At 40.7% G+C, this 144,179-nt stretch overlaps 9 protein-coding genes across 10 annotated transcripts; 1 reads left to right on the top strand and 8 right to left on the bottom strand.

Moving 5' to 3' along the window:
- Nucleotides 1–27,513: 27,513 nt before the first annotated feature.
- LOC308377656 (proteolipid protein 2-like) lies at nucleotides 27,514–28,657 on the bottom strand (the record flags this gene model as incomplete). The annotated part of the gene is made up of 4 exons (XM_080854385.1): nucleotides 27,514–27,636; nucleotides 27,893–27,997; nucleotides 28,181–28,339; nucleotides 28,574–28,657. 4 exons carry the CDS (start codon nucleotides 28,655–28,657, stop codon nucleotides 27,514–27,516), a joined length of 471 nt encoding a protein of 156 aa, XP_080710511.1.
- Nucleotides 28,658–54,322: 25,665 nt separating this feature from the next.
- Nucleotides 54,323–55,467, top strand: pcsk1nl (proprotein convertase subtilisin/kexin type 1 inhibitor, like; the record flags this gene model as incomplete). Its single annotated transcript, XM_080853799.1, has 2 exons — nucleotides 54,323–54,807; nucleotides 55,074–55,467. 2 exons carry the CDS (start codon nucleotides 54,323–54,325, stop codon nucleotides 55,465–55,467), a joined length of 879 nt encoding a protein of 292 aa, XP_080709925.1.
- Nucleotides 55,468–58,414: 2,947 nt separating this feature from the next.
- Nucleotides 58,415–59,898, bottom strand: lhfpl4b (LHFPL tetraspan subfamily member 4b; the record flags this gene model as incomplete). The annotated part of the gene is made up of 3 exons (XM_080854382.1): nucleotides 58,415–58,440; nucleotides 58,891–59,118; nucleotides 59,481–59,898. 3 exons carry the CDS (start codon nucleotides 59,896–59,898, stop codon nucleotides 58,415–58,417), a joined length of 672 nt encoding a protein of 223 aa, XP_080710508.1.
- A 1,975-nt stretch (nucleotides 59,899–61,873) lies between these two features.
- On the bottom strand, nucleotides 61,874–79,811 carry hdac6 (histone deacetylase 6). The gene is made up of 28 exons (XM_080854347.1): nucleotides 79,764–79,811; nucleotides 78,996–79,116; nucleotides 78,065–78,178; nucleotides 77,774–77,859; nucleotides 76,592–76,676; nucleotides 76,446–76,486; nucleotides 75,937–76,033; nucleotides 75,738–75,835; nucleotides 75,409–75,513; nucleotides 75,250–75,318; nucleotides 74,936–75,062; nucleotides 74,593–74,658; nucleotides 74,280–74,339; nucleotides 74,060–74,149; nucleotides 73,534–73,640; nucleotides 73,179–73,246; nucleotides 72,812–72,926; nucleotides 70,737–70,865; nucleotides 70,298–70,466; nucleotides 69,934–70,145; nucleotides 68,945–69,137; nucleotides 68,394–68,543; nucleotides 67,993–68,167; nucleotides 67,456–67,874; nucleotides 65,682–65,804; nucleotides 64,949–65,086; nucleotides 64,596–64,724; nucleotides 61,874–64,139 (listed from the first exon to the last, which is right to left on the bottom strand). The coding sequence occupies exons 2-28, from the start codon at nucleotides 79,077–79,079 to the stop codon at nucleotides 64,041–64,043; spliced, it is 3,348 nt and encodes a 1,115-aa protein (XP_080710473.1). The 5' UTR covers nucleotides 79,080–79,116; nucleotides 79,764–79,811; the 3' UTR covers nucleotides 61,874–64,040.
- A 6,032-nt stretch (nucleotides 79,812–85,843) lies between these two features.
- Nucleotides 85,844–88,393, bottom strand: gata1b (GATA binding protein 1b; the record flags this gene model as incomplete). The annotated part of the gene is made up of 5 exons (XM_080853411.1): nucleotides 85,844–86,155; nucleotides 86,442–86,567; nucleotides 86,944–87,089; nucleotides 87,404–87,916; nucleotides 88,159–88,393. 5 exons carry the CDS (start codon nucleotides 88,391–88,393, stop codon nucleotides 85,844–85,846), a joined length of 1,332 nt encoding a protein of 443 aa, XP_080709537.1.
- A 3,357-nt stretch (nucleotides 88,394–91,750) lies between these two features.
- On the bottom strand, nucleotides 91,751–95,107 carry cdk20 (cyclin dependent kinase 20; the record flags this gene model as incomplete). The annotated part of the gene is made up of 8 exons (XM_080853684.1): nucleotides 94,964–95,107; nucleotides 94,541–94,654; nucleotides 94,252–94,440; nucleotides 93,974–94,095; nucleotides 93,565–93,627; nucleotides 93,258–93,381; nucleotides 92,927–93,082; nucleotides 91,751–91,933 (listed from the first exon to the last, which is right to left on the bottom strand). The coding sequence occupies exons 1-8, from the start codon at nucleotides 95,036–95,038 to the stop codon at nucleotides 91,751–91,753; spliced, it is 1,026 nt and encodes a 341-aa protein (XP_080709810.1). The 5' UTR covers nucleotides 95,039–95,107.
- Nucleotides 95,108–95,535: 428 nt separating this feature from the next.
- hcfc1b (host cell factor C1b) lies at nucleotides 95,536–114,206 on the bottom strand. Of its 2 annotated transcripts, none has more exons than XM_080853430.1 (29): nucleotides 114,095–114,206; nucleotides 112,306–112,500; nucleotides 111,066–111,214; nucleotides 110,760–110,920; nucleotides 110,437–110,645; nucleotides 110,058–110,142; nucleotides 109,087–109,193; nucleotides 108,769–108,948; nucleotides 108,219–108,536; nucleotides 107,701–107,843; nucleotides 107,289–107,477; nucleotides 106,799–107,023; nucleotides 106,386–106,490; nucleotides 105,923–106,133; nucleotides 105,553–105,716; nucleotides 104,785–104,926; nucleotides 104,489–104,685; nucleotides 103,509–104,265; nucleotides 102,987–103,141; nucleotides 102,629–102,853; nucleotides 102,217–102,430; nucleotides 101,759–101,955; nucleotides 101,396–101,543; nucleotides 100,911–101,029; nucleotides 100,658–100,795; nucleotides 100,251–100,436; nucleotides 98,092–98,389; nucleotides 97,710–97,773; nucleotides 95,536–97,448 (listed from the first exon to the last, which is right to left on the bottom strand). In XM_080853430.1, exons 2-29 carry the CDS (start codon nucleotides 112,496–112,498, stop codon nucleotides 97,409–97,411), a joined length of 5,319 nt encoding a protein of 1,772 aa, XP_080709556.1. In that variant the 5' UTR covers nucleotides 112,499–112,500; nucleotides 114,095–114,206; the 3' UTR covers nucleotides 95,536–97,408. The 2 variants fall into 2 exon arrangements, with proteins under 2 accessions (XP_080709556.1, XP_080709557.1); XM_080853431.1 differs by having other exon boundaries at nucleotides 105,553–105,692.
- Nucleotides 114,207–114,728: 522 nt separating this feature from the next.
- Nucleotides 114,729–123,909, bottom strand: irak1 (interleukin-1 receptor-associated kinase 1). The gene is made up of 14 exons (XM_080854320.1): nucleotides 123,696–123,909; nucleotides 122,843–123,010; nucleotides 122,109–122,231; nucleotides 121,898–121,980; nucleotides 121,332–121,535; nucleotides 121,083–121,147; nucleotides 119,751–119,865; nucleotides 117,629–117,741; nucleotides 116,985–117,192; nucleotides 116,742–116,810; nucleotides 116,433–116,657; nucleotides 115,715–116,162; nucleotides 115,570–115,617; nucleotides 114,729–115,203 (listed from the first exon to the last, which is right to left on the bottom strand). Exons 1-14 carry the CDS (start codon nucleotides 123,799–123,801, stop codon nucleotides 115,136–115,138), a joined length of 2,043 nt encoding a protein of 680 aa, XP_080710446.1. The 5' UTR covers nucleotides 123,802–123,909; the 3' UTR covers nucleotides 114,729–115,135.
- A 1,694-nt stretch (nucleotides 123,910–125,603) lies between these two features.
- Nucleotides 125,604–137,675, bottom strand: mecp2 (methyl CpG binding protein 2). Its single transcript, XM_080854358.1, has 3 exons — nucleotides 137,573–137,675; nucleotides 133,695–134,072; nucleotides 125,604–131,794 (listed from the first exon to the last, which is right to left on the bottom strand). Exons 1-3 carry the CDS (start codon nucleotides 137,602–137,604, stop codon nucleotides 130,546–130,548), a joined length of 1,659 nt encoding a protein of 552 aa, XP_080710484.1. The 5' UTR covers nucleotides 137,605–137,675; the 3' UTR covers nucleotides 125,604–130,545.
- Nucleotides 137,676–144,179: the final 6,504 nt, after the last annotated feature.

The following is a 144,179-nucleotide window of genomic DNA, read 5'->3' as shown; positions in this document are numbered from 1 at the left end:
TGGCTGAGGTTATCAACAGTATGACTGACCCAGTCACAGCTCTGAGAAGGTCCTGAAAGGCAAAAAAAAACATTCTGCTACTGAAATAGATACACTTTTCCTTTTGTAGGCATTTGGAGGACCTGACCCAGGAACCTGATTTAAATTAATCTGTATGCATCTGTAAATAAACCTTTAAACCACATCTCTGTGGCTATTTGTTAGTGATAAAGTAATGCTTTTAATACAAAAAAAAACTGAATGCATATCCCATGTGTTAATAGTATTTGTGCTTAAAAGACTTACACAAAAAAGCCAGTGGACCTCAAAGGATGTCTTCTCCAATCCCCTTGTAAAGATGATCAGCATTAAAATGCCCAAAACTCAGCAAGGGGTACGATGATGTAACAACCCACATTGACAGGTCCAGTTTTGTCAATGATGGTATAGATGATATAGAAATACAGCTTACAACGACTGAAGGAAAGGTGGCGAAGAGCAAGAATGGAGGATAGAGAGAGGAAGCAGGAGACGTGGAAGATGTGAAATATGAGGTTCAGACTTCAGGCTAAAATAATCAGCAAATGTTATTTTAAAAAGAATTAAAAAATGTATCTTCAGCACACACATACAGTTCCTGATTTAGCTTAGCTTCAGCCCAAGATATCACATATTCAGTGTCAGAAGCACTAATGCTATTAGTGTGCCATTTCTTTTCTTTCATTTTATTTAGCTTTAAGACTAGTATGAAAGGAATAGTATGGTGAACTGTGAGGAATAGCAAAAATAGTGAGCCTAGTGGGCAGTATAGAATGAGCATTCTAAACTAATTTGTAACCTACTGGTAGTAAAGTCTTGGCTGTGGATGCGACTACGCCACCTGGTGACTTTCATACCAACATATATTGTTAGGTATAATTTGTACCTTTTGATAGAGACAAGCGGTTTCTCACTCACTACGCTCCAGTAAGGACAGAGACGAGGTATTCCAGTATAAAAGTCACAGTGTTTATTAATACACGGCCAAAATATGATAAAATATGGCAAGAGAGTGGGTAATGGCTGCCACCAGGATGGTAGGGGGCATAGGAAGCAGCTGTTGCCGGGGGTTAACTGTCCTGGAAAAGGGAGTGAGACTGACACGCCACCCGTCTCTCTTGATTCTTATGCCTACTCACATGTACACACAAACACCTCTGCACACAACACACATAGGCACAGGCAATGCAAACAGGTATCACAGCAATGGTGAGGTGCACGTTACCACTCAATATGACATGCAGTGCGCGAAGAAAAACAAGGCAGAGTTCAAGCTTAAGAAAAGGCTTACTCCAACTAGGGAACAATACTGGGGCAGCCAATACAACACCTATCGCTCTAGCACCGAGGGGAGGACAGGGGACAAATAATGACAGAATATAGAAAGTAGCACACTAAACCTAGCTCTCACCTAGGTAGGTAGGTCAAACCAAACACAAAAGCAAACAAACCAAAAACTACAAATGGCAAAAGCTGAAATGAAACTACATTTTTAACAAAGCAAAGCAGCCGCAGCAGCCCCCAGAAATATGCCAATAAACAAACCCCATCAAACTCAAGTGTCGCTGGTTCTAAATGTATTGAGCAACTCTAAATCTACCCATGAAAAAAAATAAACTAGACCTCTCTAGGTTTTCAGTGGTCTACCGGGCTCAATGCGACTTTAAACGCTGAAGTAGACAGTAGACCACAGATATAGTCCACTGCCTAACTCCACCCAGGATAACCACCCAAAACAATGAACAAAAACAACCAAGCAAAATAACAAACAAGTGCTCTAAACCTAGCTGAAGCACTCTAGGAGAGTTTGTTTATCACAATGCCTATTAACTTACCCTAAGCTAAACTCTGCAGTCTGGGCTCCACAACAAAAGGTTCAAAAGATTCCGGACAAGCCCCCAATTGTTGGAACCAAAAAGGAACCAACAATCGGTTATGTACATTCATGATTCATTGATTCATAATGAGAACAGTGATTCCGCAAAGGGAAACCCCCTCTGGAATAATGGGTGATGTGTCTGCCAATTCAACCTGCCTGTCAGGTAAATATTACGTCATCAGCACTCTCTCTGCATCAACCTCCCTCATCTCCATTCATTCTCTTCCTTCAGAATTCATAAATATTAGGGATGGTACTGGTATAGACCTACTGATTGCTTTTTTATTTTCTCTTTAACAGCTGATGATGCAGATGACCTGGCAACTTAACTGATTCAGGTGTTCCAAGGGTTCAGCAAAGGGGACTGCAGTAAGTTGAACATTTTTAGATGGCTGAATTTCCGAAAAGAGTTGTAAAGGACACCTGCAGTTTTATGTTGTAAGACTGGCTAATTGGATTAATAATCTTATCTGTCTCCATAGATCCAAACCTGCCATGTGCAGAAAACAGGAGCCCTCAGCTGACCGAGGGGGACAGGAGGAGCCCGTCTCAGCAGCTTGGTGGTGGAGCCAGAGAGAGGTACATGTCTCGTCTCGGTTTGACCGGAGGGAGGGCGCGACCATTTGCCTCACTGCCCCAAATGCAGCCACGAAGGCAGCAGAGAGTTGCCGTAAGAACAACAGCCAAAGAGGAAAGAGGATCCTGCGCCAGTGAGGGCGGAGTCAAAGCACCTCCGGTTAATGGTTCTCCAGTGGCAAGAACAGGGAGAGAATGGTTGCAAAATATGAAGAGCAGTTCTAAAAAAATTAAATCATGAGTAAATACGTGTACGAGAGTGTGGATGGAAATGCAATCTGTGTTGTGAGTGGTCTTTGAACAGGCAGTGAAGCTCTGATTGGAGGTGAAGTGCGGAAATTTACATTTACATTTAGTCATTTAGCAGACGCTTTTGTCCAAAGCGACGTACAAGGGAGAGAACAATCAAGCTAAGAGCAAGAAAACCTGGTGTAACAATAAATACTGCTTCTTTTTTTTTTTTAAATAGAAAAAAACATAGAAAGAAAAGGAAAAGGAAGTGCGGGACTGTCACTGCTTAAGTGCAAGTTAAGACAAGGTGCCAGTTAGGAAGGGAGGTGTTCTCTGAAGAGTTGGGTCTTCAAGAGCTTCTTGAAGGTAGAGAGGGACGCCCCTGCTCTGGAAGTGCTAGGCAGGTCGTTCCACCAACGTGGAACTACAACTGAGAATAGTCTGGATTGCCGTGCTTGCACAGGGGGCAGTGCCAGAAGACGCACACTGGATGAGCGCAGCGTCCTGGGTCTAACATTTGCCCTTACAAGAGCATTTAGGTAGGTGGGAGCAGAACCGGTAAGCACTTTGTAGGCAAGCATAAGTGACTTGAACTTGATCCGAGCAGCTAGTGGAGCCCTCTTTGGTTGGTTGAACACCAGACACGCCGCCACGTTCTGGATCATCTGTAGAGGTTTTACCACGAGAGCCGCCAGGCCTGATAGGAGGGCGTTGCAGTAGTCGAGGCTGGAACTCACCAAGGTTTGCACCAGCAGCTGGGTGGCATACTGGGTTAGGTACGGCCTGATTTTGCGGATGTTGTATAGCGAAAGCAGCATGACCTGGCGACAGAGGCGATGTGGGCTGTGAAGGTTAGTTGGTCATCAATAATGACCCAGAGGTTTCTTGCTGTTTTGGATGGATATGGAGATAAAGAGTCAGTGTTGAAATGTCTCTGCATGTGAGTGGTGTGTCTTCAAAAGGTTTTGTGAGGCTGTCAATGTGATGTGTCTGTAATAGCAGCTTCAGCACGTACAGTACAAGACTGTAACATAGGGAGAAGAAGACAATAGAGTGGCCTCCATACACGTAACATGTTTGACATGTCATTGGATCCTATGGAGCGTGACCATACATCTGTGTAAAATCACACAATACTTTGAGTTCATATGTATCCAATCCAATCCAATCCACTTTATTTATATAGCACAGTTTAAACAAACACATGGGTTTCCAAAGTGCTGCACACAGAAAAAGAGATAAAATAAGTATAAAATAAGTAAAACACATGACCCACCCAACACTTCTACATCACATCAACACGCCATCTAGTGTCCAAAGGCCAAATAAAAAAGGTGCGTTTTTACCAAGGTTTTAAAAAGACACAGGGATGTAGTTTGTCTAATATGGAGTGGCAAAGTGTTCCACAATTTTGGGGCTGCTACCGCAAAGGCACGTTCTCCTCTGTGTTTTTGCCTGGTACGGGGTGTGGCCAGAAACAGCTGGTCAGCTGACCTAAGCGAACGGCTAGGAGTGTAGGGTTTGAGCAGCTCGGAGAGGTATGGTGGGGCAAGGCCATTTAAGGCTTTAAACGCAAATAAAAGTATTTTAAAATGAATCCTAAAACGTACAGGTAGCCAGTGCAATGAAGTCAGAATAGGTGTAATGTGGTCGTACTTTCTAGTGTTAGTCAAGAGACGAGCTGCGGCATTTTGAACTAATTGTAGATGTTTAGGTGTGTATTTCTCATCCTCCAGCCCCCATGCCATTTCCAAAGCAAGTAGTCCTGTCCTTCAACCAGACATCGGTCCAAATGAGCCAGATGACGACATACTCCAGTAAGAGGTATTGCAGTCTCTAGTGTGTAATGAGGACGTCCAGAAACACATCAGGAAAAGGCCTTGCTGGAAGGTTACTTCAATCAGTAATGATTTCAATCCTATGTATGGCTCTCATTTGTTCTATCGTAGCCTAACCATGATCGAATGCATATATTATTACCTAATAAAAAACACCAACGCATTTTACGAGTTGTGGGGAACTCTCTAGTGTATATTCCACCAACCCTGTTGACCCACCTGCACACAGACCTCTATGCCTGACCTTAGATTACACTTGTTCACCACACCACTGTATTACAAACATGGTATTTTTCTACAAAACCTTTGAGACTATGTGATGCATACACTTCATGAACACTTTCTCACCATAAAGGGATTGTTTTCTTGTTAGCAAAGAATTGTCTGTTCTGCCCAAAAGCTCAAGCTGAAATGAGAAGTGAAAATGAATTAGCATACAAGTGAGTATTTAGAGCTTTGTGTTAAACCACAATATAACTGTGATGCTGTGTTTCCTAGGTTTTTTGGTGGGCTATATCTTTGCTCTTCTCTATCTTCTTCAAAAGTGTGAGGCTGAAATCTTTGTGCTGTCTGCATTTTGGGACATTAGTACTAAACTGTACAGTCGTGGCCAAAAGTTTTGAGAATGACACAAATATGCATTTTCACAAAGTTTGCTGCTTCAGTGTCTTTAGATATTTTTGTCAAATGTGACTATGGAAGACTGAAGTATAATTACAAACATTTAATAAGTGGCACTGGTATTGTTGTTGTCAAGTTTTCTTTATTTATTCTCCCCGTTTTTCTTGCAGCTAACTGTCAGGACTTTGGGCGGCGATTGCCGTAATTTGGCACATTCACGGCATCTAGTGGCCAAAAGGACATTTTACTTTATGTTTGTGTTCACATGTGCCTTTGTTTCTCGTTGTGTGCCCTCACCTGTTTCTCGTTGTGTGCCCTCACCTGTGTCCCATTATGTGCCCTGTGTTACATTGTCACAATTAGCCAGGAGTTAAATACCTGGCTAGTTTCCCTGCTCTTTCTCTGGTCGTTGTATTGTCTTTGTTCCCCATGGTTGAGAGAAGTGCTCTCAAGCGCCATAGTTTTGTCGTGCGCTCAAGCGCCATAGTTTTGTCGTGCTCTCAAGCACATTGTTTTGTAGTGCTCTCAAGCACATTAGTAGTATTTAGTTTATGGCCTTTTGCCCTGTTCTTGATTTTCTGCGTTTTTGTAGTTTCTCCTGTCGAGGAATCTTTTTGTGTTTTTGAAAATAAAAAGCTAAGGTCAAAACGACATCCTGCAACTGGGTCCTCTCATTAGCTCACCTGGCTAAGACGCTGGTTCACAAACCTAGCTACTTGGGTTCAATCCCCGAGAAGAGCCCCTGACACTAACTACTCCTCGCCCGATTGAGATAGAGACGCAGTTCAGACACCGACACGTCCGGACCGATCCGATGCAAACTGCTATGACTTTTCGTGGCGGTACTCCTTGCCACTCCTTTTTTATTCCTCTTTTTCCATCACCTTTTTTCTCCATAGACTTGCATGGCAGACCTCTGTGCCATTATGACATCATAATAGGGTCATTAAACTGGCTTGCACCTGTGCTTCACTGACACCTCTCACTGACACCTGCGCCAAGGCTCCTCTTCTCTCTCTGTCCCTCTCCATTCAACTGTATAACTAGGAATATTAAGAGACTCCTTCCATACCAGGGCTCTACTCATGCATACTCACTCATGTTTACTCACTCATGTTTACTCACTCATGCATACTCACTCGTGCATACTCACTCGTGCATACTCACTCATGCATACTCAGTCATGTTTACTCAGTCATGTTTACTCACTCATGCATACTCACTCATGTTTACTCACTCATGTTTACTCACTCATGCATACTCACTCATGCATACTCACTCATGCATACTCACTCATGTTTACTCACTCATGCATACTCACTCATGCATACTCACTCATGCATACTCACTCGTGTTTACTCACTTGTGCATACTCACTCATGCATACTCACTCATGCATACTCACTCATGTTTACTCACTCATGTTTACTCACTCATGCATACTCACTCATGCATACTCACTCATGCATACTCACTCATGCTTACTCACTCATGCATACTCACTCATGCATACTCACTCATGCATACTCACTCGTGCATACTCACTCATGCATACTCACTCATGCATACTCACTCATGTATACTCACTCATGCATACTCCTTTGTGCATGCTCATCCAGCAGGGAGCACTGGAGAGCTGACACCTGCCCCAATTCCAAGGTACTTGTTCTCTCGGTCATGGCCGCAACAGAGCAAGCACACTCTCGCAGTTCGTTCACGAAACGCATTCTAGTTAGTGTGCTTGCCCGAAGGGAAGCACACTATTGTTCTTCGTTTTTTTATTCTCCCCATTTTTCTTGCAGCTAACTACGCCTCGCCCGTTCGAGGTACAGACGCCGTTCAAACACCGAAACGTCCGGCCCGATCCGGTGCAACCTGCTATGACTTTTCGTGGCGGTACTCCTTGCCACTCCTTTTTTATTCCTCTTTTTCCATCACCTTTTTTCTCTATAGACTTCTATGGCAGAACTCTGTGCCATTATGACATCATAATAGGGTCATTAAACTGGCTTGCACCTGTGCTTCACTGACACCTCTCACTGACACCTGCGGCTCTGTCATGAGCGAAAAGTTCCGGGCTAGCCAAAAGTTCCGGGTGACGCAACAGAGACCGATCAGCTGTTTATCCGGCTAGCGAGAAGTTCCGGATGACGCAACAGACGTGATAAAGAATTTTAATATGACACCGAACATTACTAGGGAATTACGGGGATAAATACGATCAAATACCTTAATATCTCCGATTCTGTTCATTTAAAGCTCGCTTTGGACGTCTCAAAACTTAATTTGGATCGCGGACTTCACTGTTAAAGACTAGTTTGGCTGTGAACACAAAGCTATACTTTATGTATTAGGTAATTGGAGGTAACCGGAGGAGCATGCGCGGCGTGAGAGACCGGAGAGGATAGAGCTCTACATGCTGTGGGCACAATTAACTTAAATGTATGAATTGAATTGAAACTCGTCTAAAATTCTTCTAAAACGATTGGAAACATCATCCGACAATTACTCTACTTTGCGCACAAAAAGGAAGTCAATTTCTAGCATATGAACACCAGATCAAGTAAAAACCCAGACATGCCTACAACAGCGGCCAGATTTGACGATCTGGAGTCAAAGATGGATAAACTTTTGGACATGCAAACCGCAGCAAATACACTTATGGCATCATTGGTTAAACGATTAGACTCCAGCGACAAGAAAGTGGAATTAATTACTAGCGAGGTACATCAGCATGGAGTCCAAATAGATGTTCAACAAAATACAATCGAGGCACTGAAGAAAGATCTCGCCCAGGCTGTGGAACATATCGATCTACTCGAAAACAGGCAACGGGAGAAAAATCTTAAAGTTTTGGACGTACCCGAGAAGTCGGAAAATCCACTTGGAATGATCCCCTTTTTGGTGAATCTGTTCAAGGCCGAGTGGGGCCTGACGTTGAACCTGACGGATTTCGAGAAGGCCCACCGCCTGGGGCCAATGCAATCACGTCACCCGCGAGCGATCATCTTCAGACTACAACAATTCCAGACAAAGTTGAAGATTCTCCACGCCATTAAAGAACGCCGATCTAAACAGCAAGATTCCGGAGAAGAGTCCCCGAAGCCTTATCGGATTATTCCCGATAGCTCGGTCCTAGTGAGGAAAAAGAGGGATGCGTTCTGGCCTCTAAGGGAGAAACTTCACAAACTGAACGTAAAAACTAGGATTAAGTTCCCGGCTATGTTGATCGTTGTGGACGGTGAAAGGGAGTGGAAGTTTTCATCGGTAGAGGAAGCTGAAACTGAGATGAACATAATATATCCACTATCGGTGTAACCTGTTGGATATGGACAAGATGCAGTGATAAGATAAGTTGTATCTCATTGCTTCTTCCTAACGGGAGATAACTAAAATAATCCAGCTTGTATTATAGCCATCCTCCGTTTAACGTTTGTATCTCAACCGGAGGATTTTGTTTGTGTTTTCCTTTCTCTTGATTGTGTTTGCAAAGGTCTTGTTGATAAAGACCCAGGATGTCGATGTGTAGGCTGGTGTAAGTTGAGAAAAGTTCGAGGCTATGGATTTATTATTTGGATTACTATTTGGACTCCTTTATTTGACGTTCGACTCTTTGTATGGACTTACTAATATTAGCCTTTGCTGCGCAAATATCAAAATACGTTCCTGACTCTCCCTGAAGCACTGGTGATTGGTACGAGGCTATCGCAAGAACCTATGAACTGAACTTTGTGGACCTTATGCGCCAAGTCTGAGGTTAATTTATCTCAGAGACTATAGCCTAAGGATATTTTTGTTTTAGTTAATATGGTGGTTTGTTTTGTTTTGTCCGCCTGTGAGAGGATGAGTGAGTGACAGAGAGAGACTGCGTGAAGGTGTGCGGGAACACGTGGAACGAGCGAAGCAGAGTGAGACTGCGTGCGTGTGTGTGTGGGAAGACCTGGAATGAGTGAAGCAGAGTGAGACTGCGTGCGCGTGTGTGTGTGTGTGTGTGTGGGAAGACCTGGAATGAGTGAAGCAGAGTGAGACTGCGTGCGTGTGTGTGTGTGGGAAGACCTGGAATGAGTGAAGCAGAGTGAGACTGCGTGCGTGTGTGTGTGTGTGTGTGTGTGTGTGTGTGTGTGTGGGAAGACCTGGAATGAGTGAAGCAGAGTGAGACTGCGTGCGTGTGTGTGTGTGTGTGTGTGTGGGAAGACCTGGAATGAGTGAAGCAGAGTGAGACTGCGTGCGTGTGTGCGTGTGTGTGTGGGAAGACCTGGAATGAGTGAAGCAGAGTGAGACTGCGCGTGTGTGTGTGTGGGAAGACGTGGAATGAGAGAAGCAGAGTGAGACTGCGCGCGCGCGCGCGCGCGCGCGCGCGCGCGCGCGCGTGTGTGTGTGTGTGTGTGTGTGTGTGTGTGTGTCTGTGTGGGGGAGTGAGGGGGCGTGTGTGTGGGAAGACGTGGAATGAGTGAAGCAGTGAGTGAGGCTGGGGGTGTGGGAGAGGAGGGCTCTCTATGTATTACTATTATTTGTATTGTTACTTTATTATGTTTTATTATTAGTTTCCTCCCCCCTTTTCCTCCCATTCTCTCTTTTTCTCTATGTTCTCAGTTTTGTCCCTCTTGGAGGTGTGAGGTTTAATTTATTTAAATTATATAACCAATTGTTAAAAGAAAATATTTGAGTTTGAAATAGATCAGTGCCCTAGCAGCAAAAATGGAGCAACTGACCTTACCAAAAGCATGCTTTACAAACAGGTAGAATTAGGTATGAATGGATGTACAGCGGGTGAAATAAGTATTGAACACGTCGCCATTTTTCTCAGTTAATATATTTCCAAAGGTGCTATTGTCATGAAATTGTCACCACATGTTGGTAACAACCCAAGTAATTCATACATACAAAGAAAAAAAACAAATACATTCAGAAATTAAGTAATGTGTATTAATGTGAAATAACACAGGAAAAAAGTATTGAACACATGAAGAAAGGGAGGTGCAAAAAGGCATGGAAAGCCAAAAAAAACTGCTGGAATCTTTCAGTAATTAGAAGGCAATCTGGCCCCTAGTCAGTGCAAATTAATATCCCAACTGATGGCCTATAAAAAGGTGTCTCATTACCAAGGTGTCACACAAGAAGCAACTCATGATTGGTAAAAGCAAAGAGCTCTCTCAAGACCTTTGCAACCTTATTGTTGCAAGACATACTCATGGCATTGGTTACAGATGCATTTCTAAACTTCTGAATATTCCAGTGAGCACTGTTTCGGGCCATAATCTGGAAGTGGAAAGATCATCATTTCACCATAAACTGGCCACGACCAGGTGCTCCTCGCAAGATTTCTGACAGAGGAGTGAAAAGAATTATCAGAAGAGTTGTCAAAGAGCCAAGGACCACTCGTGGAGAGCTTCAGTAAGACCTGGAATTTGCAGGTACAGTTGTTTAAAAGAAAACAATAAGTAATGAACTCAACCCCCATGGCCTGTATGCACGCTCTCCACATAAGACTCCATTGCTAAAGAAAAAGCATGTTGAAGCTCGTTTAAAGTTCGCAGCACGAAATTTGGACAAGCCTGTGAAATACTGGGAGAATATGGTCTGGTCAGATGAGAGCAAAATGGAACTCTTTGGATGACATAATGCACACCATGTTTGTAGGAGACATGGCACTGCACATCATCCCAACAGTGAAGTTTGAAGGTGGGAACATCATAGTGTGGGACTGCTTTTCAGCATATGGTACTGGCAAATGTCACACAATTGAAGCAAGGATGAATGGAAAAAATGTATCAAGACATTCTTAATTAAAATCTGCTGCCATCTACCAGGATGATGAAGAGGTAACGAGGGTGGTCATTTCAGCAAGACAATGAACAGCCAAGGAAACTCTCAATTGGTTTCAGAGAAAGAAAATAAAGCTGCTAGAATGGCCAAACCAATCACCTGACTTGAATCCAATCGAAAATCTATGGAAAGAACTGAAGATCAGAGTTCATAGAAGAGGCCCAGGGAACTTTCAAGAATTGAAGCCTTTTTGTGTTGAAGAATGGGTCAAACTCACATCTGAGCAATGCATACAAGTAGTTTCTCCATGCAGGAAGCGTCTTGAAGCTGTCAAAGGCTTTTGTACAAAGTATTCAATAAATATCAGTAAGCGTGTTCAATACTTTTTTCCTGTGTCATTTTCCTGTGTCATTATTAGACATAACAATTATTAGACATAACTTAATTTCTGAACTAATTTGTTTTGGTTTCTTTGTATGTTTGGATTACCTGGGTTGTTACAAACATCTGGTGAAAATTTCATGTCAATACCACCTTTGGAAATATATTTACTGAGAAAAATGGTGACGTGTTCAATACTTATTTCACCCGCTGTATGTTTGTCAGGGGTGTATGTATGTTATGGGGTGTGAGTGAGAGTTTGTGTGGCCTGTCTGTCCACCTGTCCTTTACATGTAGAATGAGTGGTGGGAGTGAGTATGGGGTGTGTGTGTTTGGTTCCCTATTGAAGTCATCACACCAGCCTAGAGCTTGGCTAAGATATACCCGCATGTCCATCATGCAAAATGTTGGATAGCAGTCAGATTAAAATTAACCCTAATAAATTCACTGTTACAACGTGGAATGTAAATGGGGTTAAAGACAGAGTAAAGCAACAAAAAGTCCTTCAACACCTCAAGAAATTGTCCTCAGATATAGTTTTTTTGCAAGAGCTGCATCTCAAAGCCGGGGAGATTAAATTCCTGAAAAAACAATGGGTAGGAGAGGCATTTGAATCAACCTATACATCTCAGAGTAGAGGAGTAGGTATTCTAATAAATAAATTCTTACCTTTCCATTTAATCTCAGAACACTCTGACCCTGAGGGTAGATTTCTGATAGTCTCGTGTGAAATCCATGGAGATAAATATACACTAATAAATATCTACGCTCCCCCGTCAGCTAACATGAAGTATCTTAGAAATATTCAAACAATAATCAATAGCATATCAACAGGAATAATTATTTTTGCCGGAGATTTAAATCAAGTCTTTAATGAACATGATAGTTCTAACTTGAAGAGGAAACCTAATGTTCCCAAGGAACTTCTTGAATTCCTTGCATTAAATGACCTTACTGATGTGTGGCGACAAATGCATTTAAGACAGAATGATTATACACATTATTCTCACGCACAAAACAGCTATAGCCGCTTAGATTATATCTTCGTATCTAAAGAAGGAGAAGGTGATGTAATAACTTCTAAGATACATGACATAATTATATCAGATCATGCAGCAGTTACTTGCATTATGTGCCCACCATCAAATAAGTTACTGCATAGAATCTGGAGGATGAATAGAAAATATCTGAAAGATGAGGAGTTTATTAAATACGTAATAAAAAATATTAATGAATTTATAACAATAAATGTTACTGATAGTAAGGAAAAGCCACCTGTTCATATTATATGGGATGCTTTTAAAGCATATATAAGGGGGATAATTATCTCCTTTTCGTCTAGAAAGAACACCGAATTAAATAAAAAAGTTAAACAATTAGAGACCGATATCAGTCGAGCAGAACACCAGCATAAGAAATCCTGTCTAAAATACGATATGGAACACTTGCAAAGCTTGAAGCTAGAATATGACCAGCTGCTTCTAGAAAAAGCTAATAACGTTAGGTACAACATGAATAAATTAAGCTATACATCATCAAATAAGACCGGGAAGCAGTTGTCCGCATTGGTTAAAAAGATGTCTAAAAGAGAGACTATTATTCTAAAGGATCCAGTGAACAATTCTGTGGTTAGGGATAACAAACGTATTAACCAAAATTTTGCTTCTTTCTATGCAAAACTATATTCTACAGAAATTAAAGGTCGAACAGAGGAACAAAAGAATTTCTTAAAATCAGTAAACAGTCGCAAGCTATCAGAGCAAAATAAAGCTCTTCTGGTCAAAGATATTTCCCTTTTGGAAATCAAAAAGGCAATCGACAGCTTCCCAAAAGGCAAGGCTCCAGGGATGGATGGGCTACCAACAGAGTTTTATTCAACGTTCTGGCCCCAAATAAATATTCTCTTCATGGAAGTCATAAAATACCTTACTACAAATGAAACCCTGCCACCCTCAATGTACAATACCATTATCAATGTTATTCCTAAACCAGGTAAAGAGTGCACTTCACCTTCTGATTTCAGACCAATAAGTCTGATTAACGCTGATAATAAAATTATTACAAAAGTTATAAATAATAGAATTACTGAAATACTTCCATCAATTATTCATTTTAATCAAACGGGGTTTATTAAAGATAGGCAGTTAAAAACTAATGTTAGAACTTGTATATCTCTAACACAATTTGCTAAAAAAGAAAAAGTAGATGTGACACTGATGGCGGTAGATGCAGAAAAAGCGTTTGATCGCTTAGAGTGGAGCTACTTGTATGAGGTTTTAGACGCATATGACTTCCCAAAGGAAATAATACAATTGATTAAAACGGTATACAAGTCTCCTAAGGCATACGTCTACTCTAATGGTATTCTTTCAGATGCAATTCAGATAACTAGAGGTACAAGGCAGGGATGTCCCCTATCCCCATCACTATATGCCTTGGCTGTAGAGCCGTTGGCTCAGAAAATACGCCAAACAGACAAGATAAGTGGAATTACCATCGGAGGGGAATGCTATAAACTTGGTTTGTACGCTGATGATTTGATGTTGTATCTGACTAATATAGAAGAATCTATTCCACATCTGATGAAAATTATTGAGCAGTATTCAAAAATATCTGGCTACAAAATGAATATAGAAAAAACTGAACTATTATCAACAACGGGGTTTTTACCCAAAACTGAGAACTTATTAAAATACAATTTTAAATGGCAAAAGGAAAGGATTAAATACCTAGGGTGTCGTATCAGTTTAGATAAAACTAAACTATATAAAGACAATTTCTCTCCATTAATAAAGGATCTTAAGGCCAGTCTAGATAAATGGACAGAATTACCAATTAATTTAATAGGCAGAATCAATTTGCTTAAAATGATATGGCTACCAAAATTTCTGTTCATTTTTCAGACAATACCAATGACCCCACCTAAAAAGTTTTTTCAAACTATTAATAAACTTTTCAGCGCTTTTATCTGGTCACATAAGGCGAATAGACTGAGTAGAAAACTACTTCAAAACAATAGAAAAAGGGGAGGGCTAAATTTCCCAAACCTGGAGCTATATTTCTATTCTGCTCAGGCCTATTACATTAATAAAATTATAAACATATCAGAGGAAGATACTTGGATAAACATAGAGGATCAGCAGCTTAGGGGCAAAAACCTGTTTTTAGCCTTATTTACAAAGGTGAAGATTAAGAATGTTAGTTTTGTCACAAATAGCACATTAAGAGCATGGTCGAGAATAAAACAAATTTTGGATATAAAAATCATGGTCCCAAAGACCACGTACCTGTGGAATAACCCATCCATCACAATCCAAAAGCAGAAGCTAAAGTGGAGATCATGGAGTGACAATGGAATAAAAACTATTGGGGATATTATTTCAGATACAAACGTAAAGCCTTTTAATCAACTGGTAACAGAATTCAATTTAACTAACAAGGAACTCTTCAGATACCTTCAACTGAAGAGCTGGATAACAGATCATTTTGAGATGTTACCCAGCTCCTCGGAACCCCCAGTTATTCAGAGACTATTCTTGAATCCAGATGAAAACAAGAAATTAATTGGAAAAGTGTATAAAGATCTTGTTGAGGCTCAGGAAAGTAATTATTCATTACAGAAAATATATGAGGGTTGGAATAAAGATCTTAACATAACTAACTCTGACAGTATATGGAAGGAATGTCTCAGCAAAACCAATACGATAACCACCAATGAAAATCTGCGGCTCATACAATACAAGCTCATGACTAGAATATATTACACAAGATCAAAAATAAATACATTTGATGCCTCTTTCTCTCCTGTTTGTGTCAAATGTGGCATATACAAGGAAACAATCATACATGCCTTCTGGGAATGTGAGAAGGTCCGCAAGCGATGGTTAGAGATTCAAAAATGGATGACCACTACCTGTAGCATCAAACTTGAATTTACAGCTACGAGATGCATATTCCAAAATACAGACACACTTAAATATCCCATTGGATGGATGGTCATATTTGCCTCTTTGGTGTATAAAAAATTAATTCTGAAGGATTGGAAGGGTTCCGAGGCCCCATCAGTACAGCAATGGAAGGGTCTAATGAAATACTATTTAAATATTGAAAAATCAATGTTCGAAGACCGGAACAGAAGGCAACAATTTAATAAGGTGTGGCAGGATTTGTTTGAAGCCTTGTAAAGCCAAGAAATAGGGAATGGGTGTGGTGACGGAGAGATAGGAACCAAGTGTGTGTGTGTGTGTGTGTGTGTGTGCGTGTGTGTGTGCTCGTGTGTGTGTGCGTGTGTGTGTGCGTGTGTGTGTTGGGGAGGGGGGGTGGGTTTGTCTGTGCGTGTGAGTGGTGGGAGGGTGCCAGGGGGCAGTTGAGTGTCTGTGTTGCACGTATGAATATGAGTGTTGTTGAAATCATAAGGAGGTGTATAAACTGTATAACATTACAAAGTATGCTGATACCTGTATTGCCTCTTGTATGCAATAATAAAAAATAATTATATAAAAAAAAAATGTATTAGGTAATTGGTTAGCTTAAACTACAGTATCTTGACCTAGCTAGCTAGCAATTGTCGTTGTAATCTCACCAGCGGAAAATACACGAAAACGTAAATAACTTGGATGACTGATAAAAGATATATGTTACACATCACAAACACACGTAATCGATGTTTTTTTTGTTTGAGAATAACGTAATTGGTTAGCTTATTTTACGCGAGCTAATTGACCTAGCTGGCTATACAGTGTTTGGTGTTTTGGGTAGCTCAAGCTAGCAATCTCACAGACACACAATTGATGTTTTGGGGGAAATAAGGTAATTGGTTATCTTAAATGAATGCATGCTGTTCACTTGGTCATTGTCATTTATACATTTTATTAACCCGTTGTGTTGCTCAGACGACTACTTAGACATGGTCAATTATGTTAGCTAGGAGTATGGTGTTACTAGTTCTAATGAACTCCGATGAAGAGGGGTGCAGTGCAGGAGTTTGTGTGTCACGGTCCTCATACCATGTGTCAGAGGAGGGAGCCCACCACTTTATTTTCATTAATCCTGGACTTTGGAAAACTCATCTCTGTCGAAGTGTCAACTTTAACAGGAACCCACACGACCTCCGGTCAAGGTAAGTTGATTTACTTGCTTTGCAATTACAGATACAATTTGCATTTAACACGGTTCATTCACGTAAACGCTGGATTTAATTGTGTGTTAACTTCTGTCCACGTTTACCAATCCATCAGGTAGGCCTACTTATGGAACAGATGCACATTTCGCAAAGTGACATGGTCATAGTCAACATCGGAATTTGCCAAGCCACATTCCGAGACTTAAACGGTCAACTGAGTTCATCTGGATGACCGATGATGTAAGTAAAACTTTTTCAACAACCGAATGAAGTCTTTAGAAATGTAATAATGTAACACAGTATCATCGTAACTGGTAATTGAGCATACAAATTGGTCTTGCACCATGAGGATGCAGTTTGCAACTGGCAATTCAACTTTGCATTATTTTGATTCAAGGTCAATACTTGTTTTGACAGTGGTTCTGAGCAACCTAAAACTTGAAACTAGAATTGCTATAATTATGAGGCTGCTTAATCACTACGGACAAGTACACAAATGCTTTGTCAAAGTCAGAATTTCTTATTTCAAGCAACCTTTTCATCTCTACAAAAGGCTTTAAATGATTTTCAATTAGTTACTTCAACCTAGACACAGTTGCTATGGTAAGAGCAGGTGCAAACACTATCTGCACACTCTATTATCTCAATGATCAATTTCACATATGCATTGACTTCCAAACTCTCCAAAACAAATGGCAATATCCTCAACAGGACAAGCATCTGCCCAGATGACTGTTTTAGGTAACCAACACTTGAAGTTAATGTACCAACAGAAATTGGGTATGGCCGATCTCTTACCTCTAGAGGGGAATAAGGGAAACCAGAAATAGCAGAATTCACTGAGTCAAGACCTGTCTGCCTAGACTGAACAAGATGATTCACACGCATTTGATTTTTTAATGCCCTCCAGAATTGCATGCATAATGATTCTATTCATAATTTTATCACACTGTCTGTCTGATGTTTCACCAATGTCCTTTTAGTATATGCATCCTCATTGAAGTGTGACTGCATTTCCTCCATAGCACAATACATTGTTTTTTCTCGGTTAATAGTTTGCATTTTACCACCACTGTACAATGCATCCACGTCTCCCTTGATTCTATTCAATATTACATCTACGACAGATTGACGGAGGTCTGCTGATCTAGCCATGGCAATTAGCCTAATAACAACCAGTTTAGACCTGTATTTTGGATTTAGGGTGTAGTATAATGTTAACAATTTGTTTTCTGATGGAAAGGATCCTAGTGTTTTACAGATCTCTCTTTCATCCGTGTACAAAACTATCTGCAATTTAGCATTGCTGTGTCTAGCCCTAGTCAAGACTTTACATTGCCCACCCCCCTCCTCACACTTTGCTTTACCTCCAATTCATTATCTATGTTGTACGAGCTCCCCTTATGATGTTACCTAAGTACTAGCTTTGAGTCTTTGCTACAGTGCAATATTAAATATGTTTGTGGATAATACAATGGAAAACTTCACCCCATTGCTTAAGAGAGGTGGCCGTTCAACTGTATGGACATCTTGGGGGATGATTAGACACAAACGTTATTTAAGCCCAGCCCCACTAATTGGCATGGGTTGGTCAAAATAATGGAAACACTCGTCAGTACAAGGCAATATTTGTCTTTCATAGGTATATCTTATGTTTAGTACTTATTGTTAAGTTATGTTATGTTATATTATGTGGAGTACTTATATGTTATGTTATGTCTTGTTATGGTAGTGTGGTACGGTGTCCTGTCCTAAGAATTTCAGTGCCCAGACCGACTCTGTTGTTCTGTGCATCTGACAATAAAAGACTTGACAATACAATTAAATTCAATAGCACTACACACTGCAGCCTCTTAAAAAGTTAAATGGTGTTAGGTTTATCATGTGAACCATCTTTTCCATTAAGTAGTAGTTTGGGGTGGCCATTATGTGTGCTAACTTCTGTACGCATGCTTCCAAATCCATCAGGTACTGACGCAACAGATCCACAATGCTGAAGCCAACAAAGACGTGGTCATGTTCAGTATTGGAAGTTGTCCTGCCATGTTTCGCGACTTTCTGGCAGGCCCAGATTTTAACTGGCTGACCGATGATGTAAGTAAAACTTAAAAAATACATTTTTATTTTTACTTTTTTCCAATCATGTTGTCATCAGATTTCTTTTTTCGTTCTTGTACATTGTAAATATGTGCATTGCAGCAATTGTTTCAGATCACAAACTACATTTCACTGTAAGAAGTTTCTATTTTCTCTCTAGTCTGACAAACTACTAGTATCTGTAATTGTTTTGTTATTGTTTTTTTGTCTTCACAGGACAAAGCAGTGTTCCATGCCCTTACCACAGACGCATACACGTTATGATGTCGTGACAGCACATAGTTGTGTTAATAACGTGCTCTATCAATGGCGTGGTGCTACTGCCCCGTCTCGTTGGTCTTGGCTCTCCTGACCGTGGCAACTTTGCTTTTTCATTAACGTTTTCTAGTCACTAACACCCCACCCATAACATGTATTTTTCAACTAAACAGGTCTTGCTTTGAATAGTGTAAGTTAGCAGGTTTTTAAAACAAGTATGCTTTGCAGTTTGTCTTGTATATTTCCACAGGTCTACAGAATTAAACACATTAAGTCTCAATTCATTTTGACTGACCACAGCATACAAGACCCTCCACCTGAAGACTGGCACCTATCTTCCTTTAATCACCAGATACTAAATGACTGACATTGAAATTAAAAATAAATCTTGTACACTGGCATAGTTCTGCAACATTGTCTATTGAACTTTAAGTTAAAATTCGTTCAGATATTGCTTATCATGTGTTTACATGAACATCTGCACCCTATTATAATTACTGCACTTGGTTTGGGACTGTACTGTTAAGGTGCATTCATGGGCTCAGCTACTGTGCTTTATGAACATTGCCTTTAAAAGCAAGCAACCAACCTGTAAATCAATGTGAAACTCAACCCAAGATGAACAGAAATTGTGAGTAAGAATGCTCTTTTTTTCGCAACAATTTGTGAAATAAAGAAACGTCAACATGCTTCAGTGTTCTGCTTCTTGTTTAACAAACAAACACAATTTTCATCTTCAGGAACTCATTTCAATAACATGATGCATACGAGGAGGTGTTCAGGGCTAGTCTAGGCTATTGCATTGATGTGCTACATGGTTTTGTATGTAACGCTAGTGTTACGGACAGTTAGCGTAATCACTTCGTGACATGAGCAACAGACGTTTAACCCGATGTGAAATAAACAGGCAAGCCAAGACGGCAATACGTTTATGTAGGCTAGCTTGTCACTATTAAAAGCTTATTTGACACGGTGTAAAAGTTTGATTAGCATGCTGGCTGTGTGTTGGTCGTATAGCTTCGTAAAAGTTCACTTGTGTGTTTAGTTCTATGACTTCGTAAAAGTCTAATACGTACTGTCTGCCGACATAGGCGAATAGGATAATGAAGATTATAATATAATAAAGAATTGAAATTGAATGCAGTCGCTGTCGCGGTCTCTGTAGCTGTCCGCTTGTGTGTGCCTGCGTATGTCAACCGCGACGTCATAGCAACCAACATAGCAACGACTCAAAGACGATTTGATAAACAGTTGATCGGAACGTCTGTAGCGTCATCCGGAACTTCTCGCTAACCCTAGTAATGTTCGGTGTGACATGAAGATTCGATAATCTTCACGTGAAAAACAAAACAGCTGATAGGAACGTCTCTATTGCGTCACCCGGAACTTTTGGCTAGCCCGGAACTTTTCGCTCATGACAGCTCCTCTTCTCTCTCTGTCCCTCTCCATTCAACTGTATAACTAGGAATATTAAGAGACACCTTCCATACCAGGGCTCTACTCACTCATGCATACTCACTCATGTTTACTCACTCGTGCATACTCACTCACTCATGCAAACTCACTCATGCATACTAACTCATGCATACTCACTCATGTTTACTCACTCATGTTTACTCACTCATGCATACTCACTCATGTTTACTCACTCATGCATACTCACTCATGTTTACTCACTCATGCATACTTACTCATGTTTACTCACTCATGCATACTCACTCATGCATACTCACTCATGTTTACTCACTCATGCATACTCACTCATGTTTACTCACTCGTGCATACTCACTCATGCATACTCACTCATGTTTACTCACTCATGCATACTCACTCATGCATACACACTCATGTTTACTCACTCATGCATACTCACTCATGCATACTCACAGATGCATACTCACTCATGTTTACTCACTCATGCATACTCACTCATGTTTACTCACTCATGCATACTCACTCATGCATACTCACTCATGTTTACTCACTCGTGCATACTCACTCATGCAAACTCACTCATGTTTACTCACTCATGCATACTCACTCATGCATACTCACTCATGTTTACTCACTCATGCATACTCACTCATGTTTACTCACTCATGCATACTTACTCATGCATACTCACTCATGCATACCCACTCATGCATACTCACTCATGTTTACTCACTCATGCATACTCACTCATGCATACTCATTTGTGCATGCTCATCCAGCAGGTTGAGCTGGAGAGCTGACACCTGCCCCAATTCCAAGGCACTTGTTCTCTCGGTCATGGCCGCAACAGAGCAAGCACACTCTCGCAGTTCGTTCACGAAACGCATTCTAGTTAGTGTGCTTGCCCGAAGGGAAGCACAGTATTGTTATCGTCAAGTTTTCTTTATTTATTCTCCCCGTTTTTCTTGCAGCTAACTACTCCTCGCCCGATTGAGATAGAGACGCCATTCAAACACCAAAACGTCCGGCCCGATCCGGTGCAACCTGCTATGACTTTTCGTGGCGGTACTCCTTGCCACTCCTTTTTTATTCCTCTTTTTCATCACCTTTTTCTCTCATTGACTAACATGGTGGAAGGTTGAGCCATTGTGACGTCACCCACTCTGAGATAGGAGAAGGCGAAGCTCTCTTTAATGCCATAAAAATCATGCTAATCGAAAACCACCATTAAGCTTTATATCATGATACAGTAGTAGTAATAGCTAGCGAGTTGTTTACGTTCACAACCCACAGACAGTTCAAAAGGCCCGACAACAGTCACCAAAGAAAACCTAGATATACTATTGATACAATCGTGAATAGAGTGATGATAGCTAGCGAGCTATTTAGCCTTCACCCAGGCTCAGGTTTATTTTGCTAGGTATCTCCAATATCGACGCAGAGACACAGTGTGAAAAAGGATGGAAAACTTAACTAGGAAAAGTGGTTCGGGAACTACGTGTGCAGTAGTTGGCTTTACCAACTCAAGAAAACATCTGAACGAGTGGTTAGATAGAGAGTGCAAAATATTAAAACGAATGTAGTGGCAACAGTTTCAGGTACAGTTTATCGTTAACCATCATATCACTGGCTTTAATTTAAGAATGGCATGTTAGTAGTACATTTAATATCAGTACACTTGATTCATTACTGCTGATGTGTTACTTATATATGTTACTTATTAGCAGCTAGCTACCTAGCGGCCACTATGTGTTCCAGTGTGATAGGAGAAGGCGAAGCTCTCTCTCTTGGCTGTACCAACTCAAGAAAACACCTGAACGAGTGGTTAGATAGAGAGTGCAAAATATTAAAACGAATGTAGTGGCAACAGTTTCAGGTACAGTTTATACACCCACTCTAACAGTGTTAACCAGTATGTGAGTAACGTGGGTTTTATTAAGGCATATCGTGTGTAATGTGTAGCTATTTCATTCCGTTTGTTAACCTTTCCGGCTGTCTGTATACCAGCAGCAGAGCGGAGCATTTTACTCCCATGCCATCTCGGAATGAAATAGCTACACTACACACGCTATGCTTTAATAAAACTCACGTTTTACGAGACACCAACAGAGGCACAACCGACAAGTCTTACCATTGAAGATCTTTGACGTTCGTTCTGAAACTACATACAGCCATCCAGGTTAATCCATGTCGTTGTGGAGAACGAGAGTTGCATCAATCATATTTCATTAAAACCTCACACTTCTTACATTGGACATATCCACCAGCCTAATTAGAATCTGCATTGTCTACTGAGCAGAAATATCTCCATCCAGTAGATTTCCCTTCGTTTAGTATCATTTTAAACTTTCCAGATGACTGTATTGCCCCCGCTCGTCAAGTGATACGTGTCCAAAAACAAGGCTCCTTTGTCTGGATAGCCAGAGCTAGCATAACTGCCATTGAAATCCAATGGTAATGCTACCTAGCTAGGTATGCTAACTGTCGGTATCCATCGTTAACTCGTTAATCGTTAACCATCATATCACTGGCTTTAATTTAAGAATGGCATGTTAGTAGTACATTTAGTAGTACATTTAATATCAGTACACTTGATTCATTACTGCTGATGTGTTACTTATATAATATATATGTTACTTATTAGCAGCTAGCTACCTAGCGGCCACTATGTGTTCCAGTGTGATAGGAGAAGGCGAAGCTCTCTCTCTTGGCTGTACCAACTCAAGAAAACACCTGAACGAGTGGTTAGATAGAGAGTGCAAAATATTAAAACGAATGTAGTGGCAACAGTTTCAGGTACAGTTTATACACCCACTCTAACAGTGTTAACCAGTATGTGAGTAACGTGGGTTTTATTAAGGCATAGCGTGTGTAATGTGTAGCTATTTCATTCCGTTTGTTAACCTTCCCGGCTGTCTGTATACCAGCAGCAGAGCGGAGCATTTTACTCCCCTGCCATCTCGGAATGAAATAGCTACACAATACACACGCTATGCTTTAATAAAACTCACGTTTTACGAGACACCAACAGAGGCACAACCGACGAGTCTTACCATTGAAGATCTTTGACGTTCGTTCTGAAACTACATCCAGACATCCAGGTTAATCCATGTTGTGGAGAACGGCGGTTGCATCAATCATATTTCATTAAAACTTCACACTCCTTACATTGGACATATCCAACAGCCTAATTAGAATCGGAATTGTCTACTAAGCAGAAATATCTCCATACAGTAGATTTCCCCTCGTTTAGTATCATTTTGAACTCTCCAGATGACTGTATTGCCCCCGCTCTTCAAGTGAAAATCCCCCTCTTTCTTGGGGACAGCAATGGCTAGCAAGACCTAGCATAACTGTCATTCACATCCAATGGTAATGCTACCTAGCTAGGTATGCTAACTGTCGGTATCCATTGTTAACTGTGTCACTAGCTAACGTTAGCTAACTGGGCAGTTGTTATTATCATTGACACCACTTTCAACTGTCAAAACTATCCGTCTAGCTAAATCTGTTGGTTATGACATTTCACAGCATTTCATATATATTGTTGCAGAGATGTGTCCTTTTACCAAGATAACAATTTCAACAATTCACTTAGCTCAGTAAGTCAGTATAACGAAACTCTGGAACTATTATGACCATGACACCTGACATTTTTGTGCTTAGTAAATATGCAAGTTTCATAATACATCTCATTTCCACCATAGAGAGACAATAAATATATTTACATTTGAAGCACAGACAAGATTTATTGCATCCGCAACCAATACAAAATCAAAACAAGCCCATGTCTCCCTCACGCGACCTTTGGAGGAATAATTACACCCCATAAGAGATAATGTCACTTGGAGCCTATTTTAAGACTAGACCCTTTCACAATAAACAAGCAAACAAACAAACAAAAACAGAACAACAAAGATACCCTCATATGTCTAAACGTCAGTGGAGCCAAAATATAATGGTTGAGCTTGGTTGCTTGCTAAAATATATTGGTTGAAAACAAAAAGGTGTATTCAGTGTCACTGCAGTGATGGTTACACTGGAAGGCTGGCAGATTCATCCTACAACCTGCATTCAACGTTGTATTGAAACACAGAAAACACAGTAGCCTACTTTACAGATTTTGTTCTCAGATATCAGTCTGTGAGGCCCCTCAACAACATATGCGCTCTTGGCCACTGCAGTTGCTTGTGCTTGAAGGCCGCAACAGAGCAAGCACACTCTTGCAGTTCGTTGCACTTGGTCGAGGACGAATACAATCACAGAGTTTTGGTGTCCCTGCTGCCTTTTTTGCCTACCCTAAAAGACCCTTGACACGGTTACCCTTTGACAATAATTAAACTTATAATTAATTATATTAATTATATAGCTTAGATTTCTACTTTTTCTTTTTTCAAATGGTTGCTACGTAATGGACACTCTAATAATTCATGCGGTGTGAGTCTTTAAATGAAACATTAGGATATCATGCCATTTTTGACCATCTGTCATTACAGAGAGGTCATGGAGCTGTGAGTTGATGGAGTCTCAGCCAATCACAGACAATGTGATTCAGCATTTTAAAGGAGTCTATTTTTATTCAAAAGAGTTTGTTTCCTTGGCAGGCATCATGCAGCAATGTGGTAGGATTTTGTGAAGGTGACTGCTTTTGCTTCTGTTACCTGTATGAAGTGAAAATGTAGCATCTGTTAGAACCACACTGAATACACAGTAAGTGTTATATACATCGTCTACCAAGCACCTTGCTTTATTTCTGCTTAGGTGGCTTATGGCTTTATGTTACTGTACAATATAACCACTATCCCTCTCAGAGCAAAGACTTAAAGGGAATTCAAACTATAGTATTTCCTTGCAGACCACTTTACAGGAAGTAAAGTGTGACATAGAATGCCAAATTAAGCACAATTGGCCATGCTGTAGAGAGCTCATTCTATTCTATTTCCCTCTTACGTAAACATGCTTTATAGATCAGTTTATGGCACATTCCAAGATCCAAGACTCGCAAGAAGGTCAAGGAATAAAGTATTACGAACTGGAACTTTACTGGCAGTGCTCAGTAGTCAGAATAAATGGAACATGCTGTACAACACAGAGAGGAAGTGTTTCTACTCTATTGTTAACTATTACTCAGTATGCCAGCCAGAGGGCACCCTAGTGCACAAGGAACACACAGAAGGCTTACGTGTGCAGAGGACATGATTACACCAGGGCACTGAGAAAGCCACGAAAGATTAAGTACTCTTCTCTCAAACAGTACATCTGACTGCAGCCTTGTAGATCCTCCCAACTGTTTGATGAAGCAGAGTAAGGTAAAACTCTCTCTGCCCTAGTTTGCCTTAGCTAGAATGTGTATCAAATTAATAGACACGAATGAGAAGGAACAGTATGGTTCTGAGGAAAATGATGTGCTTTATATAGTATGTCCTCTTCCCAGTGTTCCTGTTCCTGTTCCCTCCCAGTCACTTTTATGTTCTCCCACAAACCCATGAATCCTGTTTAAGTTCACTGTATACTTCAGTGGCATTTGCCTTTTTCAGTACACTTCAGTACACCAATATAGGTATGGTTGTCATTGTAGCGAGATTTACATATTATATTCTTAACAATAAGCCTACAAATGTTTAAAATGCTAAGAATAATATTTCTGCAATAGGATTTTTCACCAACTCAGGCTGTATTTACATTTGAAATAAAGCATAATATGTGTGGGTGTGAGTGTGAATCAATTATTAAAGAATTAACATGTTAAACTTTAAAAGTGCTTAACTTAATTGGACAGTAGAATGTGGTAGAGTAGTATATATTATCCAGGAAAAACCAATCACCTGACCACATTAAATAATGTTATTACCTGTAATAATACCAAGCATTCAAAGATTTTTGTTTAGATCTTAAATAGGACATGGTGCATAAGTGTGTGTGTGTGAGAGAGAGAGAAAAATTGGACACCACATTGCTGCTAGGAACGAGGGCTCAGTGAGGGTGGCATCCATGCAGAAGTTAGGTGAGATTCTGGTCAATTTACACAACTGTGTGCAGAATGGTGTAACAGACTGAACTAGCAAGCTAGCCAGCTAGTAGGCTATCCAGTCACTTGTCTTTATATCAGAACTGTCATTCAAGTCCAAGATTCAATATCTAACATACAAGGAAGAACAACAACCCCTATACAAGGCCCTTCAAGCTCACATTTAACAACCCATAGAGCATGCATCCATGCCAAGGTGAACCACTTACTTTCACCACTGACCCGGATCAGATTTGAAAACGCTCAAGGTTATTGGCATGGCGGTAGTCAGTAATGGCCTCACTTGGTTGAAGCGCACTCACACTCACTCCTGTTCCTAAATTGCACATTTCCTGCCTTTCATCACCGGCCCGAGCTGGAGATAATATGACTCTTTGTTATTCATAAGTACATGACATTTTAAGTAAAACAATTATATTTTTGCGTCCCTCATGATATATTCAGATTAGTCACATTAAAATGTATTTGGACAATATGTATTTCAACTGCAATTCTTTTGTTACCTTTTTTTTCTACCATTCTGTCATGTCCAAAACAAAGTTGCAACTCCACCTAATCACCTCAAATAACATCATTTTAGAGAGGTTAAACACGTGTGGTATTATATTCCAGATGAATACAGGTATCACTGAGGATGAATGTGGCCCTTACGAAATAGTGACTTCCTAACTGAACTATCTTCAAGGAACCTGACTAATGTAACTTTATGGCACAAGGGGAAGTAAAATGTAATCAAGTAAAAAATGTAGGTGTTTCTCAGCTCTTCCTTTTTATGTTGACTAAAGACTTAAGACATGTTTTGCTGTGGTTCTTTCCTCCTGTCTTGATTGCGCCATACTCTGCATGCCTTATAGAAATTATATAAGAAAGAAAGCTTGAAAAATTACAGAATAGTGTATGGAATAGTGATGAAATGTAACTTTATGGCACAAGGGGAAGTAATATGTAATCAAGAAAAAAAAATAAAAACTGTAGGTGTTTCTCAGCTCTTCCTTTTTAAGAAGACTTAAGACTAATTTAATCCTATGACAGGTTTTGCTGTGGTTTTCTTCTGCATGCCTTGTGGAAATTATATAAGAAAGAAAGCTTGAGAAATTACAGAATAGTGTATGGAATAGTGATGAAAGGTATCTTTAATGTATAAAGATGATCCTTAAAGTGTTTTAGGTTAATATGCCTAGATTAGAATGGTAAGCACCCTTTTAATGAAAACATTTGACATCGAAATGGAAAGCTACGTCTAACACAGCATGACTATCTTAGTTTAGGACAGTTCCTCTTGTCCAGACGGCTCTTCTTCAGTTGTGGACATATTTTTACTCTTTATCAAAGAATAAACTAAAAACGCATCATAACCAAACAAGCATCCTGCACACAATCCAAAAACCTGAAAGACAATGGAATGGGAATGAGTATCATCAATTTCGCACAATTTCGTCATTCAACCATGTCCAAAGTCCTGATGCAGGCACATATTCTGTTTGACTGAGAGGATTAACAGCACATCGCCTACATATGTTCTCCATTACTGCAGATTTTCATGAAAGTTCAACCTCAAAAATAAGACCTCACTTCCCGAGGACACTAGAGCTACCAGAAAAGTCTTCCCATCACCCTCACTTGGACCAGATGACAGCCCTTACCTCTCCTGTTAAGAGTGAGGCCACTGAGATGGCAATCAGGTGGATGAAACAGTTGGCTGAGGTGATCAACAGTATGACTGACCCAGTCACAGCTCTGAGAAGGTCCTGAAAGGCAAACAAACATTCTGACACTGAAATACATACACTTTTCCTTTTGTAGGCTTTTTGAGGACCTGACCCAGGAACCTGACTTAAATGAATCTGTATAAATCTGTAAATAAACCTTTAAACCACATCTCTGTGGCCATTTATAAGTGGTAAAGAGCTAATTGCGCTTAAAAGACTTACACAAAAAAGCCAGTGGACCTCAAAGGATGTCTTCTCCAATCCCCTTGTAAAGATGATCAGCATGAAAATGCCCAAAACTATCTCAGCAAGGGGTACAATGATGTAACAACCCACATTGACAGGCACAGTTTTGCCAATGATGGAAAATAAGCAAAGAACCTGAATATTTAAAGAAAAATAATATCTTGTATTAGCATGCCATGACAGTTCAATGCAATGTCAAGGATCAAAGTTGTATGGCTTCTTCAGAAATGAAACTCACTTTGAGCAATCTGACTGTCAGTGATTAAGTTAATTAGCCAAGTTACAATAGTAAAGTTTTCCATAAAGTACTAATGTTCCCTGTTTGTTTGTTTTTTACCTTTACAGAGTTTGAAGGATTGTTGGACTTACTATTTCGCCTGCCATAGTCATTCCTTTGCGTGTCTTCAAGTAATTAATGGACATATCCACTGTTCCCTCTGGCTCAGCCATCATCAGTCAGTACAACTTTGTAAAGAAAAACCACAAAGAATCTTTAGAGACACATTTCACACAGGAAGAAAATAGTTCAACTGATCCCTGTGTGTATATGTTGCTAAACAGGATTGCTAAAATCCTGTTTCAACACAGGTCTTGAAACATACACACAGGAGGGGCCCCTTGTGATTAGATGGGAAACCCTTTTCATAAGGCATCAATTTCAATCCCGTTGCCTCTTGCCTGGAGCTTACTTTAAGTGACCACTCCTCATTATCTTTCCCCAATGTATGAGAGGAATACAATTGGAAGTCCTCAATTTAATGCTGATATGTTTAATAGCATGACTAAACACAGACACATACACAAAACATGGTGAACTCACACAACTGTTGAAATAAAACTGATACAGACTGCTGATTTTTATGAAGTTTTAATAGTTTCAAAATGAAGATTTTTTTTTTTACTGATTTACATATAAATGTCATGTAATTCAACACTGTAACATTTATTTACAGACTAACAAAGGCGCGTTTACAAATCGCTCGCCATTTGTGAACATCCCTGACACTTTCCTGATGGGGCTTGATTAAAAATGCACTTTTTTTTAGAAGGACATTCTCTGCAGCTTATCAGTCCGCTTATCATGTCTCCTATTATTTCAGCCAATCACATCAACATAAATTTGGGGGTATGATTGAATGTGACCACACTGCATTACATCTGCGCAGTGTCCATTACATTTACATTTGTCCAAAGTGACATCCAATTATGAGAAATACTACACCATAATGGACATTATGCCTTAAAACCAATCGTGTGAAATATAAATGTGAATCAGTGAATACATTTGTGAATCGTTCGTGTGAATTTTGAAACATTTCTAACTCCATAGATTCTTGCAGGCTTTGATCTGATAGGTCAGTGTTTGGCAAAGAATAGATGAGGCAACAAGTTCAAAGCAGACGGAAAAACACAGCCATGTTCCAACTATGGGAGTAAATACATCTCTTGATATCCGTTTTCATCTTTCCTTCGTCTGTGTGGCTTAAACATCAGGTTTCATCACATGATATTTCTCATTTGCTTCAGAATGAGAGTTTTTTACATTTAATTTTCCCCAACTCAGCATCCAGAAGACTCCATCAGATATCAGGTTTCTCATCAAGAACTTTGTCAAGAAAGAGGATCTGAGTTCATATGTACTGTACGTAGATGCGTAGTTGTGTATTTCTCATCTTCAAGCCCCCACGCCCTTCCCAAGGTAAGTAGCCCTGTCCTTCAACCAGACGTTGGGGAACTGACTAGTGTATATTCCACCAACCCCGTTGACCCACCTGAGCTACTAATGTGAGGTTTTATAGCCAAGCTGCTCTTTTCATGAAAAATACAATTTACCTCCAGGATCAACGACTTCCACATGCCTTTATTACAGATACTGCTTACCCCAATGTCGTGAAATGCATGTTCTACATCTGCAAATATACAGTCTTCTGTGTTGGTGATGGATCTGTTAAAAAATGGCCCATGTCTATATTAATGGATTGGTTGGTGAAGATATGGTTTGTTGAAAACTTGACCAAAATGACAAAACCCTTGAGATTATGTGATGCAGGGGCACAAATAGCACTGGGGACGGGGGGGACATGTCCCCCCCAGATTCATAGTGACCCGATCCGTCCCCACCACTCTCCCTACGTAAGGCGACAATCATCAGTTAATAACTCTGCACAGCTGATTAGGCGATGTTAGCGTCCCCCCCAGTTCAAAAATCCCATCTGCACCGCTGATGTGATGCATACACTTTATGAACAATTTCTCACCATAGAGACATGGGGAGGGTATTCTGCAGCCGTGAAAGTCTAACCCCATAAGGGCTTTGCACTAACACAAAAGTCCACCCTTTTACCCGCCTGGTGCATAAACAATACCACTTAACACATACCTCAGAACACTGAGGCAAGGAAACATCACATAGAATTTAGGGAAGATCCTTGTAATAGAAAAGACAAATGTCTTTTAAATATGTAAATGATGAATGGAATCCACTAATATAGGTATATGTATTTATTTATTTATTTAGGTATCTTTAACTGTGTATTTTGCTATATTTATGATCTGTTAATCTCTTTTCTTCTACGATGTGTTTCTACATTCTTTGTTTCACCTCACAGTTTTCTTCTCTACTGATATCCATAGCCCTTCCTTTTCAACCCCACCACCAACAATTAGAATGACTAGAATGTACTATTAAGATTGTCAAATAACATTCCCAATTAAAACAAAGACTAGGACAAAGTTTAAAAAGTAATTTACACAGCTGAATATTCAATATGTCTTGCTAACTGTCTGCTCCTGCTTGATGAAAAGAAAGAAGACTTTTGTGTATTTTACAGTAGAATTATTTTCAGAGCCTCAAGTTCTCCAACCAAAGGTACAAGTATTTTATTGTCAAATGAGAGAGAATGATCAGACAACAATAGCACAATGTCATGTAAATGGCAGAGGTCAAATAAATGTTGATCAAACTACACTAGTCAGTAGTTGGCACATCAGCTGAACATCCATATGCATTCCTAACCATCATGTAAGCAATGCATTTGCTATATGCAGACAGTCCAAAATCTAGACTAAGGTATGCTGTGGTCATGAACAATACACTTGTTGTATTAAGAAGGGGAAGAAGATACTAGAAGAAACATAGGAGTAAGCATTTCTGTGAACATCGAAAACAGAACATTTGCGTATTAAAGATTACACAGTTGCACTTTCCTCATAGATGTTGAATTCTGTGGTCTTGTCTGGCCCTGCTCAAAACAAACACAAACATGAAGGGATTATTATCACAGTGAAATTCCAATTAATAATGTCAAGTATACAGACTTAACGTTCACAAATACACCATTTTACAGTTTCATTCAAGTGATTTGAGATATTGTGTCAAGTGATCACATGTGACCTTTAAAATGGCACTTCCTGAAAACTGTGTAAATAACATGCCAACCAAAATCATTCCAAAACACAATGAATTACCTAGGGATATCAAGTACCAATTTTTTTTGGTCCAAAGTGATATTGTAGTACAAATAAAGTACTACATCCTGTGGTCATTTACCTGCTTGTTTTCCTCTCAAGGTTAGCACGATAACCACCAAGGTCATGGCAATGAGAAAAAGGCCCATGAATCCTGCAAAAAGCTGATATGACAGAGACACTGAAGGCTTTTGTGGCTCTGAATCTGTGAATGGAGAATTCAAATGAATGGAAGTGTGAAATATTAAAGCTGTCAATCAGTGCTGCATCCAAAATCTATAAGGACATAACAATATCTCAACCTTTCCCTGCTATCAGTGCCAAGGCTGAATCCATCACATATACACCCCTCACATGTCTGCCAAAAAGCACTGGTTGTGTTTCACTGTATATATCATAGTATAGCTTGACTCACAGTAATGGGGGAGTGTGTACTTTTCACTAGTCAGGTTTTCCCAATGCAGTTCAAGTACACAGGTGATAGAGACAGGTGGCGTCACAGTAATATCAAAGAAAGATCCTGCCGCTGTGGTGACATCTGGGTGAAATACAGTGATGTTTGTTCCTCCCATAACACTCAAGAAGAACCGGCCTACTAGATGACTCTCATGGAAGCATCCAACCATGAAACTGTCATCACTGTCCATCCATCTGGCCAGTCTGACATGGGGATTTGAAAAGTCTGAAATCCACAAGGAAAGTGCTTTGACATTTTCAGTTTAAACTATATATACAATAAAAAAGCACACAAAAAAACATCACATAGAATTTAGGGAAGATCTTTGCAATAGTGTCATTCAAATATGTAAATGCTATATGGAATAGGATCCACTTATGTAGGTATATTTCAGAAACAAACAAAAAAAAACAATGGGCCTTGAGTCTTGAGTCTAACCATTTGAATATTACTAATTTATGCTGTGAATTGGATACAGGTACTTACTTGGTTCTATCAAGTCATGAAATGGATCGTTGTCACCTAAAAAACAAAAACAACAAAAAGAGTGTTTAATGAAAATTGACATGACAAGAGAAAAAACTCAGAGAAGGCCTTTAATTCACCACAACTTATTAGTTGAAGTAGGCAAAAACAGACTTTGTTTCAAATCAGTTTATACCCTACTGATAACCACAGCCCTTCCTTTTCAACCCTGCCTAGAAAAATGTAAATACCTAGAATTTAACAATAAGATTGCCAAATAATTTTTTTTTTTAAATTACAAAAAACTAAATGTCAGACTGGCCTTGAGCCTTACAATTTGAATAATACAAATGTATGCTGTGAATCAGATACAGGTACTTACTTGGTTCTATCAAGTCATAAAATGGAATTTTTATTAAGTGATCTAAAAAACAAAAACAACAAAAAGAGTGATAAATGAAAAATGTCATGGACTGAAGAAAAAACTCAGAGAAAGCCTTTAATTCACGCTCAACTTATTAGTTGAAGTAGGCAACAACAGACCTGAATGGTCCGGAGTATAGTCTTCATAAAAGGTTGGAGTAGAAGCTGAAATGGAAAGAAGAGATTTTTCCAAACATATTTTTTTGTCTGTCAATGTAACTGTGTATTTTGTTATGTTTATGATCAGTTCCTGTCTTTTCTTCTACAAGTGTTTCTACATTCTTTGATTCATATCAGTTTATTTTCCTTCCCTACTGATAACCACAGCCCTTCCTTTTCAACCCCACCACCAAAAATGTAAACAGCTAGAATTTACCAATAAGATTGGCAAATAAAACATTTTTTTAACACAAAAGGGCCTTGAGCCTTGCCATTTGAAAACTACTAATTTATGCTTTGAATCAGATAAAGATGCTTACTTGATCAAGTCATGAAATGGATTGAAGTTATCTAAAAAACTAAATCAACATATCAGCCTCCTGTCGGGGATTTAACCCGAGTCGCGGGTTTGGCTAACCGACCCAATAAAGGATACACTAGCCAGGTATTTATATCCTGGCAAATTGAGACAAGTGTTGACAAGACTACATTTACTCTGAAGCTACAAAGACTAAACTGGTACTACAGATGTTCTATGTGATATTTGTGATAGTACGGCATGTTGACAGTAGCATTTTAGATAGTGTTTATAGATCATGAAATCAGTACTTACTTGTTGTATACCATATCAAAACAATTGTAAAACTTCTACTTGCAATCATTTTCTGTAATTCCATTGTGTAATTTGATTGTCTGCCCAGACAGAAATAAGGAACAATGAATGTTCTTGAGAATAGGGAACACTTTGAGACAGAAGTTTGGCACAGGAAATTGTGGTAAGGTTTCTTTTCCTATTTCACTTGCTGAAGGGGCAACATGATCAGAGTCAAAGTTTGTTGTGTTTTGACAGATTTCATCTAATAACACTGCTGTTATACTATATTATAACATAACTCTACTTTAGCTTGGAAGCTGGTTGCAATTGCATAATTTTTTTAAGCACTCTATGGAATGCCGGTCTGATGGGTAGGATGTCAGTATATTATATATAACATTATCTTGGATCTCATGCACACACACACACACACACGTTTTTACACAAAATGACAAAAACCTTTGAGATTATGTGATGCATACACTTTATCAGAATCAGAATCAGATTTTATTGGCCAAGTAAGTTTGCACAAACAAGGAATTTGACTTGGTGAACTGGCTCTCAATGTGCTTACACAAAATGTACATTACAACACAATACAAAAACAAACACAATTCAAAAACAAACCAGTGCAATGGTCTATGAAGTTTAAGAAAGTATATACAGGAGCTTTGAATTGTTACAACAATAGTGCAAAGAAGAAGTGGAGAGTGCAAGAAGTGCAGGGATAAATATACTATATGCTACAGTGGATAAATATATATGTTACTATGGGTTAGTTGTTCAGTAGTGTGACGGCGAGGGAGAAGAAACAGTTTTTGTGTCTGGAGGTTTTTGTGAACAGTGATCTGTAGCGCCTACCAGAGGGGAGGCGTTTGAATAGTTTGTGTGCGGGGTGTGAGGGGTCTGCAGTGATTTTTCCTGCCCGTTTCCTGACTCTGGAGGTGTACAGGTCTTGGATGGTGGGCAGGTTGGCACCAATGCTCTTTTCAGCAAACCTGACTGTCCGTTGGAGTCTGTTCTTTGTTAGTTTGGTGGCTGATCTAAACCAGACAGTTATTGAAGTGCACAGAACAGACTCTATGACTGCGTTGTAGAACATGATCAGCAGCTCCTGGGGCAGGTTGTACTTCCTAAGCTGGGCCTTCTTGATGATGGTGTTGATGTTGGGTTCCCACTTCAGGTTCCTGGGGATAGTGGATCCCAGAAGCCTGAAGGATTCTACAGCCAACACAGTACTGTTGAGTATGGTGAGGGGGGGGGGGGGGGGGCAGTGCTGGGGGGCTCCTCCTGAAGTCCACTGTCATCCTCACGGTTTTAAGCGTGTTCAGGTTTAGGTTGTTGCAACCGCACCACGGGGCCAGCTGTTCAACCTCCTGTCTATATGCAGACTCATCATCATCACGGATGAGGCCGATAAATGATGTGTCGTCTGCAAATTTTAGGAGTTTAACAGATGGGCCCCTGAGGTGCAGTCGTTAGTGTAGAGTGAGAAGAGCAGTGGGGAGAGCACGCATCCCTGAGGTGCACCAGTGCTGACTGACCGGGTGCTGGATGTTGTTTCACCCAGCTTCATGAACAATTTCTCACCATAAAGGCATGGGGATGTTTTTCGTATAAGCACAGAAAGTGTCTGTATTGCCTGAAAGCTGAAATGAGAAGTGAAAATAGCAGACAAGTAAGCATTTAGGGCACTGTGTTAAACCACAATATAACACTACCTTGTTCAGCAGTGGTTTGGGATGAAGTCACATGCCATGTGAAACTAAAGCCAAGTAGATTTTTTTTAAAGAAACAGACTACACAGCTATCTCAGTGCTATTTAACACTATCCGCTTGATGCCGGTTTAAAGACTATGTACAACTAGTCAACATTTGCACAACACAGCTCAATAGGGAGTCTTCAGTTGAACCTACTCACAAAAGCAGAACTAAAGGCATAGCTATCATAACTGTACCTCAGATAACACTGAGAAAAGAGTCAAAGAGCAAAAAGTATTACATTATTATAGCTGGTAAATAAAAACATTAAAATAAATAAACAAGCAAGACAAAGCAAAAGGCAACAAAGCAAAAGGCTCATTCGACTTGAATTCATAAAATAATATCAAATGGTTAAGGACATCACAAGCAAAATAATAGGCAAGGCTGTCCTTTTGAGTGGCTGACATCTTGGGCATACTTGCTCCTACAGTGTATGGGGAAGCTAGTTTACCCAATCTAACCCAATAAGGACTTTGCACTAACACAAACACATACCCCATTCGGTATTCGCACAGGCAGCATGGACGGATTAAGAAACAAAGGGCCCCTGGACATGTTAAAGACCCTCCCCCCCTACGCGAAAAAAATAATTGTGCGCTCGCAAAACATGCACGCAAGTACAGTCACCATTAGGCCTACATATAGTGTATATATTTGTATATTTATATATTTAACGGTCGAATTAGATACTTTGGCTATTGTTTTGGGAAAGTAAACAGGTTAAAGTTTACTTGCACTGCCCTGTTGCTGACATTACATGTGACAGGGCAACAGCCGAGTGATTATTTTCCAAATTCAAACTGATTAAGACCTACCTGAGAAGCATGGGGCAGGAGAGACTGAATGGGCTGGCTATCCTGTCCATTGAAAGAGCAAATCATGCATCACCATTTTTAAGTCTGGAAGTTGAAAGGCTGTGCTCAGTCAGCTTGTAGGTCTTGACGTTCAGATTCTGCACCTAAACTATATCGTATCGTCTCGTCTCATGACCAAATAGAGACTTGACATTGGCGAACAAGATACATATTACCCAGCAATCATCATTGCATATCTGTATATGACAAAAATAACAAATTAAATACGAAATTATTCATTTAATTGAATCAGCTTTTTAATAGTTTCTATAGTGTATGTAAGATAAACATATAATTGTGTTATAGATTGCTACTGATGATTTCCCCCTAAAAATTATGAAAACCATGACAGAGACAGGACATAGATTGTTCAAAGAAAATCATCCTTGATCACTGTTGCATTAAACAAGCGGCACTGTGGCATCCATATGTTCGAAAACAATTAGAAAGCATGGTCTGCTTTGACTACAACCTTTCCACGCTCGCTATATTGTTTATAGTTATGCCCCTGGCGCACATGCACATTTTCTAACACAGAACAGGTACACTCAATTAAAGCCATTAGCAAATTAACAAAATACACCTTTTCTACAAATATAACAATAAAGAAATATCATACTGATTGACAAGATAAAAAAAAAAAACACACAAAAAGTACAAGAGAGAAATGAAAGAGGAAGTAGTACTCTGAACATATGTGAGAGAAAGAGGATCAAGCATTTTGATATTTTCCCACAGAGATGATGCAGACTCTTTCTGTCTGTTTACTGTTGCTGCTTTGGGCAGAATCAGGTGAATACTAATTTAAATCAGTTGCTGAGTTATGTGGCAATTGAGAGTTAAGAGTTGAAAGGTAGATTATTTACATTCAGTAGTATGACCATGAAATTTAGAGAGATTTGCTATACTTAACTTTTCTTTCTGTTCATTCCCTGTCCAGACTGCAAGCATTTTCCTAAAGGTAAGCCTTTATCTTAATTTGTGTTATAGGTCATGACCATTTTTACATCAAAGTGACATTATGCAGATACATATAGTTTTTAAGATTTGTAAACTGGTAGTTGCTAAATCTATTTGGATGATACATTAAACCTGGTATTTCCCCTGTCTGTCCGGCTGTTCACTACATAGATCGACATTCTGTGGACGTGTAAGAACAGCATTTTCTGCATTACATCCGCGATTATAACGGCAAAAGATTAGTTAGAGATTAACTCTACCTGTGCACTTGTTGGTTATGGGGCGCCGTTTGTAAAATGTTGCACGTTCTAAAATCCTGCTCAGTTTTGGCACATTTAGCATTATAATACGGGGGGAAAAGCAAGACAATATTCACATGTCACCTTTTCAAACATTTAGAGAGAAATTGTTGTTTAAGTTGTTGTAAATAAATGTTAATGTTAAAGTTAAATGTTATATGTAAATGTTATATATATATATATGTAAATGATAAATGTAAACGTAAATATTAAATATAAACTTAAATGTTTAATGTTATATATAAATGTTAAATATAAGTGTTAAATGTAAATGTAAAATATAAATACTTAAATGTAAACGTAAATGTTAAATGTATATCTAAATGTTAAATGTCCGAATTATGTTCAGTCTACATTTAAGATTTGGCGCCAGAACATTACAATATTTACGGTAATTCGCTCGTGGAGCGGGATGTGGTGTTGGTTGCAGCACTTGTTCCCAATGTAGGTCGGTTTTGGAGAGCCGCCCTAACGCCAGCTGCAACAGCTTTCTCTATAATTAAAGCTAAATCTAATTCATTTGGACTTGCCATCTTGTTGTCTTGTCGTTATCTCGTGAATAAAAGACCGCGCTTTTCTCCATTCAAAAAACCCGTTGCTTCACGAGCGAATTACCGTAAATATTGTAATGTTCTGGCGCCAAATCTTAAATGTAGACTGAACATAATTCGGACATTTAACATTTAGATATAGGATACATTTAACATTTACGTTTACATTTAAGTATTTATATTTTACATTTACATTTAACACTTATATTTAACATTTATATATAACATTAAACATTTAAGTTTATATTTAATATTTACGTTTACATTTATCATTTACATATATATATATATAACATTTACATATAACATTTAACATTAACATTAACATTTATTTACAACAACTTAAACAACAATTTCTCTCTAAATGTTTGAAAAGGTGACATGTGAATATTGTCGTGCTTTTTCCCCCGTATTATAATGCTAAATGTGCCAAAACTGAGCAGGATTTTAGAACGTGCAACATTTTACAAACGGCGCCCCATAGTTGGTGTTTAATGTTTCAATTAAGTCAATTAAGTAACCCTATTTTAAAAAAAATAAAAGATCATATGCAACTGTAATGCATTTGTATTGTTATGTTCCCTTAATACCTCTAATAGTTCACTTTTAGTACCAGTACATACGTAGATGCCTTCACTTCAGCATGTCTATGAGAACATAATTCCTCAGGTCCTTAGCATTGACCCCAACAACTATGGATATTTTCACAACTGTAGTAAGAATAGGTCTTTATGCGCCATGCATTGCTATTTAAGAAAAATATTCTCTTTGAATGTGAAGTCATGCATTCCTCAAAAATAGATCTTGTTCTTAACTCTGATGTTAAAATGATGTAATATTATCAATTGAAGTATCTAGAAATCATGGTATATCGCTCTATCATATGTCAAGCTAGTGTCACTTAATATTTTATTAAATTGCAATATTAAGGTTCTTTAAAGTAACAAGAATGGCACCTGCCACGGTACGCCTGGTATATCACTATTTGCATGTAACTTTGGGGTACGGGGCCCAAGACCTCTGGCGAGAACATTGTTATGCTTTATGGCCCCACCTCACACAACAACAACTAGACCCATGCACTAGCTATAAGAGGAAGAGTCCATCCGCTGAATGTTTTGTGAATTTTCGTTGTTCTTCATTTCAGCTTCAGGATATGATTGGGCAACCCCAAGTATGTGATCACAAGGCCGTTATCTCACATTTGTACACAATAAATATGTAAATGTTAGGATATATGAAATGTTTTAAACATTCACCCCAGGACGGTTCTACATAAAGTCTATTCGTTCTATATTTCACATTCCCTCAGTACTTATTTTCCACACAATATTTTAAAACTATTTGTGAGACTCTGTCATGACTGTTCTTTCTCTCAGCTCCAGGATATGACTGGGCCACCCCAAGTATGTGACTCCATCAAATCACCTGCATCTCACATTTCTACACAACTTTTAAAAATATGTTTAAAATATATTAAATGTTTGAAATATGCAGCCCGGGACAGTTCCAGATTAAGTTTTTTCAATCTATATTTCAGATCCACAGCAGCACTGGATGAGACCCAGTAAGTTTATGTTGATCAACATACTTTATACAGGCTCTTAGTCAGTATGGCCAAATATTTGTTATATCTTTTAGCAGATTACAGCAGGGTTTTGTTCATGTCTCCATATTTAAGAATACACTTTTTTACTGGTAATTCTCCCTATATTTCAGCTCCATGGCAACCCTGGATGAGAGGCAGTAGGTTGATGTTTAACAACATACTTTATACTCTTTAAATAGCCAGTATAGACACAATTATATTTAATATAATTGGTTTAATGGTTTAACAATTTGTGGAACTCTGTGCATGTCCTGACTGTTATTTATCTCAAATCCAGGAACCTTAAGTATATAACTCGCATCACATGACCTGCTTCTTACATTTATACCCAATTTATACCCAATATTTAAAATATTCAGCCTAGTTAAAAAAATGTAATCTATATTATTTAATCTAGGATATGACTTGGTCACCCCAAGTATGTAACTCCATCAAATCTCACATTTCTCACAATCACAAATCTCACATTTCTACACAATTCACAATTCATTTAAGCAATATAGCACGAGTGGGAGTGGGAGTGGGGAAGGTAAGGGATAATCCCACGCGTGGTGTTCGGCCGTAGCCACCGAGGCCGCTGGCCGAGTGGCGTAGGCAACAACACCCGTGGGATTATCCCTTACCTACCCCACTCCCACGAGTGCTATATTGCTTTTATAGAACAATTCTACAGTCAACAAATTAACATTTCAACACGAAGTTATTGATTAAAAAAGGTTTATTTCGCCATTGTTTCTCCGCAACAAAAAATAGTTCCATTGTCAACGTCTTGGTTTGGAATTTTAAGAATTTTGAATTAACGGTTATCATCAACGCGAATGTTTCATCGCGGAGTGATTTATTATTAGCTGTGAAAAGTCCCAAACTGTTGGTATGTTGACGGATAATCCAACTCATGGAACGTCTCTCGTCCAATCAGAAACAGCTAAATTACGCGATAGAACCCAATTGTTTTATAAATAAAAATATGTTTAAAATATATTCAATATTTTAAATATTCGGCCCAGGGCCTAGTTTCCGGACGCTAAAAAGGACTTGAAATCGGTCGTAAGAGGGATCCTTGCAGAGCGGTTTCCCGACGCCGCACTTACGGCTATGATGAGTCTACCATGTCGCCAAAATCCACGTAGGCCGTTAAGATACGTCGTTATCAGGAAACGAGGCCCAGGACAGTTCCAGATGAAGTTACTTCTCTCTATATTTCAGATCCACAGTGGCCCAGAATGAGACCCAGTAAGTTTATGTTGATCAACATACTTCATACAGACTCTTCATATAGTCAGTATGGCCAAACATTTGTGAGATATTTTAGCAAATGGCTATTCTTTATCTCAACTCCCTATCTACACTACTAACACCGAAAGTGTATTACTCCATTACATTACTTGAATCTCACATTTGCACGGCATTCACTGTTTCATAAAAAAAATCTCTCTGTTTCAGCTCCATACTGGCGCAGGATGAGACCCAGTAGGTTGAAAGTCATCAGCATACTTTTCACATACAGCTGCAATCGCCAGACTGGCTATGTAACTTTATAACTTTAGATTTTTAATCCAATGTTTGGACCATATGTGAGATCCTGTTAATGCCACTCCATTTTCTAAAATACACCGTAAACCATAGAATTAAAAACAGGAGAATGAACAGCCCAATTGATAACAATGCTATGGTCCATGCCAATCTTGGAATGTGAAGTAAATAAACCTATGGTTTATTGCTCAATATTGATTTGTTCCACTACTGTTAACTAAAGTGCAAGCATAAGATTAAGATACCATTTGTGCACTTATTAGTATAAAGAGTATTAAGCATCATCAAGGTCCTCTGTGAAGTCGGAAGTTCTATACACAGAGCTTGACTTAATGATTGTACTCTGTCCAGGTCTATAATGTTCAGACTTATCATGCAAAAAAATATTTCTGAAATGTATTTCTGAAATTCTATTACACTTGTAGGACCATTTTATACATGTTCCATTTTGTGAATCATGTATTTTAAGTGTTTTTACATTTTTAGAGCTATTTTATGATGGTACAATTGTTCTTGATAATCTAGAACGCTGTATTGAATGGATATCATCGGATATTTTAATTTAAAGTGTTTTGTGAATTTTGATTGCTCTTTATTTCAGCTTCAGGATATGATTGGGCAACCCAGAGTATGTGACTATAACATGGCCTTCATCTCACATTTCTACACAATTTACTTTTTAAAATATATTAATTCTTGTTTGAAATATGCAGCCCGGGACAGTTCCAGATTAAGTTTTTTCACTCTATATTTCAGATCCACAGCAGCACTGGATGAGACCCAGTAAGTTTATGTTGATCAACATACTTCATACACACTCTTCATATAGTCAGTATGGCCAAACAATTGTGAGATCTTTCAGCAAATTACAGCAGGGTTTTGTCCATGTCTCTCCACATCCAAGAATACACCTCTAACACGTATTTTACAAACAACATTGCTAAAAACTATTGACCATAATCTATTATACTTATTACATAGTATGCAGAATGATTTGAATCCAAAGTGTTTTCTGAATTTTGACTACTCTTTATCTCAACTCCCAAACTACACTGTTAACACCTAAAGTTTATAACTCCATTACATTACTTGAATCTCACATTTGCATGGCATTCATTGTTTAATTAAAAATATTCAGTGCAGAACTGAAATGAAATGACGTCTCTTTGTGTTTAAGCTCCTTCATACTGGCGCAGGAGAAGACCCAGTAGGTTGAAAGTCATCAGCATACTTTTCACATACACCTGCAATCGTCAGACTGGCTATGTAACTTTATAACTTTAGATTTTTAATCCAATGTTTGGACCATATGTGAGATCCTGTTAATGCCACTCCATTTTCTAAAATACACCGTAAACCATAGAATTAAAAACAGGAGAATGAACAGCCCAATTGATAACAATGCTATGGTCCATGCCAATCTTGGAATGTGAAGTAAATAAACCTATGGTTTATTGCTCAATATTGATTTGTTCCACTACTGTTAACTAAAGTGCAAGCATAAGATTAAGATACCATTTGTGCACTTATTAGTATAAAGAGTATTAAGCATCATCAAGGTCCTCTGTGAAGTCGGAAGTTCTATACACAGAGCTTGACTTAATGATCGTACTCTGTCCAGGTCTATAATGTTCAGACTTATCATGCAAAAAAATATTTCTGAAATGTATTTCTGAAATTCTATTACACTTGTAGGACCATTTTATACATGTTCCATTTTGTGAATCATGTATTTTAAGTGTTTTAAAATTTTTAGAGCTATTTTATGATGGTACAATTGTTCTTGATAATCTAGAACACTGTATTGAATGGATATCATTGGATATTTTAATTTAAAGTGTTTTGTGAATTTTGATTGCTCTTTATTTCAGCTTCAGGATATGATTGGGCAACCCAGAGTATGTGACTATAACATGGCCTTCATCTCACATTTCTACACAATTTACTTTTTAAAATATATTAATTCTTGTTTGAAATATGCAGCCCGGGACAGTTCCAGATTAAGTTTTTTCACTCTATATTTCAGATCCACAGCAGCACTGGATGAGACCCAGTAAGTTTATGTTGATCAACATACTTCATACACACTCTTCATATAGTCAGTATGGCCAAACAATTGTGAGATCTTTCAGCAAATTACAGCAGGGTTTTGTCCATGTCTCTCCACATCCAAGAATACACCTCTAACACGTATTTTACAAACAACATTGCTAAAAACTATTGACCATAATCTATTATACTTATATTACATAGTATGCAGAATGATTTGAATCCAAAGTGTTTTCTGAATTTTGACTACTCTTTATCTCAACTCCCAAACTACACTGTTAACACCTAAAGTTTATAACTCCATTACATTACTTGAATCTTACATTTGCATGGCATTCATTGTTTAATTAAAAATATTCAGTGCAGAACTGAAATGAAATGACGTCTCTTTGTGTTTCAGCTTCTTCATACTGGCGCAGGATGAGACCCAGTAGGTTGAAAGTCATCAACATACTTTTCACATACACCTGCAATCGTCAGACTGGCTATGTAACTTTATAACTTTAGATTTTGAATCCAATGTTTGGACCATATGTGAGATCCTGTTAATGCCACTCCATTTTCTAAAATACACCGTAAACCATAGAATAAAAAACAGGGAATGCACAGCCCAATTCATAACAATGCTATGGTCCATGCCAATCTTGGAATAGAAAGTAAATAAACCTATGGTTTATTGCTCAATATGGATTGTTCCACTACTGATAGCTAAAGTACAAGCATAAGATACCATTTGTGCACTTATTATTATATAGTATTAAGCACCATTTAGGTCCTCTGTGAAGTCGTAAGTTCTATACACAGAGTTTGACTTAATGAACGCACTCTGTCCAGTTATAATGTTCAGACTTATCATGCAAACAATATGTCTGAAATGTATTTCTGAAATTGTATTACACTTGTAGGACCACTTTATACATGTTCCTTTTTGTAAATCATGTATTTTAAGTGTCTTTTCATTTTATGAGTTATTTTATGATGGTACAATTGTTCTTGATAATCTACAACACTGTATTGAATGGATATCACTGGATATTTATATAGATATTCATAGTGTTTTGTGAATTTTGATTGTTCTTTATTTCAGCTTCAGGATATGATTGGACAACCCAAAGTATGTGACTATCACATGGCCTTCATCTCACATTTCTACACAATTCACTTTTTTAACAATTCACACACACAATTCACTTTTTTAACAATTCACACACACAATTCACTTTTGTTATAATATATGAAATGTTTAAAACATTCACCCCAGGACGGTTCCAGATTCATTTTTATCTCTTACTATTTCAGATCCACGGTGGCCCAGGATGAGACCAGGTACGTTTATGTTGATCAACATAATTTATACAGACTCTTCATATAGTCAGTATGGCCAAAACATTTTGAGATCTTTCAGCAAGGGTTTTGTCCATGTCTCTCCACATCCAAATTTAGATTTTGATCCTGAATTTTTACTATTCTTTATCTCAACTCCCAAACTAGACTGACTATTCTCAAGTCTAGGATATGACTTGACAACATCCTGCACCTCACATTTGTACACAGTTAGCTGTTTAAATATGGTTAAAGTATTTAGATCCAACATGGTACTGGATACAACCCAGTAGGTTGACGTTTGTGTACATTCTTTATATACATTTTATTCAGCCAACAAAGTTTTGACCTGACTGGACAAACATTTTATTGATACCATTATTTTTTTATTAAAACATGCTAGTCATATGATGGGCTGTATCTTGAATTTCAGATCTCCCAAACCCATTGATTAGAGTGTACAGATTGGTGAGCAACTATGAGGACGCCGTAATAGTTTCCTGTCAATGTCACGTTCCTGTTCATGAAAGCCAACTGCAGCTGAAGGTGGTGGTGGAAGAGCAAAGCTTCACAATGAACTACCCCGACTTCAGCAGAGGATCAGAACACCTCTTCAAGATCACGGTGTCTTCACCCGCTTCCTTCTCATGTGTTCAGAAACTACAAGGCAAGACTCTCCTTAGCGATGTGTTCATCTTCAGTAAGCATATTGAGAGTCGTGGTGAGTATAGCGCTCTGCAGAAGAATGTGGTGGAGGTCAACCCCACTACTGAGCCCCAGTGCCATCATTCTAAAGACAAACTGAGTCATATTAATCTGTACAACACTCTCCACTCACAGGTTTCCCTGGGTCAGATGAGTCTCTGTCCTACCAGGCCTTTGCAGGAACTCTGGGCTTTCTGCTCATCGTCTTGGTTTCTGTGGTGGTAATGGTGACTCTGTTGAAAATGCACAAAGGTAGGTTACTGCAGTATGTGAGTCACAGTGATCAGAGGTGTCATTGTTTCAAATATATTTTGTTGTGTGTATTTGATACACAAGCACACGAGAGTCTACTTTGTAAAACATAAGGCCTGCAGTTTGACACATTAGTAATTTTTTTACATACGAGTGACTCATTGCCTTAGATTTTAGTTATTGTGCACTTTTTGTTTGTGCCAGCTACCACGAAAACGATGCTTATAGTGTTCGAAGTGAACAGTAAATAATGCTACATAATTAATTTATATTTGTGTCTTTTTTCAGTGAAACAACGGAGCATCAAGAGATTCCCTCTCTCAGATGACACCAAGACCGTTTGACTCTTTAAAGTTTAAACATAGTCGTTTTTCAGTCACAGCGACATATAGTTTATAACTGCTTAGATATTTGATCTTTAAATTCATGTTTTTAATGTGCATAGGACAATACGGTATAATGACCTATTATCCTGGAGTAGTATATGAGCCAGGATTAGATCCAAACAGTTAGTCACAGTGCAGGTTCATGTCTCATGCTAGTAGGCTTTGATATTTTTGTATGCAGCTATATGCTATACAGCATCAATGAGTTAATTGCTTCATTTTTTCATGCTAGACTCATGAGTATGCACATATGTATTTGAGTCTGTTTTTCAGTCAAGACAGAATATATGCAGCATATAGCAGCTTATGTTTATTTAGTAGAGTTTAAAATACTTAAATGGCTGATTAATCATTACATGATTTGTATTTGGCTTTATATAATCCAGGTGTGTCTCCTAATAATAGCAATATAAATTCCATCTTTTAAATGTCTAGTATTGATTAATTCCAGCTTGTCAAATAAATACTTAGATATATTCTTCATTATTCTTCTTATTCTCTCATTTTTGCATTTGTGCACTTTCATTGTCCTCAAAACTATTTGGTAGGATGAAAAGCCTTTTCTCCTTTTGGTGTGGTCAGTATGTTGTATATTCACATATTATTATCCCATAAAGGTTATTGGGAGTAGACTATGTACATTTGTAATTTACATTTGGTTTCAGTTTGTGTATACATTTCTGAGAATTAACGTACATATTTTTCTCTGAGCCGAAGAGACCTTTTCAACAAAGCAAATTCACCCTGAAATTAGTTTTGTTTTTCATGTATATGGAAACATGATTGCTCATTTGTTTCTCAGAACAAAAACAAATCATGAGTGGGAATTGCATTCATGTTGGAGATACAGCTCCCTCTAGGGGGAAGGTTTGGTGGACTGTACTTCACCAGACTATCTGCACAAAGTTGATATTGTCACAGATGCAGAGACTGTAATTGTGTTTGTGCTTTTATCTGCCTCGGTCAGACTATTCAGATGTTGGTATTGTGCAACAGGCTGTTGGTTGATGTGTAGGCTCTGAGCTACATTGAAAATCAGAGAAATTCCAGAAATCTTTATAGCTTGCATGGCTGTTTCCAGGGCCCTTGTCCAGCGCTTGTCTAGCAACAAAAGCAAAGACTAGATTTTCTACAACTTTAAGCGATAGCAATCTTACATAGATTTTGGGAGCTCGGTTTAAAAAATGCAAATCAAAGTAGGTGTCTTGGTGCATGGCATCAACAAACAGAACCCAGGAACTGCAACCACATTGTAACTATGACTCCAGAATGTTGATCTGATTCCAGAGGCAAGGTGTTGTGAGTTGTCTTAACCGCTATATGATACAGGATTAATTTCAATTTCATTCATTCCTGGATGAGATTAACTTCACATTAATTAAAGATTAAATGAAGTGTAGACTGATTGTTACAGTGAGTGGGATGTGTATTCATGAATCAATGTAGAAAATTAAATTAGTGCAGGAACAGTAGGAGGAACAGAGTACAATATGTGTTCATGAAGATGGCATGAGAGATTGACTCTTTAGAAAAGATGAACGATCATTTAGCTATTTAAACTATTGTTCATCATTTTGTTTTTTAGTTTGTAAGAAAGTATTAGTTTTGTCTTACAATGTCCTTAATAACAGTAATTTATATGGCTTCCACTTTTATTTTAACTGTCTTTACCTTATCCTCTACAATGGTATGGCCTCTAAATTTTATGGGCTAAATATCACTGCTGTTGATCCACATGGTCAAGAATTCAATTAAAAGCACATTTCCTTTTCTATGCATGCAGCTTGAAGTTCAGAGCTTCAGTTTAAATGCGTGTTTCCAAGCCCATGCCTCTGTTAGTGCGTCAGTTCTCAGCTCTCCTCCTCCTTCAACCCCCTCCCCCTCTTGTTATGTTCACGATGCCTTACACTACTCCCCTTTGACTGTGACAAGGAGACTCCTCCCTCTCCTACTCTCCCTCCCTCCCTCCCTCCCTCCCTCCCTCCCTCGTTCTGGATCTCTCCATCTCTGCCTCGTCTCAGTAGCAGTGTTTCTCACCGTGTTGGGGCAGCCTCATTCTCTCCTCCAGGATGTCGGGCCCTCTAACCAGCACCGTTCTCCTCCTCCTCCTCTCTCTCGTTCTGCTCCACTCACCAGCGCTAAAAGCAAAGGTAAGCAACAGTCCAGCGACGACATGCCCATCTGTCCTCATTTTACAGCTGCCAGCTCATAAACGGCGTTCGGGGACTAGACAACGATGAGGAAAAACAAACAGCGCTCAGACATGCAAACAGGAATCGCAGAACCACACATCTGGGCAGCTGTGCCATTTGTTGCATGATCGGTTAATGCCCTTCAGCTAGTCTGTAATGAGTCATCATTTCAATCTGAAAACACAGAAGATGGTTTGGTGCTGTTTCTCTGTCCAGGGATGGAGTCATTTTAGTCAAATTCATTGTGTAAAACTGCTGTATACATAGGTGGCAAGGCTCCTGGAAGGAAGGTGATTACGTTAAACATTTTCCTCTTGCCAGACTGTTAAGCTGAGAGTGGGTATCATGCTGGGTGAATTCTGAGAAGTGGATGTCCCTAGGAGATGTCTGAGTTATAACAAGGGAGGTAGGGAGATAGATTCAGCTCTGCCCTTTATTACCAGGCAACAGCAGGTGTTCTAAAGACAGTCAGTCTGTAACTATACCTGGTGAATTGTAGACAGGTCAACCGCTGAAATGGTCTTAGTGATTTGATGTTACAAATCCATCCTGTCATAAAAGGTCATGTTAAAATGAAAGATTAAATGTTTGGGGGGGATTAGTCATTTTCTTTAAGATATGTTTCACTTCACAAAAAAAACATTAAACAAGATGTAACAAAAATGTAACATATATCACAAAATCTTTGCTCCTCGTCTTTCAATTTCACTGACCTGAGTCAAATTCAGACAGTTTTAAATATTCAGAAGGAAGAACTTTTCACCCTCAACCTCTGATTCAGGATGATGCATGTTCCTGGCAGGGTCCATCTGTTTACTGCACTTAAGGGGTAATATATATAACTGAAGTTAAACTGGAGTTGAAATTTGAAGAAGGCAAGCTAATGTCATAAAACTTAATATCTGTTAATACATATATATATATATTTATGTCCATGCGCATAAAGAGCCCATTCCAGTACAATGTGATATTTGTTAAGGTTGATGAATACTACATAATAATTAGACGTTGGCCTTCTGCAACTTTACACAAAACATTGGTAACGATTGTTTTTATGATTGACCTTTGTAACTTTGTTGCATACTTAAATGCTCACATTTCACAATGCCATATTCACATTTGTGTTATATGCTGTTGAAAATCCATGTACATATAAGTTTAATTGTAGCAAGCTTAATGCATTAAGTTAACATGAAAGCTTACAGATCAGTACCATGGACAGCTCCTAATGGACACTGGACTTGTACTAGGGTTGTATTTGAACAAACATACAACATAGACAGAGACAATGGTTTTGAAGCTCCCTTTTCAATGAAAAAATAGCTTTATAAAGGCTTCACAATACTAAGTTAAATGGAATCAATAAAGCAAGTCTGTAAAATCGAATTATCAGAGAACATGTTGACTAGCAGTGGGAGAGGCGTGCTGCCATGGCAACTGCTTCAGTGGGCATAGGCACAATCCATTTGCTCACAGTAAATGTGTGCGTGTGCATATACACACAGACAGGCACACATACACACACACACAAACACACACACACACACGTATCCCTCACCTCACATTTCCTCCAGTTCACAAATACAGGAGGGATGAACAGAATTATATCTGAATGGCGACATAATGTCATAACGCAAACTAATGCTGTAAGGTTATTCAGTGTATATATATATAGACATATACATTTTAGTATAGTATATGCATTTTGTTTATATACTAACACACAAAATGAACATTTTATTTTGAATGAATTTTACAATGAAGAAGGAAAAGAACTACAGCATACAGCTGCGTTGTGAAAACTACTGCGGTGATTCATCCATTAAATGCCAGTTTAATCTAATGGGAAAGAGAATAACATGGTGAGTCACAAGCTTTTATGGCCAGTCGTTTCAGGACGAAATAACAACTGAATTTATTAATGGATTGGGATTAGCTGCAGATATATTTCAAATAAACTGAAAAGGAAAAGGCATATAACTGTATGAATATAGACAAACACCCCTAAAACAAATCCTCATAATTTTAATATACACAAACCCTAAATATAAATTAAAACTTGAAACATGGACACTTTCAATGAACAGATGGTAAAGATCAGGAGCAACACATCACAACCCACACAACGTCATTTTTTTCTTCGTTTACTGCTTAACGACACACGCCGACCCACAATGGACCAGCCTAGACGTCATTGTGCGCCATGGTGACTCACCAGGCTTTTGACTCACCACTCACACACACACACACACACACACACACACACACACACACACACACACACACACACACACACACACACACCACCCCAACCCCCGCAGGACTCCAGCTCCTTCACCTTATAGACGTCACACACAGATTCATTATTGACGATGTTCCCTGCCAGAGTATCAGACACAAATCAGCTGGTATACGCTCCTGGCCTGGCACAGTGCGTGAGTGATAGAAATTGAGAAATAGAGAACATCCAGACCGCACTTACATGTGTTGGGCTGCAGACATACTCACACATGCCTCGCTATTGAAAGCTTGCTTAAAGCAGCAACATTTTTATGTTCAGTAATGTTGCTACTGGTTGATCTGGTTGATATGTATTTGAGTAGGCGCACAAAGCAAGTCATTATGTTAATCTAAGCAAATGTAGACTATGTCCATGACCACATTATGTTTATTCATATATCTTTGTGCTTTCAGTGCCTCAAGGCTAGAGTGCAAAAGTGCGTTCACTAACTCTACACTTGACCCTTCGAAAGCAATATCCACTAAAAGGCATTTGCCAAAGTACTTATTTGAGATTAAACTCACGGTAGATGACGAAACACAGCGCTCCAAGCCTACTGTCAGTGGCCACAGCTCTTATTGTCCATGAGCATCAACGTTCTCATTAAAAAGAGCCAAGGGGGTTAATGTGCCTGTGCTGGGGATTACTGATTACCGCGCCAGCTCGAGTCCACCAAAGGTGTCAATTCTATAAACTGTAATGGTTTTCTGTCTTCCTGCTCTGATTGCTACAACATATCTACCTCTCTCTCCTCTCCATCTTCTGGTCTGTTATTTAAACTCACTCTCCCCCTCACCCCCCTACCTCTATCTACGTATTTATCTCTCTCTCTCTTTCTACAAAGGCACTCACTCTTTTTTTTCCGAACACCTCTCTATGTTGATCTCTCTTAACCCTTCTTTATCCCACTCTCTCACCCCTTCCCCCTCTCTCTCTCTCTCTTTTGAGGCATTGAACTCACCTTCTGTCTCAGGTCCCTTGTCCCTGCCTGCACACAGGGGCTACAGAAAACTAACTAGTGTATTGCCATGTTCAGAAAATCATATTATGCAAACATTGTCTAGCTACAAGTCCCACCTGGCCACACCTTTCACCATACAAACTGCAAAATTGTACAAATTGAACAACGGCTGTTTACCTGCTTGGCAGGTAGTATGGATGAGAACATTTCCAATGAGGGGTTTTACATTCCAGGAGGCCCACCTAAAGTATCTGCAAACCTTTACTGTGATCTGTTCTCTGGATCGGAGCTCTTACAGTTGAGATGCAGCTAGTCTGTGGTGCCCATAACGCTGTCTTGAGTCCTCCAGTGTGTGAGAGCAGACATGCTGTGCTGGTGCTCTCTGACATGAAAGGATGTGAAAAACAGACGTAGGCGGCGGTGATGTATGTGAAAGAGACAGAGCGTGTGCTCTTGCCCCGCAAGGAATAGCACACACATCATCAGCACACTTACACAATTCAAGCGCACACACTATCACACACACACACACACACACACACACACACACAAACACTCACACACACAAAGTAAGGCTGAGTCACTGAGATGTGAGAGAAATGGAGCGAGGAGAACAACAGGAAACCAGGATAAGGCAGAATCGAGAGAGACAACCAGAGAGAGGGAAAGAGAGAGAGAGCGAGAGAGAGAGAGAGAGAGAGAGAGAGAGAGAGAGAGAGAGAACAGTATTATTAATACCTGCCTTGATTAAAATGACAAGGCTCTCAATCATGCAGCCAGGGGAGATCAGAGCGGAGCGGCCCATCGCTCACGGTGGAGATCACAGCCTGTCTCCCGCCGCTGTCCTCCCTCAGCACACAGCCAGCAGCAGTGGCAGCACTATCGGCCGCTTCTTTCATCAGTCACACAGAATAACACGGATAAGCACTTTTCAGGCACCTGAGAGTCAATACTGAAAAAGTTTGAGTCAGGTTCCAGTTCCAGGGCTGAAAAAAGAATTTGGGGTTTGTGGCTTAGAGGAACTAAGGTTGGGGGACTTGCATTGGTGTCTTAGACTAGAGGAAGGTCCCAGAGGTCAAAGAGAATTTGGTTGTAGTGAATTGTGCTTCAGGTGGGATTTGAGAGACTATAAGTTACCCAGGAAAGATCTAAGATCACAACAGCTTAAGCCCTAAATAAGTGCATTCCTAAAAGACGGGAATCTAACGCCCCATGACCATTTCACAGCATTTTGATTTATTTGACTGTTTCTCACTATAGCACACCTCAGTTGTCTAAAGGCAAGCTCAGTCATGAAGTAATGACATGCAAGGGAGCACAAATAGTGACAAAGTGTCTATCCTCTGTCACTAAATCCACTTCAATGAAGTATTTGGGAATGTAATTGATAGAGCGTTCTGATTGCCTGCCCAAGCCTTCAGTAATTACTTAAATGGAGGTTTTAATTAAAACAGAACAGGTGCTTATTCTTTTTCTAGTGGAGGATGACAGCACACAAAATCCAGCTATATATGAAGAACTAACCCATACAAAGTACTCCCCTCAAGATACATGCACAGTACATGTACTTCATATTATTATTTGTTGTTTAGTTTGTCAGCCTGTTTAATTTGCCAGTGGCCGAGCTATAAAAGGCTTTGGAGTAGGTGCCATTCTGATGTGACGTCGTGTCCACAGAAACACAAGCAATCTTCAAAGCATCAGTCCCTTGCAATGTGTGGAAGTGATTTACAGAGACCCAGTGCTTAGCACTATCGAATGAAAATGGATTTGGGTTTTGTGTTAGTCTCATGGGAGACACTGACAGACTGCTGCATGTCATCTCTAATTTGCAACTGCCAAGGGCTAGGACTAAATAAGTACAGACTGGCAATCATGCTACGTTGAATAAGCTACACATGTCGCCTCAGTATTCATTTTGATTGTATTTACAAAGGACTGTGGGTGGTTGTTCTGCGGCACAAATTCATGATTTGGGCTGTAGCAATAAAATGAAAGCTTCCACGCATTTGTTAAATTGTGCTGGAGGACGATTTACAGCAGCTCATAAAGCTCACTTTATCTCTGCACACATCCAATCAGGAGAGAGTCTGCTAGAGCAGTGTCTGCTTTCCTTTGAGTCACTTGTGAATGACCCACTGATGAGCACATCTGCCTACTGCCATTAGATAAGTGAATCATGGCTGTCTAAGAATTCATGTTTAAAGAGAAATAGATAAAGCATTGGCTTTAGGAGCTGAGAGACAGGAGATACCTTCTTCTGAGAATCTGAGCTGCTAGATGAGTGACGGCTTCTACATCCATCTAGAAGAGGGTTTATACAATTGCCTTGTATAGTGTCTAATCGGAATCTCTTTCATCAATTACTTTGTTCCAGACATTTTACTCATTTACACCATATCTTTGTATTTTACTTTATTTGTATTACTTATTCTTAATTTATTGTCAGTTTATCTATTAATCCAACCGCAGCATTTATCTCCATTGACCTCCATGTCTGAAAACATTTGCTGTGGAAAGGTGCTCTCATCCTTCCTGGGAGAGTCCATCACAAAGACTGATCATACAAAGGCACAGGACTGTGTCTTCCACCTATGTAGTCAGTCTACAACACTTAAAAACGTCTCTCTCTTTTATCAAACACTGTTGTACCTGAAACAGAGCACTTTAATTCTGCGATATCTTGAAGATCTTTGTTTTTGCCTTTGAATTCTTTTAGAGGTGCATGACTTCTATTATAACAAGGCTCTCTGTTTCTGTTTGTTCTTCTCTCTCTCTCTCTCTCAGCCATTGTCTGCGGCTCATGGCCGCATGCGAAGCCTTGACGGCGGAATGGTGCGTGTCCGACGGGATCTCCGCGACTCGCTTCCGTACGAGGCTCAAATGATGTCATTCTCACCAGGTGCTGAGATGAAGGTGCGTGCCAGCGACCTGTACAGCCAAGGAGATGCCTGGAAGGCAAAGGGTATGAGTCAGGCTCTACAGCAGTTGGTGGAGAATGACCAGAGGCGAGACCAGGAGGTGGCCTACCTGGCCGGCATGATGCGCCTCCTGAGCCAAATGGATGCCAACAGCCAGGGAGGAGCCAGGGAGGATGTGGGGGAGACCGGGGACTTCCAGGGGTCCTATCCGTCGGACTACGACGAGACAGAGCCAGGCATCAGCATGGCCAAACCACAGGCAGGCTGGCAGGATCTCTTAGACCCCCAGCTCACCCAGGCCCTGATGAATCGCTACAGGCAGGAAAGACTGCTACAGGAGGCAGCCAATAGGATCCCAGAGCAGAGAGAGCAGGACAGAGACCAAGAGGTCCTCAGGTAAAGAAATATAGTACTCCACACTAAAGCTGAATATAAATATGTGTGAAACTGTAAGGCCCTGAAAATGGGTGAAGCAGGATATTACATGGTTTGGGCAAGACTAGACTTTAACACCATTGCTTTGCAAAAGAAATTGCATAGAATTAATATACAGTATTCCTATCCCAGGTATTAATATGAATACTGCATACTAAAATCATGTTCCTGTCCCTGCATAATAGCATGCTGACATTCATTATCAGTCTCTTAACTCTGTCATACAGATTCCTGGTGGAGAAAATCCTGTCAAGCCTCTCCCCTGGCAACTCCCCCAGTCCTTCAGGGGGACGTCGGGCGAAGCGAGACGTTGACACGGTCGCTGCCTCAGTGGGGCGGAGTGGCCCAGCACTGAGGCGCTCCCGGCGTTCCCTGGACGCCCCTCCTCCACCCCAGAACTCTGACCAGGTATCGCTGATCCGGGTGAAGAGACTCGGGGACGAGGACGAGGAGGCTGCTGAGGGAGACGCAGGACACAGGATGACCCCCCAGCCCATCGGCCTCCAGAGGATGAAGCGCATTGACTTGGAGCCCCAACCTGCCCAGCACACCCGCAAACGCCGCTCCCTCACCTACGACCCTAATCTGCTCGCCCAACACATCCTGCAGTACCTACCCTAGTGGAGACAGACAGACAGACAGGCAGACAGAGACAGCAAAGAAAGATAGAAAGATCATGCAGAATATTTTGCCAGTGTTCATGTTCATGCATTTTATTCAGCATCTATCCACAGCAGCTCTTCTTGCACAGTGAATGCAACATTAATGTCATATCCTGCAGAGGCGTATAAACAGCACACCGTATATAAATGTATTTATGATGCTTCATTTGTTCAAAAGCAATGTCCACGGCGGAGGAGAGAATGAAATGGCTTTAATGGGTTTACCGAGCTTCTCAAGTCATTTTGTCAACAACCCAGCAGTGTACTGGTTGGTTGGTGTGAAGTGATTTCAATATAACTGGCCCCTATATGTGGTCACACTTCATTGGGTTTTGTCTCTTTGCTTTTTCTGGCAAATTCACGTGCTGACCCCACCATTCCCCATTCTTGGCAAGACATACAAGGCGGGTTCCGTTCAGTCATGGAATAATATTGATTGCCTCCGAGACCAAACAAGTTTGCAAACCATGATATATATATTAAATGTCCGAGTCACTTGTTACAGCACAAGGAGCTTGAGAGTGTACAACATAGTTCTTATGTAAAGTCTTGTGGCCTCTTGTGTGAGTGATGCCCTCAGCAGGGCTCTCCTGCAGAGTCCTTCACAACCTGTCCGCCTCAGATGCCATATCAAGGTCAGAACACCACCGCCAAGAATAGGGCACCAAATGAATTCCTGGCAACCTGCTACCCAATCGCTTCTCCAACCCCTTACAACACCCCCCACATATCCACACATCCCAGCCAGGTCAGATTGCACTGCAGACACATTTAAATTACACTTTACAGCAACTGAGTTAGCACAACCACTGGAGTTGTTCTGTTACCAAACTAAAAGCTTACATGCCTGGCTGTCTTCATTTTTTCAGTCTAGGGTTGCTGCAATTGAATTGAGTCAGTTGCGTTTACGTCACACCAAGAACAGCAACATACATATATCTCACAGAAACATATTTATTGTTTACAGTGCAGACATAACACTATTGGCAATTGGATTTTTAAAGAGAACCATTTTTCCTCACACATTACACAAACAGCTTTAAGTTGACATAATGAAAACATATGCAAGTTTCAAACATTTGACTCCCACAGCCTAGCATAGTCTAACAGTTTTGTACGAAGAGATGTAGGCATAGACATCTTAGTTTGGCAGGCACAAGATCAACAAATTCACAATAAAGGTAAGCACAAAGGTTATGAAGGACTTCGGTGCAAAGACTCAAAAGGATCACAGCAAATGCATCTTTGACAACAGAACAGCAGTCTAAAACATATTTAACATAGGCAGTTAATCCCTCTTGCATTTTTTCCTGATCTCATCTCTTTGGCTAAAGGTTATGGGCTAACATATATCCAGCCTACTCACGCCTACTCTACCCTGACTTGCTACCTTAATGCCAGCTTGCCTAAATGGCCTCGGTTTAAAAAAAAAAAAAAAGTAAATACATCTCCTTCACTGGATGTGTAACCTCTAAAAAAATATCTTGTTTCCTGATCAATTTCTTCAGATCAATTGTTGCTGTCTCCCCTTAATGTGACGTATTATTTTTTATATATGTGTGTAGTCTAAAACCTCATACAAAAATACAACACTGCACACTTGTCCTGCAGCAGGATTGATGAAGGTTATAATAAATTCTGTGTAGCTTTAAAGTTTTCTGCAAAAATATAGTTTGTATAATTCACAATATCCTTTCTCGCAATCATGAAATAAAAAAGAATCTAAAAAAATGTGCTTTGTTCTTTAATAAACAGATTTTCTTTAAAAATGTGGAGATGACCTCTAAAATGTAAAAGGGAATGTAATATGTTTAAGTATCTTCTGACCATTTGTATAACATTCTCCCTAAGCACAATTCTCAGTAATTCCTTCCCATGTCCTTCATGTACAAAAGTGTCTAAAATTCTAGAAAATTCTGTCCCACTCTGCATTTACTGCTTATGACATTCAGATGGCAAACAGATGAACATGCACAGTAACATACTGTAGAAACATTCAAACATACAATACTGTTTAAATCAACACAGCTGACTAGTATACTTTTCAGCACAAGATTAAACATAACAAAGACATACCAGGCAGTAGGTCTAACCCAGTTCTTACCTCCACTCAACAGCACTATTTATTGCATTGATGAGGATTAAACATGTATAACATACTAACTGAGTTTCATAAACATACTAAACATTTGCATCTTAGAGCATATTTTGGAGGATGCTGATGGTTTGTTTGTGTTAAGTTGGAGCTACCTTAAAACTGAAAACCATTTTCTTCATTTCTAAAAGCAAAGTAAATAAGAGTAGTGTCAGTGGCAGCCTTCTGTCTCCTTCACTCTCCTCCATTCTCCACCACAGCCACTGCGGAGCAGAATCAGCCAGGGCGCATGTCCGCCATCACTGAAGTAAAAACCACGGATACAGTTGCCAGGTGACCGTTTCTATGCAGAGAGATTATGTAAGTGGGGCACGTGGGTGATGATGTAATGGCTAAGGGGGAAGAGAGAATACACCTCCTTCACCGTTTTGCTTCCTTTTTTTTGCCTTCTTCCTTCCTTGGTAATGAAATGAGGGGATTGTGGTGGGAAGGTGAAAGGAGGACAGTGATCAAAAGGGAGAGGGAGTGAGACATGAAGCGCAGACCAAAGAAGAGAGGATTAATGAAGGGAAAGGAGCAGATGATGAGATGGAGGGACTGCACATGAAAGGAAGAGAACAAAACAACAGGGGAGAAAAGAAAAAACAACACCATTACTGTCTCTGCCAGACATCAATATGCTGTTTTGTATTCAAGGTCATCTGGCCTTAGGACCAATTTCCCATTACGTTAATGGAATGGTCATTAACGCATGCAGTTAACCTTACCTTCCCTTTTTGACACACCAATTGTCCTTGGCTCAAACCGTGGTCTATGGTGACAGAAGTAATCCTGTCACTGAAAAGAGAACAAATTGGCATGGTAGGGATTAAAACATGATTTACAAACATACTTTTAATTAAATGAGACTTGCCATGACATCATTTCATTAGTATAAATATTTAATTGCAAGACAATACATAATTGTACCTCCATCATTGAAAGATTAACTTTTTGTTACAATGCTTCAGGTGGGGCTGGCTTATGTTATAGTAAAAAAAAAATGCCTAGACCCACAATTACATTATTCAAAGTTTTTAAAGAAAAAACAGGCTCCAAACAATGAAGATCAATGTGAATGCAAATGAATACAGAGAAATTATTAAAACTTTTGTCATGGTGCCTTTGAAATTAAAGCGTTGGTGTTTCACTGTAAATATTGCTAATCCCGATCTGCAGCACCTATACATTTGAAAGGATTACAGTATGAGACAACCATCAAAGTGTCTCAATCTGCCCTCAACTTACCATCCTTCACATCGTCAGGCAAGAGAGCATCCTGTCGGTTCCCCAGCACGAAGGCCAGAGTGGCCAGGATGGCAGCATCCAGGATGCCCAGCATGGCCAGCACATATGCCCAGTGAACGGTGCAGTTTCCGGGGGAGAAGCTGCTCACGCTCTCACCACAGAGGGCCCTCATCTCGGCACATTCCCAAGAGTCCGGGAACAACACACAGGCCAGAGCCAGGCAGAAGCCTGTGTGCACACATGAGACAGAGATAAGCATTGCTGTAGATTATTTAGACAACATACAGACACTTACGGTGTTAGATTGTCTGCTCCAAACAGATTACGGTTTCATTTTGCAAAGCTCCATAACATAACAGACTAGTACTATTTCAGAAATGGTATTACCGGTAATATCAAATAGCAAAATTAAATTAAGAAGATAAATTAGATTCCCACTACTAGACCAAAAGGCACCATCACAGTTGACATATGTGCATACATTTCTCAAGTATCATGTAGTTTCCAAAGTCTTTAACCTTGGTGCTGAAGATGTTGTTCTCTAACAGGTAAGTTAGGAACATCCTCTCACCAAACACGCATTAACACACCTGCAGTGAGCTGCAGCCAAGCACAGATCTTGTAAACGGTGGCAGCATTGCAAAAGCGGAAGAGACAGAGGCAGCCAACGGACGCCCACACCATGGTCAGCGATATGCACACCAGCACGGCCGGGGACTGGAAGGCCGGCAGTGGGGTCAGGGTGCGCAGAGAGCCCCGGCATTCAGGCACGGGCCAGTCATTCTCCAGACACACCTCGAACAGGCCCAGGGTGCCGGCCTGGGGCGGCGGGGAGCCGGGCCGGTAGTGGAGCTGGCGCGTGCCCACCCAGGAGGGCTGGATGAGGATGACGACCTCGATGACGGCGAAGCATAGCGTGCAGACGGCCCACAGCACGCCCACGGCCCGAGCACTGCGGACGAACTCTGTCTGGTAGAGGCGTGCCACGTCTGATGTGTGCACCTGCATGGCTGTATGAGCTGTTTTAGAGTTTAGGGGTTGAGAGGCCATCAAAGAGGTAATTAGTGTCTAAAGTTTAGCAAAAGTTGAGAGCATAACAAACTACAGGTAGGAAAGGGTAGGGTGGCTATGAGAGTTTGTAAGGGTCACACGATAAACAGACATGAAACTGTCAGCCTAAAGGTTAAGGTTCAGGAACTGTTAAAGTTAGGGTACAGAATCAAGGCTGATAAAGACATCATATCAACAAGTAATAGCAAACACTTTAATGGTACATGCCATAAACAGGCAAACATAGGAATATGACAGGCCATGTGGCCAATGGTGTCAAGGTTAAAAGGTCAGATAATATAGGCTGATAAGAAGGGTCACAGTGGCAATCACAATGAGACCCACAAATATGCAGTGTCGAAAATAAACCTGGTCCCACAGCAAGGAGAATGCCATTTAAATAAGGGATCAGGCTATCAGGGCTAAGGAGCTGTGGCTTAATGATATCCTGAGATGGATATAAAAACACAGGAAAAAGAAACAGCATGGGATGTTTATGGGTCATACTGTAAACAAGAGATACCAAACTAGTGAAAGCAGAGCAACCAGCACACCACATCGATAGGAAATATTTGCAGAGATGCTTTGGAACCCGAGACAAGCTCATGACAAAAAAAAAAACAGGCTTGATGAGCACATGACCTTCACCATATGACATACATCATTGGATGATTCTTGTGAATGAGTGTGGTGATGACGGAGCGAGATGCAAAATGGATCAAGGCAGGCAATGACAACAAAACAGAAGCCATAAAAATCACCTCTCCTCTAGGTGCTGCCTGGCTGCGAGTCTGTCTTCCAATAGCACACGGAGGGAAAAAGAAGAGAGAAAGAAATCTAATCACAGCTCCATTAGTCTGGTCAGAGATGAAGGACAGGGGGAAATGACTTCAGAAAAAAGGAAGAGAAAACGAAAACAAGCTGAAAGGAAATAGTCTCCTCCTCCCTTTTTTGGATCAGTGATGGCAGGGGGATCGACATCAGCTACAGGCCCACACCATTAGCACAGTGAGAAGAGGGGAGAGAAGGAATGAGGAGAGGAGAGAGAAAGAGGATAGAGGGAGGGCTTGGCATTACAGGGAGCACGGGGGGAGGGGTTTTCTACGCACGGCCGGAGAAATAAGTGCGCACGCAATCACACACACACACACACATACACACAATCTGCTGCAGTGCTGTGCCTTGATGCAGAATGGCAAACATAATGATTGCTCTGCTTAAGGGCCAGGGGGAGGGATGAGTAATATAATTCACAGCTCTGCCTCCAGAGCCAGTACGCTAGTGAGAGAACAAAATAATGATAGGGTAGAAGAGAGGACAAGAAAAAAAGAGATGGAATGAGTGAGTGTGTGTGTGGGTGTATGCGTCACAGATACAGGAGATGGTGCAAGTGTGTGTTTGACAGAAAGATGGTCCGAGTGGATGGGACAGAGAGATGGTAAAGGTGTGTGTGTGTGTGTGTGTGACAGAGATGGTATGAGTGTGAGGAAGACAGAGAAAAGGAGAGAGAACAGTGGTAGGGACAAATACCTAAAGGATGCACCAGTGATGTATTTCCCTGCCACCAGACTTCCCTCTCTGTGCCATTTAGTTTGGTGTGTAAATTCCAGCAGGGGGTCGGGGTCACAGACCAATCCTGTGCAGCAGTGAAGAGTGATAATCAACCAGTGGCCTTGAATGACCTCTCCATGTTGAGAGTAATCTGTATGAGCAGTCCATCAACATACTGGGAACTATCCAGCTGTGAAAAAAGCCTGAAAGCCTATACTTCATGGTGCTCAGAAAATGTATGTCCTCAATTTAATTTATATTACATTGTTATTATACAATTTTTCTACCCTAAATATTAAAAGGCCCAAACAGGTAGCACAATTGATGTATTTTAATGATAATGTTTTCATAGAATAAACAATAAGTTACATATTTGTTTGCTACAGGTGAGAACAGATACATTGGCATTGGACATTTGCATTAGGTGCAGAGAGAGATGATAAAAGAATATACAAATTTAACAATTGATCCACTAACTGTCCTAAGGTATCAATGTCAAAAAATATAATAGTATTGCACTGTGAATCAGGTTCCTGGACTCATGCCTTACGCCAAAATGCTAACCAAATCAAACTGCTTTGGCAAGTTGGGCCATAATGACCAAACCCTAATTGTGAGTGGTCTGGTGGCCTGCCTCATTGGATTCACTGGTCTGCACATCATTAGCTGTACAAAACAGATGTGTTATCAACTACTTCAAACAGTGCTGAGTGGTCAAACTCTATTGCAAAACCTGACTGAGGAGAAAATCAAACCAGTGGGTTGCGTCTCAAGTCACAGAGAATGTTACAGTTTTTATAATCAAGCAGCTAGGCTTGCCTTCCATGCCTACCAGTCAGACATGCAATCAAATTATCCAAAGACGATTATGATTTTCCTATCATTACATGAGTAAACGAGGAACCTCATAACAGTTAATGTGATTGGCAAGAACTCAATCTTGTCTTATTTATGTTACACTTATAAAAGTGTAAGAAAATGTGAGTCATAACATAACAGTTAATGTGATTGGCAAGAACTCAATGTTCTCGTATTTATGTTACACTTATAAAAGTATAAGAAAATGTGAGTCATTTTCTGTTTATCCCACTCTACATTACTCTCAAAGAATTTAGCAACCCTGAAATGTTTCACAGTAGTCCTGTCCAAAACGCATGTTAGGTAAGTATATATATATATATATACGATAACATCAACATTCTGCAAAGGTAGCTCATCTGCAAGGTAGCAGACGAAGATTAACAATCGAGAGCATGGAGAGACCAACTTTAAAAATTGGGGAATTCCTTCTTCCTCCACAATGCCACAGGAAATTACTACCCCAAAGTGACTTGAGCAACGCTGGTGATAAGAACTCGCACCATACCTACATCATTCTGTGTATTGAATTGGCTATGATCGTGCAACACTGATAAAAAAGTGATATCGAAAAAGAAAAACCACATTATTGCAATATGACATTCACACTTCAGAAAATCTGCTGCAATCTAAAAACTCTTCAAATGAGATGAGCTCACCTCGAAAGAACTTGTGCTCTTTCTGCACATATAAAAGTGCCATCTAACTGCACTTCTCATCCATATAGAGGATGACTGTCAAGATGTTCTGATTATTTGTACAGTACTAATACAGTAAGGTTACCTGCCTGAACCTAACATAATATCATGTCAGCAGTTCAGATCAATATCTTAGCTTGCTCTTGTGCGTCTTAAAATTGATAGCAAAAGCTGCCCAAAACAAATTCTTCTGGAGGACTAAGATCTGTCAATGTTTGAGGTTGCAAACAGGTGAAAGGTAATGGTTGAGTCATAAAGAAGATGAGGGTAAAATAATGAACAAGTTTACATATGGTGGAGTATGATTGCTGCAGAATTCCATAATTGTCTGTAGTCACATTTGATGGAAAAGCCAAAGAAAAGCTGAAGCAGCACACACTAGTTCTGCACAGAGCTGCTAAAAGGCCTCAGTGGGATGTTTGGCCTAAAATACTTTTGCACTCCCATTAAAAGATACACCTAAAGGAAGGCAGAATATTGTATGCTAACAAAGGCGTACAGTAAGGAGACATAAAAGGGCAGGCAAAAGAGTGCAAAAGTAGTCTGAGGAACACAAAAAAAACCTCTCACTAAGTCCTCTTGGTACCATTCGATCACTCAGGTGAGGTATTTTGGCAATCTCCCTCCTCATTTTTGGCACCAAACCAAAAACCAAAAGAAATGACAGAACAACCTCCCATTAAAAAAGATCATTCAAAACATTAGAAAAAAACATCTTTTGTATACAAACACAGCTATGGTCAGCTTATTTTCTTTCCTGGAGAACAAACTAATGTGAGGAGCACCAAAGGAGGTTCAAGGAGAAGTCAGAAGATGATGGAGGCACGTCTGGGTCTTCTTAAGGAGCCGCAACCATGTCTGATAAAGACTGCTGTTATTGCGTTGTGACAACAGTACTTCTCCCTGCCACCTGAGGGCGTGTTCCACACACACACAAACACATACACGCACACACACACACACACACGCACACGCACACACAAACAAACTCTCTCACGGCCAGGCTCCGTCCACCGGCTTCTCCACTGTAGGGGCGGGCATGTCCTGCCCAAACTTCGCCACGTGGGCTGTGTTCTTGGCATCATAGAGGGCCTGTGGGAGAGGACGCGCCGCCACAGGGCAACAAAATACATCTGTTAGATTAGCTGCCTCAGAATCTCCAGTGGACTGGGTAACTATAGGTTTGAAAAACAGATCTGTAATATAGAATATATAATGTAATATGATAATATCATTATGAGGCTAAAGTTTGAAGGAAAAGATTGATGGGCCTGCCTTCCCTAATGGCAACTGTAGACTGAAATTCCAATTTATATACGTTTAACTCTTTAAAACAGTGGAATATCTGTAATAAAAATGTCTAATGAGTTGAGCCAATTCATTTCTCAGACCAGAGACCTAACTTAAGCCTGACAAAATAATTGTCACAAACAACTAAAAATTCCAGTGTGTTCTCGAATGAGCATCTTGGATAACTCAGGTGCATAACGGTCTCTGGCAGTGGCTGACCAACAGTTTGTCAGTGAGGTGGTGTATGAAAGCTTTTACCTTGTTGTCGATGTAGGACTCGCATGGGTAGCACCACACAGAGATGTCAGAGAAACTCATCACCAGGGGATGACTAGACGCCACGCCATGCATCACCATGTGCTCATTAACAAAGCGACCACAAAGCACCTGGGTTTCGTCACAGGGAAACAAACAGACCAATTAAATCACAAATTATTTAAAAACGTAACCAGTAGTACATTAAGCTATGCTTAGATCATCCATTTACATCCAAGGCCATACTAATGTGTATCCAATATGTTGGATACAAGAAACTGTTAATATAATAGTGTATGTAGTTTCATATAGTACTCTACTTAATGTTTAAAAACAAAAACAGCGCAAACATTCACCTTGTAACAGCAGAGACAGACCCAGTTCTCTTCCTCTGATCCACATTCCTCACACGGTTGCTGGAAGCCTATGCCTGTAGGGGGAACCGGCTTCAGCGCCTCCAGATGGGGGCACCAGGCCAGAGGATGCACCGCACCCTGGAGGGGAGGGAGAGGAGAGTAGCAGAGTTTCAGAACACTGCTTTCTGCATTCAGGCATGATGCTGAATCTGAGGCAAATGTTTAAGGGGGAAATAACTAGAAGAGACAGAGTAACTGGAAAACCTGGACCTCTCAGGATGACAGAATCAACTATTTTGTTCATGGTAAAAGCCAAAATTAAATTACACAGAATTTCTGTTTTCGGTGGGCAGGTTTCCATTACAGTTTTGGGCACTTCAATTTTGATTGCAGCCACCAATTACCATGGCCGCCTGACTATTTCTCTGAGCTCAGTTCTGGGTCTGGTTATACTAGGCTATCAACCAATAGCGGTGGTAGTGATTGATCAAAGGCATTGTTGAGGGCATGTGATGCACACAATGACAATTTTTGCAATTATAAAATGTGCATTAAACAGATTAATGGAATGAACCTACTGACACACTTTTGGGGTATTATGGCGGTTTTCCATAAAAATAATGAAATACACTAACCATTGGAGGAAGAAATTATCTTCAATATGAGCAAAAAACTGCCTTAGAATTGTAGCATGATAGACAGTGGTAAAGAGAATACATCTTGAAATCCTTACTGAATCCATCTCTTCGCCTCCACAGATGATAAAGATGCTCTTTGATGTGCCACAAGCCCCCTCAAGACCCACACTGTCTTGGTCACCTGTTGCTATGGTCGCTGAGCCAGTTTCAGCAACCGGCTGTAAGAGGAAAAATAAGATTTTAAGACATCCTGCAGATTTTTTTAAACATTTCTTTCACACTGGTGAGAATGTGCCATTTGCCACAGACTTAAATACTGACAGCTCTTTTTTTGCATCAGAATACTTATGATACGGATTGATCAGCAAGTGTAGGCGTGCTACAGCGGTCTTCCCTAAGCACTGTTTGTTTTTACTGCTTGAACCTAAGTTAATGCAGCATCTTCGGAAATGAAACGTCCGTGGCAAGTGCATAACCCACCTGTACTCTTACCTTCGGAATCAGAAGTGCCTCTGGTCGGTTTTATGAATAGATTTTAGACGTAAAATATTAACGAAAAGCGATTAAGCGATTTAAGAACACCCTTCAGAACAGATTTTGTTTATGAACACGAGCCCTCCTACCGCATCCACTACTCTCGTGAATTTGCGTTAGCGTAAAACCAAAATGAAGCGCTATCAGCAATTGCTACCCATCAGCCTCTCGAAGCGTCTGTTTTGTTTTAGCCGTGTGTTTCCATCAATGACAGACTCTGAAATTGAAAGATTTACGCTGGTGCAAGCAGGCGGAAATGCTGATTCAGGAAAAAGTAAAGAAGGAGGGATCATAGCCTAAATGACCCACATACACTATATGACCTGTGGTGTCAACAACATCGCTGAAGATAGCCAGAATAATCTGTCCGGGATGCCGAAATTCTGAGTAGACCGGTTTTCACGTTGTCACGTATGTTTGAAGTTTATATCTTGCACACTTTTTAATTGTCATGAACATGCTGTGGTAGATTTCACCAGAACATATTGAGAATGTCAGGGCAACACACGGAAAAACGAAATGTTTGGTCAACCTTCTAATCTAAAATTACACCAATTACGTCTGGTTATCATATCGTATATGTATTTCCAACACAAACCTACAGGATTCAATTCAAAAGTAGCTAACCACGGGTAAAACCAAAAGCTTACAGCTAAGCAAGGCATGGGCAGACAATTAGACCTTTCTGTTTGCTGTTTATAAGAGCTAAGGTGCTTAAAAATGGTTATTCTTACAAATAGGCTAGTGCATTGTTTGTTTGTATTTTTATTAATATATCTTTTGTAATATTCAACCAAACACACAACAGTCAAAATTGAGTTATTCAATGACAGCAAGTTCCCTGTCATCAGTGATGAAGCACCTCAAGGTTGTGTATATTCAACCTTATTTTTGTCAATATACGCTGATGTCTGTCCGCTGTACAGTTTAATCTTAATTACGCCAATTATTTGATTTTGATTTGATTCGTTTATTTGATGAAGAGGGACAGTGTACATTAATAAACATTAAAATGTAAATGCACCCAATTGAAGCTAAAAGGCTAGTTTTCATTGGCAGTCCCCCTGCCAGAGTGAAACTGGCTAAAGATTCAACTCTTGTATCCTTACAGACCTTTCTGAAGAAACTGAGTTATTACTCAAATAAATCCACCCATACTTAGTTTGCATTGTAAATGTACTTTGAGTCAAATGTTTTGTTTGGTTCTAATTAGAGTCTCCCATACAACTGATACATTTCCAAGGTGCTGCCTAAATCTCTTCTTCACCACAACCGTCAGTGGAATTCTGCAGTGAAGTGCCAACAACTCAGTGGTTTAGGCCACATACAACTTACCTGCATCTCAGATGTAGATTGTGCATTTTCCTGTGGGTAGTCTTTGTTCTCCTCCTCCTCCTCCATGTTGTCTGAGGTCACGTTCCCAGGTGATGCTCCCTTCTTCATTTCGGATCCTTCCTGAGGGCAGGGCTTGACCTTCCGTCTGGCCCCTCCCACAGGAACTGACGATGGGCTGTTATTGGCGGAGGTAGTTGTGTTCAGGTCTAGTGAGAACAGGCCCTTGGTGAGGTCCTCCAGGCCTGACTCATTGGCAGTGCCCTGCGATAAGGCCCCAGGGGAGGCTGTTTCTGGTGAATCCCCCTGCCCGGGACTTTGGGCAGGAGTTGACTGCTGCAGAGATTTTTTGCCTTTTCCAGTAGGTGTCCTCTTGCCTCTCGTTTTGGGGGAAGGCAAAGACAGCCGGAGGGAATGGGGAACTGTGGACAGAAAGAGAAGTATTGTAAGATCATAATCCTAAACTTCTGTCCATACGGTATGCAATTAGACTGTCAGAAAAAATAACATGTGACAATGTCAGAAATCCCAAACACTGACTTTGTATTCTCAAAGAGCTCCAGTAGGGGGCGTGAGCCCGCAGGACGTTGTTGATGCTGATGGCGGCATTTGGATGTGGAGGGGGCTGGGGGGGTAGCAGTGGTGGGGAGTCTCCCAGTAGCATGCTGGTGCACATGGCCATCGACTCAGAGATGGAGGTCAGGTTATAGCCACCCTGTGGAATCAAAACAAAGCACCCATTCAGGACACAACCAGATCAAATTGACTACACTAAAATGTAGGCTATTTCTTTGGAAACTGCAGAATATTTCTGTCACAACCAGGTTTAACTTTCGCGCTTTCCAATTAACACCATTGCAATGCATGAAATCTAATAACTGAACATAAAATGTGGCATGTGAATCAGCCACGCTGTGGCAGGGATTCTGAGTGGCACTGACCTCCAGAATGATGATCACTCTTCCACCTGCCAGGGTCATGAGCTGATGGGTGAGGAGGGCGTAGCCCTCAGGGGTCACCTGGTAGCCTCCCAGAGGGTCTCCCCGGGCAGCGTCGAAACCTGCAGACACCAGCACCAGGTCTGGGCTAAACTACAGGGGGAGAAAGGGGACACTTTTAAACACTGCCTGTGCTGAGCTGTACTGGAAGTTGCTGCGTAGCTCAAATTAAATATGATCTGAACACTGTCTGAATCTCTTTGTAGATGTGTCTGATGTTGTGTGTAAATACATAGGCTGAGACAAATCACAAGATAATTGACTCAACTACTACAGTCAATCCTTTAATATCTCCCGTCCCATTTTGGTTTCCTGGACTCAGTAGCTGAGTGCCCAAATCGATACAAGATATCGTGGGTAAAAAATTGTGTGAAAAAAGACACAAAATGTATTTTTCCTGGGCACCTAGTCAAGTCGTTTGCTTCCAAACACAAATACATTTATCTGTACATTAGCATTTCTGAAAAAAAAAACACTACAATATATATCCCTACCTCGCTGGCGATGGGCATGACAATGTGGTGGAAGGCTGCCAGGTACTCTGAGTCTCCCATCTTCCCTCCACTCCAAGGAATGTTGACGTTGAAGCCACGACCTTTGCCCTCCCCGACTTTGTCATAGTCGGCATCCTCAGAGTTAGGGAAGAACGTGCCATCCTCATATCGATGTAATGAGACGTACAGCACACTGAGAAAGGCACAAGAGCCAAAAAAATTGGAAGATTCATGATCCATGTTATCCTTGATTTTCTTTTTCATTAATAAATCCGGGTGGAATCTGGGCTTGCTGCAGTGGGGCCGAGTTTTTAAGTTTTCCACGGTCGATGTTCAGCCACTGACTGAATTTAACTATAAAATGGGAAGGCAATTTGTCTTGTTCTTTAAACTCTGTTGCCAGGAGCTAGCCAGCACCGCCAAATTAAAGGTCAGAATAGGCACATAATCTGTTCCGAAAAGTTTCATTCACTGTACAGAACAGTACATCTGAAGAGGAGCTTGAAGCTAAATACCACATACTCACACTATTTGTTCCACAAGTTCTCTGACATTAAATCTGATGTCAGTGTAGTCCTAGCCCTCTTTGAACCTGAGGGGGTGAGATGTAGCAGAACTACCTCCGTGTAGGAGGTTATGTTTTCCCAACATTTGTTTCTGTCTGTCTATCTGCCTGACAGCAGGATGATGCAAAAACTACCAGGACGATTTTCATGAAAATTGGTGAGGGGTGTAGTATGGCCCAAGGAAGAACCCATTCGATTTTTGAGCCATGGTGGAGGTCTGCGCTCTCCAAGTGCACTTCTAGTAAATGTATGACTAATATTTTTTTCAATGATTTCATCGAAAGAAGCACACAGTGCTATACAAGGTGTAGCTAGCAGTATACTTGCGCTCGATGGGAGGTAAATCTATTACCTTTATACCCTATTCCAGGGTCACTTCATCAAAAAGGAGGTCATGGCTTTAAGCTGTAGATGAAGCCCCACCTGTCATCCTCCATGAAGATATGCTGGGTGCCGTTGCCGTGGTGAACGTCCCAGTCCAAGATGAGAACGCGCAGCAGCGGCTTGTGGCTGGGCGAGAGGCTCTGGGCATAACGCGCCGTCAGCGCCGCCGTGTTGAAGAAGCAGAAGCCACATGCCTTGTCCGCCTCAGCGTGGTGACCAGGAGGCCGGACAATGGCCACAGCATTTCTCACCTTCACAGTGACAAAAACACAAGCAGAGAGGAGATGGGTTAAATAAATATTAAAAGTAAAGATTACAAAAAATAACCAGTTTTCGCATTCGTCCTCCAGTAAATTAAATCGGCCTGAAATCAATAAAGCTTCATTGAACACTGGGTGAATACCTCTCCGATCAGTACAGCCTGTGCCGCGTTGAAGCAGGCCCCCGCTGCCAGACGAGCGCACTTGTAGCTTTCATTATTGATGAAGATGGAGTTGTACTCCTCCCCCAGCCTGTGCAGGTCTCTGGGCTTCATAGCCTCGGTGCCCTTGATTTTCTGGATGTGCTCGACGCTGTGGATTGTGAAATTAGACGTGATTGAAGGCCATTTAGGTAATTACAGAAGAAATGTTTTCATGTAAATATTATTTAAATATAACAATTATAATGAATTTAAATTAAAGTCATGTTTTTAATCCACCTATTCTCCGGACCTGTTGATGTCTGCTGTTGGTTCTACCCCCTGGTCAGTAATTTCTGACACAAAAGTTTGATGATTTTCTGTTCAGTACACCAGGACTGGCACCCCTGAGGTCTAGGTTGGGAAACCCCTCCTGCCATACCTGTGACACAGAGCCAGCTCTTTCTCTGTGGCCAGACGAGCAGGTATGCTGTAGCATCGGGCAACCAGTCCCAGGTCCTCATGCCGCGAGAAAATGCGAGCAATCCTCATTGGCTGTTCTGGGTGATGACTGGAGCAGCATAGAAAACAGATAGTATGCATGTCATATACACACATACAGTACTGTGCAAAAGTTTTAGGCAAGTGTGAAAAAATGCTGTAAACTAAGAATGCTTTCAAAAATGGAAGTGTTAACAGTTTATTTTCATCAATTAACAAAATGCAGTGAATGAACCGACGAGAAATCTAAATCAAATCAGTATTTGGTGTGACCACCCTTTGCCTTCAAAACAGAATCATTTCGTCTAGGTAGACTTGCACACAGTTTTTGAAGGAACTCGGCTGGTAGGTTGTTCCAAACATCTTGAAGAACTAACCACAGATGTTCTGTGGATGTAGGCTTCCTCAAATCCTTCTGTCTCTTTATATAGTCCCTGTCTCTTCTTATAGACAGACTCGAAGATGTTGAGATCAGGGCTCTGTGGGGGCCATACCATCACTTCCAGGACCTCTTGTTCTTCTTTTTGCTGAAGATAGTTCTTAATGACATTGGCTGTATGTTTGGGGTCGTTGTCCTGCTGCAGAATAAATTTGGTGCCAATCATACGCCTCCCTGATGGTATTGCAAGATGAATAAGTATCTGCCTGTATTTCTCAGCATCGAGGATACCATTAATCCTGACCAAATCTCCAACTCCATTTGCAGAAATGCAGCCCCAAACTTGCAAGGAACCTCCACCATGCTTCACTGTTGCCTGCAGACAATCATTAGTGTACCGCTCTCCAGCCCTTCGGCAAACATACTGCCTTCTTCTGCAGTCAAATATTTCAGATTTTGACTCATCAGTCCAGAGCACCTGCTGCCATTTTTCTGCACCCCAATTCCTATGTTTACGTGCATAGTTGAGTCGTTTGGCCTTGTTTCCACGTCGGAGGTATGGCTTTTTGGCTGCGACTCTTCCATGAAGACCACTTCTGATCAGACTTCTCCGGACAGTAGATGGGTGTACATGGGTCACACTGGTCTCTGCCAGTTCTGACCTGATGGCACTGCTGGACATCTTCCGATTTCGAAAGGGAAACAAGCTTGATGTATTTTTCATCTGCTGAACTAAGTTTCCTTGACCGACCACTGAGTCTACGATCGTCAACGTTGCCCGTTTCTTTGTGCTTCTTCAAAAGAGCTTGAACAGCACATCTGGAAACCCCAGTCTGCTTTGAAATCTTTGTCTGGGACAGACCTTGCTGATGCAGTATAACTACCGTGTGTCTTGTTGCTGTGCTCAGTCTTTCAAATTTTCTTTCACAACCTCACATTGGTAGCAGAGTTTGGCTGTTCCTCACCCAGTTCAAAGCCTCCTACACAGCTGTTTCTGTTTCATTTAATCACTATGTTTCAACCTACATGGGAAATTGATGATCATTAGCACCTGTTTGGTATAATTGGTTGATCATACACCTGACTATAATTCTACAAAATCCCTGACTTTGTGCAAGTGTACCTATACAAATTGATACTGGTTTAAAGGCAAAGGGTAGTAACACCAAATATGGATTTGATTTAGATTTTTCTTTTGTTCGCTCACTTTGCATTTTGTAAATTGACAAAAATAAACTGTTAACACTTTGCTTTTTTTAAGCATTCTTAGTTTACAGCATTTTTTCACACATGCCTAAAACTTTTGCACAGCACTGTATATTGACATACATGTCACTTTGCAAAGGTATTTTGATGTACAGTATATGACAGTGTACAGTTGCAAACCAGTGTCTCTAACTTCAGCTGCTATGGACACAAACTGCATATACAGTATGCCCACACCAAACAAATCAGACAGAAGCTATCTGACAATTATTAAGATGACAATTATCTAAATTAGGTGTATTAAGATAATCAGGAATAGGAAATGATTTAGCAATTGCAGTATTGTGTCTCTGTAATCGCAAGCCTTAGAAAATGGCCATACATGTACAATAAGTGTGGTTAAAAGACAATCCTGTATCAGAATGTCTTACCCATCCCACATGTTGTGGTGCTCCATCATCCTTTGGTCATACACTATGCCAGTAAGCTGGCTGCCTGGTTGGTCCTCGTCTGGTTCATCTGACTGCTCTGGTAGGGGACCTCCCTCTTGAAAACAAACACAAGCAAGGTTGCAGCACAGAACTATGAGAGGCCAGCAGTCCCACCACAGAGACACACACACACACAAGCCTTACTGGGTCCAACCCCGGCCTACACTAGAACTACAATCTGCACTTTTCAAAAATTGTGCTAATACCTGAACAAGGGTAAACATTGCAAGACTAAGACCACATGCATTGTAAATAATATGCATAATAGACTCCTGGTTTGGCAATGTCAGAGTTCTGCAGTTCATACCAAACGTCTGAAGACAGGTCCAGTGCGGGTAAAGGGCAGTGATGGTCTCCGAGATGGACATTAGGGCACTGCAACAAAGACAATTACAGATCAGCACTCTAACACTTTTTCATTCCATTCAACAAATTTGATCTAAATGGTTCCAAGTGCAGTTCAGATGTGCTAGTCCTTAATCAAACGGTTTTTAGCGCTTCAGCATACCATCCTGATACCATCCTGAATCCGTCACTGGACAATTGCAGCGCAATTCGGAATTAGATGTACTTGGGCTGATACATGTTATAAGCTTGATAGGTCGCCACTAATGTGGCCCACTAGAACCCTGAGATGGCACTGGTGTCTACAGGATCCTCACCTTTTACATGGAGCCACGGGCGCATTAAGGCGGGGACAGGAATCGCCCAGTAATGACTTCAGGCAGGCACAGGCACCCTTCGCTGTGGATTGCAAGTTATATCCACCCTACAGGATGAGACAACCAGCACAGGGCAAGCATAGGATTAAGGGGCATCAGCAGCATCGTCCAGTCAGAGCAGAAGTGCAAAGTCCAGGATTCCAAAGCAGTGAAAGCATTAGAGTAAGAGTTTACTGGATAGGCTGATATCAGTGGCTGTGTGGCGTTCAAACATAGCATGACTTTTTATTCTTTTAGTTACTTATTTTCTAACATCCTAGTAGTATTTCTAAATACAATTAGTATTAAAAAATATGAATTACAATTATTAACATATAAATAATGTAATACAAATATTAAATACTTTTTAATAAAATGGATATGAGGGTATTAAGTAAATCAGAAATAGTAATAATCCTTCCAATGGACCCAATAGCTACTGTTGAAGGTGTGCAAGCGCAGGCAAGGTGTTTTTTGTTGTTGTTACCTCTAGGGCAAGTACTAGTCTACCCTGAGCAAGACCTTTCAGCAGGTGAGTTAGGACAGCAAAACACTGGGGACTGGCAGACATCTCTCCCTGTAGACCGGCACACAAAACACACAAGTGTGCGCACGCGCACACAAGAGGGAAAGAACATACATGAAATGGCATACAGTTATGTCTACATTTAAATTTCCTGGGGAAATGTTGTAGAGCAATTCCCTACCTTGGGGTCCCCAACCACAGCATCAAAGCCTGCGGCCACCAACACTAACTCTGGCTGGAACTGCAGATGACAAAAGCAGACATGTATAATACCTGTGTGAATCAGATAGGACACGGTGGTATGCTGTGCACAGCCATGCCTCAGGCTGTGCCACTTATAAGCTGCTTACATAGAGTTGATGATCTATTTTACATGGAAAAGTAGAAAGTGAAAACAGTAGCAGCTTCTAAAGTGAATAGCTTAAATAGTTAGCGGATGCTTTTGTCCAGAGCGACTAAATCTTTTTTTTTTTTTTTCGATCTTCTGTCTGTACCTCATAAGCCACAGGCAGGAGAAGCTGCTGAAAGGCCGTCAGGTAGTCTCCATCTTTCATTCCCGTCTATGAGAGGAATACATAATAGAGCATTAACTAAGGAACAGACCAACACATTCACACGAGAGAGAAGACAACAGGCCATGTCCACGATGTGCCTAGTGCCTCGGTCTGAGGTCAGAGTCCAGGAAAGAGAGAAAGGCCGACAGACACAAAACAGAAGACAGACAAGCGTGGGGGGGAAAAGAGGAAGGACAAGAGAAGAGAGTGATGTGGTGGCAGGGAGTCCTCAGCCCATAACTGAACCACCTCATCAGTGAGAAGAGCCTAGTCAGCAGCACACCTGATTCCAGGGCAGGTTGATATTGTAGCCCTCTCCTGGACCAGTGCCAATCACATTGCTGTCAGAGTCCTTCAGGTGAGGCCAGAACGCTCCATCCTCATACCGGTGCACTGAGAAGTACAACACACTGCAGGAGCACAGAGAGGTTAGGACAGAGGGGGGGGAGAGAAAGAGAATAAGAGAGTATGAGATACCTATACACAGCATTACTTCAATGGCAAAATGTTACTTCAGAGTTCTATGGCTACAAATTCAAAACAGTGTTCGAAGTAACAGTGAAACTTGAAATACTTTGTATGCAGAGGCAGATTTACCTTGGATCCTCTTGAAAAATGTATTGGATTCCTTGCCCATGATGCACATCCCAGTCCACAATTAAGACTCTACAAATAACCATGATTGTTGTCATTAGCCACGTGCTGTCAGTTCATTCATAGTGACTGAAAGCCAAGGGAAAACAACATCAGGCTTACCGTTTTACCCCATGTTGCTTCTGAGCATAGCGTGCTGCTATTGCCAGGTTATTAAACATACAATAGCCATTCATTTGGCCAGCCTGAGCATGATGGCCTGGTGGTCTGTAAACAGGGTGGGTTAATAAACAACGTTTTAACACCAAGGCATAAATGTGATATCGGAATTACTTATTCCTAGTCAAGTATTTCTCAAGTTGGCCAACTACTCTAATATGCCTCATTCATATGAGCAGATCCTGTAAAGATCCTACTAAATACATCATAGGTGTACATCTCTAGCAGGTAAATTGGGCATCCCTAAACAGAATGCGGTCTTCTTGACTTACCTGGCAATAGAGAAGCCATTTCGGATCTCTGACGTCATCACCTTATCGACTAGCTGCAGGACAGCACCCACAGCTAAGGAGGCACATTTAAAGGAATTCTGTGGAAGAGTTCCACAATGAAGACCCAGTTAAGACATGCAATTCACATACATTATGAGTAGGTTAGAGGAGAAACTTGATTTTCTATAGGCCAACTTACTGGATGGATGTAGATGGAGTCATAGGTGTCAGCCAGAGACTTCAGCTCCTCTTCCGCCATCGTCTCTGTCCCAGTCATGAGCTCGATGTGTTCTTTCCTGAAAAGGCCAGGGGAATGGTTTCAAATGAAACAGGAAATGAAGCATCATCAAGTGTTTAAAATGATCACCATCAAATTGAAAGGCACCTGGAAATCAGCTGGTTGGCAATGGTACCAGTAACATGGTTACAGGCTGAAAGGTGCAGCCCACGATTCTACTCCCATAGACTTTTTGTCAGATTGAGTAAGTTGCTTCTCTCAGTCCTCTAGCTGTCCGTTCAGCGTTTGTGCTACAAGAATCTTAGTCATGTCAGTCTTACAGCCAATCAACAGTGCTTGCGGAGCACAGAAGGGAAGGGTGCAATTTGATTGGCTGTTGAGCTCAAATATCAACAAACTTTTGCTAACCCGAAACGGAATCAGGGCCTGCATCTTAGGCTAAGAATGTGAATAGGTAAAATATGACTTACGTGTGAACAAGCAACAGCTCCTCCTCTTTGGCAACTCTGGGCTGAAATGGAAACAGATGACAAAGTCCAGTCAAGAACTGAAGGAATGGAAGCCAGGCACTGATTGCCAACTGGAACAATACTGGAGTGTAAAGTGCTTTTCTTACCTCCACACTCACACAGCGGGCAAGCAGACCCTGCTTTTCTGCCATGTCCATCACAGCACTGATTCGCTCTGGGCATTCTGGGTGGCTGAGCAGGGACACCCAAAAGCACAACATTAAATGGTCTGCAGTTGTTACAAACCTGAGTAATGTTCAAATAAATGTCCTACCCTGTGTAAAAGCACGCATTTATTTTACTTGGCCAGCATTGTTTCCACTTATTTCATTCATACTACAAATATAGCTTAAATTATGTGTGATTGTTAATACTGTGATGCCGCAAAAGGTGTCAAAGCAAGGAGAGCAAATTAAAGTGCAGAATAATATTCCAAAACAAACATAATATTTCATGATATATATGATGTAACTGTAGATATAGAAAATGTGTAAGCCAGAACTGCAAATGAACGGCAGAATAGTGACAGGCAGCAGAATAGGGGCGGTTTAATTGTTTACAAATAAACAGAAGTTGCATCAATGTTTAATCTTTTAAAGTTCTGTAAAAAGGCAAAAGGGTCAACCTAATCTGTGTGGGAGGTGCCATTGCCATACCAGGGTCTGTAGGCATATAACTGTGTTCTGGTGGTTTGCCTAAAACCGCCCGGTTGTTTCTTTCATTATTCAGTCTACAGCCAACAGGAACAAAAAAGGTGCCATCAAACATCCTGGCTTCACCCCGGTGTTGACAGTGAAGCTCTCTGATAACTTGCCAGCATGCAAAAAACCTTTCATGACATCTTGTTGTAAGAGTTCTTTATGATACAGATGAACTCCCTCTCTTGAGCATCCTCACTTGTTAGAATGTTTCCTTGTCTTTCTTTTACTTGATTACGTTTCTCAGCTAGTTTCTTTGTGGTGTTCATCTGCTTGTGATGCAAGTTTGTTCTAGTACTCTATGTTGTCCCTTCTGATATTTTTGCATACCTCCCCGTGTGCTCTGTTGTACTAATTTTGTGCCTCTGCTTTCTCACTTCTTGTTCTTGTGAATTGCATCCTTTTTATGTCTCTGGGACTAAAACTCACGGAGCTTTGACAACAAGACAAACATTTTCCTCCACAGGGATCTCAACTTGGAAGTGTTAAGCATCTTCTTTTGTTGTAGAATTGCATCGGCTCACACTAAGGCTAAACCCTAAACCAACATGCAGTGAACAGGCAATTATATTATTCATAAGATGCCTTTACCTTGTATCCCAAAGGCAGTGGTATTGAGTGAAAATGTCTGAGGAGACAAGGCCTGTGCCAGCAGCTCTGGTCCGGCTGTGCAAATCCTACAAACACACCATACAAACGGACACCCATGCAGTGAAGAGCTTTTCAACGCAACTGGCAATCTATTTTCTTTCATTCATCTTTCTCTTGCCACTTTGTTAAAACTTTTTTCTCACAGACATGATTTCTAAATGATCAACTTAAAAAATACTCTTAATGTGTAGATTATCACATATCAGGCAAGGCAAAAAATATGTAACAAACCAGGTTTTTCAGCTGATTGCTTATCTCTTCTTCTCCCTTGCTTCTGTCCATTCTTCCTTTTCTTCTAGCTTCTTGAAGGGCAAACTTTTTACCTTTACCCTTATTGCTTTCCCTCTGCAGGGAACAGAAAAGAGTTAACTGATTAAGAACTTCATACAAGTAACAACTGCACAGCAGGTCTGCACTTTAAAAGACACTCTCAGAAGTAAGTATGTCCTGACCAATTATTTAACTGATACGCCAACAAACAAGCCTGTCCGACCTTTATATGTTCGCCCGTGTCATTTAAAACACACCCCTGGCTAAGGAGTCAAATTCCAGATGTCATGGTAATGATTAACTTGGAGACCTGAGTTTTCCACATGTGATTTATTTCACTCGTGCACAACTGAGCAACAATAACACTGTAGAAGCTGCAGCTACCGTAACATTGCTGTCGCTGTATTCTGGGGGTGCTTTTGGACATATGCGCTAAAGTCTGTACTTGCTGATATACCACAGAAAAAAAGTAGATAGAGTATGGTCAGAATACAAGACCATTTATTTTGTAATACTTTCAAGTCCCAACATAAAGTAAGGAACAGGTGATGGTTCTTCAGCTGGTCTACCTTCTGAAGATGCCCTGCAGGTGTACAGGGTGATGGATTGCTTACATCAACAAAGATAAACTGGTTGAATTTTAATCTGAGTCACAACTGCTCTAGGACAGAAGATGTGCCTTGTCTTATTTATTTTCTTTACATCTACATCATGAGTACTTTGACTAAAATATTGTGCTGGGTGGGTCTTCTAGTGAACCAGAAGCTGGAGAATGAGGGATGCTCTACTAGCAAGCTAATGTTTCGTTAAGCAACAAAACAACAATGTTGCAATGTTGATGCTTTTGGGGGTGTCCTACATTCTTAGACCTTATATTTGACTTAATTCTTACTTTAGTTGTGTTGTCTGTAGACTGTGGAGATCTGCCAGAACCCTTCGACGCCATGGGTCCGGAAGGGTGGAGGCCAGAATCCATCGCAATCTCACACCTTCACTTTACCTTCTGCAGCCGCCTATTACAGATCATATCATTAACAGGCCAAACATTAATACATCTAAATATAGGAATACCATAACACTGAAACGTTTTAAGACACTAGATCAACAACCCGAAAATGTGAATATTTCGTATTATCCATATATATTTCTTGACTCAAAGGTTGTGTTCTTAGCGATGAAGTGAGGTGCATTATTCAAAATGTATCTTCATCTCTTTTGAAAGAAATCCGTGAGGACCTCGCGGTCCAATGCTTTTTCATAGTTTTCCAATTTCATGCTACAATCATAATGTTTCCATAAACAAATTGTTTTCCTGCGTTACAATAGTATCGTCCTGCATCTGAAATTTCAATTGTGCAAGTGTATGTTATCGATATAAATTCACCCCTTGAATTATTGACAGACTTTATTAGGGAATTGTTTATTTTTCTGCGATTGGTAAGACACACAGATATTATAGTATGGATTTACTGAATGGTCATTTATGTTACCAACCGACTGAACCAACATTCAAAAATAATTCGTGCTAGCCTGGCAGCCCTGGGTTCGTTGGCTAGCTATTGACAGCGTTTACAGCGCCACTCTCTCACTTTTGAAGTAGACATAAACAGGTGAGACCAACAACAGACTTATATTGCGAATATGGATGAACTACACTTACGTTTGATGGTATGTTGTCCATTGACTAGTTACCCATTTACTAAGCGCGAAGTAGCAACAAACGCCCCTAGCTTGTGAAAGTCGCAGAAGAATGACGTCAGTGTGCTTTATTTTGGAGCTATCAGATGTCACTCTTGCTTGGAATCACTTAGGAAATATTTGGAATTACTGACTATTTTTCAAACAACCGTGACCAACCTTTTCAAATTGGTTGATCACGTTCATACACCTAAAGGCTCCCCTGTGTTCATAATGTTAACAGTTTTTGGAATGTATTTAAACTTCTTGTTGTCTGTAGGCCTACCCTCTTAAGCTGTTCAACACTAAGATCCTGTCAAAATTGTAATGTCTTAGATTGCCACTTCTCAATCAGTTAAAGGGTCTATGATATGATTTAAACCGTGAGCTGCAAAGAGTATCCAAAATGATATAGGTGATCCCTAGATAGGAAAGGGCCAATGGACCTCATGTTAAATGAATAGTAACTATTAAAATGAAATGAGAAGGGGATGAGAGTGATTACAAAGAGCGAAAGGTTTTGCAAACAAGAAATAAACCACAACCTACAGCTGGATATCACTTGAGCCTTGGTTGATGGAAAATTAAAGCAAGTCCATGTGTCTGACTGTAATCTCTTGCTCTTAGCCAAGGAACAGCAACATTATATTGAGTTCCTCAGATGAGTAAAGCATGATCGTCCATTATGTGAAACCCATGTGTGGATATGATGATTCTAAACCAATTTGGCACACTTCTATTGATTGTTAGAAATTTGAATGAAGTTACAGTCTAACCCCTGGATTTGAGTTTTTGGCACATTTATTACTAAAAGATGAGGGACGGAAGGTGACGGAAGCCACTCAGTCATTCAGTGATTTGCCCAAAAAATATAGAAACTTCTGAAGTCTTATCCAAAGTGCATTCCAAAGTAAGGTGACCAGATTTCTGAAATGAAAACCGGGGATATTTCCATTTCAAAAATATGCAATGCTTTTATCTAAAAAGGGGGACAGTCTCATGTATTTTGACCATGTAAGCTGGTCAAAGTCAAGGTCTGTGAGTCTGTACACAAACAAAACAAAGCAAGGCTGACTTCAGTCAGTTTTTATTGCCACAAGTGACACACTGCAACACACACGTGGATTTATGATGGCTACACACAGCAAAATGTATTTTGATACAAAATACAAAATACCCCTCAAATAAATGTATCAAAATAAAATACAAAATACTGTTGCCAGAAAATGTAACAAAATACAATACATGTATTTTGTATTTTTAAAATACAGGAAATACTTTTTCTGAACTTTCAGTTTTCTCACAATTTGGTATAGCAGAACATTCAGGTTTGGGCTATTCAGTGGCGTAACGAAGTAACCACGGGGCCAGGTGCAGGCTATTATGACGGGCCCATGTCAGTGGTTCCGTATCCTTTTTTTCATGTTTGTAACCGCCGCCACAGGGCTCTCATTGCAATCTCTATGGCTTCCGGGAGGGCCCACCGTGCTTTCGTCATACGTAATTGCAAGGTAAGGACTAGGACGCGATCTGGCACTCCGCGCCGATGAGACTCTTTTTAAAGATCTTAGCCTAAACGTTGTTGAGACTCTTACTAAAGATCTTACTCATTCTCACAGAGACAAAACAATCAAGTAGCCTACTATAAACTTTGTTGAGATTTTTATTAAGTTGAAAGTCGGTAACAAAATAGAGACAAATAGCTTCACGTCAAGCAATGTCATTTATTTCCTAAAATACATTTTACGTATCCAACTTACATTACCACTGCACACTCACAACCTAACAGATAACGTATAGAAGTTGTACTAGCATTTGTATTCAAAGTTTATACTTTAAAGGTGCATTAAGGATTAATAGCTATTCGCTAAAGGTATGCTAGCAGCTAAAACTAACGAAATCTCTTGAAATGTGCTGACTTTGACATTATGACAAACTAATTACTCAACGACTGTCCTTACACAGTCAAACATCAATCATGTGCAACACAAGACTAAGCAAGACGGCAAATAATCTACTTACTAGATAGGCAGAAGGTAATCAAAGTCAGGTCGGCGGGCATCGGCAGGCAAAACTACAGAAGGCAGTTATATGTCTATGGACCCTGCTATGCCATTGGCACGGACGCAATTCTCCGTATTAAAAGTCATTGTAGCGCCCCAATTTTTTTTAAGCTGTTATTTTAAGGTTAAACTGCTTATCCTAACCCTAATCCTGAAGCATAATTGTTGCATATTGTGCCTTTAATCTACCAAAGTACTCACAGTTTAACAATACAACTTCCACAAGTTACAGATTATCTTTGACAACATTGGCGCCCTCATGTGATTGACAACACTGGCGCACACATGTGACATCGCACAGATAAATGACCATGTAGCTATTTGTTTTGTCTCTGTGAGAATGAGTAAGCTCTTTAGTGCGAGTCTCAACAACGTTTATAGTAGGCTAAGATCTTTAATAAGAGTCTCATGTGCGCCCGGGCCCCTGCCTCCATGCAATGCAGCGCGGAGTGCCAGATCGCGTCCTAGGTGAGGCGCGCCTCATTCACAAAGTGGAGCGTCTCGCCCAGGCGCGGAGTGCCAAATCGCGTCCTAGGTGAGGTGCGCCTCATTCACTAAGTGGAGAGTCTCGCCCAGGCGCGGAGTGCCAGATCGCGTCCCGGACCTTAGCTCTAATTGCGTATAAGGACATCACACGGCTTTCATCAAGTCACATTGTGTCAAGATGGCTAACGTTCAGTGCAACAACTCGATTCGCTCTTTGAAAGAACCTCCTTTAAGTCGGTGTACTGAAGATAAATTGACAAGGATCAAGACAGCTTTCTAAGTTTTCGACCACAACCCTGTTTTGTGAAAAAAATTGATTTAACATGAGAGTCAATGAGAGAGATCTGGGGTGATTTCCTTTTCGCCCCAAAAAGGGGCGGGCCATAAGAAGCAACACTTTGGCAAATTGACTGATTCGACAATGACATTCAGAGGCAGATCAGATGGTCTAGTGGTAGAATCTGGCAGAAAAAAAATCTCCTTCTGCCTAAACACTGGAGAAAGTAATTTGAGTATTTTAAATACAAAATTACTCCACTCTAAAGTATTTTGTTACAAATTACATTCGATTTTTTATCGGCCCTATCAAATACAAATTACAAAATACTCAAAAGCAAATTAACCAGTATTTCAAATACAAGTAATTGAAATACTGCCCATCTCTGGCTACACAGGACACACACACACAAACACACGCACACGCTAGCTGCACGCAGGCCTGAGGTCGCTATGAAATGTACACTCTGCATTTCACCCATCCCGGAATGTACTTCCTACAGGACCCTCCAGGAGCAGTGGGCAGCTTCTCAGCGCCCGGGGACCAAGTGAACTGTCGTCTCGGTCACAGACGGCCAGGAGAATGTTCTGTTTTGCATGTTTTTTCTGTTGGGGTTCTTATTGGAGGAAACCCCTTGTGAACACGGGGAGAACATGCAAACTCCACACAGAAGAGACAGCCCACCTGAGCCCTGAAGGTCTGAGGAGGACCTGCGCCCCAGAGCCAACAGCGCCCTATGCGGGAATCAAACCCATGACCTTCTTGCTGTGAGGCGGCAGTGCAAGCACCTGAGCCACCGTGTCCACGTTTTTGGTGGCCTGTCCCTGGCTAAAGCTGTCCCCAGAACGGTGAATTACAAACACACCTGAAACCCCTAAGAGAATGTACATTGAGATTGAGCCTAGAACTATACAAGCAAGTGGTAAGTAGAAGAGTAACAGTGATATGAAGCTTCTATAGCGAGCTGCTAGCCCCCTCTGTTGACCAAAACAAGCACAATGAGATGTCTGCCCATCTGCTATGCTGTCCAGTCTTTCTTAAGGGTTTCAGGTGTGTTTGTAATTCACCGTTCTGGGGACAGCTTAAGCCAGAGACAGGCCACCAAAAACGGGGACATCATTTGTCCCAAGCATTGTAGACCTCCGGAGCATCTCTCTGTGAAATTAGAAATTAGTGTAAAAAATGTCTGACTGCTGGATGGAACAAGCTGTTCAGAGAGGTTACCTAATAGTCAACACCAAAGCATTTAACTGTGGACTGAGACCATACATTAACCTACACCAGGAAAATGCTCCCTTCAAGAGGCAATATTACACAAAAAAGTATGCGTAAAAACATGCCATTCCAGATATATTCTTCACAGACGGTTGACAATAGTGTAACAGGGGAGTGTTTGTGTGTGCACATCTGGAGAGACTGGTGGTTTTCAAATGACAAATGACAGTGCACAGTCGGTTAGAGAAATGCAGGTCTCAAAATGTGTGTGTGTGTGTGTTTGTGTGTGTGTGTGTGTGTGTGTGTTAATGTGCATGGGAGGGAATCACTGAGGCCATGGGCACCAACGGATGGGTATGTGCGTTAGCTGGACGTGTCCTGTGGTTGCTAATCTCCCCGTGTCATTCGTTGCCATTTCCCTCACACATGGCCATTCAGCCCATTAGATAAATTGGGCTCACTCAGAACAGAGGAAGCGAAAAAAATAACAACATGACCAACTTGCCAATCTAAAATGCGTGGGAGTGCGGCCACGACATCACAAACAGGCTCCCATCTGTGCATCTCCCCTATCCTTTAGCACTTTTTTCTGAAAGTCCGGAAAACCATAAGCCTCCTGCGTTGCACAATGTGGCTCCAACATGGGGCTGAGGAGCAGAGCTATGTGGTCAACTGTGAAACAGATGGAGGCTAGGGGGGAGGGAGGGAGAGAGGCAGAGAGGAACAGTTATGAAGGAGTCGTGAAGATACATCTCCTGCTGTGTGTACACCATTATGCCAGTTTTCAGTACCTAAGTTCCAGTGAATCCAAAGGCCCCATTCCTTTGTCCAGTACTTCCTGTGCCCCAATCAGAAAAGAGCTGAGCCTGTCTGAAAGGTCAGAAAAGGTTATATATTTTCCTGTCTTGAAAAGTTTCTTCAGTTGCTGAGGCTGTTACTGTACTTGCTATGATCTACAAACCCTGCATATGGTGTCACATAAAGCTATTTTGTGGATCTCACATCTGTAAAGGGTGTATCAGAACCAAGCTGGGCTCTCTATACGGGAGAGTGGGCTCCACTCAGTTTTAATACACCCTGGTGCTAGGTGATGGCTGAAGTTAGTCATGCAAGTTTTTTTTTGCCAATGGGCACACCACCCGTGAAGAGGCCTCAACTATCTCATCCATTCTCAACCTCAGCTAATTTATTCACGTCAGGCACAATCTTAACCCATTAATATTGAACACTATATGGTGTACTGTGTTATAACACGGAGAATTGAACTGTGTCTGTTTCCTGGCAGCAAATATTGAGGCACTTGCAATTTATGAAGTACAGTTACCACAGACAGTATAAAAACTGTACAATACAGAAATGTGTTCTCTATTTGCAACATAATGGTTAATTATCAGTTTGAATTGAAAATATCAACTGTTTTAACTGATTATATATGAAATCTGTATCTACAACAGATTGCCGAGCTGGTTTGAGGAATGATTGGCTTTTTTAAATGAAAAAACAATTGTAAAACAGATCTAATCTAATGTTTTTTCTAACATTGTTGTAATGCCAGTACATAACGGCAAAAAAAGATTTGCATACTTCCTATGAAAGACTGAAAGAGTATATTCCACCTCCCACAGGCAATTGCATGATAGCCTTCAGGCCTAACCACGTCAAAATATTAGAGGCAGGAGGGGGATATAAATGTTTCTGTTACGTTGTCTACTCTGGATTGATAAGAATGGTTTACCACATTGACTACAACAATGACTTTTTATACAATCAAATCTTCATTAAAACCAGAATGCCTTTTACAAAACAAATCGTATTCATTATAATGTTGAATTCAAAAAGACAAAAGACCTCACATCACTGACACAATACTCATTTGCCACATTGAATTAAAAAGTTTTATTAATTTCGACAGCAGCCTTAAAAAAACAATATGACTGCACTGATATCTGATGCACATTTGTCAGTAAGGGTATATGCAAATATTAGAAACACATTACTATGCTTGGCTTCATTTTCATCAGATTAATATACCCTGGACTCTCCCATGAGTGTGGGAATCAGACTAGTGTTTGGATGGTACGGGTAGGGCAGGGAGACAGCAGGGTGTAGTGAAGGGGAAGAGGGGATGATGTGTGGTGAGTGGTTGTAGGAGAGGAAAGGAGCAGAGCCTGTAGGGTAAGAGTCTATGTGCTGCTCAGAGGAAGGGCCCCTGGATATGTGGGGGTAGAAGTCTGTCTCTGACAGGCAGCCTCTCTTGCCCTTCCTGCTCTTGCTGGACACTTTGCGGTTGCGTGTCTGGATACCATCCTTCTTCATGGTAAGAGGTCTATTCACCTGGTATAAGGAAAACCAGTTAAGTTTATATTTGTCATTTCTCCTCCTCCTTTACATCACATGCAGGTGGGGATCGTGACTGAACCTTAATTCAGTTCACATTAACAGATAAGTCAGATGCATAATTTCCCTCTGAAGATCTTACTTTTGTAATTGAGGGAGATAACGTCAATATTAAGCACCAGTTTATTTGTATTATGGTACAAGTAGAGAGCACGTTTTGTACTTTTCCTAAACATGGCCTTCTGAATTCAACATTCCTAAGTAAGAGAGTGAGGATGCTCACGTTGTGGAGTTTGAAGTATAGGCCACAGGCGTTGCACACTGGATCTCCACTGGCATTGCGTCTCCAGAGGGTTGTTGTGCTGGTGTGGCAGTTGGCACACTGAGTGCCCACCCTCTTACTAACAACCTTTAGAGATGAAAATTAATCAGTTACTACAGTACACAGGTACTACATTTATAGAACAACAACGATTTAAAATATTCTTTGTATACATGTATACATTTCTTTACATGGGTATCTTTTTTACATTACAACCTGGGAGACAACCAGAGCAGATACTAAGCTGATAACCAATAATGAGACTTTAATTTAAGGGTCCTAACTTTAAGCTTTTGGGGTGCCTTTATTGGAACAAACTGAAGAACCTAAAAAGGTGCTATTTTGTCCTGAGACTTAACAGTGTATGGATAATAATAACAAAGAATAAAAGAAATGCAGACTTTTTAGACCCATCAACAGTATGGCATGGTGTGAAAATCGTATTATCATTAAAGAACCTTACCAGTCTCTTCTTGGGCCGAATGAGAGGTCGATTCTGTCCATTCATTTTGTGGTATAGTCCACAGGCATTACAGAGGTAGTGGCCTGTACCATCTCGCCTCCAGAGTGGGGTGGCTGTGGCCCCACAGTTCACACACTCCCTTGCCTCTGTCACAGTACAGAACACAAATGGAATTCAAAATTCATGTGCGGTACACATTGTCCCTTTAGCACCTCAGTCACATCATAAATGCCTGATACAATTACATTAATTACTCAATGACTCAAAAGGCAATGCAACATAAAACACTTTGAGGGTACACGTATTATCGTTACATCTGTTCTGACACTTTTGGTGTATTGGTATTGTGTATCTTTTCTAATTAAGCTAATTCATTCTGCAGTGCCATGTTCTTACAGCATCAAGAAACTGTTGTGAAACCCTGTTTTGCACCAGAGAGACCTTCATTCAGTTGGCTTACCTGGCGGAAAGAATGCCATCTTGTTCCGTATTTTTGGGGAGAAGGAGGAGGGCAGGTAGATGCCAGCGGTGCTGTGGTCTTGTGGGGGAGGCACATATGCAGTGTAGTGTGTGGGAGTGTATGAGTGGGACTGTGGGGAGTGGCTGTAGCCCCCTCCCGCTGTGGGGCTGATCAAGTGGGGAGTGTGGAGACGGGTGGCCTCTTCACCCCCTTCATGAGGAGTCAGTCTCTCTCCCTTCACACACTCCTGGAGCCGGAGGTTCTCCTTGAAATCCTGGCCAGGGGCAAGGGGCTCCATCCTCAGTGACTTGAGGGAGGAGAGAGAGGCGACGTTGGGGAGGAAGGATGGGGAGAGGTGCTGGCTCGGGTGGAGGGAGCCTTTGGAGAAAGGGCTGCTGTGCCAGGAGGAGGAAGAGGAGTGTGGGGGATAAGAGGCAGTCGGGGGTTGCCCTGCCGAGCCATCTAACCAGGACATGTTATTCAGGAAGGAAGGGGAGGAGTACACCTGTCGAACTGTATGGGAAAAGATGAAAATGCAGGGAGACAACTATTTGTTGAGTATATAAATGTTTGAAAGCATATGAAGCAAGTCAAAAATCGTACTGTCATTTACATTGTTATTCTGTTCGCTTATAATAAATACCACTACAAGTACAGAGATCGAGAAGTTACATTTTTTATCTTGACATTTATGCACACATTAGTGTAAGTGTGCTTTGCAGTCATACCAGTGTTTGGGATTTATGATGACTGACCTGGACTGTGTCTGTATGATGGAGTGTGTCGACTGTGTGCTGAGCTGGTGAAGATGGATGGCAGCACACTGAGGTCAGTCTCCACACCAGAGCATGATGGCTCCTCTTCAGGTGGAGGCATAAAAGCAGACTCAGAGGAGAAGGCTGCCAAGGCTTCGGAGGGCAGGAATGCCGGGGACAACCAACGTGACTGCTCCATGGAGGCATCTATCACCGCTGCTGCACACTCAAACATGAATGCTGCTGAGACCGTGTGATTGACTGTTGAAATGGTAAAGTAACATTCAGCAAAAGGGCCATGGCTAATTCAGAGCATAGAATCATTTTTTTCCACAAATGCAGATGTTCCAACGGAATTTTCCATTCTTTGCGCATAATCAAAATCACAATCAGTTTCTCTCCTTTTGAATTTCATGGATGAAGGAAACACATTTTTCATAAATGTCTGTTATTGCCCCTTCATTTGCATATCTGCGCTAAGGTTAGAACCAACGGTCTGATCTGATGCAGAGGATAAGGAAATGTTCCTAGAGATGGGTACATAGGCAGATTGCAGGTGCCTGATTCAATAGAGTACAACTTAACTCTGGTGTTATGTGAAATCACTTACAGTTTACGCTACAAACAAAGTTATTAGCCTGGTGAAATACTTCAGTTAGTAATAAGTACTTCATTGGTATTATAAACATGAATGATGATTGCACTATGCACCATATTTCCATCTACACAAGGCTGTTATACATACATTCAGACTAAAGTTATCAGCATGGCGAAATACTGAAGATTTCAGTGTCGCTTGAGGGCTCTGAATGAGGCACTTTTCTTTGCCTGTTCTACTGCATTAGTATTGCGGAATGAATGATGATGGCACCATGTACAGTATTTCCATCTACACAGAGCTGTCATACCTACATTCAGACTTGTGCATCTGAAAATTCAAAACCCATGAGTTTTTTTTTTTTTTTTTTTTTAAATAAGTACAAATATTAAATTGATATCGACAACAATAATATTTTTTAAGGAACTTCTATAACTGGTTATTTTTTTTAAAACCTGAAAATATGCACCCAGCTATCAAACACTTCAGTGGTAGTGGATTATGGCAAGTACAGCAGTTAAGCCCTTACCTGTTTATGCAGTCTCGTATCTCTCTGAGGCAGATGTGGATTAGTAGAAGGAGGTGAGATACCATGTGGCACAGTGGGTGAGCGATAACTGGCAGCGAGTACCACTGCCTAAGGTTACAAACAGGGCACAAAGGGAGGGCTCACACACAGGGGCACAACTTTAGAAAACACTCTTTGAAAGACACACCTCCTGCACCAGTTATTCTCAGCATCAGGAAGCGCATGTCAGTGGCATCTCGCAGTGTTCAACATGTGCCAAAATTTCACTTTCTACTTTTAACACTTTAGAAAGTAGATGCAATGTCTTGGGGGTCTATACAGATTTGAGTCAAAGCTCTGTAAAACTTAACCAGTTAGACTCGACTTGCCTAGTTACTTACTCTCCTGCAGTTTAACCAATTGGACACAAAGCCACGTGCTGCACATTAAGCTGAGGACCTTATAATAAAAACGAATTATAATAATAAGATGGTATTGTTCTGCTTTCAAGGTTGGCTATAGATCAAATCTAGCAATTCAAGTACTTCATAGTCTAGTATTAAAGTTAGTTACAAAAATGCAAAAAATCATTTATAGGATTTACATTTAATTTCGTTCACTTTGCACACAAACAATTACGAACTCCTCACTGGAACGTGGATATTCATGAATGGCAGTTTGTGAGGTAGAAACATTTTTGAGCCACTAACTCTGGTATTTTAAAGTTAATTGAAGTCACTGCTTTATAAATTGGGTGAAAGTACTAGTCAGATGAAGGCAAGCAAAAGTAAAAACAATGCAAAGGAGATCGTTCAATATCACCCCAACTGAACCGAGCAAGTTGAGCAGAGAGCTTGAATGCAAATATGACAAACGCTGCAATCAAACTCAAAGATATGGCCTAATAGTGTCACAGGGACCCAGACAGTAAAGGACTGTGGACGTAATTTGTTAGGCAAAATAGACTGTTCTCCTTCCTTTGTCTATTCATTTCTCAGGGAAATTCGCCAGAAGTGTGGGTGTTGAGGGGGAAGAGGAACGGTGGCTGACATGGTGGTGTAGGATCAATGATGATTTTTGTAATTTAACATATAATGACATAAAGAAACCTTTGTTCAGTGTTTAGGCACATATACCCATAAAAGCTGTTATCATATACAGGTTTTGGAGTGCATATTATATTCCTGGTGGTAAGAAAGTAACGAAATATCAAAATTCCCCAAAAATATGCTCACATTTCCAAATGGCAAATAACTAATATATTTTTTTAATTCTCCTTTTGGTGCTACTTGAAGACTCTGAAGTGAAATAAGCCATGTACACCAAATGCACTCAGCCGGTAAGCACCTCCACATCAATGCTACACTTTCCACCTAGTGTCTGTGTTGCTTTGTACTGCTCTTCATTCATTGGTGACTTACCATGTTAAAATGATAAGGGATATTATGCTATTAATAGCCTCCAGTCTCTTCAGTGTTTGCATGCGTGAAGATATAAGTCGAGTGTTTCCTCTGTAGCTTTTCAACAACTCAGCCTTTGTTGGGTAATAGACAGTCCAAAATGGAGGAAGTGAAATTCACAATAGGGACAAGGCTGCAGCAACTTCTTTTTATGAGGTTATAGGGAAGAGACGAAGGTAGCAGAGTAGAGATGGGGTCTTTGTCCTGGCAGTACCAACTGCACAATGTTAAAACAAAGGATTGGCCAATAGTAAGGTAATAGATAATAAACCACTTTATTAATAAAACGACATATGCAAAGGCACAGAGAATGTCATAAGGTAAACCGCTATGTCAGGGAGGTTCAGATGACTGATGTTAGTTTGTAGTGGTATGCTTGGCTGAGGAGATAAAGGCAGTACAAGCAGATTAAACCTACCAACCCAACGGTAACACAATACTAGGGAAACCTTAACATAAGAGAACATAACTGAATTGAAAAATGTGCTTTATTGTTTAAGGCAAAGGTTCCAGTACATTTGTATTCATATTAACATTTACAATTATATCGTTTCATTAACATTAATACACACACACACAAAGTTATTTAAAATTCAGAATTTTGACTTTCTTAGGTTCCAGGATGGCTATTAACCTAAGGAAAACTTCCATGAATGAGTCTTATCTCCAATGTACACACCACATTTCATCCTCTTCCATCCAAAACCAGCTCCTCTTATCTCTAGTTCAAACACATGCCCCCACAGCACTTGACAGCACTTGTCTACTGGTGGGAAACTTTTCTTTCACCCCCTTCAGTTGCACTTGCCCTTTATAAACACTATTTCGGGACTCCTGAAATGTATTTGTTCATGAACAAATAGAGTTCGTTTAATGACCATCTATGGAACACATGTGACAAAGATCAGTTTCCAAGGGGCTTTTCTTTATGGTCATTGACATTATTACATGAATGAGGATAAATAAACCCAAGTGGCCAATAAAAAGAATGAATAAGTAGCATTTACCATGAGAGCATCACGATCATCACTGTGCATATCCCTCAATGAGTGCGGGATCTACCAAGCTTTCCTGTAGAGGGCGGTCTACAGAGAACTCGTGCGGGGGCTGCAGACGCTGGCGAGAGTGCTTCCCCCCGCGCTGGGGAATGGGTAGCTCGGAATGATGAGCGGGCATGGGGTCCGTGAAAAAGTAGGGATGCAGCAATGCCTGCAGACCGAAACAGTGGGGATGAAAAGGATGAAAAGCTCCTCGGACACATTTTGGTGACGGATATGTAGATACAATTGGGACAGAGATTAATTTATTCATTGTGTGATTTTAACGGAACTGTTTCTGTGAAACCTTCACCAGGTAAAGAGGTCGCACCTCTCCTCCTACTGGGCCTACCTAACTAAAATAGAATAACGATATACTGTACATAACTAAGCATAGGACTGCTTAACTTTTGTCAATGCAGATGCATTGATTTGGTTTATTTACTGAGCTTTATGGTTTTGATCTCTTTTTACAGTTAGATTATTGGGTCGTTGGCTTTGCCACACCATAGCCTCCACGTGTTGGGGTTAGTTATGCCCCACAGAGACACGGGGGCTTGCATGCAAACAAACCATCCTCTTTCCTAACCTGGCACCCTTATTGTACTCAAGCACATACTTTGAATTGGCCATCTATATAGCCACACAAGCAGAGAGGAAACTCAAAGCTCCCGCTTCACATTCTCTATTGTTTCAGACTCAATAATTCGGAACATATGAAGGCAGAATAAAGACACAGACTTTCACTATCCTTTACACCACACTTTGTGTGGTTCCCCTATGTGTTTAACTTAATTGAACTGTTGTTGTGTTAAATCGTTGATGCCTATCCAATCGAGTGAGATCACTAGTTTATTATTGGTGCTGTTAGGATAGTACCAACATTATCTTTGAATTGAAAGATTGAATTGATCGGAGTGGATCATATGCATGATATAGACTCGACGATTTTGGTTGAGTATGTAGGGGATTTTTTCTGTCGCAATTGGTTTACACATATTTAAAAGTGGTCGGGACAAAATGTAAAATGTCCCCCCGGTCCCCCCCGTAATCTACGCCTATGGTCAGATGATGGTGACAATTTACCTTAACAACCTGACAATTTACTTTAACAGACAATTTACTTTAACAAAGAAAACATGTGCATGGTAATGCACCCTCTGACCTGTCTTGCACTGATTCTCTGCTTTGATGGATAGACCAGGAACTTCTTGAGCAGGTCCACAGCCTGGGGAGAAGTGTCTGGAACAATCTCCTCCAGAGGGATGGGAGGGTTCTCCTTGAATGTGATCTTGTTGTAATCTGGCAGCTCAGTGATCTCCTGAACAACCAATACATTTAAATATGAAGGAGAATAGCGTGGAACAACGTTAGAGCATAAATCACATATTTTCAAGATATTTTTTGAAGATATTACGGTCAGCTGAGTCGCAGGACTTCTGTCCATGTTTTGTTACATCTGTGTAATTTCCTTTTTGGTTTAACTATCCACTCACCGGCCACACACGATGATTGGGGGTTCCAAGTACCCGCAGCACACAGCAAAGCTGCTCAATGTCATTTTCTCCAGGAAAAAGAGGGGAGTTGTTCAGAAGTTCCCCAAAAATGCAGCCGACTGCCCTAAAAACAGAAAGAACTCTTAGCTATAACATGGTTAAGGTGTGCTCTTCTGCTATCTACTGCCTGGTTAGGTGGATACAAACCTATGCACAGAATTACAGGACATATATAACCCGTTTCACTGAAGAAAAGTCCTGAAAATACAGCATCTTTAAGTAATACTAGTATAATTAAGAATCTCACCATAGGTCCACACCTTCGTCATATTTTCTGGCACCGTAAAGAAGTTCTGGTGCACGGTACCACCTAAAAACATCATGACAGATGGACACACATTGGAATAGGTGTAGCAGGAACGCAAAACACTGATGGCTTGACTTTACCACGTGCCCAATTGGGATAACCTAATGACCTTTTTCTGGAATACACTACAGCTGCAATACTGAGCATTGTGAGCTTATGAATTGTGAGCTTATTAATCAAACACAAGACCTGTCATTAAATAAATGCAACCACAAGCCCATGAAGGTGACCTTACATGTGCATGGTATACCAACAAAGTGGTCTACACCTTCAAGGAGGTTAACTCAAATTCAAGATATCTTCCTGTTATGGATGTTTCTTTGACTATACAGTCTCTGAAGGATGCTACCTGGTGGCCACTTGATGACTGTACAGCCTATCTCCCTCATTGGAGAAAAGTCTGGCCAGACCAAAGTCAGCAATCTTGAGATGCCCAGTGGAGCTTATCAAGAGGTTAGCTGGTTTTAGATCCTGGAGAGGCAAAATAAACAAAAAAAGAAAACAAAAATATGGTCACGATGAAAATTAATATGACATTCTAGTATACAATGTAGCAACAAAGGTGTTAATGACCAATTCATTTATACACAAACAATACATTTAAGTCTGAACCCAAATGGGCCTTACACGGTGCATGATGGAGTTTTCATGACAGAAGGCCACCCCTTTCAGTAACATCATCATGTAACCTTTGACCTGCGATTCAGTCAGTGGCCTCTGAGAATTTCGGATGACTTCTGACAGGTCTGACAGCATGTACTCAAACACAAGCACGAAGCCTGTGCCGTGAGGGAAGACATCCTTCAGCTTCACAACCTGAAAAATGGTAGAATTCAAACGCTGTTGCTAGGGAGGCTACATCACACAACTAAGATAATTCGTTGTATTATTAAGTTTGATTAGTGAGTCTACTTACATACTGATTATCCTCTATTTCTTGGAGAGCTTTGATTTCTCTTAGTGCTTGATTAGGAATCCCATCCTCGAGCTTCCTTAAGGCAACCTTTTTCAATGCCACGGTCTCCCCTGTCTGAAAAAAAATGCCCCGCGAGTTACAATACCATATCTTACGTTAAGTTAAGTTAGATACATTATATCTTACGGGGAACTATGACACAATTGTGAATATGTGCCCAAGTCGCAAATCACTGAACGTTAGCTAGCTACAGATCATAAACAATGTTATTTGAGTTGCTAACCAACGTTAGTCATCCAAAAATGTGAAATCAGGCATTTAATCCTACACTATACATATATTGCAGACAAGTATCGTTAAACACGCAAGAAAGTTAGCATCACATCTTAGCTAGCATAGGATAACATTAGCAAATTGACTGACCTCGATGTGTTTCGCTTTGAAAACAATGCCGTGGGCTCCCTCGCCAATTCTACCCAAAATACTGTATTGATCCATTGATCAAAGAGGTACATTTAGGAAGTAAAAAGGAAACAAGATAGCAATTCAGCCTTATAACAAACGCATTACGAGGTACGTTCCTCAGCCAACGCCAGGCACCGTCATGCCTGTTTCTATGGATACTCCACAGTAGACCATAGGCAGGCCTAAAAACTAAATGGATAGTTTTGATTGGTCCTTCTGATCTTCACTGCCTTCAACGCCCTCTGTTTACTAATAAGAATTTCACATGGTCATTATAAAACTCTAACATGTATTAAATTAAACTAAAGTTAAGAGTTTAAGAACTCAATTTTATTCATTCTGAAATGAACCGCTCCAATTTCTGGCCTGATGGTTATACTACAGATAGGAAATATAAAGGAGAAAAGGAGTGATCTTTGCATTCAATAAGTAAAAAAAATACAAATACAAATACATAATGCTTTCACCTAACTTAGCATTTAACTTAAATCCTTACTAAGTGAAGAAGCACATAAAGGACATCAAAAAGACAGATTTCCATTTCTTTTATATGTCAAGACACAAAAAGCAATCAATAGATGACCAACATGTAAAAACATTTTGTTACAGATAATTATATAAAAAAAGGCAAGTTCTTCTCTTTTTTTTCTTTTTCTTTTTTTTTGCTGTTTTGTTTTTCTTTTTCTTACCTCTTGCTACTTGAAAGAACTAATTTACAACTGGCTATGTCCATCATCTGTCACTCATTTCCAAATGCAAAAAGAAAACAAAAAACATGTTCCTCAGATCCATTCAAAAAGACATACAAGTTTAACCTCTGGGAAACATTTCCATCACAATACACACAGATATGCATCCCAAAAAAGCATCTGCAAAGTCACGAACAACCTAAAAAAGACTGAATGGTTACATATTTTCTCCAGAAGAAAAATAATACAATTATATCTAGAAACATTGGGGTAAAAAAAAAAAATCTTAAGGGGGGGATTTTTTTTTTTAGGTAACATTCAGACACAGAAAGTGGGTCTGATGGAAAATATTGACTAATATCAACAGGATTGGTAGATGAAAACAATGAACCTAATGATTTTTTCCCCCCAGCGAAACCTCCAAGACAGTCCAACAGAAAAAAAGCTTAAGCTTTTTCTCCCGTATCCTTCTGTATTGTCATGTTTGAATTTTTTCTCAGAACGTACATACACACAAAGAAAAAAAGAAAACCACACTCAGTCTCCAACTCCAACCCTCTCAGTTTACAATGGTTGTGAAAAAAAACTAACATTGTGGCTCCCTAGTAGTCACCAGCTCTGAACAAGCATATGGAAACTATGGGAATGAGTAGGTAACAGGATTTGAGGAGGGAAAACAAAGCGCGAGACTTCTATCTAAATGTTGTTTCAAAGCACACATACAGAAGAAAGAGAAGGGGAAAAAAAAGTTTGCTTAAAAAAAAAAAAAAAAAAAATACAAAAATAAACCACAGAGAACTTTTGCATCACTTGCTAATTTTTGAATTTTTCATTTTTCTTTATACAAGATTAGAATTTATTTTCTTTGCAAAAGTCTTGAGCCTCCCCATCTATGTGAATCAAAGTCTTTTCATCCTCAGTATGAAATCGTAGTCCTTCTAAATCAGTTCCGTTTAGTAAATGTATGAACACACAGTGATGCAATATAACAGGGCTACAGGACTCTGGTTTCATGTATAATTACAGTTTTTAAAATGAAAAAAAAAAAAAAAAAAAAAAAAAAGTCTTTTTCCTCTGCTTTGATGAACCATCTGCAAGTGCTGTTTGTTTTCCCGCTTGGATGCGATTCCTCAGTTGAAGCTTATCTGTACAACCTCCAACACCAATCTTCCATATCAGAACAGCCACCCCCATTGAAATTTACAGACATATCCAGTACAAAAAATATATTGATGAACTGACAGGAGAGATATTGATTTTTTTCTTCCTCTATTGCTTGTATTGAATAAGCAAAACAATTGTAGGATATTGAAGAGAAAATGACAAACTAGTAATACAGCTGAAACAACAAAGCACTGCCATTTGATTTTCATCACAAAATTGTTCAGGAAAATAATCAAAAAGTAAGTATGTGCTTTAAACTTTCTTCTTTCGTTTTTTTGTTTTGTTTTGTTTTTTATACGCAAGGAACATTAATAATGACTTTTAAAAATACAGTTTTAGATAAGGCGTCCATTGCACCACAATGTTCAGTGATGGGAGGGAGAGGAGGTGGGGTTCTTACATCAAATTTCCATTTTTTTAAATACATTTTTTGTTGTTGTGGGTGGATAGGGGTGGTGTGTGTTTGTGTGCTGGGGTTGGGCTTGGTATTTGAGAGGAAAACAAGTTCAGTCATGGTCCTGGACATGATTGAGGGCAAGTGTGGGCTCCCTCACTGGTCTGATCTGGCCTTCTTCGGACCAGTGGCTTTCCTGGAAGGAGAGAGAGGAGGCCGAGATCAACGGAAGCTGAGATAATACAGAACAACCATCATCATCAAGAGTACCCGATGATAACTCACTGTTTTAGTGACACAAACTCTATCAAAATATCAAATGCATGCCCTGGGCAATCAGGAAAAGGTAGGAATAGGATGCAGGTGTACGGGTTAAGTGACTTTAATGCAGTATTCTGCTTGCATAATCCAAGAGCCTCTTGAAGTAATCTAAAAGTATGAAATATACAATACTCACATGTCGGGTGAGCCAACTGGTCTTTTTGCGGCAGGTTTTGCAGCAGATCCATCTTTGCTGGTTTCTGCAAAATTCAAACCGAACATCATACCAAGGGTAAATACCTTAAAAAAACCTAAGGGCCTATACAGAATACTTTCCCAAATTCAATAATAGAGACTTTGTAGGGCTAACATAGAACAACACTTAAAGCTGATACCAAAAGTCTCAAACACGTTACAACAAAATCCAAAAGGTTTCTATAAGGGCGGTTCTTTAATAGAAATAGGCTTAACAGCAAAAGTTCTAGATTGAACTTCTTGTTTTCCTGAAAGCATGGATTCAAATCAAGCTATGCAGGTTATACATTCTTTGAATGTCTATGCTTCTTTGTCACCTGTACCTTGTAGCCATCGGACTTGCGTTGCAGGGCCATAGCCCTTCTCGTTGCGCGCAGCAATGCGGAAGATGATGGCGGGCTTGGTGGTGTAGTCAATGTGAGCGTTGGACAAGCTCGAGGACTGCACCAGACAGGAGGGGCTGGCCCCACAGTACACCCGCATGAAGGCCAGCTGAGCTGGCGCTGAGGCCTTGGGCTCAGTGGTTTGCGAGCTTTGGATGGCCAAGTACACAGAGTATTCAATGATCTTCCCTGAGGTCACCGATGGAGGCTCCCATGTCAGGTGTGCACCATCTGGGCTCTGAGAGACGGGGACAAATAACAGTCAAAATCAGTGTCCGAGGCTCAGTGTGACGAGGCTCAAGTGACACGTCCTCAAAATCACCAAGAATAAAAATGTATTCACAAAAGAAAGGTAACGTATCTGAACTGCTGCAGCACGCATCTTTACTTACTTTATTTTTTATTTTTTTTTAAAAAGGTGGTCAGCACTGAGTCTAGGGATGCAACTAATTATTATTTTGATCGAATGATCTATCAATTACTGAAACTTATAATTGGATTATGAATTGTACAATTCCTCAAAGGCATATTTATCTTCCGGCTTTTTCCCTAAACTGGAGCAACTCATGGAATTTCATAATAGCAGATGGGCTCTGGTTAACACTGTTAAGGCCGAATTATGCTCTGTTTTAGACGTAACGCGTAAGCACGTAAGATACACAACCCCCCCTTGCGCGGTAAAATACCTCCCGCTTACGTGCTTAAGTGCGTCGCCCAAAATTCCTGACTATGCGACTAAAACACTACGGCCCTACACAGCTCGCAAAGGCTGTGATTGGCCGGCTACCACAGCCTTTCACACAGAGTCTCACGTTTCCGGGTTAATAGCATACAGTCTTTTTTAGACCCAGACATTTTTTTAAATCATGAATACCCTGCAGACCATCTCACAAGCCTTTTCTTATGGATTAGGAACAAACATAACAGAAGAGGTCCGAAGACATGAACTCCTTTACAAATCCTCTTTAAACACTTATAAGGACGCTCAAATTACCGCGAATATCCCATTCTCACCCGCGATTGTTTGGAGAGAATGTGGTCATTCACGAACAAATAGGTACTTTCATATTCATTTTCCGCCACTTGTGAGTCATGGTGATATCTTTCATTGAGTTTATATTGACGTGAATCCATCAATTGCACCAGCGAGTTTGATAGAATGAGCCCGGTCTGCTCATACAAAAGTTAACAGTAACCTGCCGTTACCTTGTGGCTAGCACCATTGTAGTTACAAGCATTGACAACATCATGAGATTCTTTCGCCGTTTACCACCTCATCTTTGAATAATGTAACTCATAAACACATCGTTTTAAAGCCTGTCGCAGTCATTAAAAGATGTCAATAAACGAACTTTTGCGTCATGTGCTGTTTTTTTCGCCACTGGTACTGAATTGCCAACATTTGTATTTTGTGTTACACATGTATTCATAACATCAAGCCTTTCGCCCACTACACTTTCATGCTCCGGTAAGTTTTTTTCCTTTGTCCTGCTGCAATAAATAGGCTTACTTAACTAAAAAAAAAATCTACAGTTCTGGCGTCAATTTGCTTTGCAACACGCAACACGGCTCACAAGCCTTGCAACACGGCTCTGCGTCTAAAACGAACCTTAAATCAAAACTTGTCTAAAACAAGTTCCTTGTGTAAATTACGTGCTTACGCGTTACGTCTAAAACAGAGCATAATTCGGCCTTTAAATAAGGGCACACTTGGAATGTGAACAGGTCTGTTGTGAATAATAGGTGAGCATAACTGATGCCAATGCCAGGCGAGGTCAGTTTTGAAAATGTTGCAGTTCACAACATTCTTGACGGAGTTAAGAGTGGGATGCTGCCAAATATTTTGGTCTTTTGTCGGGAAGGTTTTGCCATTGCTTCCAGTGAAGTAAGCTTACATGTTCGTACTTCAAGTTAACACACGATGGCGCCACCAACTGATCGACTATTAAATTCGCTGGCAACTAATTTGGTCATGGACTTCAGTCAACTACATCATTTTGTCATTGCAGCCCTAATTGAGTCACAGTAAGGGGGGGAAATAAATATATAAACAAAGGGGTCACTCTTCAAAAAACCTATTGTCTGAGGAGAAAGCTCACCTTGCTGATTTTAATGGCACAGGGTGCTCCAGGGAAGCCAGGCAGGCAGGTTTTAAAGGCAGAGACCTCAGAAAAGGTGCCTCGGCCACAGGCATTGATGCCAGACACACGGAACTTATAAGCCGTGCCGGGCTGCAGCTCAACCTTCTTCATTTGGCTATAGTCAGGCATGGTCCCAGAGTCGTCCTGAAACAAATCAGGCAGTAAGACATGGTTGGAAGGCTTTCCAAGCGATCAACATTTTAACTGAACTGAAAAATTTGTCCCATGATGGGAAAACTATAATATATATTGTTAGTTCTTTTTCAGTCATGTCAGCATCCCTCATGTAATATTGTGAATGAAACAAACACGTTTAAATCTGGGAATCACCAACTTGTCTAGTGTCTGCTACTTTGATCACTTACATCTGTGACAGTGGAGTCATCGGCTGGCATATAGTAGTGTGTGACGACCATATTCGTCACCTTCACAATCCCCACATCAAACCATTGATTTTCCTTTTTAACTGGAGCTTTGGCTACTGCTGGTGGCGTTGCTTGTTTCTGTGAAAAGGACAACACTGGTCAGTATCAAAGGGTGAAAAAATAAAACTTTCACTGGGACATTAAGCCTACTAGATTTTCTTGAAATATTAAAGTGATTTTCCACATGACTCACCCTTACTGAAGACTCAATGCCATTGGCTACTTCTGCCAGTGCAGCGGCTGCCTGCATTTTGGCAGGGCTGGCCACCACCATGGGCTGGGATGGAGCAAAAGTACTTGAGGGAGCAAGAGCTGGAAAACAGGAAAGTGTGAAAAAATGAGTTACACTTCTGTCACTTCATCAATGCCAAAGGCATAGTTAATTCCTCCAAGATGGGAAAGCAGACAGCAACGTTATTTAAAAAGGCATGGGCTAGTAGACAGAGTATAGGAGTTCATATTGTTCTTCTGTATTCTATACATTTGTGGCATGGCTAAATAAAAGCCTGTTGAAAAATATAATACATTACTTTCAAATTAAATAGTTTTTAAATGTTGTTAACAGTTGGAAAGATACAGGCCAGTGTTCGCCAATTCCAGTGAGAGAACAACTTCAATTTGTTTGTTTTTTCAAACTCAAAGTAAATGTATTATAAAATCAGGAGTGTGTATACTTACTCTCGGCCGAGGTGCCTGGGAGCAGCTGGGCCACGGCGCTTGTGACGGCGGCTGCCATCTCATGCCCGTTGCTCTCGGAGGCCGGGTCATTGAGACTGTCAGCAGGGGCGAGGCCTTCTGTGGGCAGAGCTGAGGCAGCTGCTGCAGCCTGACGAGGGAAATACGTTTCAGAAACAACATTTAGCAAGGTTACCAAAGTCCAATAATGCCATCTCAAAGACATTTTTTAAACAAACCAATATTGAGACACAATTGCAATTTTTGTGCTACTGTATAAAAAAAAAAAAAAAAAAAAAAAAAAAAGATAATTTGAGCGCCTTTCATCAGCACTCAATATAAAATAAGTTATGCTGGAGCCCTCACCTGCTGTGTTCTGAGCTGCTGGGCAGCAGCTGCTGCTTGGGCCTGGGCTTGAGCTTGGGCCTGGGCTTGGGCCTGGGCCTGGGCCTGAGCCTGAGCCTGGAGCTGCTGCTGGTGCTGTTGCTGCTGTACCAGAGCAGCCAGCTCCTGCTGCGTCAGGACGATGGGGATGGTGGTGGGCTGAGCCTGGTCGTCTTCGTCTGTAAAAGGACAGGTGTGTCAGCAATAGAGAGGTTGGGAAACTTACTGAGGACTAAAAAGCTCACGTCTGTTTGGTGGGGAACTTTACATTTAGTCACTTGATCTCCTCAGAGCAAGAAAAAATCATGCACAGTACAATTCACATTTCGATTTTCTTAATAACTTAATTTAAATACAGCCATTTTCCAAACTACATTTCATCTTAACTGAACTGTAATGCAATAAAATGTCCTATGTTCAAGTCCAGAGTGGATACTTACTGAGCACGGCCTGCTGGGCGGCCTGCAGTACTGCCTGGATGGCCAGCGCTTGGGCCTCTTCTGTGGCTGCGGCTTGAGCGGCGGCCTCCGCTGCTGCGGTCACCGCCAGCTCCTCTGGGGTCAAACCAGTCACCATCAGAGTGGTGGGCTGCCCCTCGGACATCAGCTCCTGGGGCAACGCCATGCCAACCGCCTCTGCTGTACCCTCCGCCCCCTGCAAGAACAGCAGAGTTCAAATATTAACAAACTAGTTTTGAGCCACTGAAATGTAAGACATCTTAATACTTTATGTGTCACTATATGTACTGCCTACAGGCTGTTTATGTTTCAATAGCTTTTTCAAGCCAAAATGCCACACTAAGAGTGTGCCTATCCAATCAAACACACACAAGAGTTCAAGTCCCAACAGTACCTGGTCTCCCTGTCCAGGCTGGGCCTCCATTGCCACATGGACCTGCAGAATGGTAGTGGCGTCCGCAGCGCTGGCCTCATCCAGAGCCACAACTCTGACGCCCGCCTCCTCTCCAAGGTCCGTCTGCATGGGCTCGTCGGTGGAGGTGACTGCCTCAGACCCAGACTGGTCCATGGGCTCCTGGCTCATCTCCTGCCCTGACGATGCAGTCATGGAAGAGATCTCCTATTGGAGGGGGCAGAGGAAGAGATGGAGGCATTAATGAAAAAATCATCGTAGATTGAGATAATTATATCTGCAGATAGTGTGTATATAGAACATATAAATAAAAACATTCCGCTGGCCAACAGACACTTACTGGGACAGAAGGCCCTGGTGTGGGTGTGGATTGTGTAACCGTGGTGATGGCTCTGCTCTGGGTGGTAACACTGGTGGAATCTGCGGCTGAGGAAGAGGAGGCTGCCTCGGCACTGGAGCTGGCTTCGCCCTGTGTCACCTCCTCGCTCTGTTGGGCTGCAGGAGAGGAAACATGAGAGGCCGCGTACTGACATGAGAGAACGCCATCTTGGTGTTTACTGAGCCAAGTAAAGTAAGTGGAGCACTGTGCATCAGCAAAGGTGGAAATTCCTGCTAAGTGGCGGAAAAAAGCATCTTGGAAAGTTCTGTGAGGTGTACATCTAGGAATTACACACTCCACCACATAAGCAAGATTTTGTTAGTTTTGATTAATGTTCTTTCCACTCCTTTCCTTCCTGAGTTCTTTGAGAAGTAAATAAGCAGTAAATTAACTTCACAGGAAATGACGAGGCACGTCTGCAATCATCAGCAACTCAAAAAGAAAAAGAATAGAGTAATATGACAACACAACGAATCAATTTACCTGCACCCTCTCCAGTCTCTAAGCTGCTGGTGGCGATGGTTGGGGTGTTGGTGGTTCCCGTTTCATGCGTTTCACATGGCGGATTGGAGCACACTCTCTGCGCGCCTCCCGTGAGGTTGGACGTGGCTGTTGACGGCGTGTTGGTAGTGCCCGTCTCATGCGTCTCACAGGGCGGGTTTGAGCACACTCGCTGGACCGTGCCACTCTGTGCACCAGCCATACTGGAGAGGGACTGAGTGGGCGTGTTGGTGGTTCCCGTTTCGTGGGTCTCGCAAGGCGGGTTCGAACACACTTGCTGAGTGCTGGTGCTGGAGCTGGTGTTTGTAGAGCTGGTACCAGCCCCCTGGCCCTGGCCCATGTTGGAGCTGGCTGTGGTGGTCGTGTTGGTGGTGCCGGTTTCATGGGTCTCGCAGGGCGGGTTGGAGCAGACCCTTGGACGACCAATGTTGGCAGACGCGGTGGTGGTGGTGTTAGTGGTGCCAGTTTCGTGGGTCTCGCAAGGTGGGTTTGAACACACTCGCTCCACGCCAATGTTGGAGGAGGATGTGGTGGTGGTGTTGGTGGTGCCGGTCTCGTGGGTCTCGCAGGGCGGGTTGGAGCAGACTACGGTGACGTTGCCTGAGGAGGAGTCTCCGGTGTCAGCTCCGGTGTTGGAGGGCTGCTCAGAAGTGGGGGAGGCCAGGATGGAGACGGGGAGGTCCTGCACTGGATGAGTCTCAGCCCCACTGGGCGTGGTGATCAGAGTCACCTGTGTGGCCTGATGGACAGACAGGAAAGGGTCATTACAGCATAGATCCTCTGTCACTGTAACACCTCTAAAATCCCAAAAAATTCTGTACATTTTGGAAGAAAAGACATCTTCTGAATTCTTTAAAAAGTTTGGCCACACTTTAAAAGATCAAGTGAAAAAATGGTTTATTGAACATCAACTTTGACCCAACCAAGCATTTTTTTTTCTCCTTAATGCATTTCTGTTATACCTGCAAGGAGGCAGAGGTCATGCTGGTCTGTGCTGGTGACACTGTAATGGAGGAAGGACTGGTCACTTGGCTGGCCAGGGTTGCTATGGTGCTCAGGGTAGTGGCTGGTGTCACCAGGGAAGCATTGGCACTGGCAACACTTCCTCCAGCGAGACTTGACGACACAGTGCCAGTGACTGTGCCAAGAGTCGTCACACCTTTAATGAGAAGAACAGAGGCATCAGGAGTTAGCCTCAACGCAGCTAAAATTGGCCTAGAGAGATGCATTTTCTAAAGCACCACACCACAAAGCTCACCTGTGGTTCCTTTGACTACAAGGGTGGTAACAGTTGGTTTGACGGCGGAGACGGACACAGGGCTGACCAGGCGGACTCCAGCACCCATGGGCACCGTGCGCAAAATGGTGCCTGGCTGTCCAGGAGCCCCTTTCAGAACAACCTGTGAGGGCAAGAAGGGCAAATGAAGCAAAGCTTGAACCACAAAAGAGAGAAAGATCAGGCAGGAATGAGGCTGCCTGCATTTTAATACATTTGAATCTTTTGTCTGTTAAATCATAAAAAAGAAACTAATTATTCAGTAGGACTCAATACAATAACTCTTTACAGTACGAGTACACAGCCTACATAAACAACACAGAATGCCTACGTTAGACTAAGTTATGGTTGCTTGCCACTAATGTCACACTTTGAACACAGTGTCCTGTCAGCTATGTGGGCCAGAGTGTACTTAAAATTTGGAATAAAACACAGACACAGCACTAACTGGTAGAGCAGAATATATCTCTCTGAAGATGAACACAGCATACTCATATGGACAGACTTATATAAAGTGGTAATCCCTCGTCTCAAAACTTGTTTTTGTTTTATGTGGCCAGACAAACTATGAGCAATAGTTTGGCCCTTAGTTGTCAATCATTCTCATAATGTTTAAAGCTCCAGTAAAACCAGTAGGCTACATGAAATTGTCTAAAGAATGACCCTTGTTTGACAAATTATTAAACTGACGAAGACAAACTATTATAAATAGCTAACAATACAATTCAGTGAAGGCAAGGGTTATGTTACCTGGGTTACCCCTTGCTGTCCTGTGCCTGCCAGTTTGGGCACAGCAGTGATGAACTTGCCAGGTGTGCCAGTGCCAGGGGTCACCATCTTGGTGGTGATGATGTGGATGGGTGACTTCATCCCTGAGCCGCTCGTCATTCCTGCAGAGAAGCGAGACAGAGGAACTAGGACGTCCAACAAAACAACCAACCAACAAGATTAGGATCAGACATTTTCATGTATAAAACAGACATTTCTATTCCTATATCTACACCGCATTTACAGTCTCTCACAGTGGTATGCACTCCAACCCTCATGCATCTTAGACTGGTACATAATGACTTTGACTCAGTATTGTAAGTGGGAATCCTTCTGCCATTCCTTAGCTTACCTGTGGTTCCAGCCTGGAGGGCCGACATAGGAATGGTCTTTATGATGGTGTGGCCAGGCTTGGTGGCAGCGGTCGGGGACATGCCGCTGATGTTGAGGATGGTGGGCTTACTGCCTGTGCTTCCTGCCTGGGTGGTGATGATGGTCGTGGGCTTGCCATCGGCAGAGGTCACCAGCTTTAAGATGGTGCCGGCAGGGAGAGGACCCTTTGTCTAAGCAGGGAAGAGGCCAGTACCAGAAGTCAAAAACAAACATCTGGCTGCTGTCCTTTTACATCTCTTATTGGAGCTTAAAGTAGCATGTTAACTAGGAAATGCACAAGAGCAAGTTATTCCCAACATTCATCATGGTCACACTTGATACAACATCAGTTTAAAAAATTAAATAAAAAAACTGCAACAACTTTCACTTTGAATTCTTTCTAGAAAAGTACGTTACAGGTACAAAGACAGGGCATAGCTGACCTGGATCAGCTGGTGGAGTGGATTGGTGCCTGCCTGGCCTGTTATAGCTGAGGTCTGCCCAGGCTTGGCCTGCATAACTGAAACCACCTTTCCTAGGCTGGAGAGCTACAGCAAGACAAAACACAACCATGTTTCAAAACAGTAGTGAAGCTCTTCTGTCTGTCTGTGTGTGTGTGTGTGTGTGTGTGTGTGTGTGTGTGTGTGTGTGTGTGTGTAAAATTCTGTAATAACAGTATGTACCAATCAAATTAAATGCTTGAAAAAAGGCATATTAACATGAACATTTACATAATCAGCTGTGACATCTGTTCAGAACAGACAAGGTCATAATATACAATGCAGTGATAATTGCAATCTAAAAAGCTACGAGTAAAAAGAAAATTGCCCTACAAAAGATTACAAAAGAACCCTACCAGTGTGCCGCCTCCTCCCATAGTGAGTGGGCTTTTCACCAGGGTGATGGTCTTGGTGACTCCCCCGACCATGGTGGTGACCACCTGGGCCTGCTGGGCCACAGTGACTGTGCCGGACTTGTGCACCGTGATGATGGGTCGGGTGCCCGTGTTGGTGGTGGAGATAGTGGAAGTGCCCACCTGGGCGGCAGCGGTCTTTAGCATGCGGGTGGCTGGGTTGCTCACCTAAGACAACGGTAGAATTACTTATCACCAGGGGTTACTATACAGTACAAGTGGGATGTGAGTACAAACAAGTCAACACACGTCAGAGACAGTTTGCAAAATCAAAAATAACACTTCTGTGTTTTGTTTCAAATTTAACAACACCTAAGATTCCAGGCAGAAGCGCTCCTTTAAGGGGTTGATCAGGTGAAACAGATGTAAACAACAGAACTGCCACAACACACGTCTGCAGGGTAGATCTCTGGAGTGCAGAAGCTACACCTACCATGATTGGCGACGCTACTTTGACTGTGGCTGGAAGAGTGGAGGAGCCTTGCGTCATGGCCATAGTCTTAACAATGGTGGCGCCTGCGGGCATGTTGAGTACCGTGGAAGAGGGCGGAATCTTTTGAGTGGCGGCGGCGGCAGCTGCCAGAGCTGCCATGCCACTCATCTGAGGACTGCTGCCGATGGGCTTCAGCAGGAGGGAACAGGGAAACCAACATATGAATGTTTGCCAACACACAAGGTCATTCCATAATTAATCAGCAATCCCATGCATACCTTCCCTATGTTTGTTTATGCTATGTGTAGGAATGTTTTAAGATTTTACTCATTAAATTACTCTCCATCTGTATCAGCATGGTAAAGCGCATGCACATACAGATAGACATAAACTGGAACTTAAGTCCACATACTGTGCTCTGTGCAGGAACCACCATCCGCACACCCGCAGGAAGTGATGTAACAGTGACAGGGGACTTCCCCCCTTGAGCGGCTGGTCGCACAGTAACAATGGAAGTTCCCGTGGTCGAATGAGGGGCAGCAACTTTCAGAATAGCTGGGAAAAACCACAGAAGAGGAAAATACATCACATATAGTGACATTTCAAATGAAGAGCACTTGGAAAAAAACAGTCCTCATATTACTCATACATGAAGAAAAACTGAGACTACACCAATAACACTGTCTACAAATCAAATGGGTGGCTGACAATACATGGTCTTCAGTTCCTATCACAATCAAATTTCAACACAAACAATGGTTAAAACTAAAATACAGCACTCCAAGATGTTAACAACAACCAAAAAAACACCTCAGACCTCCACCCCAGACCCAGTCTAGTCCAGCCTTTTGACAAAGTATACGAGTAATGATATGAAGTAATGTGTGAAGAGTGTGTGCATATTTTTTTTTTTACTTTTGACGTGCATACCTGGGCCACGCGGAGACGCTGCCAGAGGGCTCCCTGGCATGGTGGTGGTGGGCGAGGACGCCTGCACCAGCGTGATGCCAGGCATGCTCTGGGTGGATGGGGCAGCCGTGGCAGGCACCGGGCTCTTGGGGGAGCTGGCAGGCAGCGAAGGGGTGACGCCAAGGGCCGGGGAGGTGCCGGCGGTGGTGGCCGCTGGGATGTCGTACTTCTGCAGCTGCAGCAGGTAGGTGTCTGCAGTGGGCACGGCACCCCAGCTGACCTCCAGGGAGTTGGTGTTGGCGCGCACCAGCTGGACTCGGGCTGGGGGCGCTGGTTTCTCTGTTGAAAGAGTTCAAAAAAGTTTAATATAACACTCACTCAAGCATGTTTTGTGCCTAGAGAAACTACTGATCAACACTATGAATTTTGCAGATTATGGAGAGCAACTAGCTTTGCAGTCATGTTTCCACAACAGGAGTATCAGTTCTGTATGCAAAGCCCAGTTTGACAGATACTTCTTTTAGAAAGGGCTGCAAATGCACAACAGAAAGTATAACTATAAATAACTCACCAGTCTCCAGGTACCAGAGGTCTTTGCAGCAAACCTGATTGTTCCAGGCCTTGCGGTAACCATCTCGACCACTCCACACATACAGCCTTGAGTTGATGGAGACAGAACAATGTCCAGCCCTGGCTCTGGGTATGTTATCCTCTAGCGAGTCCATTAAAATGACCTCCCAGGTCATTGAGTCTGAAGGAAACAAGCAGTCGCAAAGCATTAACTAAACAGTTGTGATGTATACATCCAATATGGATTCACATCCACAAGTTAAATATTTTAGTGTGGCTTGATTAATATTGCAAAAAAAGATTGCAAGAGCATTGCTACCCAAGTTTAAGCAGGCCAGTGTGTTGGTGCACTTCCACTCTTTCTCGTGTGTGGCTACTTTCACATCATCCATCACCAAGGGAACCCATCCTCCGAACACAAACATCCTACAAAGCAGAAACAAAACATTATGTTCACTTCCAACAACCAATTACATACTTGTCCTTAGGCATGGTAACTGGATCAAGTCGGGAAGAACAACCAACAAGATTTGAATACTTGTAGGTGTCCGTTCTGATTTGGCTGATGGGCATAAAAGCTAAGGAATTTCAAGTTGCACAACTACCAGTGTGCCTCTTAGAAAAGTGAATTTGCAACTTATGATAAACTTGATGCATGCATGCTATAGACACAACATCGTTCAAATCTCAACATATTTTAATATGCTGGCTCAAATAAACTTAAGCAATAAGCCCCAAGAGGCCGTGCTTTGCGCTGATTTTAGAACAGGTAAGGGGAGCGAAACGGAGTGCCGTTAAACCCCCTTACCTGTTCTAAAAATAAAATGAAAAATAAAATAAAAAATATTTTAGGATGTTTATTTTGCACTGAATTCTAATTGGATTCTCATTAAATCGAATTTATTGCATGGAGCAATTTGCAAGTTATGCTAGCCACTGTGTGCTTTGGACACTAGGTAATGTTAACTTCACTTATGTAAGCTGGTTATCTCACGGTGAACTATACCTACGGTGACTTATATTGGAACCATGTCTGAAGGTTAATGTTACCTGTGATTTGGATTGCTAAATAAAGTTATATTTCAGTACGTTACAGTTTTAAGCAATAGAAAAGTAGGACGAGTCTTATTTACGTTACCCATACGCCTTATCCTAGTGTCAACTGTATTCCAACAAAACGATCAGCAACAGCAAACAGACAGCCACTTTGGTTTCTATTATAATCCTTTAGTTTATATATATATATATATATATATAAAAAACACACACTTGATATACAAAAAAACTCACTTGTTGGTGATGGTGGTGGCAGAGTGGAGACTGCGGGGCAGAGGGGCATTTCCAGTGATATTGGGCTTGTTCCAAGTGAGAGTATCTGTACACAGACATTTATTTAAACAGGTTAGGAGAGGTATTGTGAGATTTCCCATCATTTTGTCTACTCAAGGCTCCCCACAGCTACTGCTGATTCCATGCTGTTGCAAAACGCACAAGGATATGATTAGGGCTCATGAAGACAGTTAATTTATAACTCTGGCACATTTAAGACTGCCGTAACACATCCGTATACATTTTCAATAAACTTACAGCTGCCTTGGAAATATGCATTAACGTGAAGGCATGAAGACTTAGATCAATAGTTCTGAATACATATAAACCATCACCCCACCTATGTCAAGGGTCCAGAGGTCTCCTAGGCGGCAACCGCTCATGCCACCATAGATGACGAGTCGAGACTTCTTAGAGGTCTTTTCTGTGTAGACCACAGCCGTGTGGCTCTCGCGTGGTGGAGGCAACACCCCATATGTGATGGGAATATCCCAAGCTGCCACATTGGAGCCTGGACGCAACTCCAGAGTATACAGGTCATTCAGGTATCTACAAATGAAATAAGATTAATTGAAGAAAAAACAAACTATTGCAAAATGAAGTATGCTTTCCTCCTAATACGAAAACTGAACTGAGTCATGAATATGGTTTGCATTTGCATACCTGGGAATATTATTTTTGGGGTCCTCACTGTCATTTGCAAGTCCTCCAAACAAATAGCATTTGTTTCCAACAAGGGAAAAACTGTGACCCAGTCTGGGGCAAGGAGGCGGCCCATTCTTGGGTGCTTTTGGTTTGAGTCGTTTCCACTCCCATCGACTTGCCTGGTTGATGAAAATGTTAACCACATTAACAACTCATGAGAATCCCCATGCAACACTGCTGACCCAAATACTAACTAGTTACGGTCAGGATGTTGCTGTGATGATGCTCACTTTTGACCATCTAAAATTAAGCAAAATGTCTTACCTGCAGTTCATAAAGATCATTACTGTATTTCCCATATTCCACCATTCCACCAAAGACAAGCAGTCTAGTGCCATCACAAACAAATCCATAGGCAGCGCAACCAGGAGGAATTTCACCACGGACAGCAGGAATAAACCACTGGTTTGTAGCTGTGAATGAAAAATGACGGACGGAGCTTAGACAAAACAAGCACTCTGCGGTACAGACCAAGCTCACCAATGATGTGTCTTCCAATCATACCAAACGCCTTTAAGAATACCTACTCAGTAAGTTAAGTCAAAAAGATGTATGTTATTTTCCTGGCATCGTTATGGACACCTGTTCACTTCAACAGTAAATTAAATGTACACATTATTCACTACTACAGGTGCATATTTACTGACTTTCCTTGTTTATTGGTTCCCAAACTAGTCTCTCAAAAAAGGAAAATATCTTGAACCACACAATAACAAAAGCGTAGCGTGGGGCGGATTGTGGGAGGGGTTTAGTTGATATGGTGACGTCTCGTACGTTCTATTAACCCGCCATTTCTCTTAGCATTTTTCCCTCCATTCGCTGGCAAGTTCCGCCCTTTAGTTGTTCGAATAAGGCAAGCTTTCTTGCAGCCGGTCTGCAATAGCCGATTACTTAGCAACATATCAGTGATATCACCCCAATTCTGATATTAACCCTAATCATGTAACGTGAACAGCTAGTATAATTTTGTAGCGTGCTCATAGAAATTGCAAGTATAACGTAAAACATTAAACTTAACCAAGAGCACTATTTAGCAAGCTAATACAACCTACTTGGCTAACAAGCTAAGTAACGTTAGCTTGTTCAGTGCAACCCTTATCTTGGTGCTGCCCCTTCATTAATGCATCATGCTGTTTACACAACAATAGTATATACCGTTGGAAGCTGGAAGTCTGCTGAATTAGTCGTCAACTTCTTCATATCAAACAGTTCCATTAGCTAGCTTCTCACCCTAACGTTAAATTAGAGGTATGAAGTCGCTAACATTAGGGAAAATAGCTAACTGGTTGCACCGTCTTCCGTTCCAAGCTAATGCAATAAAAACAAAGTTACCATTGCCCTCAATTAGCTCGCTGGCTAGCTCGCTAATGTGTTAGCTAGCCAGTTAGCCCCAAATCTACCGCAGGCTAACGTTAGCCTTTAACATGAACGCACTTAATGTAACGTTACAGTTGTATGGTCTTGTCAAACAATGCAAATAGGCAGCTGTTAAGAAGTGTCTTACCTGTGTTGTATACGTGCAATTCATCCACAATGCCTTCATTGCCTCCACCGAATACCACCATTAATTCCTTGATTGCAACAGCTCGATGGCCGTGACGAGGCCGAGGCACTGGGCCAGACCAACCCAAAACCCTCTTCCATCGAGGCTGTAGAACCGTGCCAGAGGTCCCAGACGTTGTGGTGCCAGAAGACATTGCTTTTTCAGTAAGAGAAAAGTCCAACCGAAAGCCGTGTGAGACAACTGTTCACCCAGACATTAAAAAATGCTAACGTTACTACTACGAACGTACAATACTTGTTAAGGTCCTACCTACAGCTCATAGGCTAGCCACTTCTATCCAGCTAAGATGCTACAGAACACCTTGCTAGATAGGTATGCTATATTCCGTTAGCTCAACGGATTAAAACGCATATGGGAGAACGGATATACAGCCACAAACACAAAAACTGATACGTTCCAAAAAATATTGACAAGACACAACGTTTGGTTATACGTTGAATCTTTGAATCGGCTTAAATGCCTTTTACCAGTGTAGCCTTTGCTAAGCTAAAAGGCTAGTTTAAAAAAAGGATAGCCAGCTATGCTAGCAAAAAATCATGGGAGCCGCCATTTTAATAGCAGACGCTTTACAGCAAAGTACGCCGGTTCAATATGCCACAAAATGTCCCAAAAATGTAGATACATGGAACAAAAAAAACACAGATTGTAGTGATCCACCAGGGTATGAAAGATCAATGCATTTCGCTAATTCAGACATGCAATAACTGTAGCAATCTATTAGATATCTCCAGCAGCAAAGCAGTCCGATTCCATGGGTGCCGCCATCTTGTAGCTTGCTAACAACAAACCACTCAGCATCCCGTAGCTAATGGAAGCAGGGCTAGCCAGCCAGCTAAGTGAGCTGATATACAAACAGATGGGCGGTGGTGTTATTATGTTTCTCAAACCACTGTGCATCGTATTGTGTAGATGTGTTTCATTAAATTGGGCCTAATAACACATATATACACACATATAGTCGAATCCTCATGAATATAAACCCATTACATGTGTGGATTATCATGCTCAGATACAATGTTCGGTTCAAGTCAATTTTCATGCCTCTCTTGTCTGGGTGTCGCCATCTTGACAAACAAACCAAACAATCCACCCCTCAGTCAGTAACGTAACGTTAGCGGTGACTACACAGGGCTAACACCAAAGCTACTGGCTAGTTATAGTACTGTTCATAGCCATATAACATATCAATTTACTTGTATCCACTTGAAGTGCTGCATCGAATCATCAATAGGTTGGCAGCATGTATGTCCAATGCAATTTGGCACAGCAACAAAGAGTACTCTAAAATCACTTGTTATCCCGAGAAAACAACTTTGCTAGCCAGCTCAAAAAAATGTAGCCCAGAATCATTAATTTAGCCAACCGACTCACTAGCAAAAGTTAGCTTGTAATTTTAGAGAAATAGCAAGCTAGTGATAGCTTGCGATAGTAAGCTAGTTACATTAGCATATTTGCTAGTAGATAAAAACATGTCCAAATGGCTCAGCGACTGGTTAGCCATGGAGCGTCATATTTAGGAAAAGATAATCAAGAAATGATTCGTGTTGAGTTTGTTTATTCACTTGTGAATGTGAAGAGTCAAGCTATCCTTTTACAGGTCATTATTCAATATGCCTGCTAGCTTAGCCCCTTATTAGCTTCCCTCAAGAAAAATGGCGGATACACCGTTAGCCGATATCTCATAAAGCAAAATGATTTGACCTGTCTCTTAACTGCACAAAATACTTACTCGTTTCGGGTTGTTATAATAATTAAATTGCCTTGTGGGTGGTAATCAGTCATAAAATTCAACCCTGGATATTTCTATCACTGTAAATGTTGGTTGCTCTACATCCTTTCATGCCGCCCAGGAAGCCGCCATCTTCTTGACAACCCCCGTTGATAAATTAAATACCGCTGCGCCTATACCTCAGTACTGGGTGGTGAGGTCAGCGTTTGTACTGCGTGCATTCATATAGGCCGAGATGGACAATTATTAAATGTCTTTCAAATGTTCTCCCGCGCAACAAGCACTTGTCAATGCACACAATACACATCCGCCAAAACGTGTTTGTTTGAAGGCAACTACTCAGCCACTGTTCTATGACAGCCAATCACTTTCAGATAAGCTTTTAACAGTGATGAATAACTACTTTTTCCTGGCATTGAATGTGATTTAATTGTTTAAATTTGTTGTAGTAGTAGTAGGCACACAGGCTGCGAAAATACCTTTACAATACTAAGTATGATATTTGAAGTGATGAGAAATCCCTCGTCGAATGAACCATTATAAAACATTTAATTCAGTTCGACTTTCTTTAGTGACTCCAAATAGTGGCACAGAAGTAAAGCAAGTATCCATCCCTTATATTTTATTTGTGTACAATCTTTTTTTTACAATCTCTCCAAAAGTATAAAATATATGTAAAATTATTATTATTATTATTTTTGTACAAAAAAAAACAATATTTTTTAACTTAATAAATGCTCATTGGTTCGAAAACTATGCAAACATTCGGTTTTAACATAATTAGAAATCGAGTTGTAAACAAACCTTAATCAGAACCCTCCGTATTGATTGAGTACTACACCAAGAGGGGTCTTGTACTTATGAAACAATATGGGTAGCAATAACTCCTGTGAGAACTTTTAAGGTTTCAGAACAATTATTACCTTGTCATCAAAGCATTCCCATTCCTTCAACATATATTCAGGAACCTTTTATGTAAATATGCAAATACTTTAAATGCGGAGTAAATAATGTCTTGCATGAATGGCTGTTATCTGTAGGCTAGTATTCAAACTCCTCACTCTCCACTGGCTCTTGGCTTTGGGTACTTTCTTCACCATCTGCAAAGTCTAGAAAAAAAATATGGTGACAATATTTTTTATTTTGTACATCAAATCACCCATACTACATATAATATAGCTAATCTACATGTCATATTTACTTTCACTTACTAAGCATTAGCCTGGGACTGAACGCTACCCATAAAACAATATAAATAATCATAATCAAATTAATTATTATAAAAGTTGTTATGTACAGACTTAAATATTTTACCATTTAGCACTGTAAGAATAACCAAAGAATAACCATTTATGTCCTTGATAGATCTTTTTCATCTTTTGATATTCAAAACAAACATTTAATACAAACAAAAGCCCCATATCTATAAAATAAGTGATCAGTGGATACATGTTAGGGAGTGCCATTTTGTGTACCTGAATGCTGTTTGGCTGCATTATCCACAATTCTTTGACTAGATAAACCTGTACGTGTGAAAATGGGGAAAAAGTTTAAATGTTAACCATTTTTTTAATGCTTTGATTGAAAGCAATGATAACTCTCTGAAACAACAAGCTGTACCTGCTACTGAGCTGGTCTGGGACAGGACTGCCCATGAACTGTAATCCCCATCTCCCTGACTCCAAACTGTCCCGGGGGTGTTACTCTTGGAAACCGAAGACGAGTCGGAAGAACTTACGTACTGTGAAAATCCCTGACTCTCATCCGATTCACAGGGAAAGCGCTGGGAAGAGTTCATGCCCATTGTCTCCTTGTCCCTGTCAGCTGTTTGAAGTCCAGACGAAGCCACCATGGAGCTGAGAGAAGGCACGTGGACATGTTGAGTGCAGCAGTACGTGTCTTCTTGAGGTCCTAACTTTGTGAATTCAGATCTAAGAGCCTCCACAGAGGCGTCCTTCCAGGCCGGTGTCTTAGTAGGAGGGGGTTGTGGAAGCACTGATGACATGTTGGTTGTTGATCTGCAAGAGTATGTCTGACCTGTATAGCGGCCTTGGAGTGTTTTGAACACCTGCAAAACATCATTGAAACAATCACCTTTAAGGCTTGCATGATTTGACACATTTAAATCAATAAATGAATGAATACTTAGGTAAAACTGCATAAGACCAAAAGTAGCTTAGTCTAAAAAGCTGATCTTAAGCATCAGATCACATTGGGGTAAATTAGCCATTCCAGAGGGGTAGGAAAATAGCAGAAGCTTAAACGTATTACTCAGCAGAACAGTAAAGCACGGTGGCACATGAAAAAAGGTCTCGGTTTAAAATAATTGATCACTCACCTCAGCCATCAAAGGTCTTTTTTTCTTCTGGCGATGCAGACACTGACAAGCTAGCTGAGCAATCTCCAAAGACCCACTTGGGGCAGGTTTGCCTGCAGTCATAACTTTAGAGTCCAGATGATCCCTGCAGATGTGCTGTGCTGCTCCCGAAATGGACTCAGTCTGACTGTGTTTTCCAGTGCGGGTGCCTTGTCCATCACTCTCAAACTCTGTTACCAAGTCTTTCTGTGAATAGGAGGAGTGATCAATGATCATTTCAGAGCTCATTGAAATAATGTTTCTTTTTTTTTTATAAAGTATATTCATTACCAAGTATACAGTTTTTGACTGGCCAGTAACTTCCAAAGCTCTTCTGCCAGTCAGCACTTCCAACAAAACCTACAGTTGTAGTTGAAGACAGCCAGGCATGAGAGATAAAACATATCAGTCAATCATTTTGGCTAAAGAGCAATGTGTAATGAGGACAGGGGGTGAACAATTTGGTTTTTAGCTAGTACTATCATCTGCCACAATCATATACATCTGCTTTAATGCAAGTTTAAGGGAACAAACCACTCCAAAGCTGTAAACATCAATCTCCACTCCCTGCTGACGATCCTTCAGGTATTCATCAGGCAAGTATGCCAGTGTACCCCGTACTGTCTTAGTATGAGCCACAGTGGTCGTCTTGCCTGCGGCCCTGCTAGGGGTTTGACATAAGCGAGCCAATCCAAAATCTCCCAGCTTAGGCTCCAGATGTTCTCCAAGGAGGATATTTGAACTGGCAAAGGGAATGCAAGTGTGCATCCGTGAGATTTATAATGAGTGAAGTCAGAAAACTTTACACGTTAGAAATTACAAGCTGGGCTTCAAATGGAAATGCTTGTCTGCAATTATAAAATATGTATAAGTTAAAGGAATAGGCTGTGAGACCTACATCATGGTTATACTTGGGTTCTAAGAGAAAAAATTACAATATCTGAGGGAACAACATTAGTCACATCTGACCTATTGCATGGCCTGGCCTGCATGGTGTCTGGATTTAGGAAATGTATAATCCTTGTAATGATCAGAACTGCCACCGTTTGGCAATTAAGCTTCCACAATGGCCCACTGGACAGATAGGATAATATTTGGGTGTGAGATCTAGCCGCCTGCTTAACCTTAATGAATAAAACTGCACATTTATACATCAGTATACGTCTCATGTAGAGTACCTCTTGACATCTCCATGAATGACCATTGGTGAGCAGGAGTGAAGAAACTGCAGGGCCTTCGCAGCTCCCAGCAGCACACTCACACGCTGTGACCAGGAGAGGGCAGCAGTGTTCTGAAAACAAAGTCAATCTTGAGTATAAAAAAATACTTCTAAAAGTCTTTGGCTGGTTTTATGCTTTCCTGGATAATTCACACCAATTCAAGCATGGCCATGCCAGCCTGTTTCTTACAAGCACCGTTTCCATATTCTATATTTTTGCTAATATAGCATGAAAAAACTATGGTCAAAAACTGACTGCTCCCCTTAGAGTTTCCACTTGGCCAACCAGCATGCTTTCAGTGAGGTGAACATAAACAGGAAGAGACTATTTTGCAAAGTTACAAAACCAACCAAGCTTGGTACTGATGCTGCAACTGAATCAGCTCTATCAGCCATTATGAGACATACTTTGTTGGAACCTGAGCAGAAGGTTGTACTTTTCAAAGGAAAATATACTTTCTTTTCAAGAGTAGGTCATTTAGTTCAGATTGATGCTGCCAGCCACTTCCCTGAACTGGGGTTTCATTCAATTTATTATGCCCATGTAATTTTTGTCTATGCAAGGTACAGGAACTAGGCAGTAACATAACCAGATACTCAGAAAATGAGGCTCCTACTGCTGCAATTTGTTAACAGTAAGCTTACAGGTTTCACGTCTCTACAATAGTCCAGTTTATTAAGAAACACACTCAACATTAAATTAGTTCTGTGTATTTTTGTAAATGGGTTCCAAACCAACCAAAATATCTACTTAAAGGGATAAAGTCACATTAAGCATCATGCCTGGCCAAAACATTTCTGGATCCTCAGGCATTACTAGGTAGAAAAAAAACACTACAAGATAAGAGCCTCTTTGTGTGCCAGGACTCGTATACACAATGCCCAACTCAACAGAATAGACAGGCAAGTCATGCAGCTCTGACAGTAGGACCTGAACACCCCTTTCATTTTTAGAAAGCTGAAATGGAGATGTTTAAATGTGTCCCACATATCCAACAAAAGTTAACTGTGAATAAAATGAAAAAATTAACACCAGTCACGACTCACGTCTGAGGTGCACATGTCCAGAACATTCAGTCTAACAACAGAAATCAAGACAGTTTGTTTGAGTTTATGCAACCCTCTGTTTGAGCCAGAAATGAGATAATTCATTGAAACACCCTAATACAACTGAAAGCATAAGGCTAGTGTGGCTTTCAGACCTGTTCACACTGGCTTTAACACATGTAATATCATAATGAACTAACTTGATAGCTATTAAAGCAATCTGGTCTTATAGGGTCAGTTTCTTTTACTGGTTTGCTGTCTGCTGAACTACCTGTACTCCGACATTAGTCAGCTACAGACATTCATGTCACATATCTTTCTTGCTGGCAGAGTGAAAAACTGTTAAAACAGCTATCAATCCCTGTCTACATGTCAGAGGTTTACTGTGTATATATATACAGTACCAGTCAAAAGTTTGGACACACCTTCTAATTTTTTGAGAAGTATTTTCTTTACTTTTATTATTTTATGCATGGTAGATACCACTTTTTTTTGTTTAGAACATCATTCCATATGTGTTCTTTTGTAGTTTAGATGTCTTCAGGATAAATCTACAATTTAGAAAATAATAAAAGTAAAGAAAAGACTTCTCCAGAAAATGAAAGGTGTGTCCAAACTTTTGACTGGTACTGTGTGTGTGTGTGTATATATATATATTGCTAGCTAAATGGAATGGATCGTTGATAAAAAGTTAGCAAATCTATCTAGCTTGCAAATGTAACTTGATGAAATGTGGCTCAATGTTTTGGAACTACTTACCAAATAATGTTACAAAAATATCTTTCAATGCCGACTTATTAAATCGTTACAAATCTGAACAAATAACATAATACGTTTGTTGTTCCAGCTGTTACAATTGCATCTGAGATATGGTAACAATACAGTTTAGGGTACTTGTGTGACTGGACTGGTTTCACCCTCTTTGATATGGTTACCCATAACCAAGACTCAACTCTCCCAAAACGGATTAACAGTTGAGGGCATATGCGTAGCACCGAAAGGAGGTGGTTTGAAAGCGTAAAAAAAAGACTTACCTGACATTGAAGTCTATCTTCCAATGACCCATTTGGCATAAACTGATACAACAGGCAATGGGCTCCCACCCCAATGGTGTAGCCTGCAAAGTCCAGGATGTTAGGGTGTCTGTATCTGGAATGGCAAAGCACACGACAGAGCCCATGTACAGAGAGTAAAGACTCATGATATACAACCATTACGGAACAGTTGACTTTTAAATCTTCAACAAATCAATTATAGCTCCTGCCCGTTTTCCTTTAAAGAATAGTCCTTGATGCTAGAAAAAGGTTGTTGTAAATTTTAACTCAAAAGCCAATAAAATTCCCCCAAATACAACGCTCCTGAAGCAATGTTGGAGCATGAGTGCCCCTTGCCATTGGAATTGTGTACTGGCTGGAATTTGGTCTTGCTCGGTCCATGAAAGTGTGTGAGTTCCTCAGGGAAGGACTCAACACCAGAGTTTATTTTAACACACACACTGGATTGAAAGCTAAAGGAACGTGGGCAGTTGATAAAAGCGTAGTGGATTGCAAGCAAGGACTACACCTTTCCCTGTGGCAAGTGCTGCATCTTTGAATGATCTTTCACGCATGCTTTCTTAGGCCGAAGTTGGAATGACATTGAAAAGCCTTGGGGGAAACAAAGGAGACAATCAGAAGATAGAAAACACAGACCACCGAAGAGAATTGCTGGGGAAAAGAAGCCCATTGATTTTTAAAGCAGGCAGGCGAGGAGGAATGTGCAGAAAAGGTTTTTCATGCAGGGACTTATCTGTATTTACAAAATGTTGTTTAGAATCAATTAGGCAAGACTTTCATTGCCAACATGATGGAGAAAATCAATGACAAATTCACTGTTCTCTCTACTTATGTAACAAAATATGCATCTGGCATCCTCCTATACATTAGGTCGTAAATCTGTCATTTCCTTTAATTCAATCCTGCTAGTATGCATGCACTCACACGGATAAAAAAAAAGAAGCAATCATACTTGATCATCATACATCTTATTTTACATCAGACTACTTCTTTTAATTTAAATATGTTTGTGTTGCCGTAGTATTTCTGGCCTTGTTTTCTCCATCATGTTTGACATTCTGGGATGTGCCTTGCACCTTGTTTTAGATGTGCTGTAAAAATATTACTAACACTATGTACACAAAATGGAGAGAATAGAATTATTGAAGCTTCTTTTTCCCAGCTTTGCCTTCAGTTAACCGTGATAAGCAAAGCAAATGTCCCATTGACAGACATGAATCGAACAGAAATATTTAGAGGAGAAGAAGAAAAATAACAAAAGCAAAAGATGCAAGAGAGAGCAATAAAAAAGAAAGGACAAGAATGTCTTACAGTGAGAGTTTCTCTACTTCTGTCTTAAAGCTTTGTTTCACTAATGTCCAGTCAAGTTGAGAATCCTGGAAAGAGAGAGAATGGTTAGGTAAAGTCATCCTTCAAGGGTCATAGTAATTAAGTTGTGGTATCTTGAGGTTCATCTATTGACCTCCTGGGTGCATGCCAGTGAGGTCACAATACACCCAAAACGACCAATTCAAACAGACACTAAAAAACACACTTTATAGCCTTTTTCAGTTTACATACCTCTTTCAGTTTCTTCACAGCATAATCAGTGTTTCGCATAGTGGCTCTGTACACAATTCCGAACCCTCCCTCTCCAATTTGTCGTGCCAAAGAGAAGTTTTCTGTTCCTCTCTGAATCTCCTCAAATGACCAGCACATGGCACAGGAGGAGAGGGAATTGTACAGATCCTCAGATTGTAGGCTTGCTGGCTGTGAGGAAGGGGCCTACAAAAACAGTGCAAGTAGTTAAAGGATACGTAAACAGGACCAGGGTCTAAAATATTACCCACAGATATCACACTCGAAAATAGATTGTACTGAGAGGCATCATCACACCCAAAGAGCCATAGCAAAGAGGAACCATCCCTATACATACATACATACATACATACATACAGAAATACATACAGCTCCAAAAACAAAGAGGAACAATATCAGTCATGGGGAAATTATGCTCCACTGTGTGAACACTCTGCAGAAATCACACTGGAGGTAAGAATCTGCTTTCAACACACAAACACCAAACTCCCTACACATTACGCTAAAAAGATAAGCTGCTTAAGTCAAATTAAGTTTTGGATCCGAACCTCTGGAACAGTAGAGTGCTCTCTCCCTTCTTCGGACACCAACTCAGCAGGTGGAGGGCCAGGTAAAGGTAGATGCTTAAATCCTGTCAGAAAAAAAACCCCATTGATATTCAGTAGCATTCTGAAACATATTAAAAATGTTGCAAGTTATAAAAAAAAATGGCAAAAATCATGATCAACACAATACTAAAGATATTAAAATGTGCCTAACCTGAAACTGGCTTTGTGTGGTCCTTGATGGGATGGAACCAAGCAGATGGTGGAACAGAATGAGAAGGCTGTGAAGGAGGACGGTAGGGAGGCTGCTCTGAAGGTGGTGAATGAGCGTGCATCCCTGTGAATGAAATGTAAGCATGAGGTAGGTGGGAAGAAAACTACTGACTACTGCATTTGTGACTTAACTCCAGAGGTGAGTGCAGAGCTCACAACACCACAAAGACAGATTTAAAAGGAAGAAATCAGTTTGCTGAGTCTCTCGCAACTAGTTCCATCCTACTTTCACAGAAAATATTTGAAAACTTTTCCATGACTTCATGAACTTTGAATTAATATGTCATGACCTTTCACAACCTACAAATGCACATAATTGTGTACTTCACTCCACAGATAAGGCTTAAATATTTAATGAAAAGTAAACAACCTTTTCTATTTATTTTCTGATGGGCTAGTTAGGTTATATCAATTCAAACTGTATCATGGTGCAGAAAGTTGCGCAACGAAACAATATCCTGCAAGACTACAATAACAATGAATTCTATGTATAATCAATTATACTTATATTCCGGTATGTCAAATTCAAACTTCGTGACTTTTTCTTAACTTTAAATTAATTTCATGACTGTTTGAGACCTGGACATAGAATTTTAAAAAATCCATGACTTTTTCAGGATTTTGCATGACAGTAGGAAACATGTGAATAAAACCGAGTAAGCAAAGGGTGCTCACAATTAAGTATAATATCTCTGGCTCTGTACATCTTCAGCTCCTCGAGAATAATGAGTAGATCTGGCACAGTGCCATTTCGACAGCTCCATAAGTGTATTAGCCTGCTCGTCCGCTCCTCACCACGCTCGAGTAATCGAAGTTCGGTCTGATCCAGTACCACACGAGAGGCTGCAAAAGTGAAACGTGAATGAAAGTGGAAAGTGAATGAATCAATTCAGCCTAAAACATCATCCTATTGGAGGATTTGCGCAGATGGAACTTTTCGCAACAAGCCATTCAATATCAGGAACCACCTGATGTCATGGTATTGATATAATGCTATCTAACCACCATACAAGCTAGCTAAATAGCAAACTAATGGCGAGTTGAGTTGGGGTCAACGAAAATCCCTGTTGTTAATTACCCAGCAAGTCCGCTGTTTGTTAAAAATACAGCGTTAACTTGCCTGCTTTTTGTACACGGATCATTTAGGTAGCCAACGGTAAGATAGCGTTATTTTAGAGCCATTACATGGCTAGTATTAGCATGTAAGTTGTGAATAGATGGCTCATACGTTAACACATCAAATGTAACGTTACATTTCACCTGTTGTCAGCCCTAGTTTAATAATCATAACAAAGCCGAGTTTCTGTTATTCCATTAGCCATGTCATGTTATTAAAGGTAATTCACTATTACATTAACCAAACCTCACTTAGCTAGGTATCGAAGTTAAACTTTCGGCTAACGCCAGACATACTTAAAACCATATGCAAGTGCCAACTAATCAACCACACTTAGTGTATTAAGTAACCCACGTAATTAAGAGTAATTTAAGGTATCCCTACAATGAGTTAATCATTATGGTTTCTTACCAAATCCGATCCAATCCGAGTGGGAAAGGGTGTCCATTAGTCTTGTGAACTCGTAGAGCACAACTGGGGGTAAGTCGTAAATGTACAAGTTTTTAGTCTTCGACATATTGTGAAAGTATCGCGTACGTAAGAGCTTATCTTCCCTTTTCCAGATCACATCCCCAAAAAACTATTGTAAAGCTCCGTACCATCGCCCCATCAAAATAAGTCAATGGTCCGGTCTATTGCAACGCTAGCTAGCTAACCTGTTGCTAATCAAGTGGCTGAAAGTAGTTGTCATACGCACAGTCTTCAGTACGGTCCACTTCAAACCAACCCTCCCCTTGTGTGAAAAAATATGTTGTGACCGGTTGGTTTCCACCTAGTGGTCTGAGTACAGTAAGAATTACTAGTAGTTCTTGTAATATTCAGTTTGGTATCCTAAAATTATGTCAAGGTTAATGTATTTTAAGGTCTCCGAGAATTCTTGATCAAATCGGATCTTAACACAGCATAAGCCCATATAAGGGAGATAGAAGAGTTGACAAAGTTGGCAAGTAAAGTTTGTCAGTGACTACCAAATGTGTGAAATTTTAAGTTTCATGTTTACATGTGGCATGTGTTTTCATATGACTTGAGGGTAACATTACAATGTAACGACTTAATAATTTGGCCTCTGCCAATTACATTTAAATATACACTATAAACATCCAGGAAGGACAGGAAATAGAAAATGAACATGAGAAGAAAGCATGCACGCATGAATGGTATGGACTGGATACACTGACCGATTCATAGTGGGTTTCAGTCCTGTTATAGGCTACCTCAGTGGTAATGGCAACTACCAGACAATACACTTCCCTTTTCCAATGAGTTCTGACAATGACTGTAAATATGTCATTCACAGTATTTGGTTCTGACAAAGGAAGAGAGCTGAGAGCAATTGTATACAATACAAAAGTACCAAAGGGGCCTCAGTAATAATACCATATACTGTTTCCTAAAATATATCCATATCCAGACATATCCTTATATCAGAGCTTTAATTCTGTATTATTCACCTAAGATCTGTTGCGCTATCACATCCCATATTTCTTTTGTAAATTAGACATTATATATTTGTATGTTATGTGTGTGTTTGGATTAAGGATTAACAGGACCTTGATCTCAATGAATTTTATAAAATTAGAGTTTGCCTGCTTATATTACCGTCTATGATAAACAGAAGGCTGAAATGATATGAAGATAACATTTTCAATATTAGTTGTGAGCGGCCAGATTATTTCATATGAAAGAGAATACACTTCCAAATATAAAATAAAGAGAAGCAAATGGATGCTATTGTTTTGTGTAACAATAATTACTTCTCCATTAAAGGCTTGGGGAGAAAACGTCCCTGACTAGCAGCAGCTTACATGGCACAACTGGTGCTATTTTTTAAAACTCATTAGCTAGTGGATTCTATTAAAACTGTTGCAGACAGGAAGAAAAAGGCACACTTTTCCCAGCTATCCAGACAAGAAGTGATTAAGACACATTACAGTGTTGATATGCTGGGCTTCCTATTTAAGTGTAATGTACTGCTAATGAGACTAAAATAAATTAATTCATTAATTTCTGACAGCAGTGCATAGGAGTGGCTACAGCAAAATAATGTTTTCAATATGTAATACATGCAATATTTGGAAGTGCTAAAACTCAGACCATGATTGATGACTGACAACCCCACTCATATGTATTTCACGGCCTAATTTATTATAAGCTCAATCTATATACATATATATCTGAATGAAATAAACATTTTAGACAAGAGGCAGGTAAATGTTGTTTACTATTTTGTTTCAGTTACATACGGCAAACAAATAATACAGTAACACACTACTATAAAAGTAGACACAAACTATACTTTTCACTTTCAGGAAGGCAAGGACTTAGCTTGGCAAATGGTGAGTAACCACTGATACCTAGATAGTAGGATTGTTTTGTTAAAATAAATTTGTTGATATAGAACTTTTCATCCCTTTTAACTCTAAATTAAAAATACGAAAATAAAACAACAACTTTGGACAAAGGTAAAAAATACATACAAAAGGGTAATGGATGTCCTGCCACGCAACATTATAAAGTGCAGATATTAAACTCATTGTCAGAATGGTCATGGCTGGAGAACTCACTTGGCATTCTCTCAAATTTTGAAGCCAGAGTTGGAAGATATCATGTAAGCCAAGCTATGGGCCAATTTTCTTGATTTTGTACTAAGATGGGGACATCTCACTACTCCCAAATATTGTCCAGTGGCTGAAATGTACAGCCTAATGCAGATTACCAAGTAGATGTCTTTTTTGTTTTGTGAAACTGTCATTATTGCCCCAATACCTTTCACCTTTATACCATTATGAAACATAATAGTAGGCAAACACATGGTTGATCTCTATAAATCCCTAGAACACCCAAAGCACTGAAGACCAACAAGAGGCAAACACAGGACTCAGAATAAAAATACAACTACAGTATAAAGATAAGTTCTATTACTTAAACTTCAAGGCACAAGACTATGTTAAATCCACCATAAACCTTTCACTCCTGCACATCGGGAGTCAATAGCTTCAGGTTAATTTTGTGTTCTACTTGATCCCAAATGGGCATTCCTTCCATTAGTTTGATGTCAAGTAGTTTACTTCAGTTAAGTTGGTTAGTCTCAATTAATTCACGCAAATGTAACATAAAAATGTTTTTGCACTTTTCATACAACACATACAACAGCCTATTAAATTTCAACATGTATAAAGTAATGGGTAAATCAAAACAGATCTACTCAGTACACTATTGCTTGAAAGGGAGAGGGGGTAATTGAAATCTTTTCATATCCCAAATATGAGTAGGCCTATATGATTTATATCTATAATAAAAACATCATAATTATCAACAAACAAAAGCTTACTTATATCTAATCCTTGAAACAATCTACTGTGGTGGGCACAGAAAACTCAAATTACAGAAATAACTCAAATAGGACTGCTTTACTTTTTTGTAATGTTCCGTCAGGTGTTGCGGGTCAAAACATTGAATGTTTACCATGAAAACAAATGATGGAATTCATCTGTATAACTACACTTCTGCACACATGCTCACAGCCTTTTGTTTAAAACTGCTGAATGTAAAAATTCCTACTTCTATAATACGCTAAATACCAGTCAATTGTTGGTGAGACCATAGCTTTTGAATGGGGTATGGTTCCTCAATGAATTAGAACATCATAGGGCAAGCAATGTCCTATCCTCTAGTGGCACTCATGCATACAGATACATGTGCACATACATTATATAGCATGTATTTGGAGTGAAGGGAAACACAAGGACATTCCATAGATAGCATGTTCCATGGCCAGAGGCTCATGAAACAGTTTCATGAGTGTGGTTCTCACTTGAAGCCCTGTGTATGACAAAGGGCCTCAAGCATACAAAAGTATCACAAGGAAAATAAAAGTATATCAGGTTATATAATTCACAAACCATTCACAAACAACCTGTTACTGACCAAAATTATATTTTCAGTAGTTGGCAATGCAAGATCCCACATTTAAAAATGATCAATGAGTCCACTATAGATTTTTTTTGTCTTTATTGGGTTGAAAGATAAGTAATTTAATCAAAGGCCACTTCTATCACCTAAGTCAATCTCTTAAGCAAGGCACTACCGTTTCTGCTGCAGCCAGGCTGTCCACGCATTTCAAATGGATGCCATGTTTGTTGGTTTCCTAAAGTCAACAGTGCAGATTGTAGACTTTTCTGGAAGGCATAACGCTTGCAGTTCATGTCTGGAGGTTTTGCAAGGCTATGTTCTTTTATTTTAGTCATTCAGTCACATACTTTCTTCAACCAAATGACATGTTGCACAGATCCAACAATATTGATATTAGTCACCTTTGTGACTAGGCGGTTGTTTCGACTCGATTTGTTTGCTTCGCTGAGTGGAAAACGGTAGCTACCCACATCCTCTCCTGGCTTCCCCCTCCAGGTCAGTCAGACGCACAAGATGACACCCAACATTTCTGTCAGGATATTTGCCTCTGGTACTGGATTGTTTTAAAATATGGTGCTAAATACAAAAGTGAGACAACATCGTTCAAAATCTCTTTCCCTTTCTAAGTCATTAGCAGTGGTGTACTACTATTAATGGTAAATCAGGTCTTTCTTGCTTTCTTGTTTTTTTGCAACCACTATCATTTTGCCAGGTTGAATATATGATGTAGCCCTTGATAGAGCGAGATGCTCTATTTTTCTCCATGTCCCGTCCCACTTGTTGGGGTCGAGGAAGAGGGGAAAGCAAGTGGAGGATGAGGCAATCCATTTCGCTTTCATGCCTTTTTTCATTTCAACAGTGAGAGCTTACTAAAACAAACGCAAAAAAATAGGCAAACATTTTGTTACGCCAAATAAATTCTTAGTGATTGCCACTATTCATAAGATCTACATATTTATCTAGAAAAACACATTTTGGTATGATACAATGAAAATTGTATATAACATTTTATATACAACCTAAAGCTCATAATAGGAAAGATCTACAGATCTGTGTATTCACATGCAAATGTGAAAAACGTTAAATCTGAAGCACTAAATCAGCACATTTTGTGTCCAAACAGGTGTCGTAAGGGGTTTGGTGTTTACTCTGTACATACGTATGAATAGGTAATTTCTATCTGTTGGAGTGTGAATATACACAAATTCACGAACAGTGCAGTAAGTTCATTGGATTTAGGCCTAATTATCTTAAAATAAAAAGATATCTTGATTAATGTCTAGGCAACGGCGCATTTAAATTATTCCAAACAATCATACGCCCAATGTGCAATAACCCACAGTAATATGGATTTTTAAAAGGGGAAAGGCTTTTTAGAGACTGTATACCAGTCTAAGTAAAACAAGAAAGATCAAGTTGCTCTGGGAGCACTCTTACTAAGATAATATTTAAACTGTACATCTTCATTTTGCTCATGGGCAATTCTTAAATATCGGTAATATACTAGCCCAAACCAAGACAGTCTGTGTTGTATTGTATATTACACACTTTAAGCACATGGGAATAAATGTTAACCTGTTTCCAAAGTTCCTCAGGTTTTGTTAATGCCTCAACCTCCGGACATGAAACGGACATCAGAGCCAAGTCACATTAGGCAAACCAACAGATTCAGCTTATGGTGGGAGAGGGCCTCAACTCTGCTTGGCCTGATAGAATCCATTTGTATTTCACAACAATAGTTGAACCATCATAAAAATAAGGTGCTTTTCATCTGAAATTAAATCAGATTTAATTTACATTTACTGCCTAGGGTTTTTGACGTTCTTCAATAAACTGTATTCCTCTGCTCATTTTGTGGAAGAAATCTTCACAGCTTGAAATTCTGTGCAGGAATCAGTGAATCTCTCTCAAGTTAGAGCCAGACTTCAAAACTGAATTTCATTTAAGAAATATTCCATGGTGCCAGGGTACTGGATTAATAGTAATAAGCACTACATTGGCTTGAAAAAGACAGGCAATCATTTAGGTATAAACTATTTGAAAATAGATACACATTCCACTCTATTTCGTAACATAATGGTTGAAATGGACATGGCATAAAACCCTCAGACAAAGACTTCACAAAGAGCCCATTTCTAAGTCCAACCCCTACTAATTTTTAGGAATCGACATTAATGACCAAGCACACTACTTGCAACATGTTGACAAACGCTTTGGAAAGAGCTTTGTTTTTATCGTTATAAGTTCCTACAACCTTGCTCCATAATGCAAAGTGCTGCTTATTTGTTTTACCTCAATTGACAAGCGTCATTAACCAGGATGACTGAAAATAGACAAAAACTGAGTGCCGACGGGTTTGTTGTTCAGGGTACAATTTGGGGACATGCAAATCTTTAGCGTACTGCTGATCTGAGGGGTTGGGGGGTTGGGAGGGGCTAGACTGTGCTTCCAGACATTTTCTTTTGTTTGTGCTTTAGCCTCCTATGCATCACACAAGTTTGAAAACAAAGGAGAAAAAAACAATCTCAGTACCATGATCTCATGCCGTCCTGAACATGACCATCTTCTGATACTTAAAAAGAAATGCCTCTCCTGTCCACTGCAGATGCACCCCTGTGAAAGGGATCAGAAGTGAAGACCTTATGGGAAAACGGAAACACCTGACCTCAGACGACATCAGTCGATCGCCCCGAATTCACATTTGCTATCAGATATTTTTAAACAGCACTCCAACTGAAGTTCTTATCGGTCACCTTCCAACCTTCCATCGGTCACCTTCCACCTCTCTTGGTAAATCCCTAAAGGGGAGGATCCACACAACTTATAGATAAAAAGCAGTTAGGCCTATAGCTCTCTACGTAAAGAGGAACACCTACAGTGCATGTTTGACGTACCCGCTGACTGCAGTAAAACAAGGAAAAGGTGATTATGGTCGATTAAGCCAAGAGGGGTGTGTTGTAATAAAATATGGCCGGATTGAACTGATGTAAATGCTTGTCATTACCTTAAAGCCTTGAGAAGGGTTTTGATAATGGTATAGATGTTGGATGCTGTGACTGTACATAAAAAAAAAGAAGAAAAAAAAGAACAAGGGCCATTTTTAAAAAGTTGAAATTTCTAACCGGGAAGCAATATGTTTTTTTTTGTGATTTATCAAACTGCCCATCCCCACAGAGAGAACATGTCATATCAGCTGCCTTTTAGTTTAAGTATGTATACATTTTGTGTTTGTATGTGTGGGTTATGTGTGTTTTTTCTTTTTTTTGTCGATTTTTTTTTGGAAAACAAAATCGGAAAATTCCTCCTTTTCCCGCTGCCAACCACTCTTTCCCAGACACTGCTCAGTCAGTCAGCTCACTCTCTCGCTCACTGGTGTCCTGGTTTCCACTGTCTCCTCCCTGCTTGGTCTGGGCACTGCAGAGGGAGGCACAATGTCTTTCAGCTCCCTCCCCTCCCCAGCCTCGCTGGCCTGATGCTTGCCTTTGAGGTCGGACGCGACCAGCGGCGTCGTTTTGGAGGCACAACTTCCGGTTCTGGTCTCTTCTTGACATGACGTTACTTCCTGTCTCAGCCGGGTGGTCGTGCTCAGGTCCTGAGGCTCGCTCTCTAGGTAGGCCGGAGGGCCCCCTTGCGTGCTGTGGCCCAGGGACAGCTGATGTGCCTGGGGAGAGAAGGAAGCGATCTCCTGCTCCAGTAGCGGGTCCTGTTGGTGATGAAGGTGGTGCTTCGGCTGCTGGCCTCCGCTCTCTTTCTTCTTCTGGGAAGTCTTGCCGCTGCCGGATCTTGTACTGGACCCGGTGCCGGTGCCAGTGCCACTGCTCCCGCTGGCTCCATTCCCGGGGTCTTGAGGGACATCCTTGTGCTTCCTCCCCAGACTCTTGGGTAGGCGTCCATGCTCTGTCTCGTCTCCTTTCTCTCCAACGATCGTCCCTGTCATCGGGCCACTGCTTTTTGTCCACGCCTCGGCCCCACTACCGGAGCCTGTGCCAGTCTCTGATGTGACAGGGCCGGGGCTCTCAGCCGCCTCAATGGTTTCTCTCGTCTTGCGCTTCTTAATTGGCAGCGCCCGTTCCTGCACTGGCTTCAGGGAAGACTCCTTCTGGGCTTTCTTCTTAGCATCTGCTGAAAGGATGGCGGCAGCAGCGTAAGACATGCCCGAACTCATCCCACCTGTGGTTGCCGACGCCGGCTTACGGCCCCGTTTTTTCGGAGCGCTCTGGGGCTCCGTTTCCGACTTTCTTTTCCGCCCTGGCCGCATTTTGGCAACAGTGACGTGTCCTGAGGTAGCGGCCACCTCTGCTTTGGCTGCTCCAAAGGGCATCTTGACTAACAGTTTTCCAGGACTCTTTTCCACAACACGCTTGACGGCCACCCCTTCGGTGGCTAGGCGCAGCTTGCCACTGCCTTTAGGGCGACCCCGTCCCCTTCCTGATGGCTTTACCACCTTGGGCTTCTTTGGAGGCTTCTTTTCACGCCTGGAGGGGCTCCCCCGACCGGTGACAGTAAAGTCAAAGTCATTGGGGTCCGTGGTGGTATCCCCTACTTTTTGGAAGAATGCCATTAACTCCACTTTGGAACGAAACGCCTTCCCTTCCGGGCTGAAAAAGAAAAAGACAGGTGCCACTCGAATCAGTGTGATTAAAAGATTTTGTAACCACGCTGTGTATTTATAACCTTTTCAAGATTTCAAATCTGACACAAAATCATTCCACCAGATCAACTGTTGTTACACTGCACTATAAAAACCTCTGCACCCAGGAGAAAAGCCATTTGCCTATCATTTCCATGCCTCACTCACCATGGATGGTTTCGTAATATAGCCATTTCAGATAAGTTGCAAATGGCACTAGTGTTGTCAGCCCCCTGATTTTTCGGTTGTAGAAGAAGAAAGGAAGAGGAGGCGGCAAAAATGGGTGAAATCATGCATACTACAGTGACAGACTCAAGGGGCTTTCCCAAACCTGTGTTGAGAGCTGAGCTGAACAGCCAATCAGAGTGAATTCTGTCACCGATAGGGTCTGCAGGCGATTCAACATACTCAATTGGCCAAAAAGCCGCTGACAGGGGTCCGACGCTGCGGGAGACAGCACAAAAACTAGGGCCACAGACACTCACCAGCGGCTAAGTGATGGCCAATGGCCGACCGTCAGCCTGGTGTATCACAGGCCTTAGACTATACCAGTTGTTCTCAAATGTGGTCCGCCAGTGCCGCGTAATGGTCCGCGACGGCCAAAAGCTAATTATTGCGACATTTCTAACATACAACTCAGAACGAAGAGAACAAAGCCAGTAGCCTAATCTAATAAAGAGTTACCTAATCTATTAACAAGGTCATGGATTGGTGGCTTAAGACAGGGACTATGAAAAGAAAATTAAATGAGAAAGCCTCTGACAGACAAGGAGAAGGTGCAACGACGAGATGGTTCAGCTTTATTGGGCAATATCCCGCTGCGGAGCTGCATTCAAACAGCGTTTTTTTCTCCCACTGAGAGAACAAGATGATAACTATATTCTGTGTTGTGTGACGTTGGATAATGACAGCTCTTAATTCCGAAATTATGTCTACTAGGAGGCATTTATTAATTCCAGTGGGCTAGCCTACTGTTGGTAGTGAATTACTGTGGTCGGTGTGCGCATCGTTGTATTTTGTGATACATTGGCCTGTCTGAGTGTGTGATGGGAGTATGAGGCTGTGAAGTCACACATGGAGCAGGGTTCCAGATGCTTTGCCTTGCGCATTGTCATATCTATAATCAGCCTACCGGTACGTAAAAAAAAAGGAGAGCCCACCCGCGAAATTCATGTGCCGCTAACAATTGTCTGGCGCCAGGTCTGTGTAGGCATGTTGTTCCGGGGATTTTCTATTTAGTTAGATGGTCCGCGAGTTTTCTTTTATTGGCTAAGTGGTCCTTGGTCTTAAAAAGTTTGAGAAACACTGGACTATACAGACCATTCAACTCTCATCCTATTTTTACATGCTCAGACTCCTTGTATTCAGTATACCAAAAGTATTTCAATCCAAAACACACAAGACTATGGCCTTGAACTTCTACAGTCTAATCTAAATCTTAGAAACAGTGAGTTGGTCACAGCGATTCTTCAAATTCGATGAGGTAGCTGAGGTCCATGGAGCTTCATCGTTGTATAACCATTCCACTATAAATGCTCAAAGGAATACATGTGTCAGTGCCATGTTGCTCAGTGAGCTGTGAAACTAACCAGACCTCCCAACAGCAATATCATAACATGACAGAACACTTAATTGTCACCACAAAAAATCCAATCCATTCTTCCCAGTGTTGGAAAATATGAATATAAGAAGGACTGGTGAACAAGCCCCGGACTAGTCAACTGAACGTATACGTGTCAAACCCATCCCTCGGTGCAAAAGTGTGGCCTGAAATGTTAACAACTTAAGGCTTAGACTTAACAGCATAACTCATAATGGTGGCGCAACATAGCTGACCAATGACATTTCAATTCCTAAGACGGACTCACTTGATTAGGTAGACGTCATACTTGCCGGCGGACCGGCCTGACTTGCGCTGCTTCAGTTTACGCGTCCAACCCTGTGGTAGCGAGGGGTCGTCGTACAGCGGCCCGCGATCTCGTATGATGGACCGCCGCTGCCTCATGGAGGCCGAGGATTCTGGGGCCTCGGAGCTGGCTCTGGAGGAAGGGTCCATTGACTCAGATTTCCCAGAAACCATCCCACCTGCTGGCTCCTCTGATGAAGGAGGATGCGGCAGCGGACCTGATGTGGTGGACTCCACCTTCTTCTCGACCTCATGGCGTTTCCTTCTGCTTTTCTTTACTTTCTGCGTCTGTGGTAACGTCTTTTCCGTGGAGCCCTCCTGGTCCTCACTCTTCTCACCACTGTAGGATGTGATGTGAAGAAAGGTTAGTGAGGAAGGAATAGGGATCAGATCAGTAACCTCCGTCACATAGGTCAAGAGTTATATTTAATGAGCAAGAGTTCTGATACACTCTCACCTCCCCCATGAACTGTATAGCGGTTAGTCACAGATGGACAGCAGAATCGCATCTCGACTGATATTGACCAGAAGTTTATAGGACACTCTATGGGGTTTTCAAATGGACATGAACTGTGAACAAAGCAGGACTGCCACCCGCTGAGTACATCAAATGTGTGACTTTATTCTTAATATGTTCCACCATCTGGCACTTTTACTGACACTGGCATCAAACAGTGACATAACGTCCAAATGGTAATAAATGTACCATAATGATACTAAAACTACATTCTAAAAACTGTATTACTATAATAACATTCAGCAAAATGTGATAAATACACACTATATAATTGGGTGCACAGTGTCATAGGGGGTGTCACAGGCCTTTTGAGTTTGACACTTAGCCTTTCCTGATTCCTCAGTGTTATCAATCAGTTTTACTGTGCTATATAAATCATCTCAAAATTACCATCTCTACCACTCTTGGCAAAACTGATCAATGAAAAACACAGAAAATATAACATTATATAGTTAAAAAAAAAGGCATTTCTCTACATTCATTTTGAGGTTTATTGTAAAAACAGGAAAGCCGCAATAGCTACACATCTTTCGATGACACTGGAAATGTATGATGAGAGCACTATTTTAACATTTACTAACAAATTATCTGTGTACGTCCCCTCAAAACAAACACTAAGCCTGATTGCAGTGCCAGCCGCGGATCAATACTCAAGGGTCTGGATAGACTCTTGTCATTTCTATTGTCGACTCCCATTTACCAGCCTATATGTGACGCCACACTCCCAGGTTTGTTCTCAGTTGAACTCAATTTTAAATGGCTGTCTAGTTACAGAAAATGGAACTGGTCAAGGGGTCAAAATGTGATCCGTTGTTTAAGAACTGTTCTACCCTCTCACGCAGTTTAACACAGACACCTATGGAGTGTGTATCAGGTAAATTATTATTCCTAATATCACTTCGACCTGAAAAATATCTTTAAATTCTATGCGGACCAGAGGGCATGGATCTGCACAAACCTAATGATGAAGACAAGAAGTACTGAGTTCTGATGAGAATGAATTGGAGGGTACACCTATTAGGAAAACAATGTCATACTGTCAGACTGAAAAAAAACTCTGACATATGTGGCTTTCACATAGTAAATGATGTATGCGTCTATAGACATTCTAGACAAACTTGACTGAACAATGCCAACAGAAACTGTATGTGCTTACCTTTATTTTTATCTCAATACTGAATTGAATAGGTATGTGACATGTTTGTATCAATAAATATGTTAGTGCACAGAACTGAAGATGCAATTCATGCTCATCATTGTAAACCATAACAAACAAATTGACAACTTCCTCTACATAACACCATTCTAAAACACATTTCCGTCAAGAGGAAGTGAAAAGCCTATTCATGTATCCTGTTTTCTCTCTTAAGATACTACTCTGATATTGACAACTCAGTAATATTTACTTGATTTCAGCTTCATATATAAAAAACAGGTGAAAAGAACCAAAACTATATTGTTTTCAAAACAGAAAGTTTGTCACTGTAATCATAGCAACATTGTTTCATAATTTCTACACATTCCAACAAAGCATTGCACCTTCTTCTCATATGACCATATGAAGTTTGGTAATTACACATTTCATGTGTGCTTCCACATAAACAAATGTGTTCAAAGCCAGCTGGCATAACACTGCATTGTACTCAAAATGAACGTTTTAAGGGCTTACACTTACTCACAAAAAATAGTATAATGTGCATTTGGAAAGGGAGATAATTGAATGAACAGTAATGTGACTGATTCTGCAAACATAATTTTATTTCTTATGAAAACAAATGGGCAACACAGTTTCTCGATGATGCCCGGGCAATAGGCTTACATTTCTGTAAACAGGGAAATTGTCCACGGACATTTAGCAATATACAAAACCAGTTTAAAAACATAGTTGATCAATATTGTACAATGCTGACATAATTCATAAAACTGTGCATACGCTTTGAAAAAGAACATCCCATATAAATATTATGCATAAACCATGTCCCTGAGAAGAGGATCCTGCAACCCCAATCAGAGCCAATAGCTTTGCAGCTCTCCCTTTCCCAAATACACCAGGCATAGTCACTTATCCAGTATATATGAATACAGATATGTATACCTGCGCTGAAGATAAACAATTGTCTAGATGTGGCATCGAACGAAAGGCCTTATTAAATCGCTGTAGAGTACTGAAAGTTTAAACACATTGTGAGGCTTGCAAGTCATCCACACTAGAGATTTTGTTTTCACAAACGGCGAGCTGCTGTGAAGTGACTAGCGCCCTTAACTTGTATTTGTTAACAATAAACCATCACTTATTGCATTGTTGAAAAGTACCTGACAAATAGCCAATTATTGTCTTAATTTAAATCATTGATTACTTCCTACTGGGGGAGTGCATGGAACACTTCAAAACACGGTGGCTCAGCATTGTCACTGCTTTTAAGCACAACGCATAATGTACATAAAGAAACCAGACAAGAAACCAAGCAGTGAAATTAGACTAACAGTAACTTCCAGTCCACGCGTTGGTAGTTTTACACAGCTTTACTCTAACAACCATCGAAGCTTTGAATCGTCTAGAAACATTACTTGGCAAGCTAGCTAGCTAATCGATGTATTTTAACTCATCCAACGCTAACGACAGCTAGGTCACTTGGTAGTTAGCCTTAGACCAAGCCCCTGACTGATGGAAACTCTACATACTGTATGGCAAGTATGGAAACATATTATATTCAAACAAAATCAGTGTGTCTTTTCGAGTAGTTAGTTTAGCAACTGTCAGCTAACTCCAGCTCAACTAGATCAAGGCGGTGCTGGCTAATAACATTACCTTGGCTGCAGCTAGCTAGCAAGCAAACTGGCTAGCAACTTCTGAACAAACATTTTAAAACAAGTTAGCAGCTTTAACCGACACATTAACCATTATTTGCCAGTGAGATGACAGTGATATATACACATCGGGTAATTTTATGCATTCGAAGCTCTAACGAGATGGACACATTTATTGTCATTAAAATTAATTAATGTTAGCTAGCTAGTTGGTTTGGAAGAGTTCTAAGAAACGTCAGTAAATGACACGAACACACCTCCTCCTACTAGTAGCTAGCTAATCGCTAACTGCAGCACAAAGTATTGCTATGATCATGCATGAGCAGGGAGAGCGGGGGAAATACAAGTGACGTATTCTCAAAGCCTTTGCTAGCTAGCCAGCTAACTTGCTAGCTGGCTAACATTTTAACACCCTACAGTATTGAAACGACGAATACGCAACTATACATTGAAACTACTGTCTTGCTACGTCCCCTGCGATTTTGAAATGGTGAACATATGCAATTCACACTTACATTCTCTCTTCTCCGCTCTCTGCGGCGGCCATTTTTATTTAAATAAATAATTTTCCAAAAAATCACGCAACATCTTTGTGGGTACCCCTCACCCTCTCCCTCCACTCCATCACTTTCGCACGCAAGATATCGCGAGACTTTCCTACCGTAACCAGAAAGAGACGTTCCCGCGAAGTCTGTATTTGCACAATGTTTTGGTAGCACTTTGTGTATGAAATAAAAATGATGTCGGCATAATTTTAGTTTGAACTGTGGAGGTTTGTTGATGATAATCTCTGTCAAGTCTTTCATATTTTGTTTTAACTGGCTTTCTACATAAGATTATTATTTCTCAGTTCTCTTTTAGTTTAATCAATGTTGGGCCTGGTAAGGCCTACTGGAACAGAAGCGGACCCTATTGAATTGCCCACCGCAAATATCCTCTAGCGATTTAATTTGGTTCTCTATAACATTACTATAAAGTCTGTAATTCATTATTAAGGGAGACTTATGAAGGATTGTCTACATGTTCCATCCGAGCTCGGTAAGAAAAGACTAGTCCATTGTAGAGCAAGCTGGGCCATGTCCAATGGTTCAACGTAACAGCTACAGACGTGGTTAAAGCTCTTCCCGAGGAAGACCTTCGCTTTAAATTAGGGAAGAACTACCAATAAGTAGACACAATGATTCAATTAACTGACAAGAAAAAACACACAACAACGTCATCCATGCCTCGATGCAGACCAGTTTTCCAAAGCAATTGCATCGAACAAATAGGCTGCTGTTCGAGCTGCAATTAATTTAATTGGAGACGTAAATACATGATAAGCAGCAGAATCGAGGGTCTGTTTGCTCTGCCCGTGCAGTAGGCTGTTTTGTTCTTTTAAATAAGCTCTTAGGGCTACCGACAGAGTTGCTGTCTGTTTATGAAAATACTAATTTTCTCACTGATTTGTTTTCATTCACGATGTGGCTTATCTGTTTATTCAAACTAGCTGTTTATGGTGGACATTTAGTTGCATCTGCGGAAACTGACAAGAGTTTGGACGAAAAAGGGCAACTTCAGCTCCAGAGGTTGCAACAGCTTGCAGGTCAACCACGTTACGGTGAATGCTGGTCACAGGCCCTGGAGAAAATCCATGCAAGATGTCGGGAATTTACGGATGAGACGCAAAGCAAAATAGCCCTGGCTTTCACACACTGTCACCTTAGAAGGTCTGTAGGTTGCTAACCAACGTTTTTCCGTGAAAAGGTTTGCCTCAGGGAAACTATCTCTGTGACAAAATTATAATTTACAAATGAGCATACATTTCCTAGGAGACCTGATTATTATTATGGTTCTATTTGTGTACTTCACACACCATTATATGCGTAATTTGCTGGAGTATGCTGGTTTGTGCAAAGTTAAGTTGATAATGGCATTTTGTGATTGCTGGTAAAGGTGGTCTACCAGCATAATTTTTCTTAATTTAGATCAGCTACAGATGGGACTTGCCTAAGAAAAATGGTATTTTGCTTATGGTAATTTTTAGCTGGCATACTATTATGTGAAAAATGGCCTAGGCTATTTTGTGCACTCAGTTGTGGGTACATTTGAGTTTTTTCTTTATAGATCAGACCGACCTTTTCCAGAATGTCCAGAGGGCAGTGAAGTCCGCTTCTGCACCCGTGAAATGGATCCTGTTGCTTTCAACACTTACACTGAATTTTTCACTCATGCCCATAGTATCTGCCACTACTTGCAGAGTGAGCGTTGGCAACATAGGGCTGAGAGCACCATTCACAGGTAAAACTGCCCTCCATTTTAGGACACAGAGGTGGAGGTTTGCAATTGCATATTGTCATAAACTGATTTGCAATCAGCTTATAATGGGTCAGTGCCTTGTCATTGGAAGTTAGTTTAAAGACAAATATTTCCTCCTGGGAACCAAGAAAAAAAGTGTCATCCAATTTCTCTTTTTTTGTGATAGCCTTAAAAACTCAAGTCTATGGGTTGGTTCTCAGGAGGATATGTGACGAGGAAAGGCGCAGACTACGGATTTTGCTTGCATCTTCATGATCTGTCACTGTTCAGCACATTGCTTTATTAGCCTACTTTGTACTGTGATGTATTTGAAGCAAAGTGAACTCCAGTGATATTAAAAACACATTGATTTGACCAAGAGTTACTCTTACAAGTGAATGAGCCTAGGAAATTGCTCTGCTGGCTGTCTTCTTTTAGGCTGACGGAAAGTTCAGCTGGGGTTGCAGAGAAGCTGGCGTACACACAACGCATGGCAGAGGACCTTATTAATATTCAAAATGCTGCCATTAAGTCCCAGGAGACTATCCTACGCAATGGAGAAGAACTCAAGACCACGTTACTCAGTTCCACACAAGGTAATATGGTTCAGGCGGCGGAAGTAATATATTTTAATTCTAAAGGTTAATAATAATGATAATAATATTAATATTACCCTGATTTGCTCTCAACTGTGTATTCCACACAGTGATTCAATTCTCGGTTTTGTAGGTATGAGGAACATTTTTGAAGAGATGAGTTTTTCAGTGCGTGAGCAGCAGGTGGCATTTGCTGAAATCTTCAACAGAGTGGCCTTCTTGCAGAGCTTCATCATGTCTGAGTCGCACACTCTGAGCTGCGTGCTGTATAACAGTCTGGCGTTCATTGCCGCTTTCCTCCTCACATCTGCACAGCGCATATCGAGAGCCAGGTGGAACACAGTCCACTTTCCAAGTTTGTCATCCACACAAAGATTTATTGTAGACTTTTTGAGGTTTGAAGTTATTTATTCAAAAACATTAAATTTGGTTATTCTCCAAGGTTTGTCCTTTTTGGAATGGTTGCTCTAAATGTATACCTAGAAAGACTGATCTGTAAGACTGTAATTGATGGTGACAATCCTGGATACCAGCAGATGGTGAGTTTTCAAATCCAAGTTAAGTAAAAGTAAAACACTATTGACTGTTTTTTTGTAATTGCTTTTTATGTAACTTTAGTAGACATTAATGCAACATATTGTAATTTCATGACCTCATTATCTGATGTGATTTAGATCTAATGATTTTTCTTTTCAGGAACAAATCAGCTATTTAGTTGCCATCCTAAGAAAATCCATGGTTCTTATTGGACTGCTGGTTGTGGTGTATGTTGCTGTGCGGTACCGAGATGTAAACAAGGAAAGCTTGGATATATTGAACCAGCTTAAGGAAACGCATTCAAATCTCCAGCAGGCCTTACATAAAGCAGGTGGGATACTTTAAACCACACTTATCGACAACATTGACATTGATTTAAAAATAAATATTTCTGTTTATGTGTGTGTGTGTGTGTGTGTGTGTGTGTGTGTGTGTGTGTGTGTGTGTGTGTGTGTGTGTGTGTGTGTGTTTAGAGTGTCTTTCAAAGGCAGTAGGTGGGCAGAGGCCCCTTTGGAAAGACGACGTTGGCAGTCCAGTCCTTTCATGCAAGAGCTCTTATCAAAACACTACACTGACCTTGTTAGAGAGCCCGTCCTTGGTTGATTCGCATGAAGGTGAGTCATCTCTTAATAATTTAATCTCGGATTTTCTGGAATGAAATTGTTACTCATGTTTTAGCTTGGTGCATTTGCGTGTTACAAAATTGATCACAAACAGCTTATATATGGTGTTTGAAAATGTGGTTGTTTCTGGATGTAATGAAAAAGATGTCAGATTAAAACTCATTGTTTGGAAACTTGAGGTTGCTCAGGGTTTTGTGAGGAAGATTTGAGAGAAGGGAAGGATAAATATTTGAAATTTTGGTGTATATATATATATATTTTTTTTTTTTACAAAATGGTATATTGGGAATGGGTTGGGAGAAGAAGGGAAGGAAGGAGAAAGGGAGGGTAGAGGATCAGAAACATGGCAAATTAATTCATACATGCATTAGGATAAGCATGCTAGCACACATGTGGCAAATGTACATGATGCATACAAAACTAAGGTGGTTTATACAGGATGCATGTACACGATACATACAAACACAAGACGGTAAATACATGGCGCTTACAACATTGATAGTGGATAAGATGGGAAGAGAGCCTTCCCATGTATTGTAGAGCAGCTTAGTATACAGCATGCTAATAGCTATACAGTGTGCTTGTAAGGTTACTATTACAAGGGTAAATGGAGCAATGAAGCAAAAATCTATGTCAATGGTGGCAATTATTTACATTATGGGTAAATACGGTTAGCACAGAGTATGTACATGTATTATGAGCGGGGTAGAATTAATGCATGACTGGTGGGGATGGGTAGATGCAGCCTTTTCTGCAAGTAGATCGGCTGGACAGACTACAGCAGCACCCCACAGCGGAGACAGTCTAGACGGGGAAGAAAAATCTAAGTTGGCAAAGCTCAGCTGGCTACTATGTGTATAAGTACTTAGTGGTTATGGTGATAAACAATGTTTTCACAGCCATTGGCATTAGTGGTCAAAGGAAATTTGGCTAGTAAATATCAATTTGATAAACGGATACATTTAAACAATTAACAGTAGGTAATATGGTCATTTTATCAGTATTAATGCCTTAATAGCAAAGTGGTTGGATAAAACAATGTTGCACACACCAGGTTGAGACCATTTCAGTGCTGTCTGGCCCAGTGTAAATGAGTGCTGAGCACTTCTTGGTAATGTCCCAGTCTTGACCTTTGGCACAACTGTACACATTTCACAGCACTAAGTCAGATATTACTCTTTTTGCCACGTAGGATGGCTGTGTGAGAGTGTTGATCGCCCAGATGAGGCCTCTGCCTCTCACAAGTCCAGAAGAAGATCTCGAAGATCCTGTGACTCTCGCCTCAAACAATCGTCTGCTCTCGTCTATAGTGTGATGGTGGAGGACAAGCAGGTATGATTTCACAGATTTGTAACCAAATGGAGGCCTATACCAGTCAAAACCAAAAGTATAACTTCCTAACGCATGATCGCTATTATGCTCTTTGATTTATCAGTAAAATCATATGCTGTCCATACACTCAGTTGCCAGTTGAGTAGCTGCCTCCGGCGAAAACGAATGCAGTGTTAAACGACAGTCCTGCAATAAACCCCCCTTCATTATTGTAATCATGTTCAGTTTATGTTGAAAGAGTTTGAGAGGTGGAAATTCAGCTTTTTTAAAGAATATTTGTGGTACTTTTAAACTATATTGAATTAAACATAAATGTGTTTCTGTGTTACCTCATTGATTGAAATGGGGTGGTCAAATTAATAGAAACACTTGCAATGCAATGGTTATTTAATTTTTTCCCCAAATCATTTGCTTTCCAGCAAAGGTATAGTCTACGCAGTCGCAAGTCCCTCACTGCCTCTGAGATGACCACAGAAAATTACTGATGTTCATGTTATATTTTTCTACCTCACATTGACCCTTGGAACTGTTATATCAGTAGTTCATATTTACAATTTTTCAAACATGTCTAGTTGTTGTTGTTTTCAAGGTTCATTTGACACTTTTGACATTTTAAAGTCTTAATAAATACACCTTTTAACCATGTGTGATTTTGATTTAATATATATATATATATCCAATGCAAGAAAACTCATGAGCCAACAGCTCAAGTTTAGCAAAGGCAAAATCATATCGGCCTTTATCAGCACTGCCACCCTCTGGCAAGATCCTAGAAATCTCTAACGCCCTCTAAAGGTTTTAAGGGGGCTACGTTTTTGCATAGGCTGTTGTGCAGATACAGTTGGTGTTCATGTGTTGGTTAAACTTCAGCCCTGTAAGCAAGCCTGATGTACATGGCTGATTGTTTGGCATTTAGGAGCATTGAGTTGTAAATGCGGTATTTGACATTTACTGACCCCTCATTACTGCAGATATCATGGCAATTGTGTTAGTTGCCAAGACTTTTACTCCCTGTTGTGACATTGTTTAATCCAGAATGCAGCTGTAAGATCAGTGACTCAACCATCTCTCACTCAGAGGAATATAAACAGGAAATGGAATGAAATGGAATATCTCTTCTTTTTAAAGCCATCATCGCCTTTTCTCCCCTCACACATCCATTTTTTAAATACTTACATTTATATTCATAGACAATATGTCAGAGCAAAGCTATTGAAGCTAGTCATATTTTTTGATCAGGCAGAAGTCTTCGAGGACACACGTGTCTTAACTGTCTTTAAATATCTATAGAAACCGCAAACTGAAATAGTAGCCTATGTAATATACAGAAAAAAAATTGAATTACACTAAATCAGGATGCCTCTGAGAAAGTCAATGAAATCTTCCCAGACCAAAACGACTGTTATCCCTATTTGGGCTTTTGGAGCAATCTGGGTCAAAAGGAATGAGTCCATGACCTTCTTGCGCACAGTTCTCCCAACATCTTGCTACATCCTCAGACATTTAATGGAAATGTAATATTTTAAAAGTCGAAGAAGTTCAATGATACAGCGATATAACAAAACATTTGTGTTTTTTATACATAGAAATACGGAATTTTTCTACTCTTTCCTTAGCATCAAGTTTCAAGCACAAACCCTTGAGAAAAAAAAATGAAAAACAGACTTTGGGAAGAAGAGAGATGGCGGAGGAGGGGGTTGAGACTTGGTTTCATATGTCGACAAAATAGCGCACACGGGAGCAGGGAAACGGAGTGA

The sequence above is a fragment of the Sprattus sprattus genome (assembly GCF_963457725.1).
Source record: "Sprattus sprattus genome assembly, chromosome: 16".
NCBI classification, from domain to species: Eukaryota; Metazoa; Chordata; class Actinopteri; order Clupeiformes; family Clupeidae; genus Sprattus; species Sprattus sprattus.
This window is presented reverse-complemented; position numbering and strand designations above follow the sequence as displayed.

What these genes read in the sequence shown, in the direction of transcription:
- irak1 (XM_080854320.1), bottom strand. Translation starts at nt 123,801, where the DNA reads ATGTCGAAGACTAAAAACTTGTACATTTACGACTTACCCCCAGTTGTG. An exon ending in CAGAGATATTATACTTAATT is followed by an intron (nt 122,232 to 122,842) that starts GTGAGCACCCTT and finishes TTTCATTCACAG; the next exon opens with GGATGCACGCTCATTCACCA. An exon ending in AAAGACCTTTGATGGCTGAG is followed by an intron (nt 116,163 to 116,432) that starts GTGAGTGATCAA and finishes GATGTTTTGCAG; the next exon opens with GTGTTCAAAACACTCCAAGG.
- mecp2 (XM_080854358.1), bottom strand. Translation starts at nt 137,604, where the DNA reads ATGGCCGCCGCAGAGAGCGGAGAAGAGAGAAT. An exon ending in GAGAGCGGAGAAGAGAGAAT is followed by an intron (nt 134,073 to 137,572) that starts GTAAGTGTGAAT and finishes CACATCCTACAG; the next exon opens with TGGTGAGAAGAGTGAGGACC. An exon ending in TATGACGTCTACCTAATCAA is followed by an intron (nt 131,795 to 133,694) that starts GTGAGTCCGTCT and finishes TTTCTTTTTCAG; the next exon opens with CCCGGAAGGGAAGGCGTTTC.
- hcfc1b (XM_080853430.1), bottom strand. Translation starts at nt 112,498, where the DNA reads ATGTCTTCTGGCACCACAACGTCTGGGACCTCTGGCACGGTTCTACAG. An exon ending in CCCAAAAATAATATTCCCAG is followed by an intron (nt 110,646 to 110,759) that starts GTATGCAAATGC and finishes TTTCATTTGTAG; the next exon opens with ATACCTGAATGACCTGTATA. An exon ending in AGCCTGGACAGGGAGACCAG is followed by an intron (nt 102,431 to 102,628) that starts GTACTGTTGGGA and finishes CTGTTCTTGCAG; the next exon opens with GGGGCGGAGGGTACAGCAGA.
- hdac6 (XM_080854347.1), bottom strand. Translation starts at nt 79,079, where the DNA reads ATGGATTCTGGCCTCCACCCTTCCGGACCCATGGCGTCGAAGGGTTCT. An exon ending in CCCGCTGTGTGAGTGTGGAG is followed by an intron (nt 76,487 to 76,591) that starts GTAAGAAAAGCA and finishes TTTCCATTTCAG; the next exon opens with CCCAGAGTTGCCAAAGAGGA. An exon ending in GACCTGTCTTCAGACGTTTG is followed by an intron (nt 72,927 to 73,178) that starts GTATGAACTGCA and finishes TTTGTTTTCAAG; the next exon opens with AGGGAGGTCCCCTACCAGAG.